The sequence below is a fragment of the Microcebus murinus genome, chromosome 11 (genome assembly GCF_040939455.1).
Source record: "Microcebus murinus isolate Inina chromosome 11, M.murinus_Inina_mat1.0, whole genome shotgun sequence".
Taxonomy (NCBI): Eukaryota; Metazoa; Chordata; class Mammalia; order Primates; family Cheirogaleidae; genus Microcebus; species Microcebus murinus.
Genome location: NC_134114.1, coordinates 70,827,547 through 70,971,725, shown reverse-complemented (window position 1 = coordinate 70,971,725; position 144,179 = coordinate 70,827,547). Strand labels below are relative to the sequence as shown.

At 41.1% G+C, this 144,179-nt stretch overlaps 2 protein-coding genes across 4 annotated transcripts; one reads left to right on the top strand and one right to left on the bottom strand.

Moving 5' to 3' along the window:
* Positions 1-27,584: 27,584 nt before the first annotated feature.
* On the top strand, positions 27,585-37,010 carry GLRX (glutaredoxin). 2 transcript variants are annotated; one of them, XM_020290174.2, is made up of 3 exons: positions 27,585-27,896; positions 33,042-33,161; positions 35,796-37,010. In XM_020290174.2, exons 1-2 carry the CDS (start codon positions 27,690-27,692, stop codon positions 33,153-33,155), a joined length of 321 nt encoding a protein of 106 aa, XP_020145763.1. In that variant the 5' UTR covers positions 27,585-27,689; the 3' UTR covers positions 33,156-33,161; positions 35,796-37,010. The 2 variants fall into 2 exon arrangements, with proteins under 2 accessions (XP_020145763.1, XP_012629346.1); XM_012773892.2 differs by having other exon boundaries at positions 27,590-27,896; positions 35,791-37,010.
* Positions 37,011-57,284: 20,274 nt separating this feature from the next.
* Positions 57,285-113,924, bottom strand: RHOBTB3 (Rho related BTB domain containing 3). Of its 2 annotated transcripts, none has more exons than XM_076008201.1 (12): positions 113,269-113,924; positions 112,856-113,081; positions 108,084-108,270; positions 99,014-99,165; positions 94,700-94,811; positions 91,189-91,554; positions 82,205-82,317; positions 78,766-78,886; positions 70,803-70,976; positions 68,400-68,566; positions 63,326-63,422; positions 57,285-57,509 (listed from the first exon to the last, which is right to left on the bottom strand). In XM_076008201.1, coding segments are annotated over exons 1-12 (1,833 nt in total). In that variant the 5' UTR covers positions 113,271-113,924; the 3' UTR covers positions 57,285-57,393. The 2 variants fall into 2 exon arrangements, with proteins under 2 accessions (XP_075864316.1, XP_012629356.1); XM_012773902.3 differs by having other exon boundaries at positions 99,014-99,168; positions 113,269-113,920.
* Between the last annotated feature and the right edge of the window lie 30,255 nt (positions 113,925-144,179).

Here is a 144,179-nt window from a genome sequence, read left to right as displayed (position 1 = left end):
TTCACATAGTCCTCGCAACTGCTGTATCACATATGTGCTGTGATCAGCCCTCTTTTACAGTTAAGGAAACTGAGGCCCAGGGGGGTTAAGTCACCTGCCTCAGCTTACACAACTCGAAAGGTGTAAACAGAGGGCTCAAACCCAGGTCTCCGTGGCCTGAAGACCATGCTCCCAGTGTTGATCTTACTGCCTTGCACTGTTAGTGCCCCACTCGGCCCAGAACTACAGTCTGTTTCTGTTCCTCTTGGAGCCAAACCGACTCAGCAACCACGTGACTGTCATTGTCACTGGCTGCCTGAGCATGAAGGCGGGGTTGGAGGAAAGAGCTTGCCCTCGTTTTGTTTTGAGCCAGGATGACAGACTGGGCAATGGTTGGAACACATAGTTCTGGGTCAGAGGTCGGGGACAGGCAAGGCTCCGAGGGCAAAAACAAACAAGGCCTCTTGCAGCGGCTTTGGCTGTGTTGAGACCCACAGGCCGGGGCTGGCAAACCTGTCCCCAAATGGGACAGATTATCTGAAGGGTGGCCTGGCCCGGTCTTAGGTGGCTGGAGCAGATGAGGAAAGCACTGTCCTGGATTCGGTTTCCAGTTCTGCCACATACCAGCTGTGGACCTGTAGGACAGACGTGAAGAGCTGCATATGACAGTGTCACCTCTCGAGAACTCCAGGGCCCCCAAGGCAGAAGCTGTAAAGTGCAATAATGACACCCACCACACAGATTTGTCATGGGGTAATGAATGGGAGCGAGTGCATGAGAAAGTGCTGTTACACTCCAGGACTCTGTAGATGTCGAGTTTTAGGGTTATCAGTGCTACAGCAAAAAGAAAAAAAAAGTAATAATATTCTCATTAATTCTGCTGTGCACTTACATGAGAAGTGGCAAAGTGATATTCTGCTTGCAGTCTTTTGCCCTCTGGTGAACACCTTCTGGACAATGACAGAGTTTGAATTTCTGTGAAGCACTTTGACCCGGTGGGTAATGAGAGTGACATGCTTTACTAAACCTTCCTACACAGCCTGAGTTCACTTCCACCAGCACCGGTGCTATTTCCCCCGTTAAGCCAGCCAGTCCTAAGAGCAAAAGAAGACACTGTAGTTCCAGGCTTAGGTCTAAAGGCTCTTAATGGACGAGAGTGACAGGGGATTGAAGGCTGAAGCCTGGTCCTCCCTGTAGGAGCAGGGACGCTAAGACTGAGGCCAGCACTATCTCCCCCCACCGCCGTCCCCCTGGGGCGCAGGGCAGCCACGCGGAAACTGGCACTCGCTAGGCCAATGCGGCCCAGCCTCCAAGCTTCAGACAAAAGCCTTTTGTCCGGGAGGTGCTGGGGACGCCACATAGTGCTGTTTCTTTCTAAATTAATTTTTTTTTTCCCTGAATGCTATCTAGAGCCTGGATAGCTTTTTCCATGAATTGATTTTAAATTATCCTGTGTGATAAATGAAAACTTGCCAGCCGCGTGAATGTCCAACATTAGGGCGCTGGTTAAGGGCAGGGCGGCGTATCCCCTGGTGTGCATGGGAGTTTATGAACACGTGGAGGAAGAGTGCAGTAGCATGAAGGAAGGCTTGTGTTAGGCTCCTGCATGAAAAATAAACTAAAAAAGCTGCTTGCAGAAGTGCTTTAAGGCAGGATCTGACAGTATGAGAGATAAATGATGAAACTATTCGGTACAGTACTGAAATGGTCTACACTGACCTGCATTTGTCAAAACCTGTAGGACTGTGCAACACAGAGAGTAAACCCTAATGCAAATTTCATTTAATAATAGTATGTCAATATCGGTTCATTAATTGTAACAAATGTACCACACTAATACCACCTGTTAACAAGAAGAGGCAACTGGGTGCAGGGAAGGAAGGCGTGTGGGAAACAGCGGTACTATCTGCTCAATTTTACTATAAACCTAAAACTGTTCTTAAAAAAAATGAAGTCTATTAATATTTTTTTAAAACTAATAATAAATAACCAGAAAGAAATAAATCAAAATGTTAATAGTACTGTTTTGGGATGGTGAGATTAGGACTAATTTCTTTTCTGTATTTTTACTTTTCGAATTTTCTCCATTCTAATTTTATTTATGTATCATCTTAGCAATCAGATAAAACAAATGGGAAGTTTTAAAATCTTGTCTGAGTGACTATTCTCTGAGGCAGGAACTGTGTTGGCTCAAAGCGGTCTGTTGTCTAGTTCCCTAAACACAGTACGAGCTTAATAAGTTTTGCTAACTGAGTATGAGCACCTTTAAATATACCTTCAGGTCTGTCTGCCTAGTAGCCTGTAAACGTGTCGCCTCATGGCCCAAGAGAGGGCGGTAGATTAAAGCGATTATTGTGACAGGAACAGATGAGAGCATCTGAGGGTACTGATGGGGTTCTGGTAACTTGCAAATCTCTCCTTAAGTAGCTGGCAGCCTGTGTGGGCATCTCAAGGAGCATCTATTAAATGGCATCACTGGATAGGTAGTGGCGGGTGTTGATATGAGATATAACCCAATAGGACGCATTGGTCCTTAAGGAGATCTGAAGATATATTTGAGTTGCTGTGAGCTAGGCTGATGCCTAGACAACAAAGCAAGACTCTGTCTCAAAAAAAAAAAAAAAAACAAAGACAAACAGCCACATAAATGTCACATGAGTGGATCGGTGACAAAGCCTCTTCATCCATATATCTCTAGATCTGGTTATCTAGAAGGTGTAGCGATGGAGCCCTGATCCTTTTTTTTTTTTTTTTTTTAAGTTTATTGCTCTTAGAACATTGCAGTGAGTAGCAGCAGCCCCTATAAGGCCAGCAGACTGGCAGCCACGCCAGGGGAGAGGCCCGTGAGGGATGATGGATTCTGGACCTGTGACCCAGGCTCAACACTGAGGACAGGTTCTTCTCAAGGTGGCTGGTCCCAGCATGTGTCCGGGCTGCAGACATCTCCTGAGTTAATCACGTGGAACTGTGGGAATGCCTTGGGCCTTCCCAGCAGCTCTGTGTGTGTTTGCACGTTCACACTGACCCCGATGCAGAGATGCCATGACGCCAGGACCTTCAGCTGTGGCGGTGTGTAGAATGACCCCCGCTGACAGTAAGAGGCTGAGGAAAGGGGTCTTCATGGCCATAGCAGGAGCAGCCACTGCTAGACCAACCCTAGGCCAAGCCTCGGGACTAAGAGCACCTCTGTGTCTCAACCCCCACAGCAGGGAGCGGGGACTGCCACCAGCTCAGGTCATAACCCTGAAGGCAGCAAGAGCCCCAGGGCAGTAAAAGGGCCCAGCTGGAAACTGACAGGACCAAGTGGTCTTTGGGGTTCCTTGTACTCATGATAGGAAGGGGAAACTCCAGAAGAGAAAAGAAGGACGTTCTCTTGACAGTAACATGAAGGCTCAAGCTATTTTATTTGAATATTGTTTTAAAAGCATGGCATTATTTTATACTCCAAGCTGGAGAAGCAGGAAATATGTTGCATACCTTGTCCTTGAGTTGGAAGAAACCTTAGAGTGACGCAGATGATGAACACTCTGTATGTTTAGAACGGCGGTTCTCAACCAGGGGTGATTTTTGCAATGTCTGGAGATATTTTCAATTGTCACAGCAAAGGCAGGGGGTCCTCTGACACACAGTGAGTGGAAGTCAAGGACATTAAACCCTACAGTTTAGAAGTCAGGGACACTAAATTCTGCACAGGACAGCTCCCCACAATAAAGAAATATTCAGCCCAAAATGTTAATCTAAGGTTGGGAACCCTGACTTAGGGCAAAGGAGACAACTCTCATCTGGACAAGAGAAAACCAAGGGAAAAGACCAGAAATGTAGAAGATGCCATGTCAGGGAAATATGTTTTCTGGACATGTGTAGGAGTCTACACACTGTCGTCCGTAAGACTTACTGATAAGGTGCTGCCATGATTACGTGCTATCAAGAAACAATCAGTGAAACGTGAGCTGAAGAAATGAAACTATGGACTCACATAAAAGCACATGCATTTAATGGAATGATAAAAGGAGGGAAGCTGTGGTTATAGGCACCACAAGGAATCCTTTTTCTGTTTCTGATGATTTGTATGAATTCCCTTCCCTTCCATATCATATGGATTGAATTTTCCTCTTATGACTTTGCCAAAAGCAGAACTATCCAACCCAACCACAGGCCACTTAAAGAAGAGGAACTTGTAGACAATACTAACTTTACTAAGGTATTTGATGACCCTTCCCCCACCCCATATCTCTTTCTTTATCCTGCATTTGTTTATTTTATATTTGAGAACTTCCCCCCCCCCCAAAGTGTTTTCTATGTGGATCTTTGTGGCAAACCCTCTCTCAGGGAAAACCCTCCCATTTGAATGTGGCTGGAATGCAAGATTCTAAGTTGAAAGTGGGTTACTGCGTTTGCTAATTATATCCAGTGCTCATGTGGGAGGGCCTTTGTCGTCTGACTCTTGTTCCTTTACAAGATGATTGCTTTTTCTCTAGGAGCCTTTGGACTTTTCTCTTTGTTTATGAAACTTAATTTCTGTACAGAGTATCTAGGTAAGAGTTTTTCTTGGTCTCTCTGTGGGGTTTTCTATGAGCCCATTCAACCTGAAAACTTTCAAAGTTTATTAGTTCTGGAAAATTTCCCTCCATCATTTCTTTAAATATTTGATGTTCTCAGTTTTTTGTTCTCTGTTTTTCTGTGATTCCTATTATTTGGATGTTGTCATTTCTATTTTTATCCTTCTTATATCTTAGCTTTCTTTTTATATTTTCATCTCTTTATCCTTTCCTGCTCCCTTGTGGGAAAGTTATTTTAAACTTATCTCCGAATTTATTAATTAGTTCTGCAGCTATATTTATCCTATTTCTCTTACATACTGTGTCCTTTATTGCAATTATTTTAATACCTAATATTTCCACTTGGTTCTTTTTATGATTTCTTATTGCTTTAAATGACTACTATAGTCTCCTATGTTCTTCAGCATATATATAGATATGTATATATCTGTATTTATTATATATATGTGTGTATATATATATATACACAGTCAGCCCTCTGTATCCATGGATTTCACATCTGTGGATTCAACTGCCTACAAATGAAAAATATTTTTTAAATGGATGGTTATATCTATACTGAACACATACAGACTTTTTCTTGTCATTATTCCCTAAATGATACAGTATAATAACTATTTACATAGCATTTGCATTATATTATGTATTGTAAGTAATTTATAGATGATTTAAAGTATATGGAAGATTTAAAAGTGCATAGATTATATGCAAATACTACAGCATTTGTGTAAGGGATTTGAGCATTCATGGATTTTGGTATCCGAGGGGGATTCTGGAACCAATCTCCCATGGATACTGAGGGACATGGGCATATATGCACACACAGATATCTCAAACTTATTTTAAGTCCTTGGGCTGTTTGTTCTAATACTTTTGATTTTGGTAGTATGTGCTGTGCCAAATTGGTCTTTCTTTTAACGCACGTTTGCTCCTTGAGTATTGAATTGTTCTGTCCAGTGAGCTCATGCTGAAGGGGGGATTGGCTACTCCGTGGTGCTCTGCATCAGGAAGGGAGCTGGAGGAGGAGGGTGAGGAGCCCCAAGCAGTAGAACCACGGTTCCCATTCCCGTTTGCTAACATGCCCTTTTGCACCTGCTCCGGTCAGGATTCACCTTCTCCCTCAGGAAGAACAGCAGTGGGAGTGGGTGGTTTGTTGTCCATATCTAGAATCTATGTTTCCTTCTTGCTTCCTTTGTTTCTTCATTGTTGGTTTTCAGGAAGGAGCTGCAGCCATGCCAGTTGGACAATTGGCAGGAAGTGGGGATTCTAAGTAAATGATTAATTTCAACTAAAGGGACAATTAGAAGAGGACTAGCTCTTGTGTGTGAAGCAGAGCTGGGTCCCTGCTTGTGATGGCGGAGGCTGTTGGCTCTCTCGGAGTGATCCTGCTGTCATCCCTGCTAGTCCTCCACCCAATCTCCAGAAGCTGATACTCTCTGACTGTGAGGCAGGGGCGTCTAGAGTCCCTGACCTCAGGGACCCCATTCATGTCTGTGTTTCAAGTTTCTGCAGAACATGGAAGCTGACTCAAAATGGCCGAGACTCTTCTTCGTTGAGTTCAAACATGTGCCATGATTGCCTAAGCAAGTAGGAAGGGAGGGTGGATATCAGCTATGGGCTGGACTTCACCAAGGATGTCAGCTATGGGCTGGACTTCACCAAGGATGTCAGGTTGGCTGGACCTCACCAAGGAAGGCCTGGATTGGCAGCTGGCACCATACCTGTGATTGGCCGGAGGGGCAGGGACAGGACCCAGAGCTTCAGGTTGCACAGAACAGCAGGTCTGGGACAATACAGCCTGTTCTGTGTCATTTGTGGAGAAGTGTCCTCAATATCTCTTTCGTCTGAAAAGCAAAGCCATTTCCTCAGCAACGAAAGCTCACATTTGTGTGCTGCGCTAAAATGTTACAGGGCAAGGCCATGGCTGAGCTTTGAAACGGGCCATGCAGATGCCAACAAACTACCTTTTAACCCTGTTTCCTTAAACAGCTAAAAGTTATAATTTTCAAAAGCTTAGAAGTTAGAGAGAATCAGAGTAAATAGTCTTTTAAACTTCAAAGTCTCTCATCCTGAACTTAGGCCTGAATATGCCAGCCTCTTTCCCACTAGAGCGGCTCAAAATCTTCCCAGCCATGTCTCTAGATGCTAAATATTGTATTCCTGAACACCACATCTGTACTTAAACCTTGGGTTAGAGACAGTCTATTACTGATGTTTATGCATTATTGTTTACATATACTTCTATAGGTATGTAATTAAAATATTTCAGTGACATGTTATTCTTTTAATATATTCGAGATACCAGTGAATGAATAGATAAGAGCTATCACTTGTCAGTGCTTATCGTGTACTAAGTTCTAAGTGATTTATGTATACTCATTTATTTAGGCCTGTCAATAGACAGAACAAAAACCAACAGAACTAATAACTAACAGAACTAACTAAATAAACAACTAGAGATGGATGGATGGATGGATGGATGGATGGATGGATGGATGGATGGATGGATGACTAGATAGACAGGTAGGCAATGGGTGATAATGGACTAGATAGATAGATAAAAATTAAAAGCTGAGTCTATTGACTTGCCAGACACAGGAACACAGACTAGGGAAGAAATTCACTGAGTTCAGTATTAGTTCACTGAGAGGGAACAGTCAGACTTAGTAAAGCACTTGCCAGGGGAGGTCCGTGTGGTTATTGCTAATTGAAGCCTGAGACGCTGTTCGCATTCCCGTTTGCTAACATTCCTTTTGCAACTGCTCCAGTCGGGATTCACCTTCATCCTCAGGAGGAAAAGCAAAGATCTAAACACAGTTGATTAAAACAAAACCCCATTGCTCACTGTTGAGGAAAGAGTCTTCAGCCAGGACCAGCTAGAGTCTAGAGTCCCATGGTCACTTCAAGTGTGTGATCCTTTATCGGCTCCTGCTGGTTTAGAGTTGGCCTTGAGAAACACAGTAGCCAACTGTGATCCTTCCTCAGCAAATGCTGCTGTGAGCAGAAAATGTTCCTTTCCATTCCTTGCAATGACCTTTCAAGGGAGTGAAATTATTATCAACCTCATTCTACAGAGCTGGAGACTAAGGCACAGAGATGGTATCTAATGTGCCCAAGGTCAAGCTAATTCAAACCTGGAGGATCAGAGCCTACACTCTTAACCCCTCCTATCCACCAGCACGCACAGATCTAAAACCAACTATTGATGTATGTTGCTTATTTAAAATAATTCAAGTTACTAAATTATACTTATAAAGTTATTTTTAATTTCAGCTAAATTAAATGAACATATATTAATTCAAAGAGTACTATGATTAGTACTTTGAACACTAGGTTTAACTTGATATCTGACTTTCATCTTCATAAATTACTTGGTAAGTGTTGGATATTTTATGAAGAAAATAGAAGAATATATTTGCCTGTTGTTTTTTTACACGTCCCATTGTCATAGCAAACAAGTCTGTCCTTCTATAATTGTACACATTATATCAAAACCAACCTGAAGGAGTGAGTCTTTACAAAGTCCCTCCTGCAGAGCCCTTCTCATTCTCAGCACTTCCACTCACCCTAGTCTTACCTTCTACGTCACTTTAAAACTTTTCTAATTGGAAATTAGAGGAACATTTTCTGATCAGAAATTAATTGCACTTGTTTGCCCATTGCCCTCTCTCTCCTTTTACCTGCAGACCATACGAAGGCTGTCACCTTCAAAAGTAAAACGTCTCCTAGAGTTTGAGAGAACGGTGACATACGGCAAAATTTGTGGCCATTGTCTTCTCATCTTTTAGGGAGATTTAATTTTTAGAAATAGGTGATATCTGATCAATCTGATAACTAAGAAAGCTGACCGAGCTGTGTAATGCTGGTTTGAATTACAAAGGATTAGGACCCAAAGTAATGTAATACGATTTTCACATGAGTACAAACTGATACAAAGGTAATTCCAAAAGAGAACTCCCCAAATTATCTTGATCAGTGGCAGTATGATTTGAATAAAGGCACTGCTTTCCAAGATGATTTCTTTAGTGGTAATTATTTTTATGCATGTGTTTTAGTATGTTTGTTGAAAAATTCAGTATGACCACAGCATATAAGTTGTACCTCATATGGAGTTCAAACATATAGATAACTGCATGGCTTCCCTTGCTGACAACTCTAAGGGTTATAAACCTAAATATAGGTGGCAGAATAAGATTTGATTAGAGGAAAGAGTTCTATGGCTAAGAGAATGTTAAGCACAGTACTAAAGTATCTTTAAGACTTTTCGCAATACAAAGATTTTAAGATCTAACATTTCAAAAGAACATCTGGCCATCTGAATTATTTTTCAGCATTGAGTTTCCACTGAATTGGCCACATTTTTCCCCCTAATTTCTCTTGTATATGACAGCAGTCAGTTATAGGCTGTTATTAAGAATTTTATTACTGAGAACCTTGTAATAATTAGTCTTTATTATGATAACATTGACATGTCTTTGGAATAATTAGTAAGACTAAAAAGAATATCCAGTATAGTTTTTGCTTTAAAGCATACTTTTTTGTTTTTTTAATTTCAGCATATTATGGAAGTACAAATGTTTAGGTTACTTGTGTTGCCTCCCCCTGACTGCCCCCCTCCAGTCAGAGCTTGAAGCATGTCCATCCCCCACATGGTGTGCATTGCACTCATTATGTATGTATATACCCATCCCCACCTCCCCCCTCCCACCCTCCCGACACTGGATAAATGTTATTCCTATATGTCCACTTAGATGCTGATCTGTTAATACCAATTTTCTGGTGAGTACATGTGGTGCTTGTTTTTCCATTCTTGGGATACTTCACTTAATAGAATGGGTTCCAGCTCTAACCAGGAAAACATAAGAGGTGCTAGATCACCATTGTTTCTTATAGCTGAATAGTACTCCATGGTGTACCTATGCCACATTTTATTAATCCACTCATGTATTATGGGCATTTGGGTTGTTTCCACAGCTTTGCAATTGTGAATTGTGCTGCTATAAACATCCGAGTGCAGGTGTCTTTTTTATAGAGTGTCTTTTGTTCTTTTGGGTAAATGCCTAGTAATGGGATTGCTGGATCAAATGGTAGATTCACTTGTATCGCTTTAAGGTATCTCTATATTGCTTTCCACAGAGGTTGAACTAGTTTGCAGTCCCACCAGCAATGTAGGAGTGTTCCTATCTCTCCTCATCCATGCCAACATTTATTGTTTGGACTTATTAATAAAGGCCATTCTCACTGGAGATAAGCGATATCTCATTGTGGTTTAGATTTGCATTTCCATGATGATTAGAGATGTTGAGCATTTTTTCATGTTTGTTGGCCATTATTCTGTCTTCTTTGGGAAAATTTCTGTTCATGTCCTTTGCCCACTTTTTGATAGGGTTGTTTGATTTTTCCTTGCTGATTTTCCTGAGTTCTAAATAGATTCTAGTTATCAGCCCTTTATCGGATGTGTAGCTTGCAAAAATTTTCTCCCATTCTGTATGTAGGTTGTCTGCTCTCATGACAGTTTCTTTGCCTGTGCAGAAGCTTTTTAATTTGATCAGGTCCGATTTATTTATTTTTGTTGATGCTGTGATTGCCTTTGGGGTCGTTTAAAGCATATTTTGAATGGAGCTGTTTTTGAAGAAAGGGGATCCCTGAACACTGTTTATCTTACTATTTACCCATTTACCCCTCATTGGAAAGATAATATTCATTCATCACACACACTGCTCTTCTCTGCCACCAGGTGGTGCTGCAACCATGATGTCCCAGCTGAGCCCCTGGAACCTGTCCCCTGCGTGTAGTCCAAGGGCAGGCCCCACTGAGCATGGCCAGTTTTAGATAAACCACGTCCTGTATGAAATATATTTCTAAGCCCCCTTAAGGTTACACATAACCCCACAGTGAGGATGACAGTGAAAAAGCACTCTATTCAGGGAAGCAGAACTCAACCCACGATGGCGAGGAAATGACAAAGGTAGGTTGGTATAGTAGTGACAGTCCCAGGCTTTTGCTTCAACTGATGTCTTCGACAGTAACTTAATCACCCACTCCAGGGACTGACACCAGGGATGAAAGGTGACACACATACATCTTCTATGACCTTCCAGCTGCCACAGCTTGCCCAGCATGCACACCAGGGAGAAACGATGTAGGGTAAGGACCAAGTATGGGGACCTTAGGTCTGCACTGGCCCTCCTGTGCCCTGGTATCCATGCTTAGCATCTGCCCAGATTTTTTTTTGCTCTCGGCTAGGATCTTACCATTTGCCAGCCTTTCCCTGGTCTGTGAACAAAATTTCTCTCCCTATTTCCGAGTACTTTCAGTTACTTTCTGTAGTTTCTAAGTAAGTTTTGAGCCACTTCCAAAAGAAACACATAGAGATGTAAGTTTCAAAGAAAGACAAAACTCTACAGGTGGGTCAGTTTATAAGCATGGGCCAAGGTGTATGATATATTCACAAATGCTGAGGGGCACCTGAAAGGAAGCAGTCTGCATGATCCCAGGCATTTAAAGGGCTCCATAAAAGAAGAGGTGGCACTTAGAAATAGAGGACTACTGTGTTTGGAAAAAGTCCTTTTTTTTTTCTTTTTTCTTTTCCTTTTTCCTTTATTTCCCAAGATGTCCAAGAGAAGAAGATAAAAAAAGTCTTGGAGAATATCTGGCCCGGGCTCTCAAATAGTTCCCCAAAGTCCTAAGGGCTCATGAAGATACCTCAAGAGCCATCCTGGAAACCAACCAAGGAGAATTCCCAGCCCACCAACCCTCTGCTACCTGAGCAGCTCCAGTTTGATCCATTTACTCTATTGGGGCTCTGTGTGAGCTTTTTTGAACAAAGAATCCCATTCCTTCCCCACCCCCCACCCCTTAAGTTGGAACCGCCAATCTAGTCCAAACTGCTCATTTTACAGATGAGATCACCAAAGCACATTGGGGACTTTCCAAGATCACACATACCTTGAACTGAATCGTAAAGGAAGGGAATACTTTGGATATGCTGAAGTAGGGAGAACAAGGTATCTGTGTGGGAACATGGAAAAACCACTCTCCACCTGACCCACAGTTGTCAAAGCATGTTTGTCAAACCACATGATCCTAAAAAGAGTGTCTTTGCTGCCCATGTTCTATTAAGAGAGACATATTCTCTTCCCAGAGACGCAGACATGCAACAAATATTAATACTAAACACCAAACCCATACCCATAGATCTTGACAAGCAACAGAATAGTCATTTCCATTGCCAAGGTGAATTTTTTTCTTTTCCATCATTTGACTTACAGTTACTTAATACTATCTCTCAAAATGCCTCCCATATAGTTTTAAATAGGCATTACTCCCTCCTGGAGATGCTAACCCAGGCTTGGCAATGGATATGCTGGTAGACATTGAGCAAATTTTATATAAATCCTATCTCATTGTAAAATGTTGACTTTCTCACCAAATTCTGTTTCCTCCTTATTTTTACAAAATGTGAACTTAATTTCAGACTAGTTTCAAGAGCTTGAGTCAGGCACATGAATTGGGAAAATCAAGGGCCAACACAGAGGCTAACTTAAAAAGAGATGGGAAATCTATAATTCAGGCCACAGGGAAGACGCTATTGCTTTTCCACTCTGGTGGTGAAGAGTAAACAAGTGTCCCCTTAGTTTCTTGCAGTATTTAGGTGAAAGAAGCCCACCTCAAATCAATTTAAGCACAAAAGAGAAGTTATAAGCCCAGGCAATGGAAAATTGTAGGGGCAGATCAGGTTCAGCTGGAAGAGGAGGAGTTCAAATGGTATGAGCGGGAATCCATCTCTCCCTCTCTTGTCTCTCCTTTGTCTTATGTTGTCTTCATCCTTACTCAGGCTCTCCTGGAGGAAAGGCAAGGCCCCAGCAGTTGCAGACTACAAGCTCAAAGCCCTCCAGCAAGAGAGCACCTCTGTGCCAGGAGCTCCAGGTATCGGCAGTTGCATCTCATTGGCCTGAATTGCCTCGTGTGCCCCTCCTTGGACATACTGCTTTCATTCTTGTTGGTCAGGCTGCATCACGTGCCTAACCCTGGCACTGGGAATTGAGAACTTACCAGAGGTTACCTTTTGGTAAAACTGAGTCTTAAAAGATGGAACCCAAGCCAAGGGCTAAGACTAGGGGAGGGCTGGTTCCCCCAAGGGAAAAGATAGGTTCTGTTGCAGGAATGAGCAGGTAAAACCACAGCTATGTCCTCTCCTCACCTGCCCAGTTCTGCAGCTCTCTGTGCTAAGGCACACCCAATACCTTTGGAGGGTTCTAGAGTAGCTAAATAATAGACACTATTAGCCCAGCCAGCCTGCCCATTCAATTATGTGTTTACTAAATGTTTATTTGTAGTAAGCCACAAACTTAAACTGAGCCCATGCAGGGAGTGTTATTGGGTAAACTGACTTCCAGGAGCCACTGTGGCAGGAAGTACTACAGGCTTCCTGCTGGCCATGTCCCCAGGGCTACATTTGGGGACTTGGCTGATTGTTAGCTGCTTTTTCTTCCTTCCTTCAAGCCCCAGGTTCCAGCCTTTCTTTTTCTTTTTTTCTCTGTTTCCTGGGAGTTTTCTCTTCTCCTACCTTTGGCTAGGCAGGGGACATGTCTTTCCAGCTACATCTGACACCCTTGAAAACAAGGAAGAAGATTTTCTTCTTTATTAGGATGGAAAGCACACTGAGAACTGGGAGACGTTCAAAGATTCAGAAGCCTTACTGTTTTTTATGGTCATTTTTTCTGATCATTGTCCTCTTCGGGTTCCTAGCCTTAGGAGGTTCCTGACCTTCATGGAGTTTCTATCTCCTCTTCTGTGGCTGCAGTTGAACTCAGAGACTCTGTAGACTCCTGCATGTCGGCAGTACCTGCTTACCACTTACTGAGCACTTCCTCTGGGCCAGACACTGTGGAAATCTTTAGTGTATCATCTCGGCTCTGAGGTGGCTCCTCTTACCATCACAAAAGAGGAAACTCGGGGCCCCAGAGACTAAGTCACATGTCTGAATATACACAGCAGCCGAAGGACTGGAACTAGTCTATCCAGCACTGCAGCCAAGCTCTTGCCCACCACACTGTCCTCTGTGGGCCTCTGCTTTGGGAGCCCTTCTCCAGCATGGGAGCCTGAAGGCAGAGAATGATAAGAACATGCAAGTGTGCACTGGAACACCACTCAGGAGCCCCCAGAGACTCTCAGGAAGGCCATTGGCACTTATGATGACCACAAGGCTAGATGATTTCAATCTGACAATGCACACCTCCCACCCCACCAAACATGCACAGAAGAGGTGGGTTTTCTTCATGCATTAGCCCGGCTGGTACCTAACCAGAACCACCTCCATTTTATGTAGTCGAGAATATCTCAAACTTATTCCATCCATGTGCTTTCTTGACTAGTGCCAAATTCTTATTACCATCATCCCGTGCCAATTCTGGCATGACCCCAGTGGTTTCTTCCTTCCCATTCTGGTTTTTACACGTCTCCATCCCACCAGCCAATGGGCTTTGTTGAGCTTCAGTTCCTACAGTGTGAATGACAAAAGAAACCCTCCCTTTTATTTTCCATATGTAAAATTATCATGTCATATTGAGTATGATTTTCAGGATACACCCAAACATATTTAAAATATTTAATGCCTCAGGTGGCATGGGCTTCAACCAATCAGAATCATTGCTGAACCTTACCACACACTGGTGAATGCCAGCCGGACACCAGCCCTGTGCCCACCCAGCCAGGAGTCCTGCAATACTTCCTGGGGGCACCTCTCCCCCTACCACATCTGAGAATACTCAGGTGGGACCTAGTGTTTCTGCGAGTGTTGCCACAGAATTCCACTGGGTGAGAAAACAGCATAAGTGGAGATTATGTAATGCTTCCTCCTTTCTTTTACGAAAACCTTCCTCTCAACCAATTTCTTCATCATGGTGGGGCTGATCCTACTCATTCAAGGGACGGAATATTCAGGAATGAGTAACAACAGCCAGGTGTGTCCGCGTGTGTCAGAAGGATGCCCCACGGTCCAGTTATGCTGCTATTAAGTGGCATCGCCCTGTGCTCGCCTCAAACTCCAACCGTCAGGAAACTCGGCAGGTGTCTACACAGCAGCCACCCACTGAATCCTCCCAAGGGCATTTCCACTTGCTTTTCAGATCATGAGACTCTTGGTTTCATAATCCTTGAACATTGACCCAGTCGTGAGAGAAGAAGCCAACACCCAAACGGGAACACTTCTGCTCTTGCCTGTGTTAGAAGGAAGCACGATGACATGGCAATCTCCCATGAAGCAAGGCTCTTAGGGCAGAGCCTCCAGGTGACACCAAAAGGGAGGGACACGCTCAGCCCAGCCGGACAACAGCAGGGCCCAAAAGAGACTGGATCAGCATCTGGGAGAAAGATGCAAACAAATTAGGTGCATGTCAAACACCCTCTGTTGATTCCCCCAAATAATTGTAAAGTCTACAAGGGCTATGGTTCTCCACTGGAAAACTCATAGAAAAAAAAAAGTACAACAAGTGCTATATTCTTGTTCACGGAAGATAAGGTGTAGTCAGGTCAATAAAATTTTATGGCGGGCGCTATGGGTCATGCAGCAGGGAATGTACAGGTGAGTCTCCCTCTTCCCAGCACTAATACGGAGACATTAGGGGAAATTAGTCAAGGCACTTCTGGAATTCTACAGAAGGAGAAAACTGAAGATTAGCCCTTGAGATCTTTTTCACCTCAAATCTCCAATGCCTTGCCTGGGGGGAGCCCTAACGGTTCTCAAATATTAACAGTTCCCCAGGATTTAGTCTCTCATGGTCCTTTCACTTAACGCTCCTGAGTCCCCTCCAGCTATCTCTGCAAACTCACAGCCGTCCGTCCTGCTCTGAGTTCTCCAGAAAAAGGTACTTGCACAACAAGCAAATTCATTGTTGCCTCACTGCTAGCCTGGAAACCCACAACTCCAACCGTAGGAAACTGGTCAAATGTATTATGGTACACTCATACAATAGAATAGTAAGTTGCATATGAGGATATAAACCAGAGCTACATCTGCTCAAGGTCAAGTGTTAAGTGACAAGGGCAAGGGCAGAACAAAGGAGATATGATACTGTTTAAGAAAAAGTACACAAAGAACATCTCCGGCAGGAGATACAAGAAGCTGGTAACAAAGTTTGCATTTGGAGAGAGAAGTTGAGGGGAGGGGTCAGACATGAAAGGAAATACACACATCTATAGGAGTTTTTGTAACAATGAGCCAGTTACTTTAAGACATTTTCTAAAAAGGAAGGGTGGTGGAGAGAAGCAGGCTACACAAAAGCATTAGGGAACAAATTTCAGCTTCACTGAAAATGTCCTGGAGGAGGAAGGGGAGGCCTTTATGTCCACCTCCCGTAGAATTTTTCAGAGATTTCGGATCCCACAGTTCCTTTTAGAACACCCACTGCCAGGAGCTCGTCTCCTGGCCTTCCTGCATCACCCCTTTGGCTCTGTTGGGTCTTCGTCATGCGTTCTCATTTCTCCACACACCAAACTCAATTCTGCCCTCTTCTTTAAAGCCACTGGATGGAAACGCCTTTCTTCCATGATCTGCCATTAAACTGACAAGTTTAATGTGTGCAGGCTGTTTCTAGTCGGCCATCTTGGCCCCACCACCTGCATAAATGTTTCTAACCTTCCTTTTCCCGGATTTTTAACAGGGGGTTTAGAAGACTGACTTGTAGCCTTCACTGTTCTCAGCTTGTCATGTGCCTCAGGGTTCTTGAGGACCCGATTAGAGTCAGGTAAGCAGCTCTCACCCTGAGCAGAAGAAGACTCTCAAAGACTGTGTCGTGAAGACATTCCACCAGGGGCTGTGTGTCACCACCACCCCCCCTGCCCACAGGGCCTTGGTGTGCTCTCCTGCTCCTCAGGCGTCCCCGGCTACAGAGGAACAATCTGCCTTCTCCAGAAGTCGTTCAATTTTTTAGTAATTTAGAGTCCAAAGAGGAAGTTCTAAAATTCAGTAGTCTCCTGAAAATTGTAATTATTCTCTTCAGTAAGCCCTATAATGTTGCCATTGTTCCCTTCCTCCCCTGCCCTGTAGCTGCTGAAGGATGAAGACCTTTTGAGATGGACTTTCAAGCTCAATCTCTTCACAGCAGTGAGGGTACTTGGGCCTGGTGTAGCCACCAAGCTTCCTGTTGCTTCTTCCTTCCAAGACACCCAGTGTGGTCATGGGTGGGTGAGCCTGGCTGTGTTACCTCATGACTAAATCACCTCCTTTCTCATGGTTTCCCACGAGGGGATCAAAGAGTTGATCACATAATTTTTATTTTTGATCTTTATCATTTTTCTTTTCTTTCTTTTTTGTTTTTTTGAGACCGAGTCTCACTCTGTTGCCCCGGCTAGAGTGTCATGGCATCAACTTAGCTCACAGCAACCTCAAAATCCTGGGCTCAATCGATCCACCTTTCTCAGCCTCCCAAGTAGCTGGGACTACAGGCAGGCGCCACCATGTCCGGCTAATTTTTTCTATATATTTTTAGTTGGCCAATTAATTTCTTTCTATTTTTAGTAGAGACGGAGTCTCACTCTTGCTCAGGCTGGTTTCAAACTCCTGACCTTGAGCAATCCTCCCACCTCAGCCTCCCAGAGTGCTAGGATTACAGGCATGAGCCACCTCGCCCAGCCCTGGTTTCATTTTCTTACATAAGTAATATATGAATATATCTTTATTGTACAAGTTTCAAAAAATACAGATGTGAACAGAGCATAGCTGAAAGCCTGCACCGTCCTCCCATGTCAACTCTTCCTCACGGTGACAAGGTCCTTCCAGTTGGCCCGGTGTTCACACCCTACACGGCACATGGATCTATGCACGTGTATTATTTTTGCCATTTTTTAGATATAGATATTACTTTGCAACTTAAAAACTTGGCATGTTCTTCACTTAGAAATCTTGCACCTTAGGATATAGAAATACATTTCATTCATATATAACCATACTCACACACACATATGTAATACTCTCATACCCTAGACTTTTATCCTCATACAAAAGAGATTGTCCTATACACATGGTTCTGCACTTTGAGTTTTAGACACTAGAAAACTCAGCACATCCATGTCTTCCTCCTTCCTGTTTTCATTAACAACTGCGTCCTCTTCCATCATTTGGATGTGCCAAAATGTATTAAGCAGGAGCCCACCGGACAACATTTTTGTTCTAAGTATACTTCTCATCTATCTGTGTGACAGTCCTTTAATCAAGCCTCGTGTTCTGTGGCGCCATGAAACGTGAAGGTTATTCCACAGGAAATGGCGCTGAGTGGAAAGGGATGGAAGAGAGGATCCCTGGGTAAGGAAGGGCTGAGAGGCTGCTGTTTCCTCCTGATTCATCTCCTGAACTTTCTGGTGATGTCAGTCAGTAGTTACTATTAGCTCAGGTTTTTACTTTCCAGTTTCGGCTTCTTTTCATTTTACCTCAAGCTCTTTTGACAAGTCACTCCAAATGACAGCTCCATCTATACTTGTATGCAGAGTTTGTTTCTGGGTGGGACAAGATGTCCTCTCTAATTAAAGATGTTCCATCCCTAAGTGATTCATTTCCTCTGAGCACCTCTGATGTGTTTAATACATTTCTTTTTTTTTGCAACCAGATGTGCATGAATATAGCTGTTACTTCTGTGTAAGGCAGGCGTACACCTGTACACCCGATATAAATGGAAACACTAAGGTCAGAGTGATATGATGTGAGAACTCTACCCACTGTTGCTGGCTTTGAAGATAGAGGAAATGGGCCACAAACCAGCAAGTGTGGAAAGGCAAGGAGATAGATTCACCCCTAGAGATTCCGCAAAGGAACACAGGCTTGTTGACACAGTGATGTTAGCACCATGAGACCCATTTCGGACTTCCGAACTAGATAAGTGTAGGACAATAAATCCATGTTGTTTTAAACCAAAATAAATAAATAAACAAAAATAAAAATGCTAATTTAATGTTTTGATGCATTGGTAACTTATCAGCCTAAGTGCTTTGTTTTCCTCTAGAAATACTGCCTCCCGTATTAAATAGACCTTATTTAGTTGTAGGGTCATTTTAACCAAAGCTGTGTTTCCCAAGAAAAGCTTGAAACTGATTTTTTTTAAAAAAAAGCTTTATTACTTTGTTTCGACATTTCTGACGTTGCTGCACGTATTTGATCATGCAGCCAGCGAGTGCTTGCTTATGAGCCTGGATGTCCCATCATGATCATAACCTTTTTAAAATATTGTTATGATTTTAATCCCTGCCACCGAACCAGTTTTTCGACTTTGTTCTGATTTTAACACCTGCCCATTCTGCTCTTTTGTCATCTTCTGCTGGCTCCACTTGCCCCCTCAGCAGCCTGGAACCCACAATTGGCTGTTTTGGACATGTGTGCACAGTCTGGAATCCCTTGTCCCCTTGGGCCCATACTGTGGCCACTGGGACCTCCTATCTGGCCCCCACCCCAACACTCTCTCTGAAGATGTGCCCCTCCTAATCACTCAGGGGAACCCAGCTGCCTGGCCCTGTCCCCTCCCTCCAGCTCTGCCTGTGACCTTGCTCCATCACCCATTCTCTCTCTCTCTCTCTCCCTCTCCCTCTCTATCTCTATCTCTATCTATGTCTCTCCCTGTATCTCTCTCTCTCTCTCCTCTCCCCCCCCCAAGCTGGTTGCTTTCTCTGCAAAAGGAAAAAAGCAAACAGAGTTAAAGCTTCCTCTAAAAATACTTTTCTCAACCTGCTATTCCCTTAAGCTATTGTTCTATCTCTTCCCTTCTCCTGCCAAAGTTCTTTAGACACTAGTCTGAACTGGTTTTTTCACCTCCTTCCCTCTCAATTTATTTTTAAATAAATTAAAAATTAAACATAAAAGTGAATGCACATTTGGTAAATATTCAACAAAGGAGAATGCAAAATAAAAAAAAACTCACCCCCATCTGACTGCCGGTCATTTTCCTCTAAGATGATTGGGGAAATTAGTTAATTGATTGATTAATAGGGTCCAGAATCTCTTTTCAGAAAAGAACGATCTATATTGATTTTATATATTGTACTGTTTATACATATAACATATTATATATATTATATACATACTCACACCTGCAAATATATTTACAATCTTCTAAATTTTACACATATAGAATCAAACACTGTTCTGATCTTTCTTTTTAAAAAAATTCAATTATATATCCTAGTCCAAGAAATATTGAACTTTTAAAAATTATTTGAGAACAGTCAGAGGAGTGGTTGCTACTGATAAGAGGGTCTTAATAGTTGGGGACCGGAGTAAAAGAGCAACTTTCTTTTCATTGCATACCCTTTTGTAGTATTAGAATTTTGCACTATGTTCCCATATCACCTATTTCATAAATAAATCACTTAAAATTATATCTTGAATATTATATCTTGAATTGAAATCTTGAAAATTATATCTTGAATATCTTTCTATGTTAGCATATACAGATATAACTCATTATTTTGAATGGCTTCAAAATAGTCAGTTATATAGATGTGCCATGATTTGTGTAAATAATTTCTTAATCATGGCTGTTTGGGTTGTTCTCGGGCTTCAGAGTCACTATTGTTTGTGCATGTGCCTGCAATCCCATGGCAACGCGTGTTCTGTTCCTGCCCCGCACCCCTTTCCTCTTGTGTGTCTGTATATAGATCTCATGAGGCTCCTTTCTGACTACACATCCTTGAATGGGGTGAGTTTTCCTCTATGAGCCTTTGCAAGAGTTCTGGTCAGGGAGAAGGCCCGTGGCAGGTTGTAATCCTTCTGGAATGTTCTGCTGACTCAGGACGTGGGTGAGAGATTCCTTTAGACCGCAGGACAAGCAGGTGGAAGGCTGTGTGCATCCTGGTCTCTGTTCTGCCTCCTGCCCCCGGACTGGCTGGTTCCCGCATGTGGCTTGTCTGTGAGCATCCTCATTCATCCTCACCTCCTCTGCCCCCAGGACCAAGCCAAGTGCGGGGTAGCTCCCCAACACCCCTGCACCCCACTCCTGCTGGGGTGAAAGGAGAATTTGGGTTTTGTATCTCAGTGACAGCCTGTAAGATTAAAAAGGTAAACTTGTTTGATTTTCCCTGCGATCTAAGGGTCCCATCTCCACTTCCTCCATCCCTCCTGTTCTGTCTCACTGCTTTGGCATGGCTTTTGCATACTTTGTGGAATAGCTGTGTGTATATGATAACAAACAAACACAGACCAGCACAAAAGGCATGCAGGAAATACACCTGCCCTGCAGTTGGTCCCAGAGTCACCCCACAAGAGGCAGACTCTGCTACTTGTTTCTTGTATGTCCTTCCAGACGTGGTCTGCACATACTCAGACAGGTGGAGCTGCAGGAAACTGACCCGAAATGGTTTTTATTTGTCATTGATCTCCTGCCCAACATCTATTTTCCTCTTCCTTCCTGGAGAATTCCTGTTTGCTCAGGAATCCATTCCTCCCATGAGTGCTCCCCCCTCAGGAGATGTTGAAACCATCTCCACTCCAGGGTTGGGCCTTTCTTTCTCCAAAAGGGGCATCCCTTTGGCCAATCTTTGGGTCAGGAATGAGCCTGTGAGGCAATTTTAACCCATAATGCAAGGTGAGGTTTGCTGCGGGGAAACTCCAGACTAACCCTTTCTCGGTGCCTCTGGATGAGCCATTCACAGAGGTGACACATTCCCGGACCAGGCTGACGGAGGACCCAACACAAGGAAAGGGGCCCAGAAATGCAGCTGGAGCCACCAGATTGTGCCAGCCCTGAAGCCAACCCTACTTGGGACTTTTGGCTTTTTGAATATTATTATATAAACCAGTTTGCATTGAGATTTCTGTCCCCGACAGCCAAGGGCATCCTGAGAGCTCCAGGAGTGATGAACAAGTGGAGAAACCCCCTCACTTCTGGTGAAGCTGCCATGGGAAGAACGAACCAGTGAGAAGTGGACCATTGCCCTTGAAGGTAAAGGGAGTGGAAGGCAACAGAATCAGAGTGCCTCGTGTGACCAAGAGTGACACTGAGTACCCAGCAGCTGTGCTTTGTCTTTCTACTGGCCCAGAAAACTCAGGGACCAGGCACCCAGCAAGGTGCTTCAGGAAGAGGGACCCTGGTCCTGGGCATGTGGGCATGTGACCCAGTCCCAGCTCAGAGGGCAGAAGGGAAGTCTGCTGGAGGAATGCCCTCCTGTGCCACCTGAGCCTCCTACCTCTGAGCACAGGTGTGTGAGGACCGGGTGTGTGGGCCAGCTGCAGCCAACTGACAGTCCTGAAGGAAGGGCCAAGAGAACCTCAGAGACGCCAGCCCAGAGCCCTGGGGTCACAGAGTCTCTGAGCCAGCTATGCCCACACTTCCCTATAGATGAGAAAACTGAACTCCTCTAATCAAAACTCATTTTAAGTGGGTATTCTGTTACTTTCTTTTTCTGTTTTAGAGACAAGATCTTACTCTGGCACCCAGGCTGGAGTACAGTGGCATGATCGTAGCACGATCTTAGCCAAGGGCTGCCGTGATTAATCAGGAGTCCTGAGGGCAGCTCAGAGCCAGGGAAGCCCACCCCACCCCCGGAGCTGCCCCTTTGCACTGCTTCAAGTCTCGTGGGAGCCAGGACTGGGCCCAGGGTGAGCGTGGACGGACCTGGGACATTTGCCTGCTCCAAAGCATCCCTGCCACTCCGCAGAGCCCTTCTGTGATCACACTGCATTTAGGAGCTCTTGATGTGATGTGAGGAGATGTGACACAGCCATCAATACATCAAACATGTAACAGCAAATCTGTACACACTTAAAACACACCTCTGAGGCTCCCCACCGCCTCTGTGCACAGCCCTCTGTCTTCAGAGGCTGACGGGCCCTGTGCTCTGCCTGCTCTCCGGCTGTCTCTCCCCCACCTCTTACCACACCCAACGCCCAGTACCATGCACCACGTTTCCCCGAAAATAAGACCTACCCATAAAATAAGCCCTAGCTGGATTTCTGAGCATTTGCACAATATAAGCCCTACCCCAAAAATAAGACCTAGTGATGAGCGTGGCTACGCAGCAGATCTGCACAACCCATGCATTTCGTCACGGAGCGGTAAAGAAGACGAGCAGCCCTTCTCATCTGCCCCACGAGAGCGCTATTGCTCAATATGAGAGATTGGGGCCAATGGTTCTAAAGGAAATAGAGTCACAAGAAATTCAGGATGGAATTAGGGGTTTGGAGAGTTATGATGATGTTCCAAAAGAAGACAACTATATTTGAATAAATGTAGATTGTTGTACAGTACTTAAAAAAAAAAATAACACATCCCCTGAAAATAAGCCCTAGGGTGTCTTCTTGAGGAAAAATAAATATAAGACCCTGTCTTATTTTCAGGGAAACACGGCATGCTGTTCTTGCCCTTGCTGTCCCCTCTGCCTGCAGTGCCCTTCACGTCCTTGCAGACTCACAAACTTCCTCTCCTCTTCCTCTCCTCAATGAGCCATCTCACCTTGTTATGGCCCTTTCCCTAACCGCCCTCCAGGGAGGAGTGACTGCTCTCTTTTGGTCACCTGGTGTCCCCATGTTCTTCTGTTACACGGCCTAGAATACTTTATGACACTTGTGTCCATTTTCCCCATCTCTGTCGCCCACTAGACTGTAAAGTCCTGGGGACTGGGGCTGGGTCTGGCCCGGAGTAGCTGATTACTAAGTGTCTGCTGAGTGGACACATGGGTGCGTGGGTAAGGCCCAGCGTGTGTGCTCACGTGCCGGGCTCTCCTATGCAGGAACGAAGGCCCTTTCCCTGCCCTCAAGGAACTCCCTGAAGATGACAGAAAATTCATCACATGCGTGATGAGTCAGGGCACAGCTTGTCGTGCAAGCTCAGCTGAGGGGCGCCCCTCGGGTGGGGGAAAGAGGTGCGTTTGGTGGGTACTTCCTAGAGGAGCTGACACACAATCTGCATCTGGCCCTGTTGCACCCGCAGGAGTCAGCCATGCGGAGACAGGGACAGAGGGGTAGCCGGTGTAAGGCTGGTGGCGGCCCCCTCCCTTCCCTAGATCAAAAAGAAAAGGCTCATGAGACCAGACCCCGCTGAGAGGATCCACACCCAGATGTCCACCTGGATAAGAACATTTCAGCTCTTGGATTCCACAAACACCTCCAGCCCCTCCTAAAATCCCCAGCTCTTCCCGCCAAAAGTCCCTAGTTAGGCCCAAAGGGTATAAAAGGCCTCAACCCCTTCAAACAGCGGCGACTTCCGGGGTCCCCCTCTCTTGGGGCCCGAGAAACTCGTCCACGAGTGTGTAATAAAGCCACGTGGTTTGGCCCCCACTCTTTCTCTCTCTGTGTCTGTTTTTTCTTTTCACCGCCGCCGAAAAACCTTACAGCCCGGGACACAGCGAGCAGCGAGTCCGAAGCCACCAAGGAGTCAGCCGCAAAAGAGTGGAAATGGCTCAGAGCCCACATAGTGTAGCAGAGTAAAGGAGGAATGTGCGGAATAGCAGGGAGACGGCCCCAAGGCAGGGAGGACCCATGACGAGGACCACATCCCCACATCCCCAGAAACCTGGACAGCTTTTAAGAGAGAACGTGGCAGGGTCTGCATTTTCCAAGATCACCCACCCCAGCAGCAGTGTGGCATGTGCAGTGAGGCCAGGCGGAGGCTCTCCAAGATCCGGTAACGAACTGATGAGCGCTGGACCAGAGGGAGCAGTCAGGAGTTCAGGCCAGGAGGGACTTGGGGACACATTGGTTAGCGACTGGCCACTCTGCATAAGTGAGAGCCGAGGGCAGGGCAGGTGCCGCCGGGTTTCTGGCCTGGCCGACGTGAGGGGTGACGTACCTGCAGGAGGATGAGCAAGCGTGGAAGAAGTAAGCTTCGGGGTAGCTTCAGTTTGGGTCCCACTGAAGCGGAGGGGCCTGAGGAATTCCCGGGCCGGGCCTTCTCCAGAGGCAATGAGATCTCCATCCCCGAGGCTTAGCCACGAGGTCCAGGCAGGAAAAATCCATGGGGTGCCCGTCAGTGAAAAGGTGACAGCGGGGGCCCTGTGAGGACACAAGGTCTTTCAGGGAGGGGGTGTGTATACAGCAAGAAGATCCAGCTCCAGGATATGCCTTATGTGTAGCAAAATTCTTACGAGGCTGAGACAGTATGCAGATATACAGGAAGAAAAAAGGGACCTTGCTGCCATTAGCAGTGGGAGGAAGGGAACTTCCAGAGGGGCCCCGTCGTCTATGAGGCCAAATCCGGCCACGTAGGCAAGTCAGGAAAAAACGTGGAAAGTGTTCATTCGTGGCCACGTTTTTCAGCGCTCATCAGCCTGTGGGTACAAGCGAGAGCACACTGATAGTAACAGCACATATGTCACTGGCTTGTCGCCAGCCATCTGCTTAGTGGGACTGCCTCTCCCCTGAAAAATGCCCTCACTTCCCACTAAGTATTTCTGGGAGTGCCTGCGTGTCCCACACAAGCCCAAGGAGAGTCCACATGTGCTCACACAGGGCGCACAGCGCTTTCTGTCCACAGCCCTTGAGGACGGGGCCTCTGCAGTCCCCATCGTGACAGCCCCGTGGAAATGCCCCTGAGGTCCGCGCTGGGTTCCACCTCCTGATGTGCCACAGCTACAAGCCTGCATGGTGTCAGTGCAGCCGAGCTCTCTCTGCTCTGAATTTTTCACTGTGCTGAAGCCACAGTATTTTCTGAGAAATGGAGAGGACACCCCCTCTCTGCCATCTGTCTGTACCGCATGTCTCCCACGGTGCCTCACGGAAACGCCTTCCTTAGCTTGTGCCTCGTGCCCGTCTGTCCTGAGGCTTCAGACACCAGCCCCTGGGTCTGAGAGAGTGGAGACCCCCGTGCCCCAGCCTCTGCCCCAGGTACCCAGGCCTGTAGGTGACCCTATGCAAACAGGCCCTGTGGGAGGTTCACTCCACCGCTTACCAAAACCTGCACACCCAGGCCTCTGGGTGAGGCTCGGTGGGCACACCTCGCTCCCAGAGGTTTAGCAATGTAGATAAGGGTCACGGTTGGTGTCGGCCAAAGGCGGTTCAGCAGAATGGTAGATAAGGAGAGCACCAGCAATGACATTAATATGGGGAACGAGTGGGAGGTGAGTAAACATGATAGCAAGTTCCATGAAAGGGTGGAGGCAGGAATGCAGGAAAATGGAAGGTGGTCGTGGTGGTGTCGTTTTTTAATAAGGGAGACACTGGAACATAGTCACGTGCTGAGGAAAAAGAGGCAGCAGGAAGGGAGACACTCACAGCAGACACTGAGAAGAGAAAGGCTGTGAGGGAACAGCCAGGGAGGGACACAGGATGACCATGGGCCAAGAGAGCCTGAGGCGGCAGCCTGGAGGGCCCTGAGAGACCCTGGGCCCCAGGAGGCCTCTGGGAGGGGACCGGCAACAGGAGTCTAAGAGAAAGGAAGACAAAGAAGAGGGGAGACACAACTAAGCTCATTCTGGAGGGACGTGGAGCTGTGGGCCGGGCAGCCCCAAGCCCAGGCCCGACAAGCCACCTCCAGCCTCCCAGCCCGCCACCTTGCTGCTGAAGGAGATCTCACTCAGCTGCCTCTCCATGACTCAGAACCTGGGCTTCTCCTTCTGCCATTTTAATTTTAGTCCCAATTAGAGCCACTTTTCTTCCCTCCTCTCTATCTCACTGTGCTTGGGATTCCACCCACGTGACAGTGGTGGTGTCCTGCTCTGGCCCCGGCCCCACCTCTTTGAAAATACTCTGATTTCAGTGTACAAATTCCTGGAGAAAATGATGATGATCCACTTTTTTTTTTTTTTTTTGAGACAGAGTCTCGCTTTGTTGCCCTGGCTAGAGTAGTGAGTGCCATGGCATCAGCCTAGTTCACAGCAACCTCAATCTCCTGGGCTCAAGCAATCCTGCTGCCTCAGCCTCCCAAGTAGCTGGGACTACAGGCATGCGCCACCATGCCCGGCTAATTTTTTTTTTGTATATATATTAGTTGGTCAATTAATTTCTTTCTATTTATAGTAGAGATGGGGTCTCGCTCTTGCTCAGGCTGGTTTCGAACTCCTGACCTCGAGCAATCCGCCCACCTCGGCCTCCCAGAGTGCTAGGATTACAGGCGTGAGCCACCGCGCCCAGCATGATGATCCACTTTTAAAGGAATTTTTCCTTGATCTGTTTGTTTAACTTACCACACATTGGAGGGATCAGAGCTGAGCCCGGGAGTAGAAGACGCTGGCTGCACAGGAAGGAGATTGGGCACCCCGGGGCCCCCACCCCGTGCCTTCTGACACTGGAGGTCAACAGGGGGTCTGGATCGTTACAGAAACAGGGAGAACACAGGGGCAGAGGAAAGATCCTCATTTGATCTGTAGTTTAGAGTCAGGGGCTATCTTAGAGTTTGCTTCCATACTAAACAGCTATTGAAGGGTCCCCAACTCAAATGCTTAAGGGGTGCAGCAGGTGTCTCAAGGGTTTGGGCCTCTCAGGTGGGACCTGGAGCAACCGGAACCGCTGCCTGCCCCATCCAAAGGGGACAGCAGTTACTCAGCCCCAGTAGCTGCCACTAAAGATGCACCCTCTGCACTGTCTGACCTGAATTTTCACTGAGAAGCTGCAAGTCCGGATTCTTTTGTGCAGTCTTCAGATTTTTAAATACTTAGAATGAATTCCATTAAAACAACCACAACAGCAAACACCCACTGTACAGGCCAAGCAAAACACGCTAGAAGAAACCTCCACGTGGGGCGCAAAGTCACAATTTCAATTTCATTTCCTCTAAAGAGATTTCAAAGCGCTCTGTTTCTTGAGCAATTCTGTTTGCATTTGGGTAAGTCCAGCCATATCTCCAAGAAGGGAAACAAAGAATTTGCTCAAAGAGGCCTCCACATCCCCCTCCCTGAGGCTGGTCTGTGCAAAGCTCTGCTTCCCCAGGGTGTGACTTAACTCTGATCCTTGCCAAAGGGCAGGCACTCCCCAAAAGGTCTGAGGACAACAAAGACACCCTGGCCATAGCTACGAATGACAAAATAGCAAGTATGCATTCACAGACATCGCTAGTGAATTGTACCAGACAGAAATGCCTTTGGAGCTGTCCCTTTAAAACTCGAGCAGCTTCCAGGCTAACTCCTCCTCCAGGGAGGTTCCTTATTAAATGAGAGCCAGCTGGCCGGGCCTCGTTCTACACCCTAAGCAATACCTGCGACTGAGGACTGCTCCCTGGGATACGGCAGCCTGTCAGCATGGCTCAGGAGTTTGTGAACGGCAAAATCCAGCCTGGGAAGGTGGTCGTGTTCATCAAACCCACCTGCCCCTACTGCAGAAGGACCCAAGAGATCCTCAGTCAACTGCCCTTCAAACAAGGGCTTCTGGAATTTGTCGACATCACAGCCACCAGCGAGGCAAATGAGATCCAAGATTATTTGCAACGGCTCACAGGAGCAAGAACGGTGAGCGTGGGGTTCGGCTTGAAAAGGCTCCCGGGTTGCTCTTTCTTGCTGGGGCTGTGTCTTTCTCTGGGACACCGCCAGGGTTCCGTTGTTCAAGGCGTCTAGAGGGCTTTGCAGGGCGTGGGGGAGGGCGCCTGAGAGAAGACACTGGTCACTTGAATGGGCGGCTGGCCTGCAGCCACCGGTCCTCTCAGAGCAGAGAAAGCAGCACAGCTGATGTGCGCTGTGTGTCACAGCCAGCGGCCCCGGCAGCTTGTCTGGGAGTCTCTGAGGAGTCATCTGGAGTCTTTGTTTTAAGCACTGCTGCAAAATGACAGTTTTCAGCCACCAGGGCTGGGGGTGGAAGGCGGAGTGGAGGGGCCGGATGTGATCTGTACATTTCTCTTACCCAGCATGGGTAAGTGCACGCTTCCTCCTGTTTTCATGCGGCCAAGTGGGATTTACTGTCCTCAATCTTTCTTTAACCATAACCTAATTTGCCTATCTTGTCTATTTCTCTTATCTAACTCCTCCTGCATCATTGTCTACCTTTTGCTCTAATCACGGTTGTTTCCAGGCCCGTCAGAGTAGGGAGTCCGAAGGCCAGCGTTCTGGCTGGGCTGTCACAGCGGCTTGCTGTGATCTGGGGCAGGTCACCGTCCCTGTGATCCTCAAAAATCCCAGCTGCAAGACCAGATTAAAGTAGGTGACCTCAAAGTCCCTTGTGCTAGGCACAGACCCTGGGACCTTCTAAGAACTGCTGTCCTCCATCTGAAAAGACTTCCCGCCCTCAGCCTTCTGGGCTTCCAGGGGGACATCCTGCCAACCAGATCACCTGTATCGGTTCTGGGGTGAGAAATATCCCACCAGCTCGCTGAAATTCCCTTCCGGATGCACATTCTAAGACATAGTGTTGGCAGAAGCAAATATCGTATTTTAGCTTGGGTTTGGTTTTATTTGTGGGCTTTTCTCTGGGTTCTGAGTATAAAGCATGGAGGTGGTTTTTTCCTTCCCCCCCAATAAGAAAATAGCATTTTGGTGCAGAGGGAGGCTAAATGTGTTACCCTATTGCTATGAGCCAAGGTCCTTGAGCAGACACAGGGATGAGGGAGGCTCTGGTGGCTTAGCGGGACCACCAGCTACACAGGGCACCAGGCCAGTGCAAAGGCTACCATGGACCTTGCTAGGGCCCCCACCCTGTATCCCTCTTAGTCAGTGGTTCCCAAACTTTGCTGCACATTAGAATCACTTGGGGAGCTTTTAAAACAATCCTCATGCCCAAATTATACCCCATACCAATAAATCACAGTGTCAGAGGTGGGACTCAAGCATCAGTAGTTTGAAAGATCCCTAACTGAGTCCAGTTTGTGACAAAGTTAGGGAACTACTGTTCTCAGCCCAACTACATCTGATCTCTAGCAGGTAAAGCAAACTACTTCATGCATTTGTTTAACAAGTATTTTTCATTTCTTTATAATACTATTTCTTGTAGTGGCCTTTTCGATTTGTTTATAATTTTTTAAGGACATTTTTCATACATTCTTGAGTCCTGAATGCATTCCTCCAAGGGGAAGAACAAATCCTGTAAAGTTGTATGCTTTATGATATCCAACAGTGAAGTGTTTAGAGTCAAAGAAATTGAGGGCAGTTTCTGTCTTAATTATCCTGTAATGACCTATGGTCCTTTGCATATAGTAGGAGATTAGCATGACTTGACTGACTACAGAAACTGGTACTTTCATTCAGGCCATGTACTTGGAGAAGCCTGTTTTGGTTTTGCTATAGCCACAGCTCCTAGGTCAGTACCTTCATTTATTTCTTCCCTAATGCTCTTTTCTTCATGTAGATCTGAATTTCTGTCCTATATCATTTTTCCTTCTCCCTGAACAACTTCTTGGAGCATTTCTTGCAAGGCAGCTCTATTAGGAACAAACTCCCTCAAGATTGTTTGAGAAAGTATTTGTCCTGCATATTTAAAGGATGAATTTGCTGGATACAACACATATTTTTAAGCATGTACCATGTACCAGGCACTTTTCTGGACATTGGGAACATAGCCATGAAAAAACAAAAACAAAAATTCCTGCCATTTTAAACCTACATTCTAGTGGGAGAGACAAACAATAAATACTATAAATACAATAGTAAGTAGGGAAATGGCAAGTGTCGTGTGCTATGAAGAAAAATTAAGTAGGAAAGGGAAGTAAGGAGTAGGCAACAGAATGCAGTTTTAAGTGGAGACATCTGGGCCTTGCTGAGAAGGGAACATTTGAGTAGATCTCTACAGGAGTTGAGGGAAAGGCATACAAGGGGCAGGGCATTTAGGGGCAGGACATTCCAGGCAGTGGGAACAGCAGGTGCAAAGGTCCTGTGGTAGACGTGCCTGGCAGATTCATGAAATAGCAAGGAGGCCAACATGGCTGGAACATTGAGCTAGGAGAGTTAGAGGAGATGAGACATGAAAGATAATGGGAGACAGGTCAGGAAGGCCTCTCAAACTAACCTAAGGACGGTGGCTTGTACTCAATGTGAGAGGAGATGCCACTGGTGGGTTTTGAGCAGAAGAGTGACTCAATCTCAGTGTGGAAAGGAATACTCTGGCAGCCGAGGGAAGAAGAGATAATAGGAGGACCAGGGCGGGGTTGAAGCTGGGAGACATTTGGAGGCCATAGTCGTAAATTGGGTGGAAAATGAGGGTGGCTGGTAGCAGGGAGGTAGCCGAGGAAGTGGTGAGGAGTGCTGGGAGGTAGCTGTGAGGAGTTATACCTGAGTGGCCCTGGAGTACGGAAGATGCTGCCCTGCTGAGGCTGGGAAACCTACTCCAGGACGGTGAGGGCCCCAGTACTACCAAACGCGTTCCTATGGCGGCAGCTGTCCTTCCTCTCCTTTGACAGTAACAGACTCAAGTTCCTCCAGGGAGGGGCGTAAGGCCAGGAAGGGAGGCAGCAGTGGGTGTTTCCTGTTCTCTCCGCAGCTGAATCAACAGTGCCTCTGTGCTTCCTGTTTCATCATTGGTGCTTGTCCTGTGCAGCCCGGAGTTCGGGCCTCGTCAGGGGTGATGAGAACCCGGGTGATTTAAGGCAGTTTTGCTGTTCCCCACACAAGACAGTGGGTGTCAGGACACAGGGACCTTCAGCTTTCATGTGACACCAGATGGTGTGCACAAAACTCCACCCCGCAGACGGCCTGGCCACCTTTCAGGATCTGTCTCAGGAGGCTGGGGCGGCTATCCGGCTGCAGGTGTTCAAAGCCTCAGTTACCCTGAGAGGAACAGGTGCCTGGCTGCTCAGTGTAGACCAGTGGCTTGCAAGCACGATCCCAGGAGCAGCAGCAATACCCCGGGGAACTTGTTAGAAATGCAAAATCCGGGCTCCCAACCCAAATCTCCTGGATCAGAAATTGAGAGTGAGAGGGAAGAGAAATCTGTGTTTTAACAAGCCCTTCTGTGGTTCTGATGCACATTCAAGCTAGAGAACCTCTAAAGAGAGGACTCCTGGCTGCTCAGGCTGTTCTCAACAACCTTAACTGAAGCCCCCATGCCTGGACCATGGCCCGAGGGCGAGATTTGGCCACGGTGGGAGTCGTGATGATTACTCAGTTCCTTCTGAAAATACAGAAGTTCAAGAATAAAATACATTGCCTCCTCATTTAAAACTCAGATGATTTTTATTTAATTAGGTAAGTCCTTAAACCAAAGTAGCTCCACAGTAGAATTACATTATAATGACATGAGGATTCTGTTATGTCTCCCATTATAACTGACCACAGCCAGGTGTTACTGGGGAGATAGAAGCTGAAAGGTTCAAACAATTTGCTTAGGGGAAGCTTTGTTTTCTCTCAAATAATGGCCAGGATGCAGGAACAAATTTAGGTTTCCCACCTCTCCTTTCTGCAGCCCTTCTTGCAGATAAAAACAAGGTCACATTGATGAGCGCATATAAAGACAAGGTCTCCTTGATGAATGCAGATAAAAACAAGGTCACTTGTTGATGACGCTTCCCATTTGCAAAGCCTCTTGCACATCCAGTTCTGTGACCAGATGGGACGTGGCCAGGCACACTCACTCCACAGGGCCACATGGGTGTCATAGGGCACAGGAAATAGTGTGAAAATGTAGTATGAGATTTCTTTTGAATTTTTAGCTTTTTTTTAAAAGCCTACTTCCACCCAGACCCCCTTCTGAATAAAAATCCACAATAATTCAGCCCTTTTTCTCATCTTTCTCACTTTTTAAACCACTTAAAGTATGCCTCCGGAGGAAAATCAAAAGCTTCAAAAAAATATTCTCACTGCCTTCTGCCTGCCACCCCTCCCATCTTCTCTGGGGCATTCCTAGTGTCTGGGGGGACGGCTGCTGCTTCTGATCACTCGGGTGACCCACAGGGTGCTTGTCACTCACTGCCAGCCAGTCTTCGGGTAACACCCTTGGCCTGGGAACTGTCTGAGCCACAGTGAGGGGACTTCCTTCTGTCAGGATTCTAAAAGCCCTCTGGAATGTGCCTGCACCTAGCAGTAGCAGGGGAGTGTGTGACTGAAAAGAAACTCATTCAGCAGGTGCAATGACTGTGGCCGCTGGGCTTGCCCTGGATCCTCCATGCCAGGTGTGAAGCTAAGGCAGGTGACATCCTTGGTCCCAGAGCTGCAGCACTGAAACACCTTATGTTGGATTTAAATAGAGAAAGATGACTATACTTGATAAACCATGGACTTAGAAATCAGGAGCAGAGACCTAATGCAAATACTTCTCCAGCTGTATGGAGACACGAATCCCTTCCTTATTGCTGCGGCTTGGCTAACAGTCCCAGGTGTGGGCCTGGCTGCAGAGAAACCAGATTTCAATCAGGGTGGTCTGACTCCAGCCAATCAAAATTCTCTCCCTGAAACAAGTTTCTATAGAGTGAAATTTTTATTAAATACCTTTGACACGTTGGACAGTCTCATGCACAGCACACTCAATTTGAAAAATCTCCTGTATTAAAACGATTCTTTAATAATGTTACCTTTATAACAGTAAGAAAGTTCTGTCCTGTAGGAATCTATGTGAGGAGGTTGTAAAGTGATTTGAAAAGTTTGGAACCACAGGAAATAGTTAGAGAAAGGATAAAAATATTCTTTCTAATCTAGTAATTACATTCCTTCGGTGTCCTGGGTGGCTTGCTTTTTCAGGTGCCTCGAGTGTTTATTGGCAAGGAGTGTATAGGTGGATGCAGTGATCTAATAACTATGCAAGAGAGTGGGGAACTGATGACGCGCCTGCGGCAGATTGGAGCTCTGCAGTAACCACAGGTGAGTGGCAGGTGAGATGCCAGGCCCGGAACACTGGGAGACAGTGGACTCTACTGCCATGGTTCATTATATATTTTTTTATTTTTATTTATTTATTTTTTGAGATAGAGTCTCACTCTGTTGCCCAGGCTAGAATGCCATGGCGTCAGCCTAGCTCACAGCAACCTCAAACTCTTGGGCTCAAGTGATCCTCCTGCCTCAGCCTGCAGTGTAGCTGGGACTACAGGCATGTTCCCGACACTATGCCTGGCTAATTTTTTCTATTTTTTTTTTTTTTTTTTGAGACAGAGTCTCACTTTGTTGCCCAGGCTAGAGTGAGTGCCGTGGCGTTAGCCTAGCTCACAGCAACCTCAAACTCCTGGGCTCGAGCGATCCTTCTGCCTCAGCCTCCCGAGTAGCTGGGACTACAGGCATGTGCCACCATGCCCGGCTAATTTTTTATATATATATCAGTTGGCCAATTAATTTCTTTCTATTTATAGTAGAGACGGGGTCTTGCTCTTGCTCAGGCTGGTTTTGAACTCCTGACCTTGAGCAATCCGCCCGTCTCAGCCTCCCAAGAGCTAGGATTACAGGCGTGAGCCACCGCGCCCGGCCTCTATATATTTTTAGTTGGCCAATTAATTTCTTTCTATATTTAGTAGAGACAGGGGTCTTGCTCTTGCTCTGGCTGGTTTTGAATTCCTGACCTTGAGCGATCCGCCCACCTCAGCCTCCCAGAGTGCTAGGATTACAGGCGTGAGCCACCGCACCAAGCCTATGGTTCATTCTAGTGTAGCATGGCATTCTGGCTGGGGAAAGAATGATTTGGGGTGATTTGAGGAAGTGTGGCATTAATCACTTGTGAATTTCACCTTTTATAGAGGGATTAATGATGTCAATGGGAGAAATCCTTTGACTCAACCTTCATTTAGTAGATATTTATTTTGCATTGCCTTTGTGCCAGACACTGCTCTAGGCTCCGGGAATATAGTGATACAGAAAAGATAATATGGAACTTGAATTCTAGAGCAATGGACACATGATAAACAAGTGAATCATTCCTAAAACAAAAAGAACAATGTGTTAGAACCTGTGAGGAGGTGGGGAGCAGATTTGGCTAATATGCTAAGGGAAGGCCCTTCCTCGGGAGGGGCTGGTTGAGCTGAGACCTGTTTGACCAGAAGATGACAGCTACGTAAAGATGACGCAAAAGAACTTTTCGGGCACAGGGAATGGCAAGCGCAAAGGCTCTGAGGTGGCAAAAAGTAAGAAATGTTCAAGGGACAGAAAGAAAGACAGAACAGATTGAATGAGAAGGAGGCATCATACGAAACGTGGGCAGGAGCCGGAGCATGGTAGGCAATTGGGATTTATTCTAAATGATATGTGGAATTGAGGTTTTTTGTTTGTTTGTTTGTTTTTTGCTTTACCTGTGTGTGTTCACACAGCAGATCAGCTCAACCTAATAGTATTCCCAAACACCGAAATGAAATTTTCTACCATCAGTAACTTATAGGAGATCTTTGGCTCAGTGGAAAACCACAGGGTGGTGAACTCTTTAGACAGGAATCAGGGTGCTTTCAGACTCTAACTCCTTCCTCCACCAGCATCCCAGCACTGTTGGAGCTCACTGGCTTCCAGACAGGCCAGTTCTACTGACTCATAGGCAGAGAGACTCGAGTGTTTCTTAGTCGAGGGAGAAATTAATGGTGTTTTAATCAAAATGCTCTCTGAGACGTATCTATTGCCCACTAATTAATGCCTTATCCCTGGGGCAATGAGTATACATAATTTGTGATGGTTACTCAGAATGACAAAAGAAGGGGAAAAAATCTGAAAAAAATGCAACTGAGTCCCCTGAATTAAAATAGTTTTTTGTTTTTTTTGAGACAGTCTCACTTTGTTGCCCAGGCTAGAGTGAGTGCTGTGGTGTAAGCCTAGCTCACAGCAACCTCAATCTCCTGGGCTCAAGCGATCCTACTGCCTCAGCCTCCCGAGTAGCTGGGACTACAGGCATACACCACCATGCCCAGCTTATTTTATATATATATATATATTTTATATATTTTTTTTTCTATATATATTAGTTGGCCAATTAATTTCTTTCTATTTATAGTAGAGACGGGGTCTCGCTCTTGCTCAGGCTGATTTCGAACTCCTGACCTGGAGCAATCCGCCCGCCTCGGCCTCCCAGAGTGCTAGGATTACAGGCGTGAGCCACCGCGCCCGGCCTGAAATAAAATAGTCAATGTTATAAATCTTCTAATCATAGTTCTACAACCTCGTCACAGCAAGTGAACTCTGTGTCTGTCTGGGTTCGCTTAATGTACTCAAAACCCAATTAGCAGTGGTACCAAATGTTTCCTATTCCGGAACATGTTTAGCAATTTAGGCTTCATGAAGAATGGAAGCAGATGGAAAATACCATTTCCCTAACTGTCTCTATTTTGGTGTGGGCATTACAGTCCCCCATGCCCAGAAAGTCTCTCCGTTTGCTTTGCTGTCAGGATTTTGCTGGCAACCGCACGTCAGGGTCATCTATAACAGAGTGTGTTTAAGTGGCAGGAGCAATTGCTCTGGCAATGAGAGGGAAATGAGGATAACTTGCCTTACAAAAGAATCCAATTCTTTGTTTCTTTCCTGGCAGAGCAGGACCCACGCTGACATCCCCGTCCAGAGCTGAACAGCATCGCAAAGGATTACAACACTTCCTGGTGGATGGAATTTTGGGCACAAACAGCTTTTTTTCCTTCTTTTGGCTCAGTATTAAAAAAGTGAACCAACCTGCCCCTCACCAAGGGGCCAAGAAGGTTGATGGACCATCTTGGTTTTCTTCTGTGCTAGTCCTTTGGGTTCCAGGAGGCTGTGACAAGTTCTGGCCTAAGATTCACTCGCTGACCCAAAAGCTGTTCTTTCCCTTTGGCATGTGTTTCGAAATGGTCTCCATGTGCGGGCCTACCTCTACCTCTAAGACAGTGTTTCTCCACCATGTTTATCCAGCCCCATCCCCCACACCCCCAGAATGAATCTATAGTTGGTTTTCTGCTACTGCTGAAATTTTCATTTTGCTGAGTTCAACTTTATGAGTTTGTGTTATGCAATCAGAGAGCACTTCGAATGTGTTTTTCCAAACTACATGCAGCTCTCCCTTGCCCACCCTGAACCAGCGTTCTCAACCTTGCCATCTCACAGATCTCATAGGGAATGTTCAGCAGCTTTGTGAAGGGTCTAAGGCAGGGGTTCTCCAACGTTTTAAACGGGGCCACTTCACTGTCCCTCAGACTGATGGAGAGTTCGGCGCACATTCCACACATGCGCACTGTGGGCCCGGGACGAGTTGGCTGCTAAGCAGGACAGGCGGCAGCGGCGGGGGCGGGACACCCGGCAGGCCAGATAAATGTCCTCGGCAGGCCACGTGTGGCCCGCAGGCCATAGTTTGAGGACCCTTGGTCTAAGGATTCAATCTGAGAAACTATGAAGAGTTAAGCACAGTTGCTCTTCACTTGGTGCCTCGTGGATCAGAGGCCCAAGCACACAGGTTCTGGTCCTGTGGCAACACTCTGTGTGAGACAGTTATCCAGGTAATCCTGAACAACCATGTATTTAGATCACCAGCAAAATGAAAACATAAAATGTAAAGCATTATCATAGAAAACTTGTAGCCCCCTCCCACAAGAGTATATCTGGGAAAGAGCCAAATCTGAGAAACACTGTCCTAAATGAGTCTGCCTTTTACCCCCTACCCTTTGAAAACTTAATCCCTTACCATGAAGTTTTGTTTGTTCTAGAATTGTAAGATCGTTTCATTCTGCAGTCTCTGGTGAAAATGGTTAATTTCTTTTCTAATAAAGAAGTACCTATAGATGACTCAGTGATTTTTGTCCAGTTCTTTTTCATGTTCTCAAGACCTTAAGGAGTGGTATTAATGTGAAATATACCGACTTAAAGCTTTATTCTTGTCTGTCCCTGCCATTGTATAGACACATGCTGCTGTCACTGAGTACGAATGGTTGATATAATTTTTAAATTTCATACTGAAATAAATGTGTCAGCATTAGCCTTCTGATTAATGTTTAGGGTTTAAAAATAGTCTTTTAAATTTCATATTCTATTTTTCCATTTCCCACCTAATACCCTTGTACTTTTGGCTTTTTTCCCTTATGGCCCCTCAGAACTCCAGCTAGGATTGCTATGGATGGTTGTGCAGGTCACGCACTGCACAATATTATGAATGCCACCACCTGATGTTACATGACAGCCCCTTACCCACTCTGAACCACTTGCCTGCACTTTCTTTCACACTATGTCCTTGTTCATTGTGCTTCCTCCCCTTGGGGTGCCTTGTTCTTCTATTTTCAAATTCCTCCTTGTTCTTCAATGCCTGATTTATAGACAGTCTTCCCCATACCTCATCTCTCTTCTCACTGCTTTTTGACAAAAATCATTGCTGCCTCTTCTATAATCCAGAAACACTGAGCATGTAGGTACTTTACAACTCTTACCAGGCTATATTGAACTTAATCATCTGTCTTGGGCTCTTGGCAGATTCAGACATACCCAAAGGCAAGACCTAGACTTAACTATCATTGTAACCCAGTTTCTGACATAGAAAATCTATTTTATGGTTTAAAAAGCCAAATTGTCTCCTGTTCCACCTCTCTCAAATCCTAGTCCTGGTCACACATGTATTCATTTCATGGCTATTTAAGCCTATTTAAAAATGATATAAAATGCGTTAGACATATAGAAGAGTGTATAGAATGTATAATTCTATTTAACACCTCTGTATCTACCTCCGAGGTTAAGAAATAAAGCTTGTTTAAAGAGGTGTTTCTAAGGTACTGATAAAGCACCCCTCCCCAAGAGTCCTCCTTCCCTCCCTCCATTCATAGAAGTAACTGCTAGTTCATTTTTGTTGTAATTATTCTGAAACTTCTCTTTATAGTTTTACCCCATAATATCCCTAAGGAAGCATTTCACTGTTAAAAAGCAATAGAAAACACCAAGCTAGGCCGGGCGCGGTGACTCACGCTTGTAATCCTAGCACTCCGGGAGGCCGAGGCGGGAGGATTGCTCCAGGTCAGGAGTTCGAAACCAGCCTGAGCAACAGCGAGACCCCATCTCTACTATAAATAGAATGAAATTAATTGGCCAACTAACATATATATAGAAAAAATTAGCCGGACATGGTGGCGCATGCCTGTAGTCCCAGCTACTCGGGAGGCTGAGGCAGAAGGATTGCTTGAGCCCAGGAGTTTGAGGTTGCTGTGAGCTAGGCTGACACCACGGCACTCAATCTAGCCTGGGCAACAAAGGGAGACTCTGTCTCAAAAAAAAGCAAAAAACACCAAGCTAGCTGTGAAAGGAAAGAGCGACACTGTCCCTACTGTCCCTATTAGACGAATGATCCCAAGCGCAGATAAGCTGAACAAGGACTCTGAGTCATCGGGCCAGCTTCAGCGTCCCTGAGAGTGTTCCAAAGCCTCTTATTGGGAAGCCTCAGCTGGCCCTAAGTGAGTCCTGGGAAATGCAGGGCGCCCCACGATCAGGAAGGCTATTGTATGAACCAAGCACTGGGTGTCCCCCAGAAACACGGTCAGTGGGAGTGGACTGTTCTGCATTTCTGCTGCTCAACTCGGCATGGCCCCACCCCACGCCCAGCTTGCAGGAGCAGCTCAAAGCACACCACACCCTTAACTACCAGGCGTGTGGCACGGAGAACAGAAATGTCACCAGCACGAGGCAAGCTAAGTGCAGATAAGGATCTGCTTCAGGCCCATCTGGACTTTCAGTCCTCAAGGAGGAGAATTACACTGCCCCAATCTGCACTGGCTGCTGCTCGTCAGGGCAGAGCTCTCCACCTGGGTCTCGCTTCACTGTCATTCTGGGGAGCCCCTTGTCTCTCCCCTGTGTTGGATCTCCTGTGTCCTATGACTCCCACATTAGGATTCAAGCTAAGCTGCCAGAACAAAGACAAGAAAACATGATGGAAGCCTATTTCTCTCTCTTGTGACGGTCCTGAGGCAGGCAGGTGGCATTTGCTCCAAGAAGGCGTGACTGACCCAGGAGACTTCTGCTCACAGCCCATCAGCCAGAACTTGGCGTCATGGCCCACCTCGCTGCAGAGGAGGCTGGGCAAAGGTGTGCCTGGCTGGGAAACTGAAACTCAGGGAGATCTATCCCAAAAGAAAGGATATGGAAAGAAAATTAGCATATTGGGTCTTTCTCTTTTTCAGTCTTTGTCTTCTGAGCTCCCGTTTTCTCTGTTTTACATTTGCAAGCCTTCCTCAAATGTCTAGAGATCTGGCTGCCTGTAAACATTTAAGAATGAGGCACTAAAACACTGGTTGGAAGATTTGTGTGTGTGCATTGGGCTTGTCCACTGGTGGGCTTCACCACAGAGAGAGTCTTTGTTCAAATGTCACCTTCTCAGCAAGGGTTCCCCCATGACCTTATCTAAAACATAGCACCTGCCCCTCCACTCTCACCCAGCACTCCCCATCCCCCTTTCTTGACTTATTTTTCTCTATAGCAGGGGACCCCAACCTATGGTGAGTTGTATAGTTATTTCATTATGTATTGTAATAAATGTAATAATAATAGAAATAAAGTGCACAATAAGTGTAATGTGCTTGAATCATCTTGAAACCATCCCCTGCCCCCTTCCCTGGTCCATGGAAAAATTGTCTTCCATGAAAACGGTTCCTGGTGCCCAGAAGGCTGGGAACCACTGCTCTGTAGCATGTATCATCTAATATATTGCATAATTGGCTTATTTATTTTGCTTACTGTCTGTCTTCCCCATTAGAAGTAAGCCCCTTAAGGTCAGCTGTTTGCATCTATTGTATTTATTGCTGTGTCTGCAGCATCAGAAAGACTGCTTGGCACATAGTAGGCACTTGATAAAATCTGTCAAGTGTGTGAAAAAATCAATTAAAAAAGTAAATGAATGATCAGATGTGGATCTGACTGTGTCTCTGGGAGATCCCCCAACTGTTAGCTCCTGGACGCCTGTTCTTTTGAGCCATTCAGCCTCTCCAGATGCACAGCTGGGGGACTGGGCCTTACTGCCAGGGTTCTGGCTGCCAAGCAGGGCAAAGGGACTTGGCAGCTCCCTAGCCAGTGTGCAGACTCTCATGCCATCTCCCTTTTTTCTGCTGAGTAATTCTGTGTGATATGCAAGGATAGAAAGGATTGTCTTCCAAAGAGCACTGAGAGGTTGGCACGAGGAGTTGGCAGAGGAAAGCCACAAGAATAAGCAAGCAAAAAATTCATAGCCTAAGCCCCACTCTTGCTTTCTGTTCACTTAGGGAAGCAAGTGATTCCATCTCCTGCAAATAGCTCAGTTTATAATAACTGTCTTCTCTCTGCTTCTTCCAGCCTGGCGCCTGGTGCTGGTCTCCTGAAAGCCTCTGGAGACTCAAAGCTGAGCTTTTCCAGAAGTTGCTCCCAACTCAAGGCTGTCTGAAGATGGCCCTGAAGGGGAAAGAACAGCCAGGGGTGACAAATGGGTCTGCAAGGTCCAGACCTCAATATTTATGTCCCCAGTGGGTATTATTAAGTCATTATCTTGACGTTTGGTTGTAGGAGAAAGCCATGCAGTGAGCCATAACTTACTACACCATAATAATTGCTCACTGGTCCTGGGAAATATTTTAAAGAACTGGGCTCTTGAAATATTTTACTTAAAACTCCTTTCTTTTGTTAATAGCAGTCTTTTCATATGAAATACACTGAACATTTGAAGGGGCAGAATTTAATCTCACTCATTAGTGGAAAAGAATTTTGTTCAGCCTGGTCCCTTTAAGCACAAATACTATTTAAACATGGGTTTATATTTATGCACAGTTATATTTCCTGTCCTCAGGGACATTTCTGGTGAGCTGTGCAGAGGTAGAGGGAGGAGAGAGAAGAAGGGAGTCTAGGAGAGCCAATGAAGGTACGGAATGTTATCCAACTTGCAGCTCTGCGATTTTATACTCACTGGCCCTTCCTGCCCACGCAGACTCCTCCCTCTTGGGCAGCTGGGCTGAAGCCTCTGGAGTCTCGAAGCTGAGCTTTTCCAGAAGACAGCAGAGCAGCTGCCTTTTTCCTTTTCTCTTGTGTGCACTGTAAAACTTGGAATAGTTTGCACAGAAAGTTGCGAGCTGTTTATAAAGTGGGGATTTTGCACTCCCTCTCTTTATTCTTCCAAGTCATCCTTGAGAACTGGGTACAGGCTGTCTCTAACACACCCTGCCCTGTGTTCTAACCCCAGAGACGTTACAAACAGCAACCAAAAGATCCACTCTGGGAATGGAATGGAGGACCAGAAACTCACACTGCTGGAACCTGTGGCCCTGGGGACTGTCCCCTCACACCTAGAATGTACTATCTATGGTGGCGGCAAGAGTGCGTGTGTAAAGCTGATGCCGAGTGAGGGTCCCTGTGTGATTGGAGAGTGCCAGAGAGTGGGGGGCGGAGGGAGAAAAGAGTGGGCCCCAGGCTGACCCTACGAAGGGAAAATTGTGGGCATCCCCAGACAGGAAAACCACAGAGAAGCCCTGGTTTTCTCCACATCCAGGAAGCCTACAGCAGACAGCACCAGGGAGGGGAAGATGTAGCTTTAGGCCACCTGTGTTAAGGGTGGCTCAATGGCCAGTAGACTGTCCTTAATCTAACCAGAAGAATCCTCCTACTCCAAATGAAGGAAGGAGCAAAGGATGCAGAATGCTCCCTTAAACTCCTCCTGAGCTGGTAGAAGAAGAGAAATTCCTTTATAGGAATTTGAGGAGTGAGGGACAAGTCTTCCCCATCAATGACCATGATCTTTAGCACAAGGACTCTGCTGATTATTCCTTGGCTACAGGAGATTGAGCCCCTGAGAGCTGCAGACCCCTGGAGGTGGGGGGCTCAGGGCTATTGAGAGAGTCAGAGAATATACACATGTATTTCTATTTCCACAGGTATATACAAAGAGGTGCTGTTCTACATAGTTTTCACTGCATCTATTTTTTTTCTAGTATTTTAACAAAGGTGAGCAATTGATTTACCCAGTTAAAAGTTTTTTCTTGGTTCCCATTCTGTTTGGTAGCAGCAGCAGGGAATAAAATATCAACTCACTTAAAGGATCATTGCTACGTACATACAATTATCTATTCAAAATATCTAATTTAGTCTTTTTAAAAAAAGCATCCCAGCATTCAGAATAGCTTTTGATCATTGCTGCTGTCTCAGTTGATGCCTAAAGCACACCAGCACACGTCAAGGGGCTATGGCCCACCCCATATTTTAATATGGAATAAAAGGGAGTCTGTAAGCTTGGAAATATTGGAAACTATTGCCCTGGACCAAAGAGGTGGCTACTACTGATGGTTCTCAGATTTCCTGCTTATGTAGGTCGGAATCCAGCAAACAGCTACAGTGTGAGGTAGTATCAAATAATGGTTAACTCTTACCAAAGGCAATGTATAATGAATCTTAATCAGCATTTCTTAGGCATTTTAAAGAGGCCATATAATCTCCCTATTGGTTGAAATAAGATGATTAAAAGAGTCTGCATGCTTTGGTGGTAATCACTTAAAGAGACCCAGCTTCCTAGACCTTGGGTACTCATTAGGTGCCAAGTACATTCTAAGTTTTGTGCATGTTTTCACTCATGTGATCCTCACAGCACCCTACAGGCCAATTCCTATCATCATCATTTGCATTTTACAGATGGGAAAACTGAGACATAGGGAGGTCAAGTAGGTTGCCCAAGGTCTATCAGCAGAGCCAGGAGTTAAGCCCAGGAAGCTCCCAGGAGCACACACTCATACCCATCCTGCCTTTCATTCAGCCTTCTGCTGTAGGGTCTGTGTTTCCTGGCCCAATGGAACCACTGGCAGTCCTCCCTGGGCCTCTGGGCCCTGAGCCACCACCTCCAAAAACAATTCGATTCATCTCCAGAGCAGACTGTCTCTTAGCTCCGTATTTCCCAGAGGAGGTTCCTTAGAACACGGGTTCCATGGCACATGGATAAATGTTGCATGAAAAAGGGCTTCCATGGTTAAATGAGTTTGGGAAATACTGGGCTACACAATGCTGGCCTGTAGGGCTTGTGCTCATTTCTAGAGTGCAGGACTTTTATCCGGGAAACTCTAAAATCTGATGCTCTTAGCCTCATCAAACCCCACGAGCATGTAGATGTTCACTTCTCTCCCTCTGTTGAGATACAGGGAGAGGCCAAGAAGGATGATTAGTCGTGGGGGAACATCTTCCCTGAGGGACACCTCCAGTGTGAAGTAAGGATGTGTCATGCAGGGTCACGCAGCAGGTGAGCTCAACTAGGGCCCTGGACCCAGTCTTACCCCTGTGACCCTCTGGTTGTACTATGATATCAGTGAAACGGCATGGATGTTTGGCCCCTCCAAATCTCATGTTGAAATTTGATTCCCAGTGTTGGGTGTGGGGCCTGGCAGAGGTGTTTAGGTCATGGGGGTGTTTAGGTCATGGGGGTGGATCCCTCATGAATGGTTGGTGCCCTCCCCACCATAGAAACTGAATGAGTTCTCACTTTATTAGTTGACACGAGGGCTGCTTGTTTAAAGGAGCCAGCCACCTCCTCCTTCTCTTGCCATGTGATACCGTGTGACACACCTGCTTCCCCTTCACTTTCCTTCATATTTTTTATTTTTATTTTTTTAGAGACAGAATCTTGCTTTGTTGCCCAGGCTAGAGTGAGTGCCGTGGCGTCAGCCTAGCTCACAGCAACCTCAAACTCCTGGGCTCAAGTAATCCTCCTGCCTCAGTCTCCCGAGTAGCTAGGACTACAGGCATGCGCCACCATGCCCGGCTAATTTTTTCTCTATATATTAGTTGACTAATTAATTTTTTTCTATTTATAGTAGAGACAGGGTCTCGCTCTTGCTCAGGCTGATTTCGAACTCCTGACCTCGAGCAATCCGCCCGTCTCGGCCTCCCAGAGTGCTAGGATTACAGGCGTGAGCCACTGCACCCGGCCCACTTTCCTTCTTGATTGGAAGTTCCCTGAAGCCCTCACCAGAAGCAGATGTTGGTGCCATCCTTCTTGCAGTCTGCAGAACTGCAAGCCAAATAAACCTCTTTTCTTTATAAACTACCCAGTCTCAAAGATTCCTTTATATAGCAACATAAAATGCACTAAGACAATCAGTATCTGTAACATGTCAGTAGAAGTGAATGCCTGATTTGTCCTGGACATTAGTAGCAGAGTGAGGCCACAACAGAGAAAGGCCCTGACATTGACAGCTCTATCCAGGGGACACCCACACAGGCTTGTGAACACTGCCAGCCTCCATCAGGCTCACAGGGGGACCTCGGAACTTGTCAGAGCCCTTAATATTTTTAGCGTGCATTGTGAATTTCCAAAGTGGTGATAAAATGCCCATTATATCTCCACATTCTTATCTAATAGTCCTTTCTTCAAGATTCACTTCTCAGAATTCATTTAAGAGTCACAAGAACTGGAAATGCTGATTTATTACCCTCTCACTTTTCTTCCCTTTGCCAATCCTCACTTCCTTTTCTGTAGTTAGCACCATTTCATGCAAGGGATGCTGCTATGGTCTGAATGTTTGTGTCCCTCCAAAATCCATGTGTTGAAATCCTACCCCCAAGGTGATGGTATTAGGACAGTGGGAGGGCTTTGTGGGAGGTGACTGGGTCATGACGGTGGAGCCCTAGCTTGTCCTTTCCACTTTGTGAGAACATTGTGAGAAAGCTCCATCTACAAACCAGGTAATGGGTCCTCTCTAGACACCAGAAGCTGCCAGCACCTTGATCTTGGACTTCCCAGTCTTCAGAACTGTGAGAAACATATTTCTGTTGTATATAAGCTGCCCTGTCAATGGCATTTTGTTATATCAGCCACAACAGCCTAAGACAGATGCTGAACAGGTGTGTCATGTCAATGTTTGGCATTTCTTCTATTAAGCACCCTCTAACTTATTTACTCTTTCAGCTAATGCATTCATATAACTCCCAAAGTTCCCAGTAATGACACAAAATCCATCAAAGCCTTCATCTGCTGGTTCAAACCAAGCATCATTGTAGTCTGAAGTCTGTGCCAAGAGTTGTTGGAGCTGATTTATCAATACAGTCCCAAGCATCAGCAACGTGTAAATGGCATCCTTAAGACTGAACTCCTTTGGAAAGTCACAGATCTGAAGACTCTGTTAACTGCAGCAAGCATGCCATTACCCAAAATAAACACAAACAAGAGTTTATGCTTGCTCTTTGTAAACTGTAGAGTCCCTTGGTCACAAGGCTGCATTCTGGGTGTCACACGGAAGGTGGATAATAAATTCACAAGAAGTTCATGAGGGAGTATGAGGAGCATCTTCCCAGAAACAAAATTTTTCAATTTTTATCCAGTTCTGCCATCCTTCATTGAACTCATGTCACTGGTCTACAGTGGTTATTGAACCAGTCAGAACCCGTGGTTCTATTAATAGCTACCCATGATTTTCTCTCTCCCTTTTTCCTTCCTTCCTTCCTCCCTTCCTCCTTCCCTTCCTTCTTTTCTTTTTCTTTTTTAAATTTTTTTTACAACTTCATTAAGGCATATTTTATAGCTTATATAATTCAACCATTCCAACTATGCGATTAAACAAGAGAATGGTTATCTAAGCTGCATAGCTTCTAAGAAGAACTGCCCCCTAGGACCTGAAATTGCTTCTCCAAGGATAGATTTTTATGGTTTAGAAGCCACATGATTGAAATTCAAATCCTGGTTAGGCTATTTCCTAGCTGTGTGACTATATGATAAGCAAATCTCTCCAGCTTCTGTTCTTATTATGAGAATTAAAGAGAATTAAAATTAAATTAACAAATTAAATTAAAATTAAAGATGATTGCCAGAGAAACCTCACTCCCTGGCTGTCAGGGCTGAATGGGCCCAGCCACCAGCCCCCCTTCTTTCCAACCACTTTGTACCAGAGTATGCTGTTTTCCTAGGATCCATTTTGGGGTATGTCAAATATCAACTGCAAGGTTGGCTCGTGTTAACCGGTCATAACATTTGAAGAAGCATGATCAAATTAGACTTTGGAATAGTTTCCTGAGAGGAGGATGGGAATAAAAGTGGGGAGGGGAGGATGACCTTGATGACTCTTTGACCTTGGAGTCAGACTTGCAAGTAAACTCAAAAAAGCATGTCCCCCGGTAACATGTCCAGTCTTCACTTGTCTTCCTCACATTGCACAAAGACAGCCGTGCAGCAGCACCTTCAAAAGAGGGCATCAATATTGGTGTTAGGTGGATTATTGCCTTTTTTTTTTAATGCTTAGGAGGCTGTTGGCTAGTTGGTAGAGCATGTGAACTTCGGAGTCAGGTCTGAAGTCTTCTCAGCTCTGCCACTTATTAACGATGTGGACTTAGGCTGTTACTCACTGTGCTCATTTTGGAATGGACATACTGACAGCCCCTGGCTGATGGGATTGCTGGGACGATATAATGATGGCTGTAATGAGTAGTAGTATGTGCAGAGTGCTAACTCTGCAAGGTACTGTGTCCAGCACTTTCTGTGTGTGACCTCATCCACCCCTCCAATGACACTGCAAGGTTGGCACATCCATTAGCCCCGTTGTATAAATGAGCGATGAGCAAGCCAAGTGCAGAGAGAGGCTCACCGTAAGGGGTAGAGCTGGGATGGGAATTAGCATGGGGAAGTCTGCTCAACCACCACAACCAGACTACTTTCTGTGCTGTAGGATCTCTTCCAGAGGAAATAATGTATGCAAAATGGCCCTTGGTAAGAGCACAATAAATGGTAATGTTGAATTAATAAAGAATTATAAAAATAACCTCAATTTCCTCAGGCCTCACCAGACTAATTGACTTCATACAAATACCTCTGCCTGCTCCAAACACAGGCCCCAAAGTCTCCCAGAGTTATTACTGGGGTGTCTCACATGGCTCTCCTGTGCTCCCTGAATCCCTGCTCGTGAAGTCCCTTGAAGGTGGCACCTCACCCTGCCTCTGATGTTGCTGTCCCCTGGGCCCTAAGCAGAAATGGGTCACCTGGGCCATGACAATCAGCACTGCTGATTGGAGACCGGGGACTCTGCAGGGTTCTCCATTAACTGTGTTCTGGTACATTCAAAAGACATTCCCTAAGCAACTATTATGTTTCAGAGATAGTGCTAGAAGAAATATAAAAACAAAGTTAAGATACAAGCAACAGGCCGGGCGCGGTGGCTCACGCCTGTAATCCTAGCACTCTGGGAGGCTGAGGCGGGTGGATTACTCAAGGTCAGGAGTTCGAAAGCAGCCTGAGCAAGAGTGAGACCCCGTCTCTACTATAAATAGAAAGAAATTAATTGGCCAACTAATATATATAGAAAAAACTAGCCGGGCATGGTGGCACGTCCTGTAGTCCCAGCTTCTTAGGGGGCTGAGGCAGGAGGATCGCTTGAGCTCAGGAGTTTGAGGTTGCTGTGAGCTAGGCTGACACCACGGCACTCACTCTAGCCTGGGCAACAAAGTGAGACTCTGTCTCAAAAAAAAAAGATACAAGCAACAAGTATGTCCAGACTGACACTCCCTAGCAGCTCAGGACACCCTGATGGTCACTAATACTGACGTCTTATACAACTGCCCTCCCCAACTCCTGGGCTGCAAATTGGTACCAGTCCATGGCTTGTTAGGAACTGGGCCGCACAGCAGGAGGTGAGCAGTGGGTGAGCGAGCAAAGCTTCTTCTGTTTTTACATCCACTCCCATCACTCACATCACTGCCTGGACTGCACCTCTTGTCAGATCAGTCACCGTCTCCTGTCACCCCCAGATGGGACTGTCTAGTTGTAGGAAAACTAGCTCAGGGCTCCCACTGATTCTGCATTATGGTGAGTTGTATAATTTTAAAACTATATATTACAATGTAATAATAGAAATAAAGTGCACAATAAATGTAATGTGCTTGAATCATCCCCAAACCATCCCCTCTCTCTGACCCTGGTCCATGGAGAATTGTCTTCCATGAAACTGGTCCCTGGTGCCAAAAATTTGGTGACTGCTGCTATACAAAATCAGCCTTTCTTACCATACTCATTACATTAACTGTGAGGGTTATGAAAGAGGTTTTGGTGGTGGTGGTGATGGTGATGTGCAGCTTAGAAAAATGCCCAGGCAATGCTTGATAGCACCTATTGACTTATTTATTTATCTTTATTTTAGAATATTATGGGGGTACAAACGTTTTGGTTACATAAATTGCCCTTGTACTGTTTGAGTCGAAGCCACAAGTGTGCTCCTCCCCCAGATAGCATGCATTGCACCTGTTAGGTATGAAATTTACCCATCCTCTCCTCCCCCTCCCACCTGCTTGATTTCCGATGAATGTTATTTCCATATGTGCACACAAGTGTTGAATGATGAGTTCCAGTATAATGGTGAGTACATGTGGTGCTTGTTTTTCCATTCTTGTGATACTTCACTTAGTAGAATGGGCTCCAGCTCCATCCAGATTAATACAAGAGGTATCAGTTTGCCATTTTTTATGGCTGAGTAGAACTCTATAGTATATATATATATCACATTTTATTAATCTACTTATGTAGTGATGGGCACTTGGGTTGCTGCCACATCTTTGCAATTATGAATTGTGCTGCTATAAACATTCGAGTGCAGGTGTCTTTTTTATAGAGAGTCTTCTTTTCCTTTGGGTAAATACCCGGTAGTGGGATTGCTGGATCAATCCCACTTTTAGTTCTTTGAAGTATCTCCACACTACTTTCCACAGAGATTGTACTAGTTTGCAGTCCCACCAGAAGTGTATGAGTGTTCCTATCTCTCCTCATTCATGCCAACATTTGTTGTTTTGGGACTTTTTGATAAAAGCCATTCTCACTGGAGTTAAGTGATATCTCATTGTGGTTTTAATTTGCATTTCCCTGATGATTTGACACCTGGAGCATTTTTTCATATATTTGCTGGCCGTTGGCAAAAGACATGAACAGAAACTTTTCAAAAGAAGATAGGCTATTGACTTATTGAAATGATCATCTTTACATATGAGTTCTTGCCTAGGAAGTTGTCTTAACTTTTGTTTCCCCGTTTAGTCAAAAAAAACCTTTTAACCTCACCTGGGCATTGCAGCCCTGTGCAATCAATCGGCTTTCTGACACATACCCGGAATTTCTGGAGGCTGGCCTCTTGAGAATTCCGGTATGTAGATACTCTAAACCAAAATGTCCTTATTGCCTTAGAGGCAATTCATTCCTCAGAGGAAGTCACTGTAAATTTAGAAAACCAACCCTACTCCTCTTCCAAGCAAAGGGACATAAGCCCCAAGAACAATGAATGGACTGTTCATTGACCCAGGCAAAATGGGGAGAGAATTAAACAAGAGATTTCTAGGAAAATAAAAGTTGTCTATACAAATTTTAATTTTATGAAAATGGAAACTTATTTCTATAGCCTTAAATATAATACAAGTAAAGGCAAAAGCAGGATAAAGCACTCCAGAGTTCCCTGGGAGGAAGGAAAAAGCACTCCAGGCCGCCTGCCTGCATGGTGGTGGTTACTCAGTAACTTCCTGGCATCTGTGATTCAAAAAACTAGTTTAACCAAATTTGACATTGCAAGGCCCTTTGGCTTAAAAAAATTATTTATGATTGTGCTCCAATATTTCTTCTGATTCACACAGGGCAGCTGAATATGTTTTTTTTAAAAAATCATAAGATAACAAAAAGGTAGACAACTCAGGGGGAAAAAGTATATTCTGAGATAGTAGCAAATTCTATCACTCAATTTCCCTGTTTATATGCCTTTAAAAAATGAACATTAGTGGCATCTAAAATAGTAGCCAGTCCTATTATTTTTTAAATGGGGTAAAAAAGTCAAATGTAACCCCATCTTGTTTTAGGAATATGAAAACTGATAAATGCATCTTAATGGATAGTGTTCCCTTCAAACATGTGAGCTCTTCAACAAAAATGAAACAAACCAGGTGTCTGTGATTTCTATTTAATCACTGCTGGCCATTATATAGGTTTTATTGTTTGGGGGCAGAGAGGGGGCTTTTGTTCCCTTTTGACATAATATAGTCAATGCACTAACAATTATGTATACTCAAACTTGATTATTTTAAATTTGATCTGTAAATAGGGTACTCCATTGCAGTCTCCATATATGTATTACTTTTCTGTAATATTTAAGAGTTGCTTAAAAGTATACAAAATGTACAGTTACTAAAACAGCTAATTCTTTCTTTCCCCCTTTGAATGGAAGGGGATTCAATTCTTACATGGTTAGAACCATAATAAACAAATGGACCTATAATTTGTAACATAAGTATTGCAATATGTTAGTAACAATCTTGCAGCCTTGTTTTCCAAAGTTCATTTTATTTTGATTGGTTCAGTATATTGCACTAATTATTTTAGGTTATTTTCATTATATGAAATCAACCATGTGTCAGAGATGATTTAATCTATTTAAATGTTGGACTGCTAGGAGAACTTGTACATTTATGATAATGCAGAATTAGTAAGGAAAACAGTTCACCAGTGTTTAGTTTTATATTGAGGTGCTCAGGTTGGAATAAAGTGGTATATAAAAAGCAAAAAAAAAAAAAAAATGCACAAGGATCCTGGCACTTAGGAAGGCGGGGGTAGGAGGCTCACTTGAGGCCAGGAGTTTGAGAGCAGCCTGGGCAATATAGCTAGACCCCATCTCTACAAAAAAATAGAAAAATTAGCCGGGCATGGTGGCACGTGTCTGTAGTCCCAGCTACTCCAGAGGCTGAGGCGGGAAGATCACTTGAGCCCAGGAGTTCAAGGCTGCAGTGAGTTATGATGCCACCTGTATTCAACAACAACAAAAAAAGTTAAAAAACATAAATGCACATGGGACTGTTTCTACGTCCTTTCAGAATTTCACTTTATATTCATTCAGTCAGAATTTATGGCCCTTCGTCATCAATTGGGCAAAAGGGTCAAGGACGCAGCACTCAGTGTGGGCCAGGAGATTGAAAAGCCAACAAAAATGTGCGCAGAGGACAGCCGGGGGCTCAGTGAGTGATCTGAGCATGTCTGAGTCCAGCCCCACCTCCTATGCACTCCCAACAAATGGAAATCACAGGGGAGGCTTTGTGTGGCTGCTTTACTGCCCAGACCTTAGGTCAAATGCTTATGAAGCAGAATCAGAAAAATGGGGGTGAGTGATGGAACTAGGGAGACTCCCAAGCGGACAGGGCAGATGCTGGAGTTAGAGGTCTGGGCTCAGTCTGGAGGTGGGCTGGGCCCTGGTCTAGGGCCAGGTGCAGCCAGGGCTCAGACCCAAGAGGACTGGGATTACTTCGTAGGTTCCCCCCTAGACTGACTGAGGCCCAGCACCCTGAGTTTTAAAGAGCCCTGCAGGTGATTCTGATGATGGCTACAGTTTGGGAAGAACTGGTTTAACGAATGCTGTGTTTAATATTTGGAGACACCATGCAGCAGTTCTCTAAACTGGGCAGACTGGGCTCTGAAACAAATCATTACAACTGTAGCAGCTTAAAACAACAGATTCATTCTCTTAAGGTTCTGGAGGTCAGAAGTTTAAATCCAGTCCTCCTGGGCAGAAGTCCAGGTCTGGACAAGGCAGGTTCTTTCTGGAAGATCTACGGGAGAATCCACTCCCCTGCCTTTCCAGCTGCTCCAGGCTGCCTCCTGGCCTTGGCTAAGGGGCCCCTGCCCTGTCTTCAATGGCAGCATCTTCAACTCTCGCCATCACACTGCCTCCTCCTCCAACCCCTACTCTGCAGCCTCCTTCCTGTGGGGCTCTCCTGATTGCAGTGCACCCCACGCAGGACTCACAGGTTCTGGGCACTACAATGTGGATGTCTTCGGGGAGGCCATCACTCTCTCTCCTATGGGGAGGAAGGTGAGAATATGCACCTTCATTTGCTTGTATTCACATAAACACCGTTTCAATGCATAAGAAATAAACGTGATTACCTGTGGGGGTCGTGGGACATGCAGAGAAGGAACGGGAGCAAGGACTTCCTTCCCAAAGTTTACTTTATACATTGTTTTGAGCTTTGAGCCAGGCACATGTTACCCATCACACAATGTTAACCCTAAAAAATAAGGAGAATGAGATCCCTTTTGGTTATTTCTGGCTGTCGAACTGTTCTGCTTGAACACGACGTGTCAGAGACTAAGCCGCTGGGAAATCTGGAGTCCTAGAGTTACAAGTATTAAGAGCAAAAGCATCTTAGTGGTGACGCGGGTACAGCAGGGGGAGAAACAGAGTCTTGCCTGGGTATGAACAAAACAAGACAGGCACTAAGTCACAGATGAGGGATAGGCTCAACCTTTAAGGAAAAGTCAATGTTTCGGTTTTCATTAGTTTGGTTTTGAGTTAAAGTTCTAAAGATCTTCCCAATCTAAGTGCCCGGCAAATGAAGAGAAGCTGAGATCCTATTCCTTTCTCTTTAATTAAAAAAAAAAAAAAATAGAATACATTGTGTCCACTAAAATGCAACCTATTCTCTTAAATGGAAGAAAGAGTTCAGAGCTCTTTGCTCTGAGCATGTGAGAGAATGTCAGACACTCTCAAACTAATGCTGATCATCAGCTCATTGTTGAACATTAAACTGTAACTGTAGAACAGGACAACTACGATCTTGAGATGTATCCTGCCATGTGACAGGGAAATCCGCGTGCATGGAGTTGCACACTGTCCAACACCGTGTGAAGCACTGGGGGCATTTCCCCCTCCTTGGGCCCAAAAAGAACTCTTCTGTCCCCTCATCCTGTCTTTCTGTCTGCCCTCCAGTGGAAACTCCCAGGCAAAAGTGTCTGCAAGGATCATTTTGTTTATGTTCTGCCTCCCCTCAGTGGCCCATCACTTACCACTCTTCCATTCTTAGTGTTCACCGACTCCTCAGGCCACCCTGATCACGCAGGTCCCACGTGCCAGCTGACTCTAGCTACTTCTGACATAGGGCAAACCGTTCCAAGTGTGAGCATGCTTTTCATCTTCATTTGCAAGTTTGTGATTATTGTTACAGCTGGGGCCATCTGCCTTCTTCAGTGCCATTTTTTTTATACACACGTTTTGCCAGGCCCTATACCTTGAAGGAGGGTTGGGAAGGGCATCACAAAGAGAAATCAAAACAAGGTCTCTGGCGTCAAGTAATAGCCAAGTAGAGACGACCAATATGCAAATGCCTAGAAATGCCTTAAGTGTCTTAACAAAGGTATGAATAAAGACCCGAGAGACACACGCAGAACCAATTCATTCTTCCTGACAGACTCACAGAAAGCGAACAAGAAATGGTGTTTAAGTTGGGCTTTCTAGGAGATACGGGAGCTTGCACATTAGACAGGGAATGGCAACCCAACCCAAGCCATAGGAAGAGTAGGAGGAATGCAGTTGCACAATCTGAGTGGACATCCAGTGTGGCAAGATGGGGCATCTTTTCTGCCAGGAGGAGGAGTGCCCAGGCAAGAAAGACAGGGCTGGGTTAAGAAAGGCCTTGGTGATCATGAGGACTGTGCAAGTTCTTCTCTAGGCAATAGGGGTCTTCTAAGAAGGTGTGTGCCCAGATTAAATTTGTGTTAGGAACGTAATTCCAAGGAACGGTGGAGTCCTTTGTGAGTTTAGTAGGCTTTGCTGACAATTTGGGAAGGTTCAGGGGAGGGACCACATCGTACAGTGTATAACCTATGCTGGGGTTAAGGCTGCCTGGTGTCTCTACCCTGTCTACCTCAGCCCCAGAAGTTCCAAATTCCTATCCCTCTATTATGCAGGGCAGATTCTCCGCTTCTCGAGTCTTGGCCCCAGCCAGCACTCAAGCCTGCAGGGGACTCACTTCTATGTTAAATAATCACCAAAGCGTTTTTCTAAATAAAGGCAGTTATCTTTCTAGGTGAAACTCTGGTATCAGCTGTTAAAGGTATCATACATTTCTTCATTTCATCACACACATATGAGTCATCTATAAATATCAGCAACATTCTAAGTATTTTATATATAATGGGCATTATCTGTGAAACAGAATTGTGCTTGAAAAGTGCAATGCGGTATTCCTAGAGTCATTTTAGCATTTCAACATCCAAGGTAAAATAACTACAGGACACATCATTAAACTTGTTTTAAAAAAAGGTTTATTTGTTACAAAATGTTAAATACTAAAGCTAAAAACATATAAATTCAGGTCAGGCTATATTAAAATACACACATAACCTTCTTTGCAAAATTATTAAAGGTTGAATTAAACAGATGCTTTAAATAAAATAAAGTACTCTTTGAAGACATTTTTGTCTAATTAACTGTATCAGTGTAGTGTAGTTTTCAAAATTATGGTTGAAAAGTTCAGCTGTCTTGGAAGTCAAATTCATCCAATTCTTCAGTCTTCTGTTACTACCTGATATGAAACCACTATGCAGGCTTGGATACGGTTAATTTCAGTTATGTTACTGAACGGTCTATATTAACAAACCTAGTCCACTACAATACGAACATGGAGTAGTCAGAAGTGTACAAAGGGTTAAATAGGGTGAAAACCTGGCCCAGAAAGAAAAGGGCTTAGTTCTACTGCACAATATCTTCTCTAATTAAAATGATTGGTAAATATATTGAAGCAGAGATCAGCACAAAGCATACATCCATCTAGAAATAATCTTTCAATTAAAAAAAAAAAACACCAAAACCCAAAACCAGCACTCATTTCTCCAAGATAGTTTGTAAGTATTTAAAAATTTCTTATTATTTTAAATTAATTTAAAGGTTTTGAAGAGTCAGTCTATACCCAAGTGGATTTAAACACTAATTTGATTACTGATCTGACCAGCTCTGGAGAGCTATGACATCTGGGTGTCTGAGTTGCTCGTACAGATGGTAAAGAACTTGCAGAGTAAAAACTACATGCTCTACACCAGCTGAACACCAGCTTCCCATTCCAACCCCCACTCACATCAAACATCCTAAGAAAACTATCTATAGTCTATTGAATCATTAAATAGTATTTTCAAGAAACTACTTTGCTTTGCAACTTATAATTTTTCATTTTTCTAGATCAAGTACTGATTTAGAATTTTCAATGCTGAATTCATACAGGGTGAGAATATGCTTATGAAGAACAAAAGGCTATTATTGCATCTTAAAACTTAAATGTAAATGAATTTCTAGAGATTTACTACAGTATCTATTCTTTACAATGCTAATCCTTGTCAAATGGTTGCCAATAGTTGATTAGGTGATTAAAATACCAAAAAAACCCATACAATGCATTCCAGTAATCTTCATTGACACAGTCCAATTAAAATCAGGTTTCTTGGAATATATCTATAGGGACGTTTACTATTTCACCCTGACAATGTTGGGATACGTACAAGGGCTGTGGGGATTCTAATACTATGATATAAAACTGATCAAACCTTTGAAAACTTGGAAAAACTAAAAACAAAGTATATTCTAAAGTCACTGGAAATTAAAAGGGAAATATATTCCAATACTGAATTAGAGATGAAAACGATGCTAACAATAAATGGTGATCTGTTTTTCCGTCTCTAGGCTTGTGAGCTTCTGATGCAATGATTTCTGTATACATGTGATACAAAAGAAACTCTAATTCTGTCCTCTATCCCGGTCCTTTCTCTCTACATGTAACAACTCCTTATTTATTTATTTAGAGACAGAGTCTCACTCTGTAGCCCGGGCTAGAGTGCCGTGGCATCAGCCTGGCTCAAGCCATCCTCCTGCCTCAGCCTCCCAAGTAGCTGGGACCAAAGGCACGTGCCATAATGCCAGGCTAATTTTTTCTGTTTTTAGTTGTTTCGCTAATTTCTTTCTATTTATGGTAGAGACGGGATCTCACTCTTGCTCAGGCTGGTCTCGAACTCCTGAGCTCAAGCAATCCTCCTGCCTCGGCCTCCCAGAGTGCTAGGATAACATGAGTGAGCCACCGCGCCTGGCCAACATCTAACAACTCTTTGATTTAAATCCTTTCTTTTAACTTACTGGGTCATCTTGAGGACAAGATTCATGCTATTCCTCATCAAATGATCTTGAGGTCCTCGAAAACAATTCAAACAATTTAAGCCACTGGCATTCTAATGTTAGTACATACTCTTAAAAAAAAAAAAGTCTCAAGCCTTTCCCTAGCAAATTCTCTAGAGGACATCTTTTCCTCTGAGTATCTTTATAAATGCATATTCAATTCAGGCTGGCCAGTCACTCTTACCACTATCCTGCTCTTACAGAATAATCAAGAAAGTATTTGTTCATCTGTGACACAGCCAGACTGTGAGTTTAAAGCACTGTCTCCCTTGCTAGCCGCTAGCCCAGGTGGCAGTGGAGGCTCTGGGTGACACAGACCTCCCCAAAGGTGGGGATCTCTGCATGTGCTCTTCCCTCTACCCTCTATATTCTAGGGTGAGCCTCCTTCTCTTCTCTTGGTACCAGTGCCTCTTTCCGCTTGCAGAGAGAAAGCTGTTTGAGCAAGAAAACGTAGTATATTTCCTACCAGGAAATATACATGATTTGGGGGGCCTAGTGCAAAGTGAAAACAGGGGCCCTTCTTCAAACATTGTGAAGAATTTCAAGACAGGGACAGCAGAGCCTTGAATCAAGTGCAGGCTTTCTAAGCGTGGGGCCCTGTGGGTCCATGCAAGTTCCATGCTGAGAAAGCCCGGCCTGTTTAGGTTTCCTGCCTCATCGGAATCCCAGAAGGAGACAAGGTAGCTCAGTTGGGGTGTCCAGATGAAAAACGGGACTTTTTTCATGATGATTCGAACATTGTCACAACTGGGAACCACGTGGCATTTCACTTTCAAAACCCCAGGTAAATTTCTATTCCTAAAATGTCTCGTTGGACTGATTACTCACTACAGGAATAGTTATACAGGGACTTTAAATGCCCTTTTATACTTTTAATAGAGCAATTAGTCAGACATGATGAAATTTCTGTATTAATCCTATATGATTTTTTAAAAATTTAAGCATCTTAACTGGGAAGGGTCTTAATAACACTAAAGTAACAGGATATCTTAAAGGGAAAATGTAGCTGTAGAACAGCTTTATATTCTAGGGTGAAGCCTTAGTTTTAGTCTACGGTATATTTTGTTCCCTTTTAAGACCACCATAGTAGTTTTTTGAAAGAGAACTAATGAACATATTAAGCTATATGGTAATTTTTTTGTTGTTGTGGTAATTTTTTTGTTGTTGTTTTTTCAGAGCCCATCTTGGTTTCATGAGAATTTTACCAGAATCCAGAGGTATCCCATTCTTCACCATAATAAAAATGTTGAGTGTATAAAAGCTCACATTACTAAGCAACGACATTTCCGGGAGTGAATATACTTCCTGTATTCTGCAAGCTGCTTCAAGTACATATTCGACGGCCATCTGTGCTTTTCAACAAAACTGCGCTCTTCCACTAAAATTTTAAGAAAAAGAATGTTAATTGAATGTATTTTATTTTGGATCCAGTTAAGATATTAACTACTGACTTCCTATTTAATAGATGAGATCCAAGATCTGCTATATACCCCCTACCCTTCCCTCAAGCCTCCCAAAATCATTTAATAACATTTAACATCTTGGTTAAATCGATCATAAGGATTCAAGTTATTATATGATATATAATTATGTACATCTTGTCCAATGCTTCATCAAGTAGTATTTGACTATTTTCCTTTTCTTTTTCAATAAAAATTTTGCTTTTCCTGGAGATAAGTGACTCACTTTCTCCATTTAGTTTGTTTTCTTTGTAGCTAACTCAATTTCCAGACTCTTCAAAGTTCTTCAATTCTGTTTCCCACCCAGCCAGTCATCAGATAGTCTATCCATTCCTGCTGTTGCTGCTGCCGCCCAGACCTGCTTCCTGCCTTAGTATCCGATCTCTCCATTCCTGAACTCTAGGCCCTTCGTTTTCTTTATTCTCTAGTTTTGGCAAAGCACTGTCTTTATTAGCTTCCTGGAAAGGGGGTATCTAAGAAGTATAATATTTTTGAGACGTGTGTGTGTGTGTGTGTGTGTGTGTGTGTGTGTGTGTGTGTGTGTGTGAAGATGGGTTCTTGCCATGTTGCCCAGGCTGGTCTCAAACTCCTGCTCTTGTGTGTGATGAAATGTCTTTAGTCTGTCCTCCAACAGGATGGATAATTTGGTTTGGTATGTAATTTCTAGGATGAAAACGCTGCTCAAGATGTTGAAGACAGTAGTACTCCACAGCTTTCCATAATAGTTCCCAAAGGTGTTAAGAACTCCAATGCCATTCTGATTCATAGTCCTTGGTAGGTGAACTGTGTTTTTGTTTTTTTTTAAGTTCTGGAAACTTCTAGATTTTTCTATTTATACTCAGTGTTCTTACATGTACCAGTGATGCACACTGTACATTTACTAAGCAGAGCACTTAGCAAATCCTTCCAATATGTTGGCTTGGGTTCTTTAGTACTGGGGTAACTTTTGTGTTACTTCTTTGATAATTTCTTCCCTACTGTTTTTTTCTTTTTTCTGTATGAACTTCTATCAGTCAGATACTGCACCTCCTAGATTAAGCCTCCAGTTATTTTTATTGATTGATTGATTGACTGATTGAGACAGGGTCTTGCTCTGTCTCCCTTACTAGAGTACAGTGGAGTCTGCATCACTCACGGCAACCAACTTCAAACTCCTGGGGCTCAAGCTATTCATACTGCCTCAGCCGCTGGAGTAGCTAGGACTATAGGTGTGTACCATTACACCTAGCTAATTTTGTTTTTTGATTTTTTTGGTAGAGATAGGTTCTTGCCATGTTGCTCAGGCTGGTCTCAAACTCCTGGCTTCAAACAATCCTCCCACCTCAGCCTCCCAAAGTGCTATCTATGATTACAGACATGAGCCACTATGTCTGGCTCAATTATTTTTAAAAATCTCTCCTGTATTTTTATCATTTTGTCCTACTTTCTAGGAGATTTTTCTTACCTTTACCTTTTAATTCTTATGTATTTAGTTTTTTAAACTATCATATTTTTAATTTCTAAGAACAACTTTTTGTCCTTTTATTTTTTTTAATTATGGTAAAATACGCATACCATAAAATTTACCATCTTAACCAATTTTAAATGTACAGTTCAATAGTGTTAAGCACATTCACACTGTTACACAACTAACTTCCAGAACTCTTTTCAATTTGCAAAACTCTACCCATCAAACAGCTCCCTACTTCCCCCAGTCCCTGGCAATCATCATTCTACTTTTGTCTCTGTGAAAATTGTTTATCTTTAATAATGTTCTAGGCAGGACTAGAACCTACCTAATTGTCTAGTCCTACCTAGAACATTATTAAAATCCTACAAAGAATATCTCTTACTCTTTGAGGATATTAATTTCAGGGTTTTTTCTCTTTTTTGTAGGTTTTCTTCTATTCCTGTGTCTCCCTATTCCTTTATTCTCTTCTATTTTTTTCTCTCTCTCTTCTCTCTTCTCCCTCTCCCTCTCCCTCTCCCTCTCCCTCTCCCTCTCTCTCTCTCTTTCTTTTTGAGACAGAGTCTCATTTTGTTGCCCAGGCTAGAGTGAGTGGCGTGGCGTCAGCCTAGCTCACAGCAACCTCAAACTCCTGGGCTCAAGCGATCCTCCTGCCTCAGCCTCCCAAGTAGCTAGGACTACAGGCACACGCCACCATGCCCGGCTAATTTTTTGTATATATCTATTTTTAGTTGGTCAATTAATTTCTTCCTGTTTTTAGTAGAGACGGGGTCTCGCTCTTGCTCAGGCTGGTTTCGAACTCCTGACCTCAAGCGATCCTCCTGCCTCAGCCTCCCAGAGTGCTAGGATTACAGGCGTGAGCCACCACACCCGGCCCTATTTTTATTTATTTTGTTTCATTTTTGTTACCTATCTTTCATGTCAGAGATTGCTTCAAATATCTGCTGATCCTCAACGATCTCTCTGTACTTAAGCGAGAGATACCGGAAAGCTCTCTGGAAACCTTTCAGGCACGGCAGGACTTGCTGACTGGTGGGACGCGCCACAGCGTGACTGAGCAGGATCTCAGTCCTGCTGGCTCCACTGAGAGAATCCCCAACGATGGCACCTGCACGTTTTGTCTCTGAGGACAGAGAAGCGTGCTCCAGTTTTGTGCCCAGGGTATGGGGGTCAAGGTGGCGAGTACCTAACTGCCAGCATTCTAGAACCTGGATATGGAGAAGAAGCTGACGCTTCACTGAATGACGCTTCGCTTCATTTTCACATAACCCCCAAATGTGAATCCAGCTCCTCACCCCTGATCTCAGTCATGCCTAGAGTTCATGGTTCTAGAACTTCTTTGGTTTAATTTCTCCAGAAATAAACCTCCCATTTCCTATGAAGATGCGGAAGCAGCTGCCTGCCTGGGTGGAGCAGGTGTGGCAGAAGTTTCTTAATTAATATTCAACTGATTCTACTACTATTGGCCCCACGCTCCATTCTGGTTTCTGAAACACCAGGTGCCAGGTATTTCTAAGGCTCTTTGGGATTTTGCTGAGTGAATCAGCTTGTTTTTCATCAGTATCTGCTTCTGTAGGCACTTAGGTTTCCCTCTGCTAAGTCAGTTTCCACTTCTCCATCTGCTGTTTAACCTCATCTATTATAATTTGGATTAACAAGGTCTTGATCCAGGTGTAGGACCTGGATAAAAAGAGACAAACTAGCTGCTCAGGGAGATTAATTCTAGGTTTCAAGGGTGACATGAGACTACTCCCTCAGTTAAGATAAAAAAAAAAAACAAAAAAAAAACAAAAACAGAGAATTGTCATTACAGATGAGCTCTGGCAGCCAGCAAAGACAGAAACAAATGAAGAAAAACTCGTAATATTTAATACATAATGTAGTACTGAGCTAAATTAAACTGTGAGACTAATGAATCCATAAATGCCAAGAGTAACACATTCTTGTGCATTGCTGTTTGTTTTCAAGAGAACAGTATATAAAAACCCAACATTTGATGAGCTATTTAACTGGGTTCTTATGTATCTGTGCCTGTACTGACATGAGATCTTCAGTCTCGCTTTCTGATTTCTAAACGCCTCCAGAAATGAAAAATTCTCAGTCAAGAGAAAACAATTCTCAGAATTCTAGTAATAATTTGATAACATTTGAGACTGAAAATAAGCAATTCTACAAGGAAGCTGTAAAGTAATTGTGACGAGAACCTTTCCCAGCTTCAAGTGACCTGGCGAAGTGAGCCAGAAATAAGGAAATGGAGAAGAGAAGTGACTGTGACCCTCTGAAGAGGACTTGCTCCTTCAGTGGGCAGCCACCACCCAGCTCCAGGCTGCTGTCATGTGAGAAGATGGGCCTGGAGCAGCCAGATCTTTTAGCTTTTCAAAAGAAGCCATGAATTTGGAGTTTTAAAATGCCAGCTCTGTCTCTGTCTGTCTGTCTGTCTGTCTGTCTGCCTGTCTGTCTGTCTCTCTCTCTCTCTATATATATATAATATTAATATATGTGGTCCAAATAAAATCCCTTAGCAGGCTACATTTAACCAATGTAACTGCTGATTTAGACAATTAAATTCCCCCTTATCCAAAGGGGTGGGGCTTTTTTTTTTTTGTCTGCTCCAGAGGATGACATATCACAGCAGGCTCCTGGCCATTGACCAGGCGCTGCAGAGTGACAGCTCTCAGGATTCCCTTTTAGTTCCCATCAGAGGAAGAGAAGACAGTCAGGGACACGGCCTCAGCCCCTCAGCTTGCCACCTCACACACCCTGGGGCCCTGCTTTCCACCATGTCAGGTGGCCATGACAGACTCTATAGGCAACTGGATAAGTAATAAAATATAATAAAAATTAATAACTGAAAGGATTTATAGAGCACGTTTCTCCCAAGGTGGTAATAGAACTCCCTGTATACCATACATCTACACAAGATAGGAAGTGGAAAAGAATCTTACTCTGCTTCCACAAATAAAGGTGACCTGAGGTGGCATAATGAAGGTGGTTCAAAGGCCAACATGCAGTTTACTTCATTTTTAATTGGCTTCTTAAAGAATAACTATATAAGAATGTCGCTTCTGGCAGCAGGCAGAAGCACATCTTATCTTTAGGAATGGACTTTGTTTTTTCTTGCACAAAGTAGATGGTTAATAAACACTTGTTTTGTTTAGATGTGATTATGTGTCTCTACTGTATTAATAGTTGAGTTCTAAGTAAGGAGACTGAATAGACACGTGACGTTTGTTGAATGGCTTAATACCTCTGTCAAAAACCGTGTGTTCCTTGCTTTCCTTAATTGCATGAGTAGATGAATGAAACCAAGGGATTTTTATATCTTTTACCAGCAGAATCTTTTTTACAAAGTAAAATTTTATGTAGAACTCTAAGATACAAAAGACAGAAAAGAAGGAGGGAAGGGACTGAGAGCTGTACATTTTTGATTCTCTTCCCTCACCCTGATTCCCTTCCTCTGTCTCTCCTCACTTCCTCCCTACTTTCTGCCCCCTACCCTAGAAGACCTTCAGGCATCTCTAGGGAGATTTCTTTGTCCAGAGTTTAACTACTTGACTAAGTAATCTTTCATTTCCTTTTCTATTTTTCTTTGAGTCTGTACTAGGTAATAACATGAGCAAACCACTGTATCTAAACTGATTGCCTACTCTTCCAGCTACTATATTTTCATTTTTTCCTTCTTAGGCAGTACTAAGAAGCTTGCCCTTTGATTGGTTTTAATCTTTGTAATTGACCTTGGAAATCACATTACATACACTCTCGGCTCAGTAAGTTTCGTAACACTCCTTGGTAAATAATTGCTATTCAAAAGTAACATGACAGACACCTATATAGATATACTTAATAAATTTAGATATCCAGCACAATAAAACTGTACATTATATAGTTAACAGTTAAATTCCTTTATAAAAAAATTTTAAATCTGTACTGTTCAAATTTTGCTTCTGACTTAGGTAGTTAAACTTAAGATCCTGTTTATCACAACTGAATGCCACCTAAGGACACACTTCACCCCCTTATCTATTTCAGGGAAAAAATGCATTTAAAAATGGATGGGAGCTATAAAATAGTCATTAGAAAACTTCTTGTGTAACATAAGTCAAGCTGCTTATGTAACACAGGTGACTATAATTTAAGTGTCCTCAATTACCACATTGCATAATTTAAAAGAAATGCATTACATTGACTATTCTTATTTTGTTAAAACTACTTTTCTACAAATGATGTCTCAGACCTAAGAACAAATAACATAAAGTTTTCTTTTCAAAACAGAAATTGACAATCTACCTGAAAGATCCTGAAATTCAGGCTTTTGACTGAAGATGAGGTAGTTAGTGGCAATGAAATGAAGTAGCCAGGTTGAAAGGCAATCAGAGTGGTGAAACTGCAAGAAAAATGACAAATGAAACAATATTGCACATCATGACCATCAGTATGATGACAACATCAAGAGGATGGTCTGGGAGAAATCGTGGAGAGCCCATACCCATGTTCAATGTGTCTATTTATGATGAAGCCTTTAGTCTACGTGACAGCAGAAAGGAAGGCGAAGGATTATTAACAAATATCAAAAATACACCATTCGATGAAGAAATCGAATCCACAGGGAATACAGGCTAACGCTGTGGGAGTGGACAAATGTCTTTAAGCAGACTCATGGCTGTGGTTAACAGATTATTTGAGGTTCTTTTTTTTGACACAGAGTCTCACTGTGTTGCCCAGGCTAGAGTGCCATGGCGTCAGCCTAGCTCACAGCAACCTCAAACTCCTGGGCTCAAGCAATCCTCCTGCTTCAGCCTCCCGAGTAGCTGGGACTACAGGCACTTGCCACCATGCCCGGCTAATTTTTTTCTATTTTTAGTTGTTTGGCTAATTTCTTTCTATTTATAATAGAGACGGGGTCTCGCTCTTGCTCAGGCTGGTTTCGAACTCCTGATCTTGAGTGATCCTCCCAGAGTGCTAGGATTACAGGCGTGAGGCACCGCGCCCGGCCTATTTGAGGTTCTTGAAGGTTTGCTTTAAGCCTTTAATATAAGTCATGGAATTCACTAACCACACTTATATCTGTGTAGCAGATTATGGTGAGCAGTATCTACACAAGTTCTCATGAGGAACAAACCAGAAATTATTTTGAGGAGGAAACATCATTGGCCTAAGGGTGTGGGTTTCAATGTGTAAATATTTCTAAGAGAAAATTATGTCCAAGTAGTTCCTTTTAACAGGAAGTACTGCTACGCTGTGCAGGATTCCCAGCTCAAATCTCCTCATTCTGAATTCTAACAGCTGCTAGGGGAGCGAAGACTCAAAGCCACCTGGCCATTGGCATTACCTTGTGCCAAGCAGTGACACTTACTGACCTATCCAAACACTAGTTCAGATGGCAGTAACTTGTTGGCAGGCAACTTTGGTACCTGAGTATGGTTCTTTTAAAATTATTGCTATTGTGGTACAATATGCATAACAAAATTTACCATTTTAAACAACTTTAAATGTACAAGTCAGTGGCTTTAAGGACATTCACATGGTTGTGCAGCCAATATCACTATCCATTCCAGATCTTTTCTATCACCCCAAACTGAAACTCTGTACCCATTAAACAGTAACTCCCGCTTTTTTCCCACCCCAAGCCCCTGGCAACCACTATTCTACTTTCTGTCTCTATGAATTTAACTATCCTAGGTAATACATGTAAGTGAAATTGTGCAATATTTGTCCTTTTGCATCTGGCTTTTACTTAGCATAATGTCTTCCAAGTTCATCCACATTGTAGCACACATCAAAATTTCATTCCTCTTTAGGGCTGAATAATATTCTGCAATATGTATATGCCACATTTTGTTTATCTATTCATCTGCTGATAGACACTTAGGTTGTTTCCACCTCTTGGCTAAGGTGGACACTCAAAAATATTAAATAAGCAATGAGTAATACTAAATTGAAAGATTTATAATCTCAAATCTTAAGGAAATAACTCAAGGATTTGTTCTTTTAAAAAGTCATATAGTGTGAGAGTATTTTAACACGCAAATTCACAAGTCCCTCTCATTTTCATTACATAAAATCAGAAGTTTTAAATTAGAAGAGACTTTACAGTTCATCTAATCCCACGTCACATTTTAACAGTCTTCTAGCAGATGGATGTGAGTGATCTCAAAAACCTTCAGCTATTTTAAGCTACCTTTAGCTAAATAGCTATTTTAAGAAGCCACCACTATTAATAGATGATTAACCCAGAGCTGATAACATCCCACCAGAAGGTCAGGACATTGCCTAAGAGCTGAGACTTTGGAAGAGAAGGGCTATCTTAGAAATGAATAGCTGTCTACAAAAACATTCTTAAAATGAAGAATTTTATTTTTGACCAAGATTTAAGATATCATAATTGTGAGCTCTTGGCAAGAGATGGGATACATCTCACTATAAAGACGAGGTTTATATGAAAGAATATATTCTGACCTAAGAAAATAGGCCTAAACTGAAATAAGCAACAGACTAAAAAAGAAAGGCATTTTTTTTTTAAGATAATGGTCTTTATTGGAAAATAAAATAAAATAAAACTAGCATTTACAACTTGGAATGGACATAAATTGTAATTTCTTGAACAAAAGAAAGGCATTTTTAAAACCATAAACTAAATGCTATAAAACTTAAGAGCTAATATATATGAAGAATGTGGAGAAAAGATCCGACAACTCTCAGAAATAAAACCTGTAGCCTCAGGTAGCCAAATATTAATATATAGTTTATAAGTAACAAAATTAATTTAATGGTTTTTGTTTTTTCTTTTAGAGACAGGGTCTTGCCTTGTCACCCAGGCTAGAGTGCAGTGGCTCAATCACAGCTCACTGTAACCTCAAACTCCTGGCCTCAAGTGATCCTCCACCTTGGCCTCCCAAAGTGCTGGGACTACAGGTGTGGGCCACCGTGTCCAGCCAATTTAAATTTTTAATGTGAGAATAAATATGACTTCATAAGAATCACCAAAGCTTGGATAGATGGAGTTTAAACGTGAGTAGAGATAAGGAATATCTAGCTCAGTCTGAAGAAAGTGATCTGATTAAGGGAAACAAACTTCTGTATTTTAAGATTTCACTTTAATGGAAATACAGGAAGCCTGGCAGAGAGGTGGGAGAAATGAGGGGAAAGTGAATACAGAGGTGAGAAAATACCAAAACTGCTCCTCTCTGTAAGAAGGCATGAATGCTGCCTTCCTGATGCTCAGTACAAACTGGCAAGGATGACAAGAGAGTGATTAGAAATTTTCATTATTCAGAGAGCTACTGGGAGTCTAATTCTGCTAAAAGACAATTTCACCTCCTAAAAGTCAGAGAAATGGTGAAGGAAAAGTTAACCAAATTCTGATGGACAGGATGAACTGGCTGGTGAAGTGAAACCTCAAAATAGGAACTTCAAGAGAACTTGGGAAGAACATTACCTGTTATCTGAGATTCATAATTGCCAAGTTAGGGACCACTAGGAATAGGATAAAGGACGATTGGTAAATTTAGGCTTAATATTAGCAAATAAAAAAGTCTTCAGAAACAAAAAATAAAATTTAAAATGAACTGGTATCTTAGATTTTTATTTAATCTAGGGGTGGGTGGGGGGAAATAAGAATAATCATAAACAGAACTCAGAGAATCAGGGAAAACAAATAGAGAAGAATTTGCGACAATGCAATCATAAATAATGCTGAAGAGGAACCAAGTGTGTGTGTGTGGTGTGGGAAGGTACCTAAAGAAACCAATGCAACCACAGAGAGGTTCTCTTCTACATAAACTATTTAAAAATATACTAAAAGACAGGGCAAAAGAAGCTTGTGTCCATTTTTTTTTAAGTATGATGAACTTGTTAGGATAGTATGAGAATACATCAAAAATTCCAAAAAGAATGAAAGACCATTTTTAAACCAAATTTAGAGGGCAGCTATTTGTTTATCCTAAGCTTAATGTAAACATATTACAAAGACAGATCAGGGTTCATTTTTAAATTTGTTTTTATCCCTAATGTTAAACACATATGATTATAAGTCTTGACTATGAGAGAACTCAAGTCCAGAATAGTTAAGGAGGTAATAAGAGAAGACCTAGAATGCTTTAAATGAATTCCCTTCCGTGCCCAGGAATGTGAGTGTTGATTAAAGGATTCATGTCAACCGGGGGCAAGCTTTTAGCTGCCACAGAGCTCTGGCCTTTGCCACACCATGTGGCTCCATTTTAGCAACTTGGATGAAGACACAGTTGTGATGCCTTTTTAACCTTGGGTGTCAAAGATGATAGGGATAGATAGTATGTTGTACGCCAGATAATATTTTAAGAAGTCCTGACACTTTGTAGTGACGGATCAAATACATTCCCGTGAAAAAGGTCTAGAGGGCTCAGCTTCCTGCAAGTTCTGTGCACATCAGCAGTGTGCTGTAACTGCCACAAGCACTAACACAGTTTCAGGCAGCAGATGGAAGGGCAGAATAAATGGCCCACCTGAACAACCTTTCTGCTTCTAGGAATAAAAGAAAGTAGCAATGGGGAGACGACAGAATTTTGACTGGGACTATATCCGGGAGTTCGGGAAGTCAATTTCAACACAGCAATCCTATTTTATTTGCAGATCTGGCCCAGATTTATAATCCTAAGATCTTTGTAACTACAGTTACCCACAGTTAATTTAATTGTGTAACCCCCTTCTGTTCCCTACAATGAGTAGCAGTACAATTCTTAAAACCAAAAAGGCCCTGAGCTGAGAAAAGGATCTGACAAAGTGTGGTATATACTGCATTGATTCTCACCCTCAAATGTTTTTTCTAACTAGATTCCTAATACAGTGAGACAGACCAACAAAAGGCATTTGCAAGGATTAATGAAGTTCGCCAATATCTCCTACCTTCAACTGGAACTTCAAAACATGTTCATGAAATGAATGGAAAAAAAATGAAGAACTAAATGAGATTAGCTTAACCATTTCTATCAGTATATATGGACCAATCTTATAGTTTTCCTTTTAGGAACCCTAAGATGTGATCTTCTGGGGAAATCCAATATACATTCTATTTTCTATAATGCTTATGTGACACAGGATAGCCCCACACTCAGACGACTTTAAGTGCTAAGAGCCACTCTTAAGTTGAGAAAAACTCCATCTCCATTAATTTCACTTCCTTACAAAGGGACTGTACAAAAACCCTAATGCTACAAAATCGCCTAGCCAGAGAAACTGTTGTGAAGGCACGTTAGCTTCATTTAGCCAAACTTCCTAATGAAGATGAGTCATAGATCTTAAAATTAACAGAAATTTTTAAATAGTATCATTTTAATAATACTTTATAAAAAAAAAATCAGGCGACCAGATACACAGGGCCAATTACCTTGGCCTTCTTGAGCAGGTCAACGATATCAAGGTTCATGGATGCCAGCTCCCTGCTCGGCATGCTCTGCAGCTGGGTGATGATGAAGAGCTCGCAGATGTGCTGCAGTCTGGACACCTGGTACATCTCAGCACAGATGAGGAGACACATGGCCTGGAAAATGCCGGCTGATGAGAGAAGGGAAATAAGAGAAAACGGACAATAAAACCGTTTCTTTAAATGACCAAAGAAAACCACACCCACACAACAACTACAAAAAAACCCCACACACAGACTGCATCATCCAGTGTAGAAGAGAACGCCTAAGAAAAGCCTCAGGGAGGCAACATGCTACATTAGATATTAGATTCCACTACATTTTTAAAAGAATCCATTTACGCCTCCATACTCAGAAGTGGATCTAGTCTTTCTATATTTTTAATTCTTCGGAGAAGGTGATTTCATAATTGCCCTCAACAATCAATTCCAGAACTATCAGGTCAATCTTTCATTAGCTAAACTGAATCCTTGCAATTTTTCTTTCCTGGCTTTAGTCTCCAGGTTGTTTGTTTGTTGTTTTGTTTTTATTGTGGTAGAATAAACATAATAAAATTTGCCATTTTAACCATTTTTAAGCATACAGTTCAGTGGCACGAGGTACATTCACATCGCTGTGCAGCAACCATCACCACCATCCATTTCTAGAACTTTTTTCAAACTGAAACTCAGTACCCATTACATAATAACTCCCCAGTCCTCCCCTTTCCCCCAGCCCCTTAGCAACCACCCAGTTTGGTTTTTAAAAAAATACTTCCCTAGAAGTCTGATTTTTCATGTAATTCTCTGTCTTGTCTCTCCTTAAATTTCTTAAAATCTTTTGTGGCTATAAAACCAAGAACATTGTGTATGGTAAATATTTAACATCATGAATAGATTACCTTTCTTTCTGTGATCTTCTCAATGCATATATGCCAGTATCTGGCTTAACTTTTTGATTATTGATTTTGACTCATTTCCCTCCACAATTTTACCACTTTTCAAAGTACTTGGTCTTACATAGTTATTATTGCTTTCCTGAACAAATTTTTCTAATGAGCAAGATAAAACTTAAAATTAGTAGTTTCAATTACACTAGCGAGAGGATGATTGAAAAAGCCAAATTTTCTGATTATTTCAAATCTGGTCAAATTTTTGAGTTAATATACAAATTTGCCAATAATGAAATAATACACAATAACCCTCATTTCCAGTAAGAACCAGTGCTTTCATTTTTATTAGGCAAAGATGACAAGTCAGTCTTTAACACTGATAGAAACATCTGTAACTGGCTCCACAATACTCTATAGCAAGCTGCAAGACCAGAGTTAGTTCAATTTATAAAAGGAATTTTCTTTTTTGGAACTTCTAAAACCTTTCAATAGAGGGCTTATGACTTGTTTAAAACTTATTTCAATAACAAACACAAGAAAGTTTCCCAATCTAAAATTAAACCAGTGAATCTGAAGAGAGGTGTGGTCCGAAATGTATCTGCTTTTTATATTTGCCAGGGTGCTTGGCTAGATTCTCTCATCAAGGTCTCAGGCTTCTGGACTAAGCTACCTGGGGCTTCTCTAGCTGTGCTTGTGGTGGGAGCCATCTGGTGGCCAACTGGTGAAGACTAATCAAAGAGGGCTTCCACACCAGCTCAGCCCAAAGCTCCAGGCCTGTTAAAGGACTTTGCTATTTCTCCAAGGTGCCTCCAGCCTGGGGAAACCTGCAAGATCCAATCCAACTAGGAGCTGCCACGGATGGTTGGTTCCTGGGCAAAGAGAGTCCTTGGTCAGTGAATTTGGAAATAAATCCTACCGTCCACTGGACATTCTAAACATTTTAGGAAAAGTTTTCAGAGAAGTCAGCTTTAAGAGAGTCTGACTTTAGGAAAAGTTTAAAAGAAGGCCTTTAAGAATCTCACGTTCTCTGGACCAGAAAAAGGACCAGAAGGTCTCAGAATATTGAAAAGTCCTTAAAAAAAGTGCCTCAGTCAGAGGTCAGAGCCATAGAAGCAGTGGCCCAGTCCCCTTCTTCTTGTGGAAGATACAGTGCTCCAAGGAGTCTGTGACCCAATCTTCAGAATTAGACACTGGACCACAAAACACCTCCATTTCTCAGGTTCCTACAGTGACCCCATGCTGTTGGTGCTGAATGGATGTGTGAACTCACGCCAGAGTCTGACAGCCCATAGTGACACTCAATTACTGCTTTTCTACTTGAACTGACTGAAAATCCACTGTTGTCCCAACATCACCTCCAACCACTTAGCACATTGCATGATTTCAGCTCCAACAAATCTTAAATGTAAACAGATCTCACAGAAAGCAACTTATCAAAATGGGTGACAAGAAAAGAATGAATTGTGAGATGTTATCTAGCATTTATACCACTCACCTGGGCAACAAGAGTCTGTGTATAGGTATTCTAAAAATGACAAGAAAGTCTCTTTGGAAACACCATAAACTGGAATCAGGACACTTTTTGCTTCCATGTAATTCCCATTAAACATGGCTGCCATCACTTCGCAGCGGGCCACCAGGATGGCCCTGTGGGCTGGCACCGTCGTACCTGAGAGGGTCAAAAGGGAAACAAAGACAAGTAAGATAAACTTGCAGAGTTATCATTCCAGCAATTTTCCTTCTAATTAGAGTGTTGCACTAGGCACAGCTAGGCTGATAATTCATAAACCAAATTAATGATAGCCACCATTAATCCAGAGACTTCTTAGTTTTAAACTGACCAATAAAGGGAGTTCAAAAGTTGACTTTGGAACTAACTATTTGCAAGTCAGGCAACTATTTGTTACTTTGTTTATATTTCCTGAAGCTGGAAACACTGAAATGAAATATTTTGCTTCATGTCTTTATAAGGAAGCATCTGTCTTTTCCAATTGGCTTGGAAGAACACCACCTATGCCCACGTGCCTCCCAAGAAAACCATTAACCTTCTTGGCCACATTCACATTATAGTCCTGGCCAGGCTTCCCCATATCAGAAACAGGAAACTGTAAAATTAAACCGTAAGTGGTCCACACATCACAGGAGGAATGGCAAGTGAACTTCTTGTGGAGCCAAGGATAGCATTTCTGACCTTATGAAAATCTGGGAGGGTATGGTCTTGGCCCCCTCTTTCTCCCAGCATGGTACCTCCCCAGGGAACCTCTTTCCCACATGAGCAATGCCTGCTTCTGGGAGAGCCAGCACTACTTTGCATTTTAAAGGCCCCCTCAGTCCATCCTGCTCATTGAAGCTCATTAAACCAAACAGAGGCTCTAGGAAAAGCTTGCTAAGCTCTCCAGCTATTGCTCCACCACTACAGGCAGCGCCAGATGGGGGTTCAGTTGGCCTGGGACTCCTGGGGGTGAAGCAGTTCTCACCACTCTCACCACCTTAGGAAACCATGAATCCCACTGCCGGCCCAGATCCATTAAACAGATCATTATCGGGCACCACCCATGTGCTAATCTTTGCATTTGGAATGGAAGATTCAAAGATGAGAAAGACAAAGCTACCCCTCCTTTGGGGCAGTTTTTAGTTTAGTGGAAGATACCACAGCCAGGGTGAGTGACAAAGCAGCCCCCTCCAAGAAAGTAACTCTATGAGCCAAACCACTCTGTTCTGCCCAAGAGTTCTTACCTTCATATCCCTAAAATCTCACACTTATCAGGGGTATACATTCTTCTCTAGAATATTTACAATAATTGGCTTCTTCATTCCCTTTAATATCTCCTGACTCAGGAAAGAAGGAAAAAGTTACATCTAAGCTTAGCTGCTTTCTCCAAAACCAATAATCTCTCAGGAGCTACACCTGACATTGCCACCTGTGAGCCCACTACATGGCACTGTGATTTGCACAGCCATATGTCCCCAGAGGAGCAGAGAAGCAGCTTTGGGGATCCCTCCCACATGGTCAACACACCTACCATCGGGCGTCCTCCCCTCCCTACCTCACTGTGACAGTGTGCATATACCAGGAGGATCAGTTCCCATAATTAAAGCATGCAGGATATACTTGTATTGCAGCAATTAACAGAGAATTCTAACAGGTAATGCCTATTAACTGATAATTTTAAGGTTTTAAAAATTTAAAGATATTTAGGCATCATTTAAAAAAAAAGAAAGAAAAGAAGAAAAATTAGAAGCATGACAAACAAACTGGATGACCGATCATTTGGGTTAAGCAGAGGAATTTAAGACTGACCAAAAATACCAAGTGGATAGTAGATGGGGTTGGAATTTGATAAGTAACCTTGAAATTTTAACAGAAGTTTTCCATTGATAACGTGCTTACAACAGAATCGCAAAACCAGCAATAAAACACTCAGTACAGTCAGCTCTCTATATCCGTGGGTTTCACATCCAGAGCTCAACCAACCAAGGATCGAAAATACTTGGGGAGAAAAAAAACTGCAACTGCACTGAACATGTACAGGTTTTGTTTTTCTTGCCATTATTCCTTAAACAATATAGTATAACAACTATTTACATGACACTTTCATTGCATTAGGTATTATAAATAATCTAGAAATGATTTAAAGTATACAAGATGGTATGCATAGGTTGTATGCAAATACTATGCTATTTTATATCAGGGACTTGAACATCAAGGATTTTGATATCTACAGGCGGTTCTGGAACCAATTCCCCATGGATACTAAGGGACAACTGTACTTTAAAGCATTTTTAAGCCTATTTCAAGCTTGGAATTTAGTTTAGAAAACCATTATACTTCCAGTTAAGAAAATATCAACTTTTAAAACTGGTATTATAAATTATTCTGCTGTGAAACTATAATACAATGCCCTCAGTATAATTACATTTTCAAACACTATATATAAAAATATGCTGAATGAACATAATGCTGAGTTTATGTACTAGCTAGCAACTGGATACAGGTAGAGTTACTTAGGGGAAAAAAACATCAATTTTCTAGTTAAAAGATAAACATGTTCCTTAAAAATGTCAAGGCCAAACTATCATTTTTGGGTAGGATTCATTTGATGTTACAGTTTTAAGAAACTTTTTCTAAAGAAAAGGACTGTAAGAGTGAAACAAAATTTAAAAAGCCCAAGTTTTCTAGTCACTTTATATAGATTATCAAAGATCTTTGCTTTACTGTATATTAAAATAAAGTGCTACATTTGTCATATTTTCATACTATTTTCCAGGTTTCAAAAGTGAAATTTTTAGAACTATTTCTGAAAAAAGAAAAGAGATACTTGTCTAGCTCAAGAGACTTAGAATATGTACTATGTAAGTAAACAGGGAAGGAATGTAATTTTGTAACAAACTCTATGCGGAGACTCTCATGTTAAAAGGAAACCCATGCCTTTCTATAATCATGTCTAAATATGTACCAAGACTAATTTAAAAAAAAAAAAAGAAAAAAATGTTAAAAAAAAATCATGACCTAGCTACCTCAAAAGAAAAGAAAGAAAGAAGAAAGAAAGAAAGAAAGAAAGAAAGAAAGAAAGAAAGAAAGAAAGAAAGAAAGAAAGAAGAAAGAGAAAAAGTTAAAGAAAAAAAAGACTAGCTTTAGAACTGCTATAGTAATTTTTTTTTCTTTTACAAATCCAAACAACAACTTGGGAGTGGTAGGAAAAATATATATTTGATGACCACCTATTACAGGGATAGTATCCCATTTTATATCTCATGTCAACTCCAGCCAGTTGTTGGGGATAGCCTAGAACATTTTTAAACGATTGGCTGTGGAACCTGGGTTCAGCAAGAAATAGTACAATGGTCCCCCACTGCTGGCTGCCATCGCAGGGGGAATAGAGTCTACAAGTCAGGCTTCTGCTGGGTCTCTTTTATGCATTGTTTCAATCCTCGTGACCACTCCACAAGGTAGAAATCAGTATCTCTATTTTATCGGTGAGGAAACAAAGGACTTAGAAATATAAAGTATCACAGTCAAACCTACAGCAAATATGCACCCAAGAAAAGACCCCATCAAGTCTTTCTGGCCCATGTCACCACCACCTCATCAAGGTTTATCAGTGTGTCGGTTCTGGTCTAAATTGTTCCATAGATTCTATTCTCACTTAGGTTTCTTTACACCTCTCATGAGGTTGAGTAATATTCAAAACTGGAGTAAAGAAACCAAAGAATTATTACATGTGACTTCAAATATATTATTATTGTATGAAGAGAAAACACTACATTTAAATGGATAATTATTTAAATTTTTAAATTATCTTTCCCATTACTTCATATAAATTTATATTATGAATACCAAAGTTACATTCATATGTGAATTATTTCACAAATAGGAATCTTACATAATGTGTAGTTTGCATCATATATGTTTTAGGTAAAGTGTATAGAGAAAAAAATTGTATCTTTATTTGAAAATTTCACTATAATTTTTTAAAAAAATTATTATTCAGATTTGGGACATGTTATTGAGTGTCTGCCTAAAGTTCAATATAAATTTAAAATATAAGAATTTTATCCTCCCCATTTTTGGTGTAAAACATTTAAATTAACAAGTCAGTCACAAACTTAGAAATACTTTCACACTTCAAACAGCAATTTCCATTTACACCAAAAAAAAAAAAATAGACATTAGTTTTTCAGAATGACATTAAAATTTAGCTGCCTGTCAATTTAACTACAATTAAAAACCATATGTCCAGGCCGGGCGCGGTGGCTCACGCCTGTAATCCTAGCTCTCTGGGAGGCCGAGGCGGGCGGATTGCTCAAGGTCAGGAGTTCAAAACCAGCCTGAGCAAGAGCGAGACCCCGTCTCTACTATAAATAGAAAGAAATTAATTGGCCAACTGATATATATATAAAAAATTAGCCGGGCATGGTGGCGCATGCCTGTAGTCCCAGCTACTCGGGAGGCTGAGGCAGAAGGATCGCTCGAGCCCAGGAGTTTGAGGTTGCTGTGAGCTAGGCTGACGCCATGGCACTCACTCTAGCCTGGACAACAAAACGAGACTCTGTCTCAAAAAAAAAAAAAAAAAAAAAAAAAAAAAAAACCATATGTCCAAATGTTGTCACACTGAGAGGCATTAACATGACCTGAAGCGTAAACCTTCATGCCTGGTACAGTTTGAGTATCCCTTATTTGAAATGCTTGAGATTAGAAATATTTTGGATTTTAGATTTTCTCAGTGTTTTGAATATTTGCATTATGTATACACTCACTGGTTCAGCACCCCTAATCCAAAAATCTGAAATTCAAAATACTCCAATCAGCATTTTCTTTGAGCATCATGTCAGCATTCAAAAAGTTTCAGATTTTGGAGTATTTTGGATTTCAGATTTTGAGATTAGGGATACTTAACCTGTACAAACTTTCAGAGAATGACAAGAATATGAAACAGAATACATGGGAGAATGCATTTTGACTTTAAACAGAGGAACAGTTATGACTAAACCATTCTGAAATCAATCTAATTTTCTCTAGTTGCACTAACAAGATGTTGTAGGTACACTCTCTTGTGCTCACCTTGGAGTTAGAAAGGTGTAAATCTCTGCTCCAACGTCACTTGGCAGCTAGGGCTGTGAATACCAATACCAAAATACTAGGCGACTGCTGGAATACCAATACCAAAATACAGCATTGTTTCAAGACTTAAGCTTTACATATATGATCTCTAGTACAGTTGCTACCGGAGTCAGTGTTATTATTATATATTATATTATAGTAACAATAATTATTATAAAAATGTCTCAATACTACAAGCTTCAATGGATCAGAACATTGGTTTTTGATTTCACAATCTGGGCTTCTTGATTCTAGATTAGAATATTAAAAATAAATAGTCATACCAAATTTGCAATAAAAATTAAGATAGAAGCATACTTAATGCTGAGAAAGATAAAACAAGCACTTTCATACACTGCCAATGGGAATGTAAATTGGTACAATCTTTCTAGACATATACAATTTAATATTATAGATGGAGTCTTACAGATATTCATATCCTTTCACTAAGAATCTATCCCATAATCCTAATTTCAGAGTAAAGTACTTACACTAAATCTACAATGCAGCTATTTCTAATAGTGAAAAATGTAGGAAATCCCTAAATTTACACCTATAAATTACACTTGTTCTGATCCATTGAAGCTTTTAGTATTGAGACATTTTTATAATAATTATTGTTACTATAATAGTTTACTATAGTTTATAAAAGGATATAATCATATAATGACATTAAAAATGCTAACAAAACATTATAAATACCATAACATGCTATGATATAAATTTAAAAATAAAGAATACACAATTATATAAATAGTATTTATTACCTAACCTCCTATTTTTAAACAGAGGAAAACTGACTAGAGGAAAATATGCCAAAATCAAATAGTGATTGTCATCAGGCAATAGGATTATGGGTGATTTTTTTCTTTTGCATATTGATGTGTTATCTGACTATTCTACCTTGAGCAATTCCAACATTTTTCTAATCACCATAATCCCCATCATCACCATCATCTCATTTTCTAAAGATAACCACTGCTCACAATATGGTGTAATATATCCTTCCTGACCCTTGCTATATATTTATGAACAAAATAGAAATATTTTCTATAAAATAAGATCATTTTATGCACACTAGTCTATAATAATCATATAGGGCTTTCATAATCAGAAAAAAAATAATAAAGTTTCTTCATAAATATATATATGCAACTGTTTGTTACTCAAGGAGATGAATTAGATCAGTGATTCTGTAAGTCCTCTGCTTCTTTCCTCATTTGAAATGCCTCTGGTTTTTCTACCTCTCCCATTTTGGAACAATTCCATCAGAGAACTGGCCCTAGTAAGCTGAGCCTGCAGCCAGAGTGACCACACTGAGGAGAATTCAGACATGACCCATTCCATTCCATTCAGTGGCAGGATGGACACATATTTTAACCCCTGAAAAGAACAAGAATTCATTTAACTTCTAACTCAAAAATTTCTCTTTAGTTTTCTCTCTGTTGCCCTGCAGGTACATGAATCAAAGAAGGGCGGCTATTAGTGAGCTATATAACTCTCAACACTGTAAAGGACCTTCCAGAATCTGGGTGGTTCAGCCTCTTTGCGGAGGAGAAGACTTGAAGGCCAGAAATGTCAAGTGACTTGCGCAAGGACACACGCTGGTTAGGATGCAAAGCCAAAGCTGGAGCAGGGGGCTTCAGGCCCCAGGCTCAGCCCTCCTCCAGAGGAACAACACTGCTGCCTCCACAGTGCCCTCCCCAACTCTCAGGAGCTGGGCTGCCTCCCCTACAGCCCATGGCAGAGAAACTGGTGCCAGGTTCCATAAATCTTTAGCCTCTTATTAGCTTTTTTCCCAGTCTTTTTTTGTGTGTGTGTGTGTGTGTGTGTGTGTGTGTGTTCCAAGGTCACTTTTATTGTCCCATTTGAAAGTGTCCCAGGCTCACACTGCATAAGGTGCTGATGGCAGATTGTGGAAGGGACTCTGGAAAGTTTCCAGTTCACTGTTTATCTTGGCAAGTGACCAGAGTTAAAAGTAAAGTGAATCTTTCTGAGAAAAGGGGTTTTTTTTTTTGTTTTGTTTCCTTCCAAAAGCTCTTCTGGAAAGGAGAAAGATTTTTTTAAAAGTAAATGACTATGTTAGCTGTCACACCTTTCTATCCTAAATGACAATTATTATCTTCCTCTTAGTAAAAGCCCATCTAAAGTTCTACTTAATTCCTTTTGGAAACACCTCCTTCTATCCTTCCTGCATAATTGAAGGTATCTGACAATTCATCCCTAAGATTTTGCTTTTAATCTACCAAAGGGACAAAATTATCCAAGCGAGTAATCAATAATGGGCATTAAAACAGCTCATCTTTATTAAAATTAGGTGGCGTTACTTTCCCAAGGAGATAAACAGCAGCTCTCAGTTGCTCTGGGGCTAACGGTTCTCAGGGTGCTGGGAAGAATAGATGCAGCAGTTTCTGTGGGGGGCGGTGCAGGCTAGGCCCAACCCTCAACCCTTTTGCTCAAATAAAGAGGAAGAGAGCTAAATAAAATAAGCTAGAGGTAATTTAATTTTAAGGGGATTGGTTTCATACGGATCGAGAACTAGGATCTTAAAGAAATACATAAACAAGCATATATGATGAAATATTACAGATCACGCCATCCCTTGCTGGTCTCTAAAAGTTAATGAAGCACATGGAAAGGGAAAAAATACTGAGGGGAATATAAATTTCTTTTCTTATTTTAATAAGACACTTCATTTCTCTGGAAGATTTTGCTGTAATTCAGGTAGTGTTAATCCACATTCTGCAAGAGAGAAGAGTTATTCCCTCACACCAAACCTTCAAACCTGAAAGAGAAAGTGAGGAGAGAAAACAAGAAATAACAATGAATAAGGAAGTCTGTAAAAGTTGAGCCATACCTTGTATTTCGAAGACAACATCAGCGAGCATTGGTTTATTAAGAAAAAACTTGAGGGAAGTGTTATAAAACCACAGAGGTTTTCTGGCTTGATAGGTTTTGCAATTCCTTAGGCAATTAATCTATAAGGAGATACAAGGGGAAAGGTTGCTTAGTATGCTTTAATAACAGAGAGGCTGGGTTGAGAATTTGGAAAAATGTGCTAAATTTCTAATGAAATAGTGGTTACCTGCCCTATGGCATCTCTGATCATAGCTTTTAAGGGAAATTGTCTTCAAGAACTATATCTGCTGCCTGTTAATGAGCAACACTCCTCTCTCCAACATTCACAGCAGCGAACGATCTGCCTACCTGGAAACTCAACTCTACCGCTAAGAAGCTGTAGGGTCCTGAATCCCTGAGTCTTTGGCAGGAAACAGGCAACAGTAGTCCGGCCTCATATGAATGCCTACTAGAATATCTTTACACACACAACCTAATTTGTTCATTAAGAAAGTACACAGACAAAAATTTAATTTGTGGTTAGGAAAAATCCATTCGCCCCTATCACACCATGTTCTTTCACTGCTTACTAGCTCAACATTTTCTCTTAAAGGAATGAATATTAAAAAGAAAAATACATGAGAGTGATGAAGTGGTTCTTCTTCATCTTCCTCTCTAATCTTACAATCTAAAATATCCTTCCTATCCACAGCAGAGACTACTGGAATCAGAGTAGCCTGGAAGTCTGTTCTGGATCTCCAGAGAATCTCTCCCATGAAAACACCACCTGTCCTGTCACACCTTGCTGGAGGTGGCAGCCCCCAGGAAGGGCCCCTCTGTCTACCCCAGGCTTTGGCGCTTTGTTTATCCTTCCTGTATCTTCCTGTACCTTCCTTGGTATCTCCAAGCATCCCCTCAATTCCAGTCCTACAAGTTGAAGGCCAGCCTCCCTTTCCTTGCCATCCACCCATTTCTTCCCATTTTGTTTACTCTCTTTATTTACAATGGATAAAGAAAGCCTGAAAAACATTTTCAGGTAAAGTTACCCAAAAGATGAAGAAATAACAAATCATCTTAAATGCTAGTATTCATTAGGACTGTAGTTTTGCCTAGAGTCTATATTGGGATATTATAGCCCCTCACTGGGAATGATTTAGTAATGATTTTCATTTAAATATCACATTTTACTCATTCCTGATGGCTTCACTCATTTCCCCTGCCAAATCTCAGAACCTCAGCCCTGATCTGAACTCTGACCCTGTGGCTTAGCTAGCGAGGGAACTCAGAAAGCTTCGTCCCTAAGAAATAATCAAAGGTACAACTTTAGCAATAACAAGAATGAATGACATCTGCTCCCCACTCTGGATGAATCTACTACAGTGGGAAGTTTGAAAATCTTTGGGGAAGAGAAAAAAATACTATTCTTCCTCATCAGGAAGAAGAAAACACACTCCGGAATGGCATCCCCAGCAAGGCAGAGAGGCAAAACAGGATCCTGTGAATCCTCATCCTACAACGCACATTCTCAGATCCTATACACTACATCCCATAATACACACTGAAGGAACTGGGGGACAGCAGTCAAGTGACTGCCACACATAGAGGAGAGTAGCAATCAAAAACTGTCACAGAATTGGAGAACTAGCAGGGGCTCTGAAATCACCCAATTTACCCCTCATCTTACAGGAAGCCCTGACTTGCTCAAAGCTACAGAGAGAATTTGGTGGCAGACTCACAATTTTAACATATGTTTCCTGAGTCCGAATTCTGTGTTACATCTCTGTGTTGTACTTAGTGAGTGAGAGAGGCTCTTTACCCCAGGAAAGCACAGCAAGAAAGGGTGGAAGAACTCTCCTTTCCTCCTGTGCAAAGGAGGGAATTTAGTTCAAGAACATGGAACCATATAGTCCCAGCTCCCTCTTCCCCAGTAAGAATTCATGTTATTCTCCGTACTCAAAAGAATATGTTCAGAATTAGACTCAAGGGAAAGTGCAGGGTCAGAAAAAAAGCCAACACTTCTGTCCTTATCATTTATGTCAAGGTTATAAATTTGTATATTGTGAATATTATATAGATGTATATCATGTATGAATGTGTATATGTGTGTGTGTGAATATAGTATACACACATACACTCATACTCTGATAGAAAGGGGGAGAAAGAGAAAGAGATGGATACAGGGATGGAGGGATTTATAAATCTGTATAAAGAGATTCTCTTGTCACTTTTGCTTTCAATTTGAAAAAAAGGCAGGGGTAGGACAGAAGTTTGGAGAGAATACAGATGCACATGGTATATATTAACTGGTTCATCAAGAGGTTAATATAGAAAACCAAAATAACTTTTTAATGCAGGCATATGTGTGCATTTTTACAAAAGGATTATTTAGTTGAATTGGATTTCAAGAGAGCTACTGTCCCGCTGTATGCCTGTAAAACTGGACAGCTTCTGTATATCTGCTTCAATGTGTTACTGAAACGAAAGATCTTGCCTCTTAATTCCATGTTACTTTGTTTTTTCTTAAAAAAGACCATTTTCTAAATTAACAAACAGTTAAAAAATCTTCACTTAAAGCTAGTATAGTTTTATATTTTTTTAAATATTAACTTTAAAATGTTAATGTAATTTAGGCTGCAGACTGACAAGGTCACTTGTATTTTAAAAAATTAAAGGAATAATCTTCTTTTACATTTAATAAACCTGTATTCTGCTAGGCATTGCACACAACTTACCTTTTTTAACTACTGTAACCAATTTATTTATCACAGATTCTAAAATAAGAATACACTGGCTACATTTTGTAATGTCTTAAAATTTAACAAATGTACTTTTAAAGCCCTTAGAGATTCAATGCAATCTAAGTTGCTAGAGTTTTGATGTGCACAAGTTTATGGTCATATGCAAAGTTTGTATTTTTATAACTTTGAACCTAATTTATAATTAATAAGTTATATAATTTATAACTTTTGAACCTATACTTGATGAGAGAATCCTTAACTGTCAATGTGTTTAAATAGATTCCTCAGAACTCCTGGGAAAAAAAGCATGTGTAGAAACTGCCTTACTCCCCAAAACTATTTGGGTTTAAATTGTGAGTGAGAAAGCACTCCTTCTAATAACCTTGAAGGTAGCTGGAAAATTAAATAGCCCTTCATTCTTGACATAGATTGTGTATTCCCAGAGCTCCAGGGGAGTGTTTCAGAAGGAATTCACAAATGAACATTTTAAAGAGATGACTCACCAATATTTTAATTCTTATATAAATTGAAATCTAAGATAGTAAGAAATAACATGTGTTTATGCTTAAAATATTTAAATGGCAGAAATATAGTTAAGAAAAACATTTATATTTATATAGTATTTGACTGTTCTAATGACTCAATGTTATATTCATTATACAGTATCAATTACAATTCAGAGAGAGTCAAAATGAATGAGCTTGCAACAAATTAATTTACCTTTCCTGGTGTTTTTAAAATGCATTTAACTTTCTCAATTACATTTGAAACATCCCCAGAATCTTTCAACTTCTTCCTGATATCTTCTTCCAATTCTTCCCACTGAAAAGCACCTGTAAACAAATTAAAACATGTTGGATTTTTCTAACTGTTAAAGCAGGAGGTAAGAAAAATAAATCTCTTATAAAATATCAACATTACCCCTTTTTTGTATTCTCTTTTAATTTTTGTTTACCAAATATATATCCTTATAATTATACTAAAACATTTAAACAATTCTCACATTTTAGCAAAATCAGTTTGCCATCCCCTAAATTATTCCTCAAAACCTGAAGTCGTCCTCCCAGGCCAGCTGCCACCTCTCTGTAATAAGAGGCCAGCTAGTGGCAACAGCAATGGCCAGAACATGAATTACCGTCAAGACAAGTGGTCCAACACCCAAGTTATCTAGTTGCCCTGGGCAAGAAGGTATTGATAGATATGGTCTCTCCCAAGGTTGAATTAAATCTTACTAATTGTAGAGAGTAGTGACTACCCTCAGGTAGAGGAAAGTGCAGCAGAAATAGAACACATTCAAAAGGTCTCATGCATTGTCAGGGTCAGATTGGGATGTCTGAGAGCCACCTCTACAAATCCAACCTGAGGAAGGGAGCTACGTGGTTTCCTGATGAGCTACACGCCCATGACATTGGAGCAAAACCACTCCACCTTCCCTTGTCTTCACCCCACCACCCTTCAAAGCTCTCTCTCCCCAGGCTCCCTTCACTTCTCTCCCCCATTCTGCCAGCCCCTTTTCCTCTGTGTCTTAAAAAATTCCTATCTTTTAATAGGAAAAGCCCAGCAAAAGTTGACCTTTTCCCCAAGCACTCCTCACACTTGGCCTGCAGCACCTCCCATGCAGCCCCCTGCTCCCTCGTGTTATTCCCCATGGAATTGATCCCGTTACTCAATGCTGGGAAGTTTTCCAATCCCAGAATCAGAAGTAAGAATATACTGTCTGTATGTTGTAATGTCTTAAAATTTAACAAATGTACTTTTAAAGCCTTATAGGCTCAATACAATCTAAGTGGCTGGAGTGCAGATGTACACCAGCTTCTGGATCAAGGATTCTGATCATGATATTTCAAGAGATTGTCCTCATCTATCCTATAGCTATAGAAAGTCCTAACTCCTAAAAATATAATTCCAGCTGGGCATGCTGGCTTACAAGAGGCTGAGGCAAGAGGATCGCTTGAGGCCAGGAGTTAGAGACCCGCCTGAGCAAGACCAAGATCCCACCTGTACAAGAAATAGAAAAATCAGCCAGGCGTAGTGGCGCCAGCCTATAGTCCCAGCTACTCAGAAGGCTGAGGCGGGAGGATCACTTGAGCCCGGGAGTTTGAGGTTGCAGTGAGCTATGATAATGCCACTGCCCTCGTGCCCAGAGCAAGACTCTGTTTCAACAACAACAACAACAACAAAATTCTTAATTTTATTTAAAAATAAAAGAAAAAGAAAAAAGAAAGCAACACAGGGAGATCTCATCTCTATAAAAAAAATAAAAAGAAAAATATAATTCAAAAACTGTAATGTGGATAGTTACAGTTAGGAGACTCAGAATCTAGATCTCTCCTGTTATCTACTGGTGCAAATTTAAGGGAGTCACTTTGCCTCTCTGGGTAATTGGAGACCCTTTTCTCTTTGTTCCCAATCTGTTTTTTCTGATGTTTCCCTTCCTGTATCCAGCACTCTGCCCGATGCCTTCATGATATTGAGGAATGAGGAGGGCACATAACAAATGTGGTTCATTTATTTCAAACTCATTGAACCAATGAGATCAGGCACCTGCAGCCAGTCTGCACCAACTGGAGCCACAGCTGAGCGGAACAGGCAGATTGGGGAGTCCAGTGGCTCTAAAGGCTCCTCACAGCTCAGCCCTGCAGTGCTTGGCACTCCTGTGCATCCTTTAAACTTCTCACCTGGCCTTCCTACCTACTACAGCGTATCCTCGTGGAGGGAGGAGCCCTGATACCCAGCATTTGCCATTCCTGTGGTATAATTCTCCCACCATGGCCAAATCCAAGCTACCAACATGACATCACAGAACACGAAATCAGGAATGATAAACACAACTGGGCTTTCACAGGCCAGTGCCAGCTCCAGACACCACTGCTTCTTTCTACCTTTGCTTTTTTTTCTGCCTGCACTGTTAGCTCCCTTCCTCCTCAAATTCCCAAAGGAGTGTAGTCTGGAAGACCTCTATGCTTTTTGTTTTCGTCTTCCTGCATTAATGCTTTTTAACTTTGAGGTCAAATACTCTTTTTACAATCTGATAAATTCTTTGGGTCATCTCTCCAGAAAATTTCACATGCACACACACACAGATGTTAAAGTTTGTATAAAAATGGATAAGAATCCCTTAGAAGCTAATGAACCCCAGATAAGAAATGTACTATATGCTAGTAATTCTCAACCCCAGCTGTGCATTATGTTTACCTGGAGATCTTTTATAAAATACCAAAGGAGGAGATCTCATTCCTAGACCAAGTAAATTAGAATTTCTGGGGCTGGAGCTTCTATCATCAGTGTGTCTTAAAAGGCTCCCAGGTGACTCTCAGGTGCCCTGAATGGTGCTGATGAACATTGCTCTTCCTTTGGAAATTTCATCCATTACCAAAACCCAGAGTCAGTGATATATAGCAAACAGTAAGTGTGGGTATTTTTAATTGTCTACATTCTCACAAGCTAAAGGAGAACCCAGATACTGTCTCTTTCTTCTCTTTTAACAGAATAAATTATGTTATATATAAGTAAAAGTTACACCAAATTATGCAAGCAAAATTACATTAAGTAAAGAACACCTATGCAATGTCTGCATTCATATTACCTGAAAGAAAGCAAGCATCAAATAATCTAAATATGTGGGATTAGCAGCAGGTGACTTCCGGCAGGCCACACTGATGTGTTTTGAGAACACAGAGAGAATCAATAACTGAAAATGAAAGTAAGACTCACTGGACTGTTTTCATAATTAGAAATGCTACTCAAGTCATCTTTGACACCTTTAGGTCCTAATGAAGCAATAATCCTTAGGCTGGGAATTCCCTTTTGTGTATGTGTGTGTGTAGTAAAAACATTTAACATGAGATCTACCCTCTTAACAATTTTTTAAGTATACAATACAGTGTTAATAGGCACAATGGCACGACATCATACAACAGATCTCTAGAGCTTATTTATCTTGCATTATTGACTAGGATTTTCTTTGGTTAACTCCTTGAACCACTTAATTAGACTTTTAGAGAGCATGATATACTCATGTATACTACGCAATGCAGAAAAAATACATGATATACTCATGTATACTATGCAATGCATGCCACAGAATAATTCCAAGATCTGGACAATACTATGCAAACTGAAGATGAAAGCTTATTTCCACATATTCATCTACTCTGGCAGCTTTTCAGTAAGTGATGTGAAATTCTAAGGGCCATCTGTGGCAGGAAGAATTCAAAGCTAAATTCTTGAGGCTCTTACAGACATTTCAATTTCCAACCATCTAATATCACGTGACTCGAGACTCAGGAATTTACAAGCATAAGACTATAACCAAGCATTGTAAGAATGTGGCAATTGTATGCCATGTGAGGACTCCTTGAAGACTAGGAAACTGCCGGCCTCACTTTTCAGATTACTCCTTTTTTAGGGTTAATCATTAAGTACTTATGCATGATGCAGTGTTTGTTGTTATCCAATAGAAAACTGACATACGCAAAACAGACATGCCTTGACTGTATTTATTTACTCCAAAACTTGAATAGGAAAACAAACTGAAGCCTTATATATGTTAACGGGATTATTAAACAGGTCCCCCCTAAATACAGGACCAAATGTCCATAGTGACATTATATATATAAAATTTCAAATTCCTAAAAGTTAGGGAAAAATGTTATTTAAAAAGAATTAAAATAGCTTATGTCACTCGGCTTATGTTTCTTTTTTCTTTTTCTTTTTGTTTTTTGAGACAGAGTCTCATTCTGTTGCTCAGGCTAGTGTGAGTGCCATGGTGTCAGCCTAGCTCACAGCAACCTCAAACTCCCGGGCTCAAGCAATCCTTCTGCCTCAGCCTCCCGAGTAGCTGGGAGTATAGGCATGGTCTTCATATATGTGGATATACTTTAAAAAATAATTTAAGTGATTCACAAAACAGTATATATGATGCAAAAATTATATTTATCATATGTAAAGTTATGTATGTTATATATCATATGCTATATAAAATATATTCATATTAAAATGTGACGGAATACATATTAAATTCTTTGCATGGCTGTATAAAAAAGGGATTTTCTTTCATTGTGGAAAGTTAAACAAAATTATCATCTCTAACCCCAAAATATGGCTATCATTTTATTTGTAAAATAAACCAAAATGATATCATAAAAAAAATAGTCTTTATAATTTGGTTCATTTTTTTTAAAAAGGGACAGGAGATAGGGTTTTTATGGTTTCCTAGCCCATGTTTGCTCAGGGCAAATGTTGTGAGCATTCCACATCATGGATGGAGTTCTACTTCTGCGTGACCAACCCATCTGGTGTGAACACAAACAAAGGCCTCCTGTCATCAATCGTTCTCTAACATCACCCAAGGGGTGCATTACTGTGTCTTAAAACTTGTGTTCTGTTCAAAGGTTTCAAAATTAAAAAAAAAAAAAAAAAGAATCCTGCCCGCTGTATTAAAGTCTCAGAGAAAAACGTAGGTATTTTTGTTGGATTAAAAAAAAAAATACATATTTTTTTTAAAACAGTAACTATTCACACACAAAGACTACAGGGTAAAACAAAACATCAATGTTCACACATTTTCTTTTGATAGTGGAATCTGGGTGATTTTTTTTTCTCATAATACATTTTCTGCATTTTTTAAAAATTGTCTTTCCTATGCAAACACAGCTTTAATATTTTTTAAAGCATAACTGAAAAGATAACTCATGCTTGAGTCATGGGTTATAATCTGTAAATAATTAGAGAATAATTAGTTGGTACTTGCAGAACCAGTTATTTTCCCTTCTCCTCGACCAGCGTCAGGGTCTCTCTGCAGCCCCAGGTCAATGGTCTGTGCCCCACTCAACCCGACACCACCTCCGGCCTGGGCGGTGGCATACAAGGAGAGATCAGAGCAGAAATGGGCAGTTCAGTGGCAGGTTAAGAAGCCAGTATTCTGAACTGGTAGAGGATGTGTGGCTCAGCAAGCTCTCTATACCTTCAAGCCCATCTGCCCTCTACTGTGTACTCCAAGCTCACTTAGTTTCCACCCAACCACTAAGCATCCACTTCAGGTAGGGGACACAACTGGGCATCCAGAGCCCCAGCCCCAAATAGCTCTGCATCAGTCAGCCTTGCAGCTCACCCCATTTTGACGATGGGCCTTAAACTGATAACTGGGTTCCTCTCTCAGACCAAGCCTCTGTGTTGAGTTCTAGGCTCTAATTCACCCATTCCCAGTTCCTCCAAAAGCAGGTGTTTCTTTCTGGTGGTCCAGAGCAGCAGCACCACCTGGGAGATGTTGGATATGCAGAACTTCCCACCCCACTCCAGGCCTACTGAATCAGAACCTGCACATTAATAAACCCCCCAGGTGATCTGTACATACTTTAAGGTCTGCAAAGCATCGGTCTACATGACAAAGAGCCAACAGCAGGGCCACCCACTCTCCCAGTGCTGGCTCCCTGAGGGTGGTCACGGGGTGATGGGGCCTCCAGACTGGACTCCATCCTCCCACCATCACCGGACATGAGCTTTCTAAAGCCCAGTCTGATCATGCTTACAACTCTAGCACAGGTTCTAAGGACAGCAGAAACAATTTCCCCAGGCCTCACCTGCCACATCTCCCGCCAGCCAAGGGAAATACCTGCGGTCCCTAGAAAAGAGCAGTTACCAAAGAGTATATTTTCATTAATGCAAAATTCAATATTTTGCCAGCAATGAAAAAGAGATTAATGTACTGGGGAATTTTGCATTTTACAAAATGCATTTTTTTGCATTTTGCAAAATGTATTTTTTTGCATTTTGCAAAATGTATTCTTTTGCATTTTGCAAAATGCAAAATTCCCCAGTACATTAATCTCTTTAAATAGTATCAGAGTGAATATACAAAAAACTTGTAACAGGTAAATGACTCTGGGGAAGGGGTCTGGGGTACAAAGAGAACTTTTCTTCTTTCCCCTTTGTTTCCAAAAAATCACTCTGTAGGAGAAAACTAGGCAGGTTCAGTCACTGGAGATACATCTAGCTATTTCTCTGCTACCATATTAAAGAGGAGGATATAACTGACTTCAGAGTGTCCGTGTGTCTTTGAAAGTATTCAATGGAAATTGTGGCAAACTTGCTGATTAATTCATATAATTTCAACAGAAAAATCATCAAAAAGTCAAACATATCCTTCATAGTTCCCTAAACATATCGTTAAAAACATTTACTTCTTTTGACATGTAAACATTTTCGTTTTTCAAAATGAGTCTTAAATTCTGAACTATGAGATTCTAAGTTTAAACATTAAAATCTGTGGTACTCAATGAAGTCCTTAGCTAGTTTGGCTTATTCATATGATGATTCCCTGCTCCTAGAGCCTACTCCTTAACTGAAATGAAATTTAAGACAGACCTGCCATGGTGAAGTTGGTGTGCTGGGTGTGTACTGTACATATGCTTATTTGTGCCTTTTCCTAGCTAATACTCACTGACCTACCACCACATTCTACCCAATATATACGTTTTAGCCACATAAATCTGCATGCTGCAACTGTACTTTTCAAAACCGCAACTTACATTTTCACTTATAAAATGATATAACCACAACCCAAATGAAAAAGTAGTATCTTAAACATTAACCATTTAAATGAATGATGGCTACCCAAAATTTTCTTACCTATGTGATTCTTGTTTTCTTTATTTGCAAACCTTTATAAACTTATCTGTTTCTAATCTGAAGCCTAAAAACAGATTATAAATGTTTCTCCAGATACATTCCAGAAGAGTGACCTTAGCCTAATATCTCATCAGTACATGATTCCAAGTAGGAAATGAAAACCAAAGAATGGAGGAGCTCTCAGAAAACTTACATATAAATGCTTATTTTAAAAATAATTGTATATCCATTCTTTCCTCTTCTTATTTAAAACACTTAGCTGGGAGACCTTCAATTCATCTGCTAAAATGACTCATAACTTCTATTCTTTAGAATATAGTTGCTATTGAGTTTTTAAAAGGACAAGAAATAAAATAACTGATAAAGCTGAATCTTAAAAAGAAAGAGCACAGTAAGGGAAAAAACTAACATCTAAGATAATCATAGCCAAACTTGATCACGTCTCAACTAACTTTAGATATTGACTTCCAGTTCCTAAACAGAATGCAATTTCTCTCCTTGATTTCCTCCAAAATATACGAGACAAACCAAAGAGTAAATATCTAGGTTTTAAAGTGTAGAAATGTGATTTAATGTACTCTTGGAAATTTTTATTTCTTTAAAGTTAAACTGGACAATAAATTCCCATATTTTAGATTTAAAAAAATATTAGTATATCTGCTCAGTAGATTATTATTTTTATAAGTAGATTTAAAATCAAGTATAATAAGCATATGAAAAAATGATCAACATCACTAATCACCAGGGAAATGCAAATCAAAAGTACAATTAGATACCATCTCACACCTATTAAGATAGCTACTATCAAAAAAAAAACCCAGAAAACAGGCCAGGTGTGGTGACTCACACCTGTAATCCCAAGCACTGTGGAAGGCTGAGGGGGGAGGATCACTTGAGGCCAGGAGTTAGAGACCAGCCTGGGCAACATAGCAAGAATCAGTCTCTACACAATAAAAAAGGAAAGTTTTTTATTAGCCAGGCATGGTGGCACACATCTGTTGTCCCAGTTACTCAGAAGGCCTAGGGGGGAGGATTGCTTGAGCCCAGGAGTTTGAGGCGCTACAGTGAGCCATGATTGTGCCACTGTACTTCAGCCTGGAAAATAATACAGTGAGACCCTGTCTCAAAAAATAAATAAAGGAAGAAAAAAAAACAAGAAAATACCAAGTGTTGGCAAGGATGTGGAAAAATTGGAACACGTGTGCACTATTGGTAGAAATGTAAAATGGCATATAGCCACTACAAAAAAATAGGATGGCAATTCCTTAAAAAATTAAAAATAGAATTATTGTATGATCCAACAATCCACTTCTGTGTATATACTCAAAAAAATTAAAAGCAGGATCTTGAATGAGGTATTTGTATAGTCATGTTCATGGCAGCATTATTCACAATAGCTAAGACAGTGGAAGCAATCCAAGTGTTCATCAATGGATGAATGGATAAATAAAATGTGGTATATGCATACAGTCCAATATCACTCAGCCTTAAAAATGAATGAAATTATGACATACGCTACAACTTGGATAAACCTTGAAGACATTATACTAAGTTAAATAAGCCAGTCACAAAAAGACAAATACTGTATGATTCCATTTATATGAGACATTTAAAGTAGTCTAAATTATAGAGACAGAAAGTAGGATGGCTGCTGCCAGGGTCTGGGGGGAAGAAGGCAATGGAGAGTTATTGTTTAATGGGCATACAGTTTCAGTTCTAAAGATGAAAAGAGTTATGGAGATGGATGGTAGTGATGGTTGCATGACATTATGAATGTATTTAATACCATTGAACTGTACACTTAAAAATGGTTAAAATGGTAAATTCTATATTATGTGTATTTTAACACAATTTTTTAAATTGGCAGATAAAAAAAAAGGGAAGTAAATTTGTAAGGAAGGCAAAGTTTGGACCAATTCCTATATATAAAGCTATATTATTTCAAGTATAATCCTCACCTCAGATGGTAGGAAAAAGATCACTGTAAAACTAACCAATACTCTTGAGGACCGTGGGCATACTTCATTTCAAACGCTTAAGAGAGCGTGAGTAACCAGAACCATTTGCCAAGGTACCTGAATAAATGAAGCGCAGAATGTCTGATAAACAAGAACAGAAGAGGGCATCTTTGACAACGACTCTGAGCGGCGGGTTGCCGGAAGACTCCTGGCTAGCACCTGGAAACGCAGCGTCTCTGTTTACAGCAAAGAGGTCCTGGGTAGTCCGGACGATACTGGAATCCTGAATCTCAGTGGGACTCTTCACGTTGAAAAGCAGCATGAAAACGTGGCTTACGGCGCAGAGGACGATCTTGTGGGCCTCTACGACTTTCTTTAAATCTGGGTTGTAAAATACCACGTCCACACACTGGCAGCAGAACAGCAAGTTATTTAAGTCAGAGTTATAATGCGAGGCTTCGGCTTTTAAGACAGGCATTTTTTCTGTTTCAAAAAATAAGATAAAAATGGTAAATTCCTCTTTAGGTCTATAAATCCAACAATTTCAGGTTTACTTTAAATATAACAAAACAATACTTTAGGTTGAATCACAAGAAATTGCCAATATTTGACCATTTCTGACCTACAATAGCAGCAATTTTGTATAGCTTAACCTAATTTATAAATATATATAATTATTCAGGGATTATAGAATTTTATAACATATACACACACTAATACTGTATTTATATTTTATAGTATAAATATAAAACCTACTGATGACATAAGGAGCAATAAAATGACACTTCTTATTTTTTGTGTGTCCCCCCAAGAAATATTTCTCCTAATATCAAACTTTAATATTTTGGTAATCATCATTCTTTACTTCTCTCTGATTAAAAAAAAAAATTCAAATAAAGTATTGAGTAAGTTCTGAAGAACCCAACCTCCTATTTGAAGTCCTTTCCCTCCTTGGATGGGAAGTGGAGGCAGAGCACTAAGCTGTTAAAATTCTTCGACTTCTCTAGCCAGGCCTCAAAGTCTTAGCTCTATTGTTGGAAACCATTTTGATCATTTTATTTTGATCCTAAAACTAGTAAGTTTTTCCTCCTAGTAAAACAATCTGCTTCCCAGAATCAGCTCCTTGCCCTCAGCACACCTCAGAGAAAGTGCTGACTAATTTCCAGAAGAGCGGGTAACCTTCCATTTACGGTTTGATCACCAACAAAGATTAGCCCTGGGCCTATTCAGAACACCCACAATGCAGGTCCTCTCATCACAGACCTTGACTGCAAAACATCTGCTGTCTCATTTTTATCCAAAGACAAGCTGAGGAAAATGATATTTGTGAAAGGTTGCTTGAAGGATATGCAAGCATCTAAATGAGTGGAACTGAAACTTTTTTAGCAATGAAAATCCTTTATTCTAAAGCCAGCCCCAGTTTATATAATGGATAATAACAAGGTCCCTTGGGGGCCAGGCGCTCCCTGTCCTATATCCCAGGTCATTCCCTTTTCCACTGACTGTGGCCCCTTCAAAGAACGTTATAGAACGTTCTATGAACGTTATAGAACATACTTCATAGAACCATGGGCCCCAGAGCCCAGGTTCCATCCTCAGAACAAGTCAGCCCCAGAACTAATGGATACCCAGATGCTATTGTCCTGGACCCGTGGGTTATGTTTAGTGTTATACCCACAGCTCTCTTAACATAAGGGTACAAGAAACAGCCTTGGGAAAGCTGAGACTGCATTTGCTGAAGGGACACTTTCGAAGGCAGTGTCCACTCTATCATCTAGTGCCCCCAAATGAAGACCCACACAAGAAATTTCTGTCAGCACTAAATGACAGGAAACGTTTTGCTTTCTCTAAGGAACTAGAACATTTTCACTTTTGTGTGTGTTTTTCTTTTTTGGGGGTGGGAGATTCAGTAGTTTCACTTTTCTGAGGATGTTTTCTCTTCTTTCTTTTTTTTTTTTTTTTAAGACAGAGTCTTACTTTGTCGCCCAGGCTAGAGTGAGTACCGTGGCATCAGCCTCGCTCACAGCAACCTCAACCTCAATCTCCTGAGCTCAAGTGATCCTACTGCCTCAGCCTCCCAAGTAGCTGGGACTACAGGCATGCGCCACCATGCCCGGCTAATTTTTTGTATATATATTTTTAGTTGGTCAATTAATTTCTTTATATTTTTTTTTTAGTAGAGACAGGGTCTCGCTCAGGCTGGTTTCCAACTCCTGACCTTGAACAATCTGCCTGCCTCAGCCTCCCAGAGTGCTAGGATTACAGGCATGAGCCACCGGGCCCAGCCTGTTTTCTCTTCTTGATCATTAACAACTAAGAACCAGCTATCTACATTGTTTATTTGGTCATTTCCCGCCCACCTTCTAATTCAGAAAGTATTTAAGTCCCCAAGGTTTGCTACATAACAGACTATGTCTCCTCTTTCACTCTGCACACCAGGAAGTTCAAAGCCAAGTATGTATCATTTATGGTCCATATATCTGCATTCATTCATTCATTCATTCATTCATTCATTCGAGACAGGGTCTCAGTATGTTGCCCAGGCTGGACTCCAACTCCTGGGCTCAAGAGATCCTCCCACCTCAGTCTCCCAAGCAGCTGGGGCTACAGACATGTGCCACCACACTCAGATTTATATCTGCATTTTTTTAAAACCTCAAAATGACCTCCTGTTTTTATTTATTTTTTAATTCCTGTCCCCCCCACCTCCCCGGCCCACTCTAATTTATATTTTCCTGATTTTTATTTATATTCATTTATTTATTCAACATTCATCAAGTGTCTACATTTTAAAAACAATATCTAAAACAAATTGATCTGACAGAGTACTAGTCTACTATTTCTATCACAAAATTATGCAAAATAATTCAGATTAACAGTTGATATATTTTATTTATAACTTTATCTTCCCCTAATTTTGTATTAAGAAAATTTTCAAACACTCAAAAAAGTTGAAAGAATGATATAATGAATACACATATATCCTCCACTTAGATCCTGCAATTATTAACATTCTGTCATTAATGTTGCCTTATCTCTAGATAGACAGAAACACACACACACACACACACACAGCTAAACCATTTAAAAGTATGCTGCAGTCATCAAGACACTTTGGCTCTCAAACACTTTCACCTTCATCTCCTAAGGATAAGAACATTCTCCTATTAATCATACCACCATAATCATACATAAGAAAATTAACAGTAATTCCATAATTCCATCTAATTTCCACTCCATATTAAAATTTTGCCCATGTCTCAAGAACATCATTTAGATGTTTTTTTGAACCAGTATCCAATCAAGGTTCATGCATTGCATTTGGTAGTCATTTTGCATTAGACTTTAATCTGGAATAGCTCCCCACCTCACACACAATTTTTAAGAGGCAATAGGCTCAACTTTTAAGACGGTATTTCTCAAAATGTGGTCTCAGTACCAATCTGCTTCAGCATCACCTGGGAAGTTTATGAAAGCAGATTCCAGGCCCTTTCCCAGGTTTACTGAATGAGAACGTCAGGTAAAGTCCTGGTCGTACTCAAATTTGAGAACAATTGCACTAAGACCTGTGAGAAATGGTCTGCAATAAGTGTCTACTGCATGTCCAGACAGTGGCTAATAAATGCACCTGGTTGTTCAAGCTGAGGAGGTCTAATTCCATGGAATGAGCTGCTCATTTTTCTTTTCTTCATCTTTTCACTTGTCTTCTGATTTAAGGCTTGAATCATAAAATACTCCAACTAAAACATGAATCAAATTTTAATTAGAGGTCCAACAGAAGTACACATCTAACATGATAATTTGCACCCCAAATCACATTTGTCAAACATTTTAAATGTCAGTACCATGTATATGTATACATTAGCAAACACCTGTTAGCAATTTTTTTAATTAAAAAAAATGTATCAAGTGGAACAGATTGGGCTTGCTCCACACATAAATAAACAATCCATTCAAGAATAAATTGTTTATTCTCTTTTTTTACAGATGGGGTCTCACTATTTTGCCCAAGCTGAACTCAAACTCCTGGGCTCAAGGGATCCTCTCGCCTCAGCCTCTGGGTAGCTGGGACTACAGGCACATGCTACCACATCAGGCTATTCTCTTGAATAATCAAAAAAAGTCAAGCACCACAACTGTGTGGCTGTCAGTAATTTTCTCAGTAGGTAATGACCCAACCACCGCAGTTAATACTAGTGAAATTCAAAGCAGCAACACATCTGGTTCCATGTCCATAAATGTTCCTATTTGCTAGGAAACTTCACTTTCTTCTCTTGAAATCTGTCCTTTACAAATTAAAAGTCTCATCCACATGCACATAGTTCCAGGCCTGTGCCCTCCCTTGCATGGCCCAGGGCAAAAGTACAAATGGAAGTCCACCCACCATATACCTAAATATTTAAATGCTGTAAATCAAGAAAACAAATTGTTATGTAAAAGATATTCTATACTACTGTTTTGACAAACATACCATCATAAAAGCCCAGCAGGCCAGATTTAGATTTAAATTCCCAGACTCCTCAGAGGTTCATGCAGCACAAGGAGAGCTAGTCCCTAACTCCTGCCCCAAGCCTACCCTGCCTTTTTCCACCCTGTTCCATCCCATGCTTGGAGGAACTTTGTGCACACAAGTGGAAGTCTAAGCTCTATCCACTCTCCCCTCTCCCATTCCTCATAAACAGTCTCCCTCAGCCACCTCTCAGGCCTAGGGGTGCACACACCAGCAATGTGGTCCACTTTCAGGAGGATGGACCCAGGAAAGTGGCCTGAACAGGCCCAAGAAACAGACTGAGGACCAGTGGTTAGAGAACTCTGGCTTTCCAGGTTTCGAAGCATACTCATAGCACACTCCAACAAAAATTTCTGTGTTGATGGAAATGTTCTGTATATTATCTGTATTATACAACACAGGTATAAATACAATACAATAAAGCTCTAGAGTACCTGAAACGTGGCTAGTATATTTGGGGAACTGATTTTTATTTTATTTCAATTAATTTAAATATAAATAGCCACACATGGCTAGTGGTTCCATATTGAATGGTACAGGTCTATAAGGGGGAGTACCAGCTCCAGGTGGGCACCTCCCTTGGCTCCGTTGACTTGTGCATGCCCTGTGGGGAGGGATGCAACTAGAGGAGGGCCAGATGGGGGTCTCTAAAGCTCAGGGCAGGTGTCCCTCTTGCCCAGGGATGTAGGTAGTACTGCACAGCCCTTCATCCCTGACTCTTAAACACAAAATTTTAAATGCTCCTTTCATTCTAACATTATCATCTCTATCCACGTTCTTGCAAATGCCATTATTTCTTACATTCAAGATCCCATCGTACTTTACTAGAGAGTAATGCATCTAAAGAGATCATTCTATTCCTACTTCTGTATTCTCATCAAGTCCTGAGTTAAGGAAAAAAGAAACTGCTAAGTCTTTCTCCCAACCTTGATCACAACTTCAGTCCTCATCATGCCTCTAACTCTAACTGCACTGCAGGTGTTAGAGAGAAAGAGAAACAAGGAGTGGAAAGAATAGTAGAAGAGAAGAGAAAGTGGGAGTCAGAGGGTGGAGGAATGATCCTGATGATTTCAAGTTCAGGATTCTGGAATGTGGAACAAGAAGTGTGGGGCGCGGTGTTAACGCCATTGCAAGATGGTGCCGACTTCCTGGTCACACCCATACCACAAGACTGATAAACAGGGTGAACCGCGCATGTGTAGGGGCTTTTTCCTGTCTCTCATCAAGTATGCTAATGAGGGCTCTTGCGTGAGCCAATCAGATTCTGCCTAATGTACTTAGTGCCTATATAAGCCCCCTCCGAGAGCTCCTCAGGGTCTTCCGCTTTAGTCATCTTCAGATTCCCCAATAAAGCGCTGTCAGAAGAACTCCGGTTGCCCGTCTTCCTTGCTGGCGAGGCGGGCGCGACAAAGAAGGAGATTTAAGACTCCCAAGGAAACCAGCCTCCTCCATCAACAAATGAATCCAAATCCAACCAATGAAACTTCTCAACAGATGAAGCCAAACCATCTTCCCCCCCCACCAACTTTATAGGTATTTCAGAGAAATGCACCATTCTTGATCAAATTAAGATTTTTTTTTTAAGCCACCACAATATAATCTGCTAGGAAAGTTAGATTTCACCTGTCTTTCCACCCACTGCTTACCACTGTAAACAAATATGACAAACGTTTTCATATGTCGAATATGATAGGCATTGATAATATCAGTATTGTAAGTATGTCTTCCTTAATGTTATAATATTAATGTTTAAATTACTAGGTGAAAATAGCCATTTGTATTTGACAGAAATTAGTACCATTTATATTGGTTCTTTATTTTACCCAGTTTAGTTAACTCCAGAACAAATAAAATGTCTGTAGTCATCTGTGGAAACCTCAACATTTCAACATGAACGTCCATGATGACCTTATGGCATACTGGAAAGAGGACTTGATGAAAAGCTAGGGAACTGATGAAGGATGTCAAAGTGGTCCTGTTTAGAGTAAGGTTTTCTTTGGTTTTAACCTCCCATCATTTTTCATGAGATTTGTTTGTTGAGAGGATTCACTTCTTGGAGGGTTGGAAAGATAGTTCCTAAGTCAGTAAATTCTGAAATGATACAACCCTACAGTATTCTCCAAGGACCCTACAGTCCTAATATTATAGGGTAGGTGCTGTGTGTTAACATGAGCCTCAGGCCAGGCGCGGTGGCTCACGCCTGTAATCCTAGCACTCTGGGAGGCCTAGGCGGGCGGATTGCTCAAGGTCAGGAGTTCGAAACCAGCCTGAGCAAGAGCGAGACCCCGTCTCTACTATAAATAAAAACAAATGAATTGGCCAAGTAATATACATAGAAAAACTTAGCTGGGCATGGTGGCGCATGCCTGTAGTCCCAGCTACTTGGGAGGCTGAGGCAGAAGGATTGCTTGAGCCCAGGAGTTTGAGGTTACTGTGAGCTAGGCTGACGCCATGGCACTCACTCTACCCTGGCCAACAAAATGAGACTCTGTCTCAAAAAAAAAAACATGAGCCTCAAAGCGACCACAGGGCCCAATAAATGCCACTATAGTTGAACATGCAAACCTGGCTCCCCAGATATCCAACAAGAAGCTATTTGTATAAGTAGTTTCTCTGACTATGGTTGAGCTATGACAAGGTTAGGAGGATATAAAATCCTGCCAAAGCATACATAGAGGAAGAAAAATTATTCTTTTTGACTAGTAGATGGAAAGAACCAGGGCCCACTGGTTCAGGCTGCCAGGCTTGTTCAGCTGTATAAAAATTGCTATTAAAACTGACATCACAGGTTTGGGGAAGTAAACATGCTTTTGCTATGTATGACAAAGACCCGTCCAGGCCAGGCGCAGTGGCTCACGCCTGTAATCCTAGCACTCAGGGAGGCTCAGGCGGGCAGATCGCTCAAGGTCAGGAGTTCGAAACCAGCCTGAGCAAGAGTGAGACCCCATCTCTACTAAAAATAGAAAGAAATTAATTGGCCAACTAAACATATATAGAAAAAAATCAGCTAGGCATGGTGGCGCATGCCTATAGTCCCAGCTACTCGGGAGGCTGAGGCAGAAGGGTTGTTTAAGCCCACAAGTTTGAAGTTGCTGTGAGCTAGGCTGATGCCACAGCACTCTAGACTGGGCAACACAGAGTGAGACTCTGACTCAAAAAATGAAAAATTCCAAAATTTCATATTAGACAACAGAAAATATTTCATTTAGAGGAAAAAAACTATAATTTCACTCCAAAAAAACCTTTGCTTCTTACTACTCTCATTTTATTTCTCAAGGTTAAGACCTCATGCTTTTTAAAAAAATAAAATATAAAAAAATAAAAAATAAAAAGAAAGACCTTATGATTTTAAAACTGAAGTTCTAACTGATGTTCTAGAAAATAACAAAAGCCTGAAAAATGACTTTAAGTATAACAGGAATTTCCACTTACCACTCCTCCAAAATATTTCCCTATGTAGAAGTCATCAAGGCTATGTAGTTCAAGGTAGGTAGCTCCTAATTCTTTAGCAAGCTGGATCCCTTCGGTTGTACTAACACAGCTCCCTCTGTCTGAGGTACACAGTGGGCACGTACAAGGTAATTCTTCTGAGAAAACAAATTTGAAAACAAAGAGCTTTGAAATTAAACAAACAAACAAAAAAGGGTAGACAATCTGAATGTTAAATAACAAAGAGCTCATACCAGAACCACAGTACAAGAGCATTCGGTATATCCACTATCTACTACACTCTGGATAATAAATGTCAAGGATAATACAAAGGTCCCTAAATAAATAAGCATTAGCTGCAAGAAGAATAAATACTATTTTAGAAAACAGAATTTAAAAATAGGTGAATGAATATTATCAAGGATACTATAGAAATCAGACCTACCAGCCAGTAATGGCAGGCCTGCTTCTTTCTACACAACCTTGACATCCAGAATATCAATATCTCTAGGCAGGGTAGAAAAGATTACAAATTTAACAATTTGCTTGCCATAGAAAGCATTGAAAACAGTGGACTGGCACTTTTTCTATAGTAAACTTGAAATATATTCACAGTTTGAACAATACAGTTTATTTTAATCGAACCCTCAATTTGACCTGATTTTCAAGGCTTCAAAACTGTTACTCCCTTTGTAAGTTTCATAGATATTTATTCTTATTACTGCATACATTTCAATCATTAGACTCTAAAGCATTCGACTTCTGGGACCAAATTCAATCACTCTTTTTTTTTTTTCTTTAAAATTAAAAAAATTTAAAACTGAAAGAATAAAAAGTATTTATTCAAAGCATACAACTATTATGTAACCACAATAATTTAAAAAAATTTTTTTTAAGTATTTACTCAAAAAGTGAAATGTCCCAAGATTCATGTTGTACCATATACAGATATAGCTGGCAATGTGGCAGATCAACCTATCTACAAGAACACTTCCTTGTAAGGCTAAAAACATGTGCCCCACTCCATACTTGTCAGCCAACTTTGTTTTGCTTCACAATCACATCATATGTGTCACTGTTCAAAAGGCTGCCAGGTCAGAAGAGGGTAAATTTATTTTCAGAAATGCATGTTGTTGTAGGCTGGCATCCCTGGGAAGCAGACTGTGAGATGGAGACTGGTGTACTCGAGGTTCATCAGGGGTGATCTTGGGAACAACTTTTCTCAGGGGTGAGGGATGCAGGACTGGGCAGAGGAATATTTGAACTGCAATGCAGTTGGCAACATAGACCACAGCTGACCCTACACAGGGCTTGGAGCTTAAATGGCCTTTTAAAGTTGTTCCACATGTGGGGAAAGGCAGTTTTGTATCTTATCCCTAAGATGACCAGGAATTAGACAAGGGCTGCACCTGTGGAAGGGGCATAACTTCGGGCAAGACAACTTCGATCAGCAGAGAGTAAAGTCTAGAAAGGGACTCCACTGTGCACCATCGGCAGCCGACACTCAGTAACTGAGGAAGTAAGCACAGTGGCCCTGAAAGGGCATTGCAGTGACTCTCCACAGCACGTACAATAAATTTCCTACCAACGAAGATAGAGCACATATATGTACATAGGGCTGTCTACTAAGGATACTTAGTGCACATGCATACTATGTATGTAAAAATGCATGCATGCACAGATACACACGACTTGGGTAATTTTAGCTTAATTGAAAGCATTTCAGAGCTCAGAGACCATGTATTCACATCCTCCTTTTACAGAAGAGGAAATTGAGGCTTTGAGAGGTTATGTGACTTGTCCACATCTCCTTGTGAGTTAAAGACGAAGAAACAATAATAAAACTATTACTTGCTCCATCTGATAAAAGTGACATCAAAAGATAAGATAAAAATTTAGTCTGAGTAAAGCATTATTGATTCCAAAGATAGAGTGACTTAAAAATTAAACTTGGGTTCTCTAAATGATGCTATAAATTCTAATTTGAGCTTTTGCCTTTACTTTTTCTAAGATCATATTAGGTTTCAAGCAAACAAAGTTTTCATGCAGAATTTAGCCTGTCTTGAAAAATAACACATCAGTATTTTGCATTCTTTACAAAGCCCTCATAAACAGTGCCTTTAATTTTCTGAAGACAGAGGCCTTCTTATATCTACAAAGCTCTCCTTATGTTCGTGGAATGGGGTGAGTAGGCAGATCAAAAAAAATCAAGCAAAGTCAGTAGTATTTCAAGTAAAAATGAAAGTGAACATAATGTGAAATAATTTTTACCAAACAATCTTAATTTGAGGTAAAAATACAACTAATTTCAGGTTTCAGCCAGCTGAGTGGGTTTTCCATTGTGTGTAGCTATAAGCATCTTACTGACACACATTCCTAGAAAATGCCTCCTTATGGTCAATCTTTGTATCTCTTTTACGTCACCAAAAGACATTCTTTTTGTTCACTCACCAAAAAAGAAAAATACCTAGTCATTACACACCATACTGTGTGTAAATTAGTTGCCACTTAGCTACCTACCATTTATCTGGATTCTAAAATATTATTTGTTAAAACCTTCTTCACAGGCTTTTGTTCCTTATTAGTTATTCTGTAATTCTCTTATAAACCATTCTATATTCTTCTGTATCAATCAACTATATAATCTTAGTATAATTACTTAGTATATTTCTAAGTACAAGTCTGACTTGTGTTGGTTCTAGCAGGAGAACCAAGAAAACATTTCTGGATTAAATAAATTTACATTGAGCATTTTATCAGGAACAATCAGTCGACCCAAAATAAATTTAACTTGTGGTACCTCATGGCCACAGTAACTCTGAATCAGGGTGCTACATTTTTATAGCTAACATTGTATTCTTATTTTTTCCTCACATGTTATCTTTTAAGATATTATCATAAAATGTGTCTATTCTTTTTAAAGCAAACACAATGTAACTCTGGCATTCAAACGAATGGTATCTCTTTCAAAGTAATGGCCTTGGGGTGATTCTTACAATGTTGCCACTGCTTGAAAGTTTTAAAAATTCTTTTCAAAAATTCTAGCCTAGCAAAGAACCAGGCTCCACCAGAGCTTCAAAAATAACTGAAAGACAGGATGCCTATCTTCAGGAGATTAAGGCTATCAATACATCCTCGGCACACTCTAAAAAAAAAATTTCTCCTTTAAAGATAGATTCAATATTTAGTAAAAGCTAAAATTATTCAGAGTCAAGTATGATGAAGACATCCACACAGTCAAGCTTATCAAAAATATAAATAAAGGAAGGAGATGAGACTGATCATATTTGCTGAACTAATTCTAAAATGAGTTTCAAGAGAATTACCAGGAGAGCTCCCAGCACAGTTTCATCTATTGTAAGGGACATGAGGGCAAGGGGAAGTGTGTGTGTGTGTGTGTGTGTGTGTGTGTGTGTGTGCGCGCGCGCGCGCGCATGTGGGGGGGGGGAATAAAGGTCCTTGAGTTGAATGTTGAATAGCCAGATTTAGGTTTGTAATTACTTTGCAATCATATCTTATAAGGTAAATTAATTTCATCTTGTTAGTGAAATTGATTTTTTTCACTTATTTAGAGCATCCATAAAACCATTCATTCACTCATTGAACAAATGTTTATTGAGCATCTACCTGCCATCAGGCACTAGGGATATAAAGATGCAAAGATAAAAGAAACTCACAGTCAAACTCACAGAGATGAGATAGACATGGTTGCAAACAACTGTAACGGAATATAATAGGCACGAAAATAAAGGTGCACAAAGTCACCATGGGAACAGAGGAGAGGAAATTAACTCTGCCTAGGGGGAATTACAGAGGCCTCACAGAAAAGGTAATGATTTAAAAGACAAGTTAGAATTTGCTATGCAGATACGATAGGGGCTGTGCAGAGGGGCACTCCAGTCAGGATATAGCATATGTAGAGGTCTGGATGTGAGAAAAAAGGGAACCCATTCATTTCCAGTTTCAAGATGGCAGCTAAGCCCATACTGAGATCTGCCTCCCTGCCAAAGCACAGAGATGATGAAATAAAAGTGGGGAGGGAGTGAGGGAGGAAGGAAATAATGAGGGGAGGAGGAAAGAATGGAGGCAGGAGAGAGGGAGAAAGGACTGAACATACTGCAACACTCAAAAACTAGAGGAGAGACCTCAACAGCCCAGAAGCTAGGAGTGTCTGAGAGAAGGATGGCAGATAGCACAGGGCCAGAAAAGAATCCTGAAGCTCAGAGCACGGGTATGCCCTGCAGCAATGTCAGCAGTGCTTGCTGCCCAACAACAGGGAGAGGCAAGAAGTGGGAGAAGGCCAAGGGCACTGACTGCAGATTAGCTGGAGTACCCCAGAAGAAGCAGCCAGGCCTGTTGACCCTGTGTGTAGTCCCACTTCCACCCCTTCCCCAGACAGTAGTTGAGCAGAGGAAGAGGAAGGCATCAATCCAAAAGGGAAAGGAAACTGCAAAAGTAGGCAAATCAAAAATTACCCAATGTTTGAGAAGCATCCACACCATGAAATAAACTCTCATCAAATGGAAAGACTTAGAAGGACCACTCAAAATCAGAATTAACAGACCAATCACAACAGAATTATTATGTATAATTAATTATCCTGAGAGGTTTTTTCTTTTTTTTAAGTATTTGCATCCTTAAGACAGAAACAAGAAATTATGAAAAGAACCAACCAGAGATCTTGGATATGAAAATCTGTTGAAAAAAAAATTTAATAAAGCAGAATAGAGCAGACTGAGCAGAACTAATGTGTGAACTGGAAAAAAAAAGGCTAAGGAATTCTCCCATAATGCAACACAAAGAAATAAAGGGAATTTAAAAGAATCAGAGGAGAGACCCAGAATTTTCAACATTAGTCTAGTAAGAGTCCCAAAAGGAGAGAATAGAGAAAAAGGAGTGATGGTGATGTCCGAAAAAGTTAGAAAGCTGACACTTTCCTAGACCCAAATTAAGACATTAAGTTCTTCAAGTAGTTCAGTGTGATGTTATAAGAGATTGTGCCCTACAAGGTTCTAGAAGTAACCTCAGAGGCTAGATCATGAAGGATCTTGGTTTCAGGTAAGGATTTTATAATAGAAAGTTATTGAAGTGACATACAAATACTGGACTAGAATAAGAGTATCAGTGGGAACACATGATTTAAAAATATATATAATCCCTGGCTTATCCAATGAAAGGGCCTAGAAGCAATGACACCTAAAGTAATGGGCACCCAAGAGCCCAGATTATGGCTTTAAATATCATTACCCACTAAAAGGAATCAAAGCTCCCTGAAGCAATGGTTGATTCCAGGGCTGGGACAGGGAAAGTCCAAGATAAGCCTGGAATGTCTTATGCTGGAAAATAAGGAAGGGCTTAAAAACTGATTGGAGCTAGTTTGAAAAGGCTTCCCTTTAGGCAAACCTGGGGCAGTGTGAGAATCAGAAAGAATAATTGAAAGAACAGATTATAAAATAAAATGTGAATCTGTGAATCCCAATGATTCTAAAAGAAACAATGCAGGACCAGAGAGAAGGGAAAGCTCCATTTGCAGAAGAATACCAATTAAGAAGTATAGAAGGAATGATAGAAAATCACTGTTTTGCAAGCACATTTATCATAAATGAAGGAATTATGCAAAACAATGTGCCCAGGTTCTTTTAAAATGTCAATATCATGAAAGACTCCAAGAAAAACACTGGGAGACTGTTCTGGATTAAAAGAGGCTAGAAAGATATGACAACTAAATACAATGTGTAATTCCTAATTGCATCCTGAATTGGTAAAAAACAAAACAAAGCAAAACAAACAAACAAAAACAGCTATAAAACACATTACTGGAACAATTGGGAAAATGTAAATATGGATTATATTTTAAATAATATTAATAGTATAATAGATAATAGTATGTTAAATTTCTTGAGTGATCGTTATATTATGATTAATAGGAGAAAGCTCTTGTTTTAGATGATGCTGAAGTAATTAGGAGTGAAAAAATCATATAATGTTTATAATTTATTCACAAATGGTTCAGATAAAATAAACTGTGTGTGTGTGTGTGTGTGTGTGTGTGTGTGTGTGTGTGTGTGTGTGTGTGTGTAATTTCTGGGGTTCAATTCTTGTCAATTGTCTTAAGTTTGAAATTCTTCAAAAAGAAAGTTAGGGGAAAAGAAGAAAGTTCCAGAAGAATTCAAAGCATCGAGTGTCATGATCTGACCTGTATTCTAGAAAGATTATTCTGAGAGAATTTATTTCAGAAAGGCAAACCAGGAATAGGACACTAGAGGCCAATTTACCATGAAGCTAAAGATGCCTAAGATTCAAGCCATTTTCTTGTGGGTCTTTTACAAGTCCCAGGAAGAACTTGAGCAATATGTTTTTTCACATGATCATGTGCTTTTGTAAAATTTGCAAAATAAGATATTTAGTCTAGACCATTATCTCTTTTTACTCCAACTTGCTTCACTTTATATCAGGCAGCTCTGGAATAATCATGGATATTTAGGACTACTGCTAAGGAAAATTAAATATTGGGGTTAGTGAGCTATTATTTGTGACTTACAGTCACTGCCTTGTACAGGTAAGTGTTTGATAACTGTCCTGGTACAAGAATACTTCTGTTACCTACAACACAGACTTAGTTGGCACCATGACACAAGCATGCTTAGCTGAAATACTAATATAACACAAATTCTGATGCCCAGAACCAGAAAGATGTGGAGAGTGGAGAAACATGCTGGAAGAAAAAGTGATTATCATTCTCTTCTCTCTACAGAAAATATCACAAAGCGGTTATCATATGAAGAGGTGATCAAAGACTATGCAGCCCCCAAAAATAAGAAAAGTAAAGAAGTGTCAGGCAGTTAAAAAGAAACATTTTAATAACATTTATGGTATTTGACAGCTGTTTTAGGTTTGTAATTTATTGTGCTTTCTTTTCTCATTCTAAATAAATATTTACTTTTGTACATATAGGTATCAGTAATTTTTTTCCCACCTTATGAAGGATTTCCCAAATTGTATAAGCTTGAGGCCTTACAAAATCTGGAACTGTCCCTTTCCCTTTAGGAGACCAAAAAGAAGGCTGCTATGACAGATAATTAAAGGACTAGGACCTGAAATCCAAATGGAAATGAAGAGAAAGCAAAGAGTTTGAGATTTACTTAAAATGTAAAATCAGAAGAGTTTCCTAATCAACTGGATATGAGGAATGGGACAGAATGCTGGGTCTAGAATGATTTTAGTTTGGGTGAATGGATAGGTCTGGCATCATTCACCAAGCCAGGAAATATATTTCAGAGGAGGATGTTATCTATGAAGATGTGGGTCAGGAGAGAGATTGGAGTCTAAGAAACAAATGGACAGTCATCATTGTGTATGTAGGTGAAGCCAGGGCAATAGGTTAGCAGGGCCGTGGTCTGGATGCAGAGACAAAGGATGGAATGCTGGGAAATGACACCACAGTGTCCTGGTGCTGTCTGGGGGCAGGTGGGCAGACAGTAAGGAAGACAGGGAATTAGAGGAACCAGGAAAGAAAGAGTAGCTTTATTAAGTGGAGGAAAAGGTGTGCTTCAATAATTTAAGTTGGAGAATTGTTATTAAAGTGTATTAAATTTGGCAGTAAAGATATAACTGGTGTCTCTTAAGATAACCTAACTCACTAACTCATTCTAGGGATAACTGGCAGAGCCCTCATGACCTAATCACCTCCTAATGGTCCCATTTCTCAACACCATTACATTGGGGATTAAGTTCCCAGAATAGGAACTTTGGGAAACACATGCAAACCACAGCAACTGGTGACCCTGAGTGAGAACGAATGGTGTAATTGTGAAAGATGAAGTCCGACTGTAGTGGACTCAAGAATGAACAGGAAATGGACTCAGGAAGTGTGGATAACTCAAGAATCATGGCCAGAAAGAAAAAGAAAGATAGGAAAGTAGAGGGGATATGGGGTCAAGGGTGGGTCAAGCCTGCTGTATCTGTATCTACTGATGCTAAACATATACCCACCCTATGACTCAACAATCCCACTCCTAAATCACAACCTAAGCATCATCAAAAGAAGAATGAACAAATAAATTGTGGCCTAGTCATACAATAAAATAATATATAGTAATAAATAAAGTACAGATAAGCATAACATGAAAGAATCTCAAAAGTATTATGCTAACTGAAATTAGCCAGACATAAGATACTACATCCTGTATAATCCCATTTGTATGAAGTTCAAAAATAGATAAACCAAACCTATGTTGTTAGAAGTCAGAATAGCAGTTACCTCTGAGGAGGAGTGTTATTAAATGGGAAGAGGCATGAGAGAACCTTCTGGAGTGTTGCAAATGCTCTATACCTTGATCTGTGTGATGGTCACTGGATATATAGATATATAAAAATGCATTAAGCCACATTCTAAGATGAGTGAACTTTATCTCCTTTACTTTGCTATGCCTCAATAAAAAAGTAAAAAAAGAAATAATAAATAAGAATAAAATTTAAAAGACAGCTTTACTAAGAAAATACCACTAAGATGATCTGTGAAGTATTACCAAATCAAAGTGAATTCTGAGTCGGCCATAAGATATTTGACCATAATATGAATAGCAGCAATGGCTGAAACTGTCTGAACCAAAGGAATCCATCAGCGATCCTTTCTCTTGGGCAGTTTTGTCAGTGTTTTCAGTTCACTCATTACCATCTACCTAAAAATCTGGCTCCCAAGCCTGCACCTTTACATGGATAATCTGTCCTTCCCAATCAGGTAGACTTTTAGATTGTCAAAAAGAGTTTTCTAGGGCTCCGTGTCAGCTTAATAGCTCTCATATGTCAAAAGAATGCAATCATTGATTTCCTTTGCTACTGTAGGGGAGCCATTCAGAAGACAGATTTGTACCCATCAGAATCAGCAGGTATTTGTCATCTTCTCCTTTGTTCTTATTATCATATCAAACGATGAGGAGATAACAGCTGGCAGTTGAACCCAAGTCATTTTGCTTTTAAAAAAAACTGTATTAATCATTAATAAATTTATCTCTAAATTAAAATTAATATGGTACCTGCATGCTCACTATACAAAAGAAAATTAAATACTTACCATTTTGTCTGGTACCAACGGCAGCAATGATTACTGGAACTGAATTTAATGCTCTTTTTATCACTGGAATATAATTATCCTTTACTTCATGAAATGAAAACTTGTCATTTACGTTGTATTTGATCACAATGATGTCAGCGCCCCCAATTAGATTTCGAGAGGTGTACCAATCACTGTCAAATATGTCCTAAACCAAAATGCAAATATCAATCTTTAGTCTTTTTATCTTCAAATCAATCATGAAATCAATTGTATTAGTTTAAACATTTTGTTATATTTTAATTTTTAGAATTCACAAAAAGAAATTTATATTCAAGTAACTATATAAATTAAAAATGTTTGAAGTCAGCTAACTCTATTTTTAAAAAATCCTACTTATTCATTTAGCCCCAGAGTACTGTGTATTGTTTAAACAGGAGATCTAGAGAATTCCTGAGAGTCTGATGAAAGAAGCAACTTCTTTCAATATTTGTACTTAAAAATAACCACTTGGTTTTAAAAATTATACTATATTTTTATCACTTAATAGTTTCAAAAATGCAATGTTCCAGCATTAGATGGAAGAACATCGGTATGAGAAACAAAGCTTCAAAGGACTTCCTGTGACCCAGTTAGACACTGCAGGATTTTTCAGTGTTTTGAATTGCAATGCATTATGAATTCTGTGCAACTCCATATATTTTATTCTTATTTTCAAACTTCATATATGTTTTGCAACTTTATCCATCCTTTGGACAGTACTGAATATGCACAGTGTGTATGGGGGGGTGGAGGAGGTATGCCTACATAAAACGATACTGTGTATTACAAGGTAACATGGGAAGGAATATATTTGCAATTAAAGTATTCTGCTTATATAAATTAAAAATTCAGGATAAATCCTTCTAGTTCTGAAATCTTTACTTCTGTACTGTAGTCAATAACATTTATGTTTAGAACTGGAGACATAAGTAATTTATTATGAAACCTATTCCTTTAAAATGTAGTGCTTTGATATTTTAAAAATAATTTTTTAGAGTTTTTTTTTTTGTGAATAGTGGGTATAAGTAAAATATCTTTATGTATCTTAATTCCACTGCCAAATATGCACTAGTAGCTTTCTTCTCATACTCTAGTTAACTATTAATCATTATTTGTCCCTTCATGTGGCCTTTGGTATGTATTTCTAGGATGTAATAAAGCCAGACTAAGGTAACAGACAGCTGGATGTGGCTAACACATCCAAAAGCTGTTGGGCTATGAAAGTTTGCACTTTGAAATCTGAGTCCAAAACAGGGTTAACAAAGTGTTTGAATAAACCAATCAAGGTCTATGTGACAGAGATTTTATCCCATGATGGAAAATTCTGGAGGAGTGTTCCACAGCAATGCTCTTTTGCAAAGAGAGAGCTTCTGTTCATCAGTGCCTCCCCCAATTTCCTACAGCCTCCCAACTGCCCATCTCCCACAAGTACACTCAGAGCAAAAAGAATTGCAGAATAATTTTTAGATGTGAATACCCTGCCGAAATAAAGTAGGATAGAGAGAGCAATTTTGAAGGAAGTTTAACAGAATCCAAAAATAAATAAAAGGCAATGCATGGACTATGAGCAGCAACGACAAAGGCTTGAACTTGGTGGAGGGTATAAGCAGGGGAGAAATGAAGTGGGGCCCAGGAGCAAGAAGGTGGGAAAGCTTCCCAGCAGAGCTCTCCTCTAATTTCCAAATCCCAAACCACAAAATGTATGCAGTTCCAACTGTATCTGTTTTAAGTGCTCAAGTTATAAGTATACAATTATCACAGAGTACGTAAGTATAACAAAGCAAGAGGACAAAGTCAGATAAATGGGATAAAAACTAAATATATAAGTAGGACTAATATTAAACAGCCATTTAACTCTGAGAGAATAAATCAAAAGTAGCTGCTTTTCGCATTCCAAATACTTCAACATTCCAGAGTTACTGGAGAGGCATATGGGGAGGAAGAGGACATTTAAGGGAAAATGTTGAGAAAAAAAAAAATGGGCTTAAGTATTATTAACTCTGTGGGATTGGGAATGTAAAGACTATAAATACTTTTATTTGTAATACGAATCAGAGCTTCGAACGCTCCACAAGAAAATTATGAATCTACTACCTTACTGCTGTTTATGGAATGTTACTAATAAATAAGAAAAGACTCAGAAATGAAAATAATACTATAACTGCACACAAAAAAGGATGGGTAAGAGACAAAGACATACTAAATATTTAATAATAAGCTGCCATTAATGAATGTGAAGCACATTTATTTTAAAAGTGCCAAGTATATAAGGCTAGGATCCAGGGTAAGGTCAAGGATCTACAGAAGAGAACTAGGGAAGAGAAACACAGCTATCTCATTCCAACTCTGAGGCAATTAATAACACATTTCTTCTCCAAACTATGTCAAAGAGAAAATGTTCCACTAGTTTCTAAAATTATGAAGGAAATCAAAGTCTCCCACCCAATGTAAATCAGTTCCAGGATTTCCTCTAAGAGGTTATGCAACACAAGGCTTGAAGTCACATGGGAGAATTGAACTCATCTTTAAAAATTTCTACGTTGGAACAATTTTATTCTTACTTGATTGTGGGGCTGCAAATACAGCGCTGTTAAGTGCTAACATTGCTGCCCCCACGTACTGTAGCGGTATAAATCTTGAATGACATGTAGGGAAACTTTACTTTTGTTTAGTATGATACGCGACTCTATTACAGCTATAATAAACACTTATTAGAACATCTACCACCTATGGAGCACCTGTTACAGGCTAACCCCTGCACTTAGAACTTTACACATACTAGTATCCCATTTACTTCTCAGTGCAGCTCTAGGAGGCAGGGATTGTTATTTTACAGATAGAGAAAATAAGGCTGAGAGGAAGTAAGAGATTTACCAAGGACACACAGGCATTAAATGGCAACAATGTGGGGACCTGAAATCACATCCTTTCGATGTCAAAAACTCTATCTGCTCTGTTACATTTAATACTCTGATCCGGTATACATCAAATAACAGATGATAAATACAATCAACTTTAGTATTTCTGATGGGCTTTGCTTACCACCAAGAAAAGAAAAACACCTATGAAAAAGAATTCTACGAATGTAAGCTACTCTGTCTAAAGATCATTATAACCTAGAAAATTATACCTGGTTACAAACTCAATGCCTTAAATAGGGCCAGAGTCTAAACAAACAAAAAGTGGTTAGCAAAATAAACCGTAACAATCAGTATACGGCAAAAATCCAAGCTACAGAAGCTTACTTTATCCATTTGGAAGATTTCATTTCACTAGACAAAATACATGGGATCACAAACATTGCTTTTTGTGAAATCAACATACACAGGAAAGGGTTAACAGCTCAAATTAAAAACAGGAAAACCAATCCTAACATCATAATTTAGCTTATTTTATTTTCCCTACATTTATCCACTCTATTTACTGAACATTTGTTTAACTGCATGTCAAACTGATGAGTTTTTATACTGTTAGGTCATTCACAATGAAAGGGCCAAAGTAAAAGATGTGTTTCATTTGCTTACATAGATCCCAGCCAATAAGTTCTCCATCAGTACTTCTGAACAGAATTATCACTGTCATAACTAGGGGTTTAATAGCATCTCTTATATTGAAAAGGCCTGTTTTTAGTTTATTTTAGCATATTAACATAACTTTCCTTTAACTGAAAATTTATATGGGCAAGGGATCTTTTTTCCTCATAATATGGAAATCTGCATAAATTTTTCTATGCATTTTTTAGAAAGGTATGCTAGTTTCCTACAGCCCTGATTCAGTTTTTTAGAATTGCTGTTTAAATGTAAAATCTCACATAATGATAATTTGTATTTTCTTTTTCAAACACTAAACTCATTCGTTATAAAATGCAGTCTTTAGGTGAAATATATATATAACTCCAATATCAGTAAAGAATCAGAATCAGAAATTTTCAAATAAGATTAAAGAAAAACATTCAAAATAGAATGTTATTGTGTACTTTAAATATCTACATGTGTTTAGGAGTGGATTCCTTTTTTCCTTTTATCAAACACTCAAGAATCAGACTAGAATTTATCCACTTCACTCCAATTTCGTTCAATTATCACAAATTTAATTTTGACTTTTCCAAGCAATACTAGTAATACTATTTCGGATTCATGAATCACTAAAAACAAATGGGTAATATACCAAGAGTATTTTGCATTATTAAAATTAAAAACTAATTAAAAATTTTCAGAGGTTAATTAATAGAGCTGTAAGTGAGTCGTTTAAAATTAACTCAGTCCCTTTCCCCCTTTTCCAGGGGTCCTATTTCTGAACTGTCCCAGTGAAAAGTATTTTGGCCTGCGTTGAGCTTTCAGGGGGCTGTATTTTTAGAACACTAATATTACACTATCACCCACGGGGAAGGCATGAAAAACATTGCTCTTTGCTAGTGAAACTTAGTGACCCCGTCCCTTGGAGTTGGCACATCAAACCGTCAGCTGTCTACTAAGGGACAATCCACAGTCATGAAGTGTAGGAGTAAGTGCTTCACATTCCTACGGGAGCTTTTTACCTTCCAAGAGTGTTCTCTGACGGGGCTACTCCCTACCCAAAGAACAAAGGATCCAAGATTCTCTCAAAAATGTTTTAAAAGTCGACCCAGGTAACACGGACACTCCACATTCACGGAAGTGGGCAAAAGGGGGCGGGAGGGAAAAGGGAAAAAAAAAAAAAAAAAGAAAGAGTAGCTCGTTCAGCCTCAGCACGGAGCAGCCGCGGCCCCTTACCCAGACGGGACAGTCGTGGACCACCAGCTTGACATTCCCAAACGCACTGGCCTGATACTCGGTGAACACGGGGCGCGCGACCGTGCTGGTGGCGTTCAGCAACAAGCTGCTCTCGTCCCCCGAGACCAGAGGGCTCCTCCCCAGGTACGTGCGGATGAGCCCCGACGGCCGATTGTCCTGGTGGAACGCGTCCCCCTCGTTCCCCAGCGCCACGATGTGAATGGACCTGCAGGGCGGAGAGGGGAGCGGGGGCAGAGAGGGGCACGGTCGGCGCGCCGGCCACTCCGCCCGGCGGCGCAGGAGGCGCGGGGGGCAGCGCGCGGCGGGGATGGGCTGGGCGCGAGCCCCGCGGCCCGGGGCGCACGGCACGCGCTCGGGGCAGAGACAATGGCAGGACCGCGACGCGTACGTACATGGTCTCCAATCCAAGGGCAGGGCGGCGACTCGGAGGAAAGCAGCTGCTCACAGCCTCTCGGGGCCCCTGCGCGGCGTGCCGACCCGCAGTCCGCTCATCCCCGGCCGCGTCCCCCTCGCGCGCGCCCCCACCGCGGCGCGGCCGACGCAGAGCCGGGCCGCGCGAGCCAGCGGGCGGGCGACCGGGGCCCGGGGCGTGCGAGTCGCCGCGTGCGCGCTGCCAGCCAGTCAGGAAGTGCCCGGGAACATCCCCGGGCGGCCGCCGCGAGCCGCCGGGCGCGGAGCCGGCGTGCGGGCGCGGGTGGGCTCAGCTGACCGCAGTCCCCTCTCCGCCGCCGCGCCTCCTCGGCCGGGCAGCTGTCGCCTCCCGCTGCTGCTGCCGCTCCTCCTCCTGGCGGAGAAGGGGGTAGGAAAAAGCCAGGGCCTCCGCCCCCTCGGCGGGCCCCGCCGGGCGCAGCACGTGCCGGGCCCGGGGTCGGGCGGACGCGGGGGACGCGCTCCCCGCCGAGGCCGCCGAGCCCGGGCGGCTGCAGCCGGATACAAAGGAGCGGCCCGCGCGGGGTGCCGCGGAATATAAATTAATAAACACGACGCCCAAGCCCGAGAGCTCCCGGCCGCCAATCCGCCTGCAGCAAGTTTGTTCAACTCGAAAGGCTGTAACCGGAGCCAGGAGAGGGGGGTGGGGCGGTGAGGCCCCCGTCCGCTCGGGACTGGGAAAAAGAGGTTAGGGAAGCTGAGGGATTCAAACCCGCTTGCCGCTCCAGCAACCCAGTTTTACCCCCTCTTGGCCGCGACCGAAAGTGTTTTACCACGTCTGCCACTTTGTCATTTGTCAACATGCGCTACAGCTGTTTTCCAAAATCATACTTGTGAGAAAAAATAAAGGCAACATTCATGCCGCAGCAGAAAGGGTTCTTTGTTCACACTCCAATTAATTTGCTAATGTCGCTGTGGGGGGATTATTTACTACTTCAAGCTATATTTGGCGTATTTTACCGAAAAATGCAGGATTTTAAGCGCTGGGGTTTTTAGTATGGTAGTTTTTAAAGGAAGTTGCCTATAGGATTTTAACATGTTGGTGACCTAAATGCCAGTTTACCTGGAAATTTTTCCATGCACATTATGGCTACATATTTAATAATAGCTCCACGGACCAACTGAAAGTTAACAATGTGGTAATGCAAGGATACTTAAGATTCTTTCATGGTGACACCCTGAAGTAAGGGTTATGAATGTCCCTAAAGGGCCTCAACCTCAATACAAGTGAACACTGGAATCCACTCCTGATACCAAGAAGGGCCAGGGCTTGCTCTGGGGCTGGACTCCTCCATGCAACATTAAAATTCTGACAAGAACAGTGCTCTCTGTTGAAAGAGTTCTCGTTTATCCTTTTATTTATTTACTTATTTTGCCCTACTTTAAAACTGGGTGGTTTCTTTTTCTCCCCAGAACTATTTTGAGGCTATGAAATGGGAGGAACCGAGGAGGGCAGTAAAAACACTAAGTAAGAGGCCTCTGGAATGTCAACAGCTTTCTATATGGGGCCTTATTAGTCAGCTGAATGTAGTTTAATAGTTTCTTGTACACAGATGGATAAAAAAAAGGAGACCGTCTTTATGTGCTCACTGCTTTTTAACAAATCTAATCTCGCTTTGCGTTTGGTGTAAATTTCTTTTTGAGGCACTAGAACTTAAACCATCCTGAAAAATGCAAACATACAGGATCACCTTTACTCTTGGATCAGTAGAAAATATATGTTCTCATCGGTCCCCTCCAGAAACCCACAAGTCAAAAACAAAGACATCAGAATGAATTAAATGGATAAAGATAATGTGGTATACACATGCAATGGAATATTAATCCGCCTTTAAGAAAGAAGAAAATTCTACATACGCTACAACTTGGATGAACCCTCAGACTATTGTGCTAAGTGAAATAAGCCAATCACAAATCACAAAAAGTTAGTCCACTTATGTGAGGTATCTAAAGTAGTCAAACTCTTAGAAACAGAAAGTAGAATAGTGGTTACCAGGGGCTGGGGGAGGGGGAAAAGGGGAGTTGTTCAATGGATATAGAGTTTCCGTTTTGCAAAATAAAAAAGTTATGCAGATCTGTTGCACAACAGTGTGCATGTAGTTAATACTACTGTGCTAAACACTAAAATATGATTAAGGTGATAAAATTTATGTTATTTGTTTTTATCACAATATAAAAAAATACAAAAACAAAAAGACATTAGAGGTGTGACAACTGAAAAGTGGCAGGAAGGGAGAAAGTAATAATTTTTTCTTCAGTTATTGAGTATGTTACAGAGGTATGGGAAACACTGAGGAACATGAGCCTCCATCCTTGTCCTTGAGAAGCTAAGGCAATTAATGATCACTAGATTGCAAATATTAACACACTTGATCCTTTTGAAAACATGCTGATTCCTTAAGTAATTATGACACAGGCTGATGCTTTCAATAATAGGGATAGGTACAAAGTAAAGGATTAAATTCGATGAACATTAGGATGAGATCTGTGCCTTCCGTGTCATCAGAGAGAAGTTCGTAGAGGAAGTAAACATCGTCTTAGGTCTTAAAAGATAAGGAAGAGGAGGTGGGAAGGGAAGAAGTATTAGAAAGAACTGGACAGACATCACGTGCAAAGGTGTGGATGGAGCATGGAAGATGGTGGTTCAAGGGACAGCAAGAGGCGAAGTGAGTGCAGGCAGGAAGATTCCTATATTAAGGCAGGCAGAAGAAAGAGTGGTGGGAGTCTTCCCAAGAAATTTCCAAAGTCAGATCTAGTGATACTCAAGTTACACACATTGGGAATCCCTGGTCTAAACCTCTGCCTCTGTGTATAGGACAGAACCTGGCTAGATGCTCACCAAACCCATTTTCTCTTCTAAGATAGCTAAATTTCCCAAATTGTGTGCATATAGGTAGGGCCAGATGATTAGTTTTCAACAGTAGAATAGGATCCCTGCTGAGCAGTTAAGAGAAGGTGTGCCTTCACCACTCTCTTTTATCCTTCTGTCTACCAATTGGATAAAGCCAGGTCAACCTTGAAGCCATGCATTTGAAGATATTGGCACTGCAGTGTGGAACCAGTCCCTAAATGACTGGTTGCAGCAAAGCCTTCTCATGCGTTGTTCTGTGATATAAGTGAGAAACAGATTTTTATTGAGTTAAGCCAGACATTTTGAGGTCAATTATTTCAGCAGCTAGTGTACTTGTCTTGGCTAATGAAATATCACAGATGGTCTATTTCCTGATATCTTAAAGATCTCATCATTTTCTTGAGGCCACTTTTTTAAAGAGTTATTTCCCTTTCATTAAAAATTGTTATTTAGCTTATAAGTTTGTAGTTTCCCTCATTAGCATATTTTTTTAAGTTATTACTTTTACCAGAGTGTTGACAAAGTGGATGATTGTGTGTCCTCCAAACTCAAGGTCACTGGGGAACACACAGGAAAGGCTTCCTGCCCAAACAATATTTTCTCCTATTTTAGAGGCTGAAATGCCACCATTTCATATTCATTCTGTTAGATGTTCTTATCCCTAAATAAGAGGTAGCATAAGGTATATGTGAGTATATGTGATATAACTCAGTGACCTATTACTGGTCCTTAGATCATGAATATTCATATACCAGCTTTTGGAAACCTTGCTTATTCCTTATAGACTGGAGAGAGAGCAAGTGTTGGTGAGGGCAGGCCTGGAGAGCTAAGCTTGGCACGACATTGTTTTTCCAGCTGTATTTCAAGGAAACTAGATTTCCACAGAGAAATCTTCAAGTCTGCCTTAAAGGGGTGGTAGAGAAAGAGTAGGCAGAGAGGTCTGAGCCCTGATGCCCCATTTCAGAGTCAATCAGAGCAGTATTATTGCCTTTTTTTTTTTTAATATTAGTGTTTCATGTTCATTTTCATTAAAAAGAGGGGATTTCTAAGGTTAAAAACAAATAGAAGTTTACGACTGCTTATCTAGAGCAGGAGTCTCCAGAGTGGGAGACAGAAGAAAACTCTTGAAATTTCAGAATAAAGTATTTAAACTTCTATTCACAAACATATGTATTTTTTTACCGGAAAGATGGGGGGAGGAAGAAATTAAGCTTTACTAATATTTAATGTGGGGATTGGTGCTTGGCATGCTCACTTGGTCCTTACATGGGTAGGCACGTGGGATTTTGGGGAGGAGTGGGACTCACCGTGGGTGGCAGCCTGAGCACTCTCTCCTTTGTTCAACAGATAGCCACATGTTGCAGCTTCTGTTTCTAAGGGAACTGATGGGTGATATTTAAGTAAACTAATTTACTGTATGAACCAATGGGGACAATGCTAAAAATGCAAGAATAGGCAAACACAATTGGCAGAGCTGACATTTCTGACACTCTTTGGGAGCCACACTGCAAGGTAAAAAAACTAATGATGAATCAGATTTGACAAGAAGTATGCCATACTAATTGATTATGAAGCACACTGGTTTTTTTTGTTGTTGTTGTTGGTGGTGGTGGTGGTGTTTTTGTGTTTTTTTTTATTAAATTAAAAATTAAAATATATTCTTTTCCTTTCTCTTTTTTATGACACTATCATTTGCTGTGTACTTAGAAGCACACTGTTTTAAGTATGAATTTACATTCCCTCTTGCTAACATCGACTTCACTGTACGTATATATTATAGTTAATAGATAATGATATTCTGAACCCATCACAGTTAGATAGCCATTTAAAAACTAAACATCCAAACGTGAAGGCAAAACTCAGCAATGTTCCCAGAATGTTTAGGTAATATACTATTCAAGTCACTACTTTAAAGAAAAGTCACCAATAATAAATGCTAAAAAGCCTCTTCTGAGCTTTCTTAAAAATGAAAGCCAAAAAGCAACACACCATTGGGGAAATAGTTTTCTTCTTGCCAAGATAGAAAATGTCTAAAATAATAGATAGAACACAAATGGAAAAAAAAACAACCACATTCCCATGTCAGCAAATACCTTGAGAATACGCACATAAAACTTTGCTAAACACCCAAAGACACAGTATTGGAGTAAGTTACACAATGTGGGAAGCTTACTATAAAGTTAAACTGAAAGCACAGATGTTTTTAATATGTTCCACTGTTATGGCATTTGGTAGATTCAGTTTCAGTGTAATATTTACTACATTGTGTTTCGATAATGAAATGCATTTTGAAATGACTTTTTTGTGACCCTCTAAAGCTAGGGTAGAAAAAATATACTTTCTTTTTTCTACATCTTTTGACAATAAACAATAATTGGCTTTTAAAAAATAAAACTATGTTTTATGCAGAAGTTGTGTAAGTGTAACCACCGATTAATTTGTTGTTTTGACTGAAGACTTTTTTAAAAAGAAAAGAAAGGAAGGCTTCCAAGCTAAGGTTACAGTGAGAGCAACCACATGAAGTTCATTCACGGCATATGTCTCTTGGGCAGTTATTCTAGCAAAGAAGCTAAAGCCAGAGTACATAACAAAATAGAATGTTATCCATGTGGTTAATTTTGTGGAAACAAGAATTTTATGCCCGTTTTTAATTTTTTTCATTGTGAAATATAACACACATATAGAAAAGTACATGAGGCTGGACGCGGTGGCTCATGCCTGTAATCCTAGCACTCTGGGAGGCCGAGGCAGGCAAATTGTTCGAGGTCGGGAGTTCAAAACCAGCCTGAGCGAGACCCCGTCTCTACTAAAAATAGAAAGAAATTAATTGACCAACTAAAAATATATATACAAAAAATTAGCCGGGCATGGTGGTGCATGCCTGTAGTCCCAGCTACTTGGGAGGCTGAGGCAGGAGGATTGCTTGAGCCCAGCAGTTTGAGGTTGCTGTGAGCTAGGCTGATGCCACAGCACTCACTCTAGCCAGGGCAACAAAAAAAAAAAAAAAAAAAAAAAAAAAAGTACATGAAAAGCTATGTACATAATTTAATAGATAATTATAAAATAAACATTCCTACAATCTCCTGGGTCAGAAAATAGAGCGTTCTCAGTGCTTATGCAAGAGCATGCACGTGCACACAAACAGGCTACCCCTCCTCAGATACAGCTCTCTTCTTCTTCTATTCCCCAGAGTTACAAATGAGCCTGACTTCGTGATGATCATTATTCGTTTTTGCTTATCCTTTTACTACCTGTATGTGCATTCTGAAATAAATATTTTTTGGTTTTGCTTCTTTTTGAACTTTTCATAAGTAGGATCACACTGTGTACAGTTTTGTGCCTTGATTCTTTTACTCATCATCACTTATAAGACTCAACCATGTTGATGTAGCTGTGATTTGTTCCTTTTTTTTCTTTTCATTGCTCAATAGCACCCATAAAAGTATACACAACCATTTATTTATCCATTCCATTGTAGATAAACACGAGGGTTACTTTCAGTTTTTGCCTATTCTAAACAAAGCTGCTAGGACCAATCTTGCTTTAATGTATAGTATATTTGTGGGCATGCTAAGTCACAGGTTATAGGTATGTTGAACTGTGGTAGACAATATCCAACTAATTTCAAATGTGATTTTTTTTTACTTGTTACACTCCTGGCAGCAAGCAGGGTATGAGAATTAGAATTCTCCTCATAATTATTATTTTTTTCTCTAGAGACAGCGTCTTGCTATATTGCCCCAGCTGGACTCAAACTCCTGGGCTCAAGTGATCCTCCCTCCTAAGCCTCTGGAGTAGCTAGGACTAAAGGACTACTCCACCACAGCTGGCTCCTTAATTCTTCATATACTTAAATATTCTTACTATATGCCAGGCATGATATTAAGTGCTTTACAAATATTGACTTGTTTAATTCTCACAGCAATCCTGTAGAGTAGGTTCTATTACTATTTTAATTTACTAGAGAGAAAATTGGAACACAGAGAGGTTAAGTAACTTGCCCACAGCTAGCCGAGGAGTGAGTAGAACAGCTGGGATTCCAACTCAGATGGTGGGTCCCAGGGTCTATCCCCTTACCCACTATGTTGTGTGGATGTTTGAAATATTTCCTTCATTACATAATTTTTGTGATTGAAAACAATGCATGTAGCCTATAAAAAACTCTTTTATCTTACAGAATTTTCTAACTCCCTTAAACATTTTCTAAATCAATTTCAATGGATCTTGAAGTTAAAAATGTAAAAATGTACAGTGCTTTCTAATTAATTTCAGAAACAGATGAGTAACATTAGGTAAGATGGAAATGCATTCATCAGATTTCAAACCTTTGCATAATGGGTGATGGGACTGAAAAACAGGAATCATGATTTACTAACCCAGCTAATGAAATCATTTCTCCCATTAAACTTCACATATCTTTGTGAGCTCTTTTCAGAGAGTCTTTAAATAAACTGAAAATAAAACCAGACATCCGCATTGCTGTATCATGAAGTATAAACCAAGACCAAAAAAAAAAAAAAAAGATGAGGTATAGTCAATTACTTTCCTCCCTAAAAACTTTACTAATAATAATAGTTTAAAGAAAAATGTTTTTGTATTATTAATACACTTTGAAATTATTTAAAATGTGAATAGAATAATTAGCTAGGCATGGTGGCATGCATCTGTAGTCCCAGCTACTCGAGAGGCTGAGGCTGGAGGATCCTTTGAGCCCAGGAGTTTGAGGTTGCTGTGAGTTATGATGACACCACTGCACTATAGCCTAGGTGAGAGAGTGAGTGAGACTCTGTATCAAGAACAAAGAACAAGGCCGGGCGCGGTGGCTCACGCCTGTAATCCTAGCTCTCTGGGAGGCCGAGGCAGGTGGATTGCTCAAGGTCAGGAGTTCAAAACCAGCCTGAGCAAGAGCGAGACCCCGTCTCTACTATAAATAGAAAGAAATTAATTGGCCAACTGATATATATATAAAAATTAGCCGGGCATGGTGGCGCATGCCTGTAGTCCCAGCTACTGGGGAGGCTGAGGCAGAAGGATTGCTCGAGCCCAGGAGTTTGAGGTTGCTGTGAGCTAGGCTGATGCCACGGCACTCACTCTAGCCTGGGCAACAAAGCGAGACTCTGTCTCAAAAAAAAAAAAAAAAAAAAAGAACAAAGAACAAACAATGTGATTTATTTGATCTTTATCTCATCTATTGAAAATGTTCCATTTCAGTATGTTTTATTGTTTTCATAATATGTTAACGTAGTAATACATGCATGAAACTTATAAAGCTCTTAGGGGTGTGCTCAAATTTTTTTCTGCTGGGGTACTCAAAGGAGTTTGGAGACTACTGGCTGGTGCCTTGGGCAATGCTCTGGAGGGCAAGCTTAGCAGGATACTGCAGTGAAGCTGGTGTTTCTAGAAGCAGAACGGAGGCGAGGCAATGGGGAGAGGGAGGCTCGGAAGTAAAGAGGAGATAGGGGAAGGCCATACAGATAAACTGCTGGCCTACTTGCCGAAATCAGCTTAGAGAAAAACGTATTTGTATTGTTGGAACTAACCTAACGAGAGATAAAGTTTGCAAATTTACACAAAAATCATAAAATCCAAGATTAGCTTTTTTTTTTTTAAACAATAAGAGCTTGCATGTACTTTATATAATATAGAGTAACCTAAGCAAAGTATTTTACTGGGGTTTGTAACCATTCAGCCAGTCATAAGGAAAGTTGGAAAGTTGACTTTACTCATTTTATTACCTGGGTGATTCTTGTCAGAGAAGTAGCCTATAGTTTTGTTTTGTTTTTCTTCTAAATTGTGGATTTCTTCCAAATTGCCAGGCTACACTATCATCAACTGTGTTTGGAGAAACCAAAGTGAGAATCGGAAGCTCTTTCAGAAAAGCTCTAACAAGTTTGTTTCTTTGTTTGTTTGAACGTCTATTATCCACCCACCTCTATCGTTGTTCCTGGTGATGTTTTCCAAATAACTGTTCTGTTTTATAGTTAAAATGTTACTTAAAAATACCAGAACATATGTTCCTTTGAATCAGGACTGCCTGTTCCTATCAGCATTTTCCCAAGGCTTGAACTTCAAAGAAATCTGGTTGTTTGGCCTTTAATATGCCTGCTCTGTTACTTAGCCTTTGAGAAGCTGTAAGACTAGCTGGAATTGCAAAATACCACTCCCAGGAATGTATATAAATAAAAACGAGCATCTTTATCAAGCACCATTGATGGTATGACATTCACATACAATAGCTTTTGTGAAATTTTTCCATTTGTAGCCAAATAGAAATATAGAACACTAGATTTAAATGGTATAATATTTTGCTAATATATTTTCTTCTTGAAGAATTCTAATACATTTAAAAAATTTCTTTTTCAATATTATTATAGTCTGGCTCTTGTTTTAATTATACTGAATTTATGCTATTTAGAGTGGTAAGTTCCTCTTATGTCTTCCCCATCTCTTGTAGTCCTTTTGCTTGCTATGTTGGGGTACACGCATCTCTGGTATGGCCATCCAGTGGGTGTTATCCCATGGGGACATGTCACAAGCATGCTTTGAAACATTCTCCTTTTTCCTCCAAAGACTATCACAAGCCACTTCACCTGACCTCTTTTGCCCTCACATGATATTTTTGATCCTTATTTTTCTTGACTTGTTTTTTTTTTTTTTGAGACAGAGTCTCACTTTGTTGCCCAGGCTAGAGTGAGTGCCATGGTGTCAGCCTAGCTCACAGCAACCTCAAACTCCTGGGCTCAAGCAATTCTGCTGCCTCAGCCTCCCAAGTAGCTGGGACTACAGACATGTGCCACCATGCCCGGCTAATTTTTTTCTATGTATATTAGTTGGCCAATTAATTTCTTTCTATTTTTAGTAGAGATGGGGTCTCGCTCTTGCTCAGGCTGGTTTCGAACTCCTGACCTAGAGCAATCCGCCCACCTCAGCCTCCCAGAATGCTAGGATTACAGGCGTAAGCCACCGCTCCTGGCCTTAACTTGTTTTTCACTTTTCACTTCTGAGTCTACAATCCCATCTGCAGTTAAAAACTCTATTTTACAGTGAACAAAAGTTGAAATTTTCTTAGAGACTTTTTTTTTTTAAACAGAGCCTTGCTGATGCCATTATATATGAACTTGGCAGCTTCTATCCTTGGTGAATAGTCCTTTTGTCATTCAAACAGATCACCTAGCTGAGGCATTTAAAATTTCCAGCTTATTTTAAGGACATTTTTTTCCTGCTCGTCACCTTCTCCTGAGAGTCCCTTGGACACATTCTTACTGACATTGATCTTTGTTTTCTTCTTTAGAGCTCCATTAAATGTTTAAAATCTTAAGCTGGGACTTCAGTATTATCTTTGATTAATATGCTCTCTTCTTTTACTTTCAAATGAGCACATCTGGACTTGTGTAATCATTGTCATTTCTCCAGCTGTGCTATGAGTTTCTTTCCCCAGTATAGCTGGATCTAAATGCCCTTCCCAATCAGTAGCTGTCATAACTCCTACAAGGCCAATACTGTTTCTGCTAATGAAGGTGCTTTTTCAGTGTTCTTCTTCAAGATGTTCTCATGTGACAAGCTTTGTCCAGTTTAAGGACCAGAGGAGGACAAGGGCAATCTCTATCTATGTTCAAAGACATTTAGACCCTTCTCAGTGAGTGGTAATTACGAACAGCAAAGCAAAGGTGCTTCTGGACTAATCCCAGTGGCAAGCAGAGTTTTTCAAACTTTTCCACAGAAATATCCCCAAATAGAGAGGTACCTGAACAAACCCGCCAACATTTCCATGCCTAAACGCCCACCCATGTTGTAGCATAAATAGTGGCCTGCAAGCCCAGGTTTCTCCAAAGTCTTTTCCAGTATTGCCTTTAAGTTATAGTATACCCTCATTGATTTAATATTAATATAAAAATAAGGATTAAATTACTACCAGGTAAAATTAAAGGATATATCATGTTTATACTGTGACTTTTCTTTCACATGCCTTGGTTTACGACGATGGAAATTGGCAAATCATAAGTAGAACTTATTACATTTTAAAAGGCCAGAAAACTCTTTTTTTTCTGCTTAAATCTGGCAAGAAATGATATTTTGTTGAACCAGTTAGTACAAAACTTTCTGTGGGTGAACAGAAACAAAAGAATGATCAGTAATTATTATTGGAATGTTTTTCATATTGGAAAAAATTTGTTTTTACTGGTCATTATGTCTAACTCTTCAGAATTGTGGGAAAATTCATGAATCTATCTGTGAATACAAAGAATGAGACACTCAGAAATGTGTGGCCCTGGTGTAACACAAGAAGCAATGAAGTATAATGTAATATAAACAAAACAAAACAGGCAAAAGAGTAGAGTTTACTTTGCTTTGTTTGGTTTAGGAGAAGCATTTTAGTACTCACTAGCTGCAGCCTTAAAATGGAACAGTCTGCTACTAGGCTGCCAGCCATGAACAGCCACAAATTGTACACAATTAGTAACTCTCCATGCTAGACTTTAGAATTAGGAGACATTTTCAGCCAGTGTATTTTATTAACTCACTATGATCTATTAAATCACTCAGTCCCCTTGCATTAACTGTGATTACAACAATGTGTTGCTAATGTGATTCCCATCCTGGTCTCAAAGATTTTTATTGCAGGAAGTCGAATTGATCTAAATAGAGTCACTGTTCCAAACAATCAAGCTAGAAATGTCATAGGGAGAGGCCAGCTGTGCTGCTCGGGCTGGCCTCAGGATGACATTGCCTGTTTAAGTCACATTTTCCAAGGCTTATTCTTTAGTTTTGTAAGCCCAGAAACTTTGTCGGGGTGCCCAGAGTTAATTGCACTCAGTGGAATAGGCTTGTGCTAACCCCACTGCACACGAGGCCATTGTGTAAACTAGAATACCAATTTTCTCATTTCTATGAAAAAAGCAACTACCAAAGAGGCTAGAAACTGATGATATGTGGCCTACATTTTCCCCTGTAGGAAAGTCTACATGAGAAACCCATTATTATCTTTTCAGTTCAACAAATATCTATTAAGCACCTAGCATACAGGCCATTTTGATGCCAAGGATGTTTTGCATATATAAACACTTTTATTAGAATTTTGCCAACATTGAATTGCATTGACAACATTGTCTATGGATAATATTTTTCAGAGCAAACTGCATCAAGCCAATTTATGCCTTGATCCATTTTCTAAAATTTTCTCTTCTGATTGGCAGAAGTAGCCATTTAGAAGACTGGTAATCTATCTGCATGTGGCATTAGCCATGAAAACCAATCATCCAATAGCCACATTCACAAAACCACCCTCTGAATATTGTTCTTCAAGGAATCTTATACCTTTCTGAACAGTTATGCAAATAATCGCGTGTAATGCATATGTGTTTTTTATTATTAGATTCTCATATCAAGCAATGACTTACAAACTTGGAATCTTCTAGAGCCAATCTGCGTGTCTAGACCACCAACACTGCCTGCTACCCAATATCAGGGCATTTCTAGGGCAAATTCTTCTTGAAAACTTTATAACCAGTTTAACCTAACATGCCCCAGTCCTTGATATCCTTATTCAGGCCCAACTGTAACATATCCTGGCCATCTAGGTTTACCCATGCTTTGCTTCCTGCCAAATCTTTCTAGTTTACCTTCTGGAATTCCAACTGGGGTGGACAGAGAGAGCCAGATCATTACTGGCTCCTCCTGAAGCACTTTTGTTCTTCTGAGATCCAAAGGAGACATGTCCTATACTCCCCCCCCCCTTACTGTCATTTAGCAATCTCCCAGTTAACCACCTTACCTCACCTCCCCCCAACACACACATTGTTCACTAAATGTTCAATATCTAGGTCTGTTCCCTGCAATCCCAAATATGTCTATGGTCCTCCACGAACTCAATGTCCACATGAACTCCTTTTCAATATCTCAGCCTCTTCACTTTTGGTGACATTCACCTCGATTCCACTTCACCCCTCCTTACCCATGACCAGACCCTAGATATTCCCGCCTGCAGCTACCCCACATCTGAAAAAATGTGTTCAAATATCTGACAACCTAGGCAAGCAACCTGTTCCCATCACCCAGTTGCTCCCTGCTCCTGCTCCCAGAGGGCCTCCCAACTCTTAGTCCTCCTCCCCCTTCCCTCTCTGCCAGTCTTCTTCTGCCTTCACTTCCTCCCCTGGCCAGCTGAGATTTCATGCTGCATCTCTTGTCCCTGTCCTCATGTCTTTTATTCTACTGTTTTTCTGTTCCAAACCCCAGCCCTGGATGAACCCAGGTGTCTAATTTTTTTTTATGACCACATTTGGGTTGTGAAATATTTCTGTAGAAAGTCACAAAATTGGGCAGATCAATGGCACTATAAATTCATGGTCTCCAACTTCAACTGGGCGTTCGGTCCTTGCTAGTAAACCTAGTAAATATTATTCTTCTCCAAAGTGGCTCAGTTTTCTCCCTTTCCTCAGTCTCATGTTTTGTGTCACAGAGAAAAAGGAAACAGCAGCTGGGGGAATTTCCCTCAGCTTCCCACGACTAAGCCAACAAATTTACATACAGCCACATCTATCCTTTTCTTTTTCCTCTAGTCACGATGCAGTAAGAATGCCTCTCTTATCTGAGTCTAACCCCTCTGGTCGCGCTGTGTAAGCTTCCCCTTTCAACTCTGGAGGGACTGAACTCTATTTATTTCTCCTTTCTTCTCTTGTGTCTTCAACTTTTACCTCTCTACTGCTCTTTCCTGTTAGCATTTCCAGACATCCAAGCCTCTAGCGATTATTCTTTCTTCCTTATTCTGGCTAGAAGCAACATTTTTTAAAAAAAAGAAGAAATGAAATATCTTTTAGTTCAGAGTTATTTCTTTCACTTGCCAGGACTTGTATACTGGTCCTGGCAAATAAAACATATTTTCTAGTTTTCTAAACAGACTTGTTTTTTCTTTGTTTTTGTTTTTGTCTTTGAGACAGAGTCTCACTTTGTTGCCCAGGCTAGAGTGAGTGCCGTGGCATCAGCCTAGCTCACAGCAACCTCAAACTCCTGGGCTCAAGCAATCCTGCTGCCTTAGCCTCCCAGGTAGCTGGGATTATAGGCATGCACCACCATGCCTCGCTAATTTTTTCTATATATTAGTTGGCCAATTAATTTCTTTCTATTTATAGTAGAGATGGGGTCTCGCTCTTGCTCAGGCTGGTTTCGAACTCCTGACCTTGAGCGATCCTTCTGCTTTGGCCTCCCAGAGTGCTAGGATTACAGGCGTGAGCCACCGCGCCTGGCCAACAGACTTGTTTTAAATGCTACAAACTTGCTCAAAATTATTACAACTTTAAGAATTCAAATTCATACAAGTTTGTAATGGTTCAACTTTGTTTTCTTCTTTAAACTTTTAAATTACAAAATATACAAAAGGCATTAAACATAACTGTGTAGTGTAATGAATAATTGTAAAACAAATATACATTTAACCTTCATTCAGATCAAGGAACTAGCCCCATCCCATATGTCCTTTCTTTTTTTTTTTTTTTTTTTTTGAGACAGAGTCTCCCTTGTTGCCCAGGCTAGAGTGAGTGCCGTGGCGTCAGCCTAGCTCACAGCAACCTCAAACTCCTGGGCTCAAGTAATCCTGCTGCCTCAGCCTCCCGAGTAGCTGGGACTACAGGTATGCGCCACCATGCCCGGCTAATTTTATATATATATTAGTTGGCCAATTAATTTCTTTCTATTTATAGTAGAGACGGGGTCTCGCTCTTGCTCAGGCTGGTTTCGAACTCCTGACCTCAAGCAATCCGCCCGCCTCAGCCTCCCAGAGTGCTAGGATTACAGGCGTGAGCCATCGCGCCCGGCTCCCATATGTCCTTTCTGAATTGACCTCACCCTTCTAGAGGTAATCACCATCCTGAATTTTATGATGATAATTTCCCATTTTTTTTTTGTAGGTTAACTCTTTCTTTGTCTCTCTCTTCTCTTCTCTCCATCCTGTTCTGTGTGCTGGGAAGCTAACCTGCGTGAACGAACTATGCCAACAGGCTCCTTTGGCCTCTGGCTTCCCATGGGGCTTCGTCAATGGGGAGCCCAGAGAGGGCAGAATAAGGATATTTTCCTCCCTTGGTTCCTGCGCTGCAGAGTCTCCAAAGGCTAGCTAGGCTCCCTTTGTTTTCAACTGTGTTAGTCGGTATTCTCCAGAGAAACAGAACCGACAGGGTATGTATATAGATAGAGATTTATTTTAAGGAATTGGCTCACACGATTGTGAAGTCTCAATAAATCCAAAATTTGCAGGGTAGGTTTGCTGGCTGGAGACCTAGCGAAGGGTTGTAGTTTGAGTCCAAAGGTAGTCTGCTGGCAGAATTCCTTCTCAGTTGGGGGAGGTCAGTCTTTATTCTATTAAGGCCTTCGACTGATTGGATGAGGCCCACCTACAGTATGGAGGGTAATCTGCTTTACTCAAAGTCCACTGATTTAAATGTTAATCTTATCAAAACAATACCTTTGCAGAAACAAGTAGATTATCTTTTTTACCAAATATATGGGCACCACACCATGACCCAGCTAAGCTGACACATAAAAGTAATCATCACACCAACCAAAGGCCACAGTTTCTATGGGACTTACCTCTTCCTGCAACTCCCTCTCTTACCCTTTCAGGCCTAGGATGGTTATGGCTCTGGCTGTTATGGGCCTTAGGAGAGGCACTTTTCTTAGGACATGTAGTATTCTTAAACCCTGCATATGCCTTTTATTGAGCAATCCTCATTGTCCAGCTTTGAGTATTCCAATACGCTTCCCAAGTATGCAATCGTAGACAGTATAGTTGCCTGCTTTTGAATTTGATGTAAACAGAGTCATGTTGTTGGCTGGGAACAAATGAATGCATGTAATTAATTCACATATATAAACACCTACTTAGAAAATATAATAAAAGAAAATATTCCATTTACTGTAGCAACAAAAAGTATAAAATCTCTTGGAAAGCAGTTAACAAGAAATGCATGAGATCTGTATCAAGAAAACTTTAAACATAAGTAAGAAAAGCAATAAAAGAACTGAACAGGGAAGTTCAATATGCTGTGTGAAGGAATTAGCTGTATGCTCCAGTTAGCTACTATTACTAGGGTAACAAATAAAATCATCCTAAAACTTAGGGGCTTAAAATAGCCATTTTATTATGCTCACGAGTTCTGTGGGTCAGAGGGTCAGATGGGACACAGTAGGAATGGATTATCTCTGCTCCATGACGCCTGGGGCCTTGGGTGGGAAAACTTGAATGGCTTGCAGTGATGATTCAACAGCTTCACGTGGCCCAGTGACAACACGGGACTGGAATCATCTGGAGGCATCTTCACTGTCGTGGCTGGCAGTTGAGGTTGCTGTTGGCTGGGACTTCAGCTGGGGCTGACAAGCGGATGCCCTACACATACCCTCCCCTTGTGACTTCCTCCCAGCACAGCAGCCTCGGGGTAGTTGGACATCTTACATGGTGGCTCAGGGGTACAGAAGCCAGAGTCCTGGTGAACAGAGAGAAGATTACTGTCACTTTTTGTAACCTAATCCTAGAATTGATACAGTGTCTCTTCAGTTGCATTCAACTCGTTACAAGTGAGAGACAATCCTGCTCAGATTAAAGGGAAGAGGATCTAGACCCCATTTCTTGATGAGAGAAGTGCCAAGGCCACATTGTGCGAAGAGAAGTATTGTTACAGCCTCGTTGGAGAGTCTAATATGGCACACGTGTTCTTGGATGGATAGAACAATTTACCATCATGTGAATCTCAATTATTTATCAGTCAGTATATAAATTTAATGTGCAAATATCTCCACCCCACCCCAATTTAAATGTTATTGTCCAGTATTTTAGATTCATTTTTTTAACTGTAAAATGTAGTCCTTATTATTATTGTTTTAAAGGTCAATATTTGTTTGGACTTTTTCTTTTTTTAATCATTCCTTCTCGTATCCACCCTTCCTTTGGGATTTCCTTCTTTCTAAAATTTCTATTTTTAGTAGTTCTTCCATAGCTGGGGCTTTTTACTGGTAAATTCTTCTGATTTTTATCTGCAAAAAAACTTCATCTCATTTTATTTTTGAAAGACAATTTAGCTGACTGTGGAATTATAAGATACATTAATGTTAGTTTGTTTCTGATGCTAAATATTTTTTATTAAATAATGCTTTTGTATCAAAACACCCTCAGGATTAAAAACAATAAAGTCAAAATGGTAAGATCAAACTCTACATTGCCCTATTATATTACATATGTAACTTGCTAAGACTTATTCCTGCTAGTGGAGATCTTATTGTCTCTTTAACTATAAGGCAGAAGTATGAAACAAAAAATTAATAAAAGTATATTTTAAATACAAAAGTTTGTGTGTATATATATGTATAAAACAAAATAAATATTGTTGAAAGTTTGGATGATGTACCTAGAGTATGTGTTTGGAGAAGATTGAGAAGGGGAGAAATTACTCCCTTTTCCATTTACTGAAAGAAATATTAGAAGTTAAGAATTTGTTTAAGGGGCACATTTTCTTAGTACCTCTTGAGGCCATATGCTCTGGGCTAGTCACACACATTTGGCTCAGAATAAACCTCTTTAAATTATTTTACAGAATTTGGGTTTTTTTTTTCCTCTAATAAGATGATACCTAACATGGGGCTCAGAGAAGACTCAGAACCTCCTGAAAGAATTGCCCAAACTCAGTGCTAGGTACAAGCATGGGCTGCCCTTGGGCCCCAGACTCCAGTCCTCTCCTTAGGTGGAACTGGTTAGTCCTCCTGAGCCCTGGACCTCACAGTCGTTGTTGACAATCCTGGTTTATTCTGAGCTGTCTGTTCTTTTCCTAGGAAGTTCTTGTTTGGGATCCTAATTTTGATTTGGAGGTATATTCTAAAGGGTCTTCTCCATTGCCACTTCCTCCCCAAATTAATCTCAATTGGCTTTTCTATGCATTTGCAAAAGAAGAAACCAAACTGTCCTTTTCATAGATAAATGAGAGACAGAGTTTCTGTGCTCTGAAGAGAAAGGGCATTTTAGTCTTCCCAGCCAAAAGGGACCACGGGGTAACCAGGGGCCTAAGCAGGAGTGTCTGGGGTGACTCCCTGAGACACAAAGTGCCCCCAGGGAACCCCCCAACAAAATTAAAAGAAGGCTCATCCAGGAAATGAGCTGACCACTCAAGCATTTTTAGCCCTCTTGGAGGTAGTAGACCCCCAAAGAGAGAAACTGAGGCACACGAGAGGACGGGAATGACTCAGTGGTGAAACGCTGTGGAGTCCTGCCCATAATCAGCACACTATGATCCACTACACCAAACCCGAGAGTAAGTGCAATGGCTTCTTTAAAGAAAAATGGGAAACAAGTCCTCTGAAAATGAGGAAAGACAAGGAGAATGATCCCTTTTGGGTACCCCCATTGGTTTATGGCACCTCTACTTGCAAGTATGTGTGTAAATGGAAAAGTCTGAAGGCATGCCAGGTTTTCTAGGACTCCAGCTGGTTATGGCCAATTCTTGTGGACATGTTTTAACTGAATGGCCAATTACGTCAAGGAAAATTCAGAGCCCAAATGGTTGACCTGCCACTATAAAGGTAAAATATCAAGTCTCTTAAGCCCCCTGTCTCTCTGTTTTCTTTTCTGCCTACTCTGAACCTGCTAAGTTTTTCTATTCATGTTGAGATAAACTCAATGTTATGGTGTTTGTTACTAATTCAAGGCTACTTGGAAATCTTGCAGCCAGTTGTAGCTAAAATGTAAACATTGAATACTCATTTGAAACTAAAAGAAAAAAGAAAAGATAAAAGAAGCCATGGAAACTTCTTTACCCTAGACTTTGGTCCACAGGCATTATTAGATTACCTATCAGGACAACTAAAGTTTAGCCATGTGAACAAGTTCCAGTTTTGTCAGAAATAATTTGGATTCAGTTGTTTTTGTAAACTGGTGAGTTTGTATTACCATCTCATGGCTAGAGTTCTGAGGTAAAAGCTATTGAAATGTGTGTGTGTGTGTGTGTATGCTTAGTTATGTTTTGTGTATGTACATGTATTATGTTGTGCCTACATGATACCAGACTGGCTTATAAATAGAGGAGCACTCATAAATTAAACATACCCAAATGCTTTTCTAGTTTACACAAATTTAGTAATCTTTGGTAAATAAACTGGGTTATTTTAAAAAAAGAATGTATTTTTTTTTTTTTTTTTTTTTTGAGACAGAGTCTCACTTTGTTGTCCAGGCTAGAGTGAGTGCCATGGCGTCAGCCTAGCTCACAGTAACCTCAAACTCCTGGGCTCGAGTGATCCTTCTGCCTCAGCCTCCCAAGTAGCTGGGACTACAGGCATGCGCCACCATGCCCGGCTAGTTTTTTTTTTTTATATATATGTATCAGTTGGCCAATTAATTTCTTTCTATTTATAGTAGAGACGGGGTCTCGCTCTTGCTCAGGCTGATTTTGAACTCCTGACCTTGAGCAATCCGCCCGCCTGGGCCTCCCAAGAGCTAGGATTACAGGCGTGAGCCACAGCCACAGCGCCCGGCCGAAAAAAAAAAAAAAAGAATGTATTTAAATGATAAAAGGGATGAGCAAGGAGAGAAACAATTTAATTTACCTTTCTGATGTAAAGCAGAAGTAAAGCAGATAAATCTGAGATGTACCTGAGATTATCAGGCATGCCTTCTAGGAAGTAACTGAGCCCCCTCTTTATTCAGGAAGACTTCACAGCCTAATGGAACCAAACAGGCCACCAAAGGATTAATTTAAATGAAGGTCTGGAGCATGGATTTTGTTTTTCCTGGGGGCGAGGTTTATGAATGTGTTTCAGAAATCATTGACCTGCAAACATGATAGCTAACATTTTGTCTTTCCTCTCTTTTTCCTTCCCTGGCATCCTTACTTTCCTTACAGAAATAAAAAAGTAAGGACACAAATGAATCCTTTTGGAATATCAAAGAAGAAAATCTGGGAAGGTTCCTGAGTAACAGAAACCGTAGACTATTTTACGTGTGAATAGAAACCATGGGGAAACTCAGGAAATACAATACACTTGAAATAGGTTTTGACCAACTCTTGTGTTGTTTGAGATGCCAATTAATGTTTGTGTGTTTCTTGATGGTTATTAGCTATAAAAAAATCATTTAAAATGAAAAGGCTTCTTACACTAAAGTACAAAATTGGGTAACTATTAGATTACAGTAAAATGCAATCTAGTATATAATCATTTAAGTAAATGTATGGAGTTGGGTTTAAAGCAGGCCTTCCACAAATACTCAAGTCATTTTCCTTCTACAAAGTAATATTAGGGAAATGCACTTCATACACATTATTATCGGCTGACCTTTGTTGAACTTTTAAAGGAAAAGTTTAATTACTTACAGCTCTGTACATAGTTATAAAACTGAAAAAATTGAGAATCAGAGAACTTTTTATTGTGACTAAATCATTAATATGTTTTTTAAACGATCATTGACATGCTACTAACATGGAATTATTGACTTTCATGAATGAAATACTTAAATTATACTTAAGCTATGGTTTAAATTATGGTGTCCCCTTCAAAAGTCATGTGGAAGCTTGAATGTCAAGTTTCATGTAACAGTAAGAGGTGTGACCTTTAGGCAGTGATTAAGTCATGAGGACTCCACCCTCATGTATGTGATTACCTCCCTTATAAAGGGCTCGAGGCTGAAGGGCATGCCTTCTTGATCTATCATCCATCCACCATGTGAGGACACAGCATTCCTCTGCTCCAGGGGATACAGCACCAGGAACCATCTTCCAAGTGGAAAACCAGCTCTCACCAGACCCCAAATGCCAGTGCTTTGATCCTGGACTTCCCAGCCTCTAGAACTCTGAGAAATAAATTTCTGTTCTTTATAAATTACCCAGTCTCAGGTATTTTGCTATAGTAGCATAAACAGACCAAGACAATATGTTTATATGGAACATATTATGGGGGCTGGTTTTAATCTCTCTAATGGACACTTTATTAATTAATGTATACTCACATTTTATTTAAAACTGTTTCTTATAGATTAACAACATGTAACATTCCTTATGTGAGTCTAAATAAAATAATTTTAAAAATTAAGCAGAATAAATTACTGCCTCCTATCAACTATTCCATATTAATCTGTTTTGATTCCACAAAACTATTTGCCGTCTCCCTGGACTAGCACCTTCTACGGTCATGTGTCTGTCACGTGTCTCAAGGCAGACTAACACCCAGAGCTAATTGGTAGAACAGATGACTTAGGCACAAAAACAAAAACCAACAGAGAGCTCAGACAGATAGCTCTCTTTCCACTAAAAAATGTATACATTTTATAATACACAAGCATGAAAAATATTTCATTCAGGGATTGCAAATTAAAAAATTTCATTCAGGGATTGCAAATTAAAAACAAACTAGAAAAATTTAGAGAATGATGAAAGTAATTTCCAAGATGAAAACCATCATATCTCTGCTAAACTCTTTTTACTAACACCAAAATGAGATTCTGTTTGTCTTTGTGAGTGTTTCTGTGGTGTGTGTATGTGTGTGTGTGTGCCTATTGTATAGGAGACTGTCTTGTGTCCATGTATTTGTGTCTCTACATGCATGTCTGTCAGAGTTTGTGTATCTGTAGTATCTTGGGTATAGAATACAGGAAGTGGGATTGTAGTGGTATAAAAGGAAGAAAGAAAGTCATTTTTATCGGAATCCATCTTCCACTGGATAAGAAAAGAGAAGTGTATTTTTATGACCAAAAATAAATCCTGTATAATAGGTAAAATAATAGAATAGTTATATGTCTATAGGTTTTTAATTTTTTATAAAACTTTATTTTATTACAAAAGCAATGTATGTTCATTATTTTATAAGTTTTAAATAAACAAACCCAACCACACATTGGTAACCACTTGACATATATCCTTTCAGATGTTTTTATGTATACATATATATATTTGAAAAATGGAATTATACTAAATAAACAATATTTTAAACAATATGACATGAAGTCTATAAATAGCTTTTACTTTTTTTTTTTTTTTTGGAGACAGAATATCACTCTGTTGCCCGGGCTAGAGTGCCTTGGCATCAACCTAGCTCACAGCAACCTCAAACTCTTGGGCTCAAGCAATCCTCCTGCCTCAGCCTCCCGAGTAGTGGGGACTACAGGCATGTGCCACCATGCCCAATTAATTTTTTTCCTATATATTTTTATTTGGCCAATTAATTTGTTTCTATTTTTAGTAGGGACAGGGTCTCTCTCTTGTTCAGGCTGGTTTCAAACTCCTGACCTTGAGCAATCCGCCCACCTTGGCCTCCCAGAGTGCTAGGATTACAGGCGTGAGCCACTGCACCTGGCCTAGTTTTTCCTTCTATCCATAACACATAGCACAGAGCCAGGTACATGGTATATATTCAGAATGTATCTGTTAAATTAATAGAGGAATTCTCCATGATTGCCTGTATATATTCTTTGCCATTTTTCCTCGTTTAACATCTTTGTGTATTTATGAATTTCATATGAAGTCAGTATTTTAGCCCTTTGTTAAATATGTTACAAATGCTGTTTTCTCCTATTTATACCAAATTTTAACTTTCCTTTACCAAAATAACAAAAATTAATATCCAAACACATAGTTTGATTTAATCATATGAAAAACCATCATATGTAATACAAATGATGCTTTATAGTAAATTCCAAAGAAATAAAGTAAATACAGTATGTAAGGAATAAAGCGCTGAATGCTCCTCAGTAGAGGTTCTGCTCTGTTTAAATAGATGCAGGAGCCAGGTGTAGTGGCTTGCACCTATAATCCCAGCTACTCAGGAGGCTGAGGTGGGAGGATCTCTTGAGGCCAGGAGTTTGAGATCAGCCTGGGCAACACAGTGAGACCCTGTCTCAAAAAAAAAAAAATTACATTTTAAATAGAATATGTCTAAGAACAGTAAGTTCTTGAGTCAGACAGACTTGGTTCCTATCTCATTTCTGCCCCTCAGCAGCTGAGTGATAGAGGAAAGTCACTTAATGCCTTTGAGTGTCTGTAATTGGGGATACTCAGACCCCCTCCCAGAGTTTGTGCCTTCTAGTGCTCAGCAAATGGTCTCTATGTGGCATTGTATCCTTTGATGGGTATTTCTCAATTCGATGCTTATTCTTAAATATGAGAAAAAAACTAGTTCTAGAGCCCAGAGTTGGCTGAGTTTCTCTACCAAAAATTTGATGATAACCTGAAATATAGATTTAGATATAGATACATCTGTTTTGGTTTTGGCATAATTATTTTTTTTTTTAGAAAACATAGATTTTTGTCAGGTTTTACACCTCTTAGAAAGATATTTTTTCCCTACCAACTTTATTGTTTAAAAGCAAGTACTATGTGTTCTTAAGTTTCTTCTTGAGAGAATCTTGGTATTATGAAACAGAGTTACTAGTACAGTTTAAAATGGAAAAAGCTACCGAACAATCCTCTAAGGATTTAAATATACTCCATTAACTTTAGTTTAGTAAAAGTAACGTCATGAAGTTCTTTAGTCCACTGCTGCTATTGCTGTTTTTTTTCCCTAAAGCATTACTGAATTGGGGATCTAGTTTTGCTATTGCTGTGTATTGCCATCAAAACGTAAAACATAGGAAGTCTGTCAAGCTTTCTAATGTAACTATTGTACAAAGTCTACATCTCATGGCAACTTTTACAAAGGGCTGTTTTCTCAGCCTGCAAATATTTACTCTGATGCTGATCTAACTTACAGGGATCTTCTAACATTTTGTCCACACACACGTTTTTACTATTTTCATGAAATTAACTATAGACTATTAACTATTAATAAACTGAGTTTATTAATAATTTTCTTGGCAACTGACCTAATATTATTCTTTTCCTAAACAGAGGATACTTCCTTGTTGTCTAGCCCAGATCAGAGTATCCCAAACTTTTATTGAATAGAAATGAAGCTCAGTGCTAATATTCTGTATGCGGCCAGAAGAGAAATAATTCACGATGTTTTAGCTAAAATATTCTTCAAAATAATGGGATAAAAATGTTTTTATTCCAAAAATAGAAGTTATTTTTGTTAGAACAACCATTAATTAGTTTATTCTTCCATTACCTAAGGCATGCAAGCCCTTTTGAGGAAGCAGCCACCTATGCAAGCTATGTTAAATCTTCTAAGCTAGTAGGGCGTTTACAATATGACAGTGTGATTGTGCACCACTGATAAGGTAAGAGACAGACCTTGACTCAAAAGAATTAATGCAGTTGCCTGTAAAGCAGGTTCCTGCTTTACATCAAGAGATCAAGAGACCTAGGAATTAGAATTCTAGAATTGTAAAATTTCAGGATTATAAAGGACTTTAGAAATAATAACTCACATTTTACAGATAAAGAACTTTGGAAACAGTGAACGACTGGCTAAAGGTCTCAGAAGAATCTGGCCCAATATATTCAAAAGTGTAAAATGTATACAAGTTCCTTGTTTATTAAATATTTTAAACATCTTTGGCTTTTGCTATATTTGGCTATTTGAACATTAGAGACTATCAGTAAACTACAAAATTATTTTTAAAAAACCCTGGAATGTGGATTCTTCACATAATATAATGAAATAGAGTGAGGAAAAGGAAAATATTTGCTGAAAGGTTATATGAATCTATATAGGCGGTAATATGGCCTAGAACCACACACACGCATATACACAAATGAGTGCATATAAAACTGGTGAAATCTGAATAAAGTCAGTGGATTATACCAATGTCAAGTTCCTGGTTTGGGTATTATACTATAATTATAAAAGATATAATTATTGTGGGAAAGTGGGTGAAGAGATGGGACCTCTCTATTATTTTTACAACTTCCTGTGTATCTACAATTATTCTAAAATGAAAAGTTTAAAAAAATATAGATAGCTACAATGAAACTCCTTTATTGTCCTAAGTAAATATTTATAAACTATAGGTGCTTAGGATTTAATATAAAAATAATTATAACATGAGATCCTGGTTTAGTTTTTACCCCTTTGACCATTTCTTATGGTTCCCTAAATGTTAACATTCCCAGAAGTTTTCTCTTCTTGACCCTCTTCTTTAAAAACTGATTGATATTCATGGATTCAGGGACCAGATCTAGGCTGAAGGCCCCAAATCTTTCTGTCTGGCCCTGATGTCCCATTCAAACTTTAACTCTACTAGATTATTATCACTAAAGCATGGTGTCTGACACCAAGTAAGCTCTCCAGAAACATTAGATGAATGAATGAATGAATGAATGAATGAATGAACAAATACATCAATAAATAAATGACTTTTCAAATATCTATATTTGCACTTGCAAGTTTTACAGTCACCTAAATTCAAAATATAGCAAAACTATCATTTCTTCCCACTACTCTCATCCACCCAATTTGCTCACTCTACCAATTTTTCTATTTATTCTATTCACTCTTGCAACCAAGCTTTAAAAATTTAAGCTGACTTTGACTTGTTCTTCTCCTTTATTTACCATATATATCTAGCAATTCCCTTTTCTTCTCCTTTTCTTCTCAAATATCCCATGGCTACCATTTTAGCCACATTTTGTTACCAGATGTTTCTAATTTTTCTCCCTACTCCTGCTCTTGATCAAAAATACCTGATACATTTTTCTCAAGCACTATTTTTTTCAGGTTACTACACGAAGGTCATGATGATCTTAATCCTTGATACCATTTATCAAGTACTCACTGTATGCCAAGCACTGTGTTACTATACATATATTATCTCATTTACTCTTTATAACAAGCCTGTGAAGTAGGCATCATTTATCCCCATTTTATAGGTGAGGAAACTGAGGTTCCAAGAGATTAACAATGTGTCACATTTTTTAAGTAGCAGAGCTAGGGTGTGAACTCAGGTTAGCCTGGTTCCAAATTGTCACAAAACACCAGTCTCAATATAACTACATCTTGTTCATTCATTGAAATATACCCAGCAGCAGTCCGGGCGCGGTGGCTCACGCCTGTAACCCTAGCACTCTGGGTGGCCGAGGCGGGCGGATTGCTTGACGTCAGGAGTTCGAAACCAGCCTGAGCAAGAGCGAGACGCCGTCTCTCCTATAAATAGGAAGAAATTAATTGGCCAACTAATATATATAGAAAAAATTAGCCTGGCATGGTGGCGCATGCCTGTAGTCCCAGCTACTCGGGAGGCTGAGGCAGGAGGATTACTTGAGCCCAGGAGTTTGAGGTTGCTGTGAGCTAGGCTGATGCCACGGCACTCACTCTAGCCTGCGCAACAAAGTGAGACTCTGTCTCAAAAAAAAAAAAAAAAAAAAGAAAGAAAGAAAGAAAGAAATGTACCCTGCAGAAGCTCAGCCTGGCAAAAACAGATGCTCAATAAATAGTAGCTAATGCGAGCACCTTATTAAAGGAGCTGAGCCAAGTAAGGTGCTTGCTGAAAGCAACCGTCTCTTTTCTCCCACTACCTTCGAACAAGCTCGATCAATTTGTTCGAGCTCACAGTGCTCCACTCCCACCCTCCTGATGTCTCAGGTTGGTTTTACAGTTTTGTCATTGCTCTCAGGTAATAATGAATGGTCTTTTTTAAGTGGTTAGAATCCAGGTTGGCATAACAAACCAAACACTAATCTCATTCTGTTTAAACCTTCTTCCCTTTCTGAGTTGAGTTTTGCTCCAGGCTTGGAAGTGTACATGGAGAAGGTAGGACACTGCTTTTCCTCTTCTCAGTTCTCCTCCTCCCTCTTCAGTTGCTGCTTTGGGCCTTTTCATAACACAGAGTTCTCACCACTAGACAATGATCACGGCGAGCTACTGGGATGCCACCACTATTGGCCTTTTCAAAGCCACAAGAAACAAGGAGAAAAGGTAAGATGGCAAAAGCTGTTATTTAACTGTGTAGTTATGACTGACATTGGTGCCCTCAGGAGTGGCAAACAGCCAAAGGTGACTAATGGAACCCTGCTGGGACCTTCCTACTGCACTTCTAGCTTAATAACACTCTAGGCCAGGGGTCCTCAAACTTTTTAAACAGGGGGCCAGTTCACTGTCCCTCAGACCACTGGAGGGCCGTTAGGGAGTGTGGCACACATTCCACACATGTGCACTGTGGGCCCGGGATGAGTCAGCTGCTAAGCAGGACAGGCAGCGGCAGCAAAAACACCCTGCAGACCAGATAAATGTCCTCAGAGGGCCGCATGTGGCCCACGTGCCGTAGTTTGAGGACCCCTGCTCTAGGCCCTGGACTTCTAGTGGTTCTCCCCCCAACCTCCATCCCCACCTCCACCCCCAACCCCACCCCCAACCCCACCCCACACCCTGCCCCTCCTGGTAGAGTCTGTCCTGAGGGTCTCAGGCTGGTTCCCTGCTCGGGAATGTCAGGGAACCAATGTCAAGTCCAGTCCATAGCTTGCTCTCAACTCAGCCTTCCCTCACTTTATTCACATAACATGCTCATTTCATTCCAGCCCAACTGTCTTTGCTTATTTTCCTCTTCCACCATTCCTCCTCCTCTGCCAATCTATGTAATTCCCAGCTCATCTAAATGCATACCTTTTTCCATGAAGCAAGTGTTTCCTGACTCATTCCTTCCCACAATGATTTTCCCTATCTGAAGTCCCAAGCAATCTAGCCTGTACCCAAAAAAAGTCAGTTTTACTTAAGAAGCTTTAGTACATATATTAAATATTGACCCTTGAGTACACATCATTTTAACATCCCATATAATTAAACACGAAGTATGCATAGGTGCTTCTGTGTTATACTGAAATTCACGATTGCCTCAAGAAAAAGCACTTGTGTCATTGAGCTGTGAGCTGCTTTTTTCGTGAAATGTCATTTTCATTTGAATGAATGACAGAAAAACTATAATTATACACAGTGGTATTTGGCAGATATTTTCTCAAATGTAGAAGAAACGAGTCTTGTCATTTCAAGGAAAACAATCGACAATTTTTATTGCTAATGATAAATGTGAGCTTTAAAGCAAAAAACATAGAATGTAGGAAAACTTGCATCCAGAAATATGAGCTTGACAATTTGTGGGGGGTTTGTAGACATGTCTATACGCTCTTTGCTATAGGTCCCCTCAGCAGGTGGAGGGGAGTGATTGTGGGAGGGAAGTGATTCCTTCCCAGTGATTGTGGACTTGACTGTCTCTTATGGCCAAAGTGATGAGTTGTCATACTGAGATTAGGTCATAAAATAACTGTGGCTCCAATCTTGAGTGGGCTCTCTCATTTGTTCTCTTTTGAATCACTCAGTATGGGACAATCTTCCAGGTTGTGAAGTGGCCCTCAAAGAGGGAAGCCAGCTCTTGAAGACACTCAAGCAGACTATGGAGAGGGCCACGTGGCAAGGAACTGAGGCTTGCCAGCAACCAAGTGAGTGAACTTTGAAGCGTATGGTCTGAACCCTGCCAAGAGGCACATGAGTGAGCTTGGAAGTGGACCATCTCAGTCGAGCAGTAAGATGACTGCAGCCCAGCCAACAGCTCTACTGCAACCTATTGAAAGACTTTGAGCCGGAACCACCAAACTAAACCACTTCTGGATTCCTGACCCAAAGAAATTGTGAGATAATAAGAGTCTGTTGCTTTAAGTTGCTGAATTTGGGGTAATTTGCTATGCAACAATAGATAATTAATATAACAGGTTTCTAAAACTTAAAGACTTTTCTGATAAGAGCAGTGGTGATATTAACAAAGATTCATTTTTAGTTTTGGGGTTTTTTAAGGGGAGGGTTGTTATATAATAAAACATGTCAATAGAAAATCTGCATAACTCAGAGAACCAATATTATTCAAACAATCAATACGTGATGTTACAAAATCATGCATTAGTAAAAGAGCCATTCAGAATGCAAGATAGATCTATAAATTTTAATGTAACAGAGTATTAAAAGTTCACTGATATGATATCTACATTGCAGCTAACCTTTAAGAAACTATCTATTGAATGCTGGTATAGGATCAAAGAATATCCATAATTATCTGGAAAAACTATTAAGATACTCCTTTCTTTTACAACTACATACCAGTGTGAGGCAGGATTCTCTTCATGTATTTCACTAAAGCAATGTACTGCAACAGAAGCAGATATGAGAAACCAGCTATCTTCTATGGAACTAGATGTTAAAGAGATTTGCAAAAATGAGAACAATACCACTCAGCTTACTACATTTTTCACTTTGAAAAAGACATTTATTTTTTATAGAAAATGTTATTATTTTTAAATGAATCGTATTATATATTGCTATATAACAAATTGGCCAAGATTTAGCAGTTTAAGACAGTCAGTATTTATTATTTCAGTGTTTCTGTGGGTCAGGAATCCACAGCTTAGTTGGGTACTTCCGGCTCAGGGTCTCTCACAAAGCTATAACCAAGTGTCGGCGGGGCTGCAGTCATCTTAAGGCTTTTGTGGGAGGATCTACTTTTTTTTTTGAGACAGAGTCTCACTTTGTTGCCCAGGCTAGAGTGAGTGCCGTGGCATCAGCCTAGCTCACAGCAACTTCAAACTCCTAGGTTTAAGCGATCCTCCTGCCTCAGCCTCCCAAGTAGCTGGGACTACAGGCATGTGCCACCATGCCCGGTTAACTTTTTCTATATATATTGGTTAGCCAATTAATTTCTTTCTATTTATAGTAGAGACGGGGTCTCGCTCTTGCTCAGGCTGGTTTCGAACTCCTGACCTCAAGCAATCCACCCGCCTCAGCCTCCCAGAGTGCTAGGATTACAGGCATGAGCCACCGCACCCGGCCGGGAGGATCTACTTTTATGCTCATTCATGTGGCTATTGACAGGACCCAGTTCCTCACCACTGTTGGCCAGAGATACTGCCCCTTGCCACATAGGTCTCTCTACAGGGCAACTCACAGCATGGCTGCTGGCTTCCCTCAGAGAGAAAGGAGGGATTTAGAAAGATGAAGAGCAAGCAGGACAGATGCCACAGCCTTTGTGTAACCTAATCTCAGAAGTGACATCTCATCATTTCTGCTGTATTCTATTTTTTTAAAAAGGTCAGTAAGTCCAGCTCACACTCAAGGGACTGAATACAAAGACATGAATACCGAAAGATCATTGGGCCATCTTGGAAGCTGCCTATCGTATGGATTAATAAATATACATTTCTCAGGATTAATTCCTAATAAAGTAAGTATCGATAGGTATAACTCACATAAACAAAAGCTATTTGGGGTTCTCAATAATATATAAGAGTGTAAACAGGCAGTAAGACTAAAAAGTTTGAGAATTACTATTATAAAAATATTTGTCTTCTTCTTATTCGTAACTACAAACTCTTTGCCCCCCCAAAAAACAGCATTAATAATATTATTAGAAAATAGAGAAATACATATTAAAATACAATAGCCTTTGTAACATGTATGTATTCAGCAAGTGTGTTATCAAGGCTGCTAACTATTGTATGTATAGTGTAGTTATCACATATCTGAAAATAATTCACTTACAAATTTTAAAAACGCTTATTCTATATAGTAAATGCTTAGATTGTCCACATTCAATAATCGGTGATTTCATTGTATTATTATTTTGTTGGATTGGTTTGTTATGTAGATTTTTCTGGTGCCATCTCTGGGCCAATATCGGACTAGAGTTGTTGCTGACAATTGATGATTAAGAACTGTCCTGCCCTTCCTGGTAGAAAGGGGCTGGCAGACAGCTGTTCCCGTGTCTGCTTCTTTTTAATCACTTTCAGCTCAAAATAATTCTTATGTCAAAGTGGTATATTTTGAGGTGGCATATTCTGCTACCCTTCACGTGTGAGAATTATTTTTGTACAAAGTGACTTAGAAGTCTCTGAGATGATTCGTTGGTATTGGGTGAAAATAAATTTAGTCTCGTGGCAAATTTAAACACATTCACACATGGTGAATTATGTCTTGTCTGGGTTCCCTTCTCAAGAGGCGTCATTAACTTGCTGTCAGAGTTGGGTCAAAAGAAAGGATGGGATGCATCCTTTAGCATTTTTATTTTTAACACTGTTGAGTAAGCATGACAGTTATATATATATATATATGTATATATATATATGTAATTATGTAGAATTACATGAAATAACCAGT

Bases quoted from the DNA above. Each gene is read 5' to 3' on its own strand.
- GLRX (XM_020290174.2), top strand. From the start codon at position 27,690: ATGGCTCAGGAGTTTGTGAACGGCAAAATCCAGCCTGGGAAGGTGGTC. The intron at 27,897-33,041 runs GTGAGCGTGGGG...TTGCTTTTTCAG, and splicing joins GGCTCACAGGAGCAAGAACG to GTGCCTCGAGTGTTTATTGG.
- RHOBTB3 (XM_012773902.3), bottom strand. The intron at 108,271-112,855 runs GTAAGGGGCCGC...ATTTTGGTTTAG, and splicing joins TCCACGACTGTCCCGTCTGG to GACATATTTGACAGTGATTG. The intron at 63,423-68,399 runs GTAATTGGCCCT...TTTTTCTTGCAG, and splicing joins ACCTGCTCAAGAAGGCCAAG to TTTCACCACTCTGATTGCCT.